This window comes from Loxodonta africana, chromosome 8 (assembly GCF_030014295.1).
Source record: "Loxodonta africana isolate mLoxAfr1 chromosome 8, mLoxAfr1.hap2, whole genome shotgun sequence".
Taxonomy (NCBI): domain Eukaryota; kingdom Metazoa; phylum Chordata; class Mammalia; order Proboscidea; family Elephantidae; genus Loxodonta; species Loxodonta africana.
The window spans coordinates 90722539-90844434 of record NC_087349.1 but is presented as its reverse complement, the minus strand read 5'-3'; the positions used below and the strand labels follow the sequence as shown (position 1 = coordinate 90844434).

The 121896-nt window shown below is 42.4% G+C and overlaps 2 protein-coding genes across 3 annotated transcripts; one reads left to right on the top strand and one right to left on the bottom strand.

Moving 5' to 3' along the window:
* Positions 1-321: 321 nt before the first annotated feature.
* SCRN1 (secernin 1) lies at positions 322-85692 on the top strand. Of its 2 annotated transcripts, XM_003407033.4 has the most exons (9): positions 361-442; positions 22705-22865; positions 26774-26933; positions 48963-49144; positions 57078-57280; positions 60413-60607; positions 63136-63301; positions 72601-72781; positions 74869-85692. In XM_003407033.4, exons 3-9 carry the CDS (start codon positions 26775-26777, stop codon positions 75025-75027), a joined length of 1245 nt encoding a protein of 414 aa, XP_003407081.2. In that variant the 5' UTR covers positions 361-442; positions 22705-22865; position 26774; the 3' UTR covers positions 75028-85692. The 2 variants fall into 2 exon arrangements, with proteins under 2 accessions (XP_064146178.1, XP_003407081.2); XM_064290108.1 differs by lacking the exon at positions 22705-22865 and having other exon boundaries at positions 322-442.
* A 2040-nt stretch (positions 85693-87732) lies between these two features.
* WIPF3 (WAS/WASL interacting protein family member 3) lies at positions 87733-115016 on the bottom strand. Its single transcript, XM_064290107.1, is given in 7 exon segments — positions 87733-88134; positions 91851-91952; positions 93476-93625; positions 101267-101435; positions 101437-102029; positions 103124-103255; positions 114784-115016. Coding segments are annotated over 7 exon segments (1425 nt in total). The 5' UTR covers positions 114962-115016; the 3' UTR covers positions 87733-88033.
* Positions 115017-121896: the final 6880 nt, after the last annotated feature.

The following is a 121896-nucleotide window of genomic DNA, read 5'->3' as shown; positions in this document are numbered from 1 at the left end:
CTTGAAGACCAGCTTCTCCCTTTGGAGAGAGCCACAGCCTGGGTCGTGACCAAGAAATAAAAAAGAGGGCGCCACTTTCTGTGGCGAGACCCGCCCTATCGGCCGATCCTCCCGCTCGCAGGCGCCCTCCCCTCCCAGGCCGAGCGTGGCGCTGCGGACCCACAGTGGCCCAGACGCGGCGGGTAGGGAGCTGCCCCGAGCCGGGGTGGGGAGGAAGGGAGGGGTGGGCCCGCGGTCACGTGAGCCGGGCCAGCTGTTAGCGGGGGGTGGCAGGGCGCGGGCGCCCAGAGTCTAGGGTGGGGGAAGCGCCGGCGGCCGCCTCCGCCACTGCAGCTGCAGCTTCGGATGCGGCCGCAGTGATCGCGGCAGCGGCAGCACACGCACCCTCGGCGGCCGCAGCATCCGCACCGCAGAGCCGAGCCCGGAGCCCGCCGCCCGGCAGGTGAGACGCAGGCCCCGACTCAGGAGCGCAGGGCGTTTGCAGCCACCGCTGCCGCTGCGGCTTTGCTCCCCCTTCCCCCATGGCGGTCTCCCATTCCTTGTCGCCTTCCGCTTTCCCTCCAACCCTGCGGGTAGCACTCCTCAGGGCCGAATCCCCGAGGGTGCTGGCTGGGGCGGCCTGGGGCCTCCGGGGGCTCAGGGGAGAGGAAGCTTCGGGATGCTAGGGTGGGGTGATGGGGGGGAGGGCTGGCTCCGGGAGCACCAGAGAGGGTCGCCCCACCCGGGGCGCGGGCACTGCCGCCAGGTTCGAACCTGGCCCCCGCCCTCCACACCCCAGCCCCATCTCCTAGAACTCCTAGAAAACCCCAAGCCGCTTTTCCTGGCAGCCAAGTTGCTGCCTGGCTGGGGCGTGTGCCTGGGGGCTGGCTACCCGCTACCCCTCGGGCCACTCTCCACCTCGCCGGCTCCCGGGGTCCAGGGCTCGCTCCGGCGCAGCGCGGTGACCCGGTCTGGCACCCTCCCCGGAGGTAACGCACCTGTCGCGGGCGCTCGCCGCGAATATGGCTGCCGGTGGCCCGGCTCTGCCCCCGGCGTTCACCCTGTCTGCGACCGCCGAATCGGGCCCCGGGCCTGCCTTTTCCTGCGCGGCGAACGCGCAGGCTGTTGCTCGGGTTTACACGGACAGCGGGACTTGACCCATCTCCTGCGTGCCGCACCTGGGGCAGTTCTTCGCGGGGCCAGGGCTTGTGACCGCGATGGCGCCACGGCACTTGTAGGTAAAAGGCGTTCGTGTACTTCTGAAATGACTGCCCACCTCGGTTTCTCTTTGCCTGCTCCGTTCGCTTGGCTGTCGGGGCGCCGATTATTTGGCGACATCACTTATGAGATCTGAGAAGAATGTGGTCTGCAAAACATGAGAGACGCTTGAACTTTAGAAAATTGCGAAGAACTGGGGCTTAGGGATAAAAATGTCTATTAACTCATGTGCGTCTTATGAAGATGTCATTTGCCCTGACTCAAAGTTGACTTGGTAGGGTTCTGTTAAATAATATGGCCTTTCTGGATTTTCTCTTTAATTCTAGTTTGTAGTGTCTTGAATAACCCTTGTGTCCAGTTTTCTGGTGGTGGTGGTTGTGTCTGTGTGTTTGGGGGAGGGGGGAGACTGTATTCCAAGCCTGGCTAGAAGATGCATCAGTCGCAGAGGAGACCTGTGTTAATTCAAAATGGCAGCATGAAAAATCAGGCTGGGAGGAAGCAGCACAGACTACAACCAACATCAGCTGCCCCCTGACTTAAGCCTTGGTGAGAGGATCAGCTGGAGAGTAAGGTTCTCCTGGGCATTGGAAACCCTGGTGGCATAGTGATTAAGTACTATGGCTGCTAACCAAAAGGTCAGCAGTTTGAATCCACCAGGTGCTCCTTGGAAACTCTATGGGGGACAGTTCTCTCTCCTATAGCGTCACTATAAGTCAGAGTCGACTCAATGGCATTGGGTTTGGTTTTATTGGTTTTGGGCATTGCTGCAGCCAGCACTGAGGGTAGAGGGTGATTCTTGTAGCAGGCTAGATTTTAGGGTGCTGCTGTAATTATTTCCTCTAACTTATCAAAAGCTGGTGCAAAGACCTCTGGGATTTTGATCTAATTTTCCACAGGCTCAACCAGAGTCAATTTATGTGACTGCTGTACTCTGTTTGATGCATAACTTCAGTGTTGTTTTGTATCTACAAGTGGCTCTTAAAAGAGATGAGTGTATAGTGTAAATATCCAAAAAGAGTACACATACCAAATACCAGGTTCTCAGAGCAAGTTTCATTGGAATAACTGAATTAGCACCATGAGCAAGCACCCAGGCACCAGAGAACGGCAAATTCTTGAAAGGTGACTCATTCAGGGATTTTTTTTTTTTTTTTTTTTAACAGCATTTCTTTCCTTTTTCTCTACTGTGTGGCCAGCCATCTTCTCATTTAGGAAAGAGGGGACGAATGCTTTGGGAATAATGGAATCAAGGAAGATTAACACAGAGGTCAGGAGTGACAGCTGGAAGCAGCCTGAGAGAGCATTGCTGTCACCCTCATTTTTTACAGCCTGGGAGGCTGAAGCCAGTGGGGTGAAACGACTGCCCAAGGTCATAGATCAGCGGGCTGGTAACTGGCAGTGAGGACTGAAATCTAGTTCAGGGTTCCACTTGCCACCTTTCAGAGCTTGAGAGGAAAAGGCAAACCTGTCATTATTAGAATGGCAAACACTTTGAGCAACATGGAACCAAACATGAATTAAAAAATCTATTGGTAGTTCAAATCAGTGACTACATCGTAGTTTTCTAATTCAAGCCCATTTAACTGCTTAAGTTGTGGCCACCTGATCACATTCCTCAGTGACTAGAAACCTGTTGTCATGGAGCTGATTCTGACTGGTAACAACCCCATGTGTAGAACTGTGCTCCACTGAGTTTTCAGTGGCTGGTTTTTCAGAAGTAGATCACCAGGCTTTTCTTCTGAGGTGCCTCTGGGTAGGTTCAAACTGCCAGCCTTTTGGTTAGTAGTCCAGTGTTTAACAGTTTGCGCCACCCAGGGACCCAGTGACTAGACTGCTCCTATATTTAAGAAAGAAAACCGTAATTTTAGACAAAATCTTTGAGGCAAGAATTGCATTCTTTGACTAAAAGAAAAAAAAGTTGCTTGTACTTGTGGGAACCTATTAGGAGAGTTACTTTGATTTTCAGTAAACCAAAAAGGGACATATACTTGTTGTAGACAAGTCGATTCTGACTCAGAGTGACCCTACAGGACAGATTAGAACTGCCCTTATAGGGTTTCCAGGGAGTGGTTGGAGGATTTGAACTGCTGACTTTTAGTTTAGCAGCTAAGCCCTTAACCACTGAGCAACCAGTGTTCCAAAGGGACATGTAATAGCTTTTTAAATGTATCTGATTTTAAGTAAAAGTAAATAACAAGCCTAATTTTAAAATAGCTTTGAAGCAGCACTGAAGACAGGATTCTTTTGTAATTCGAGTTCTTCTCTGAGTCACAGTCCAGTAATCCCAGAACTACTAAAACCCGCCAAAACCAAACCTGTTGCCATTGAGTCAATTTAGACTCATAGGAACCCTGTAGGACAGAGTAGAACTGCCCTATAGGGTTTCCAAGGAGTGGCTGGTGGATTCAAACTGCTGACCTTTTGGTTAGCAGCCAGGCTGTTAACCACTACGCCATCAGGGCTCCCCAGAGCCACTAAAGCAGAACTAAAATTTGTGCTTGGGTTAGTGTGTATGCAGAGGTGGTGAAGGTATGAAAAATATTTCTTCTGGGTGGTCTGTGCCTTCACAGCCCACAATCCACAGAGGGAGAAGGTGGATGGAACACAGGAACAGGGAGACTATTTCGAGAGTTGAGTAGGTAGGAGCTAGGTGTGGGTAGATGGATAGGTGTGTTGGAGTAAAGACAGATACTGATGGGATATGTGCTAGTCTTAAAAACATAACTTGTATTAGAGCATGAATGTGAAGACATACATCAAAGATATTTAAAATAACTTTTAATATAAGAACCTCACAATTTACATTCATTGTAGGATAAAAAATACTGATAAGCGGAAGTTATTTTAAAAAAATCACCCAGAATTCCCCCGCCCCCATACCGCCCTCCAGCAATAATCAGTCAGTATGAAAATTTGAGATTGTTTTCAGTGAAGTGAGCATCTAGGTCTGTGCTAAGTCCCTGGGTGTTGGAAACACTTAAGCGCTAGACTACTAGCCAAAAGGTTGGAGGTTCGAACCCACCAGAGGTGCTTCTGACAGCCCTAGTGATCTGCTTCGGAAATGTCACAACCTTGAAAACCGTTTGGAGCAGTCCTACTGTGCACACATGGAGTCTCCATGAGTCAAAATTGACTCGATGGCAACTAATAGCAGCCACGTGTGGCTATTCAGCACTTGAAAAATGACTGTTCTGAATTGAGATGTGCTGCAAGTATAAAACGCACACCAAATTTTGAGAATTTAATATGAAAAAGAATGAAAAATTTTTCATTAATAATTTTTATGTTGATTATATTTGAAACAAAATTTTGGATATATGGGGTTAAATAAGAAGCCCTATATTGGTGCAGTGGTTAAACAGCTCAGCTGCTAACCAAAAGGCCAGCGGTTCAAACCCACCAGCTGCTCAGTGGGAGAAATGTGCCAGTCTGCTTCCATAAAGATTACAGCCTCGGAAAGCCTATGAGGCAGTCCTACTCTGTCCTGTAGGGTTGCTATGAGTCAGAATCGACTTGACAGCAATGGGTTGGGTTTGGGTTAAATGAAATATATTATCAAAAATAGCTTCTCCAATTTCTTTTTAGCTTCTTAAATGTGGCTACTAGAAAATGTAAAATTACGTATGTGGCTTGCGTTTGTCTTGCATTATGTTTCTCTTGGACATCACTGGTCTGGGTCCTTGAGAAGAAGTGAAGGTTGGTTGAGGTGTGTGATGCTGTTTGGAAAACTGAGCATGTAAGGAGAGAGAAGCTTGAAAGCAAACTGGAGGTGGGATAGGATGGATAGGACTGCAGGGGGTGAGCGATCAGGGCGACGTTGTAGATGGCAAGGGTGAGCACTTAGCGGGCTGGGACTGCTGAGTTATGTAACTCTATGAAGCAGAAATAGCATGTCATGTGGGGATCCAGGATTCAGAGTCAGCAGAATCCAGGTGGGCAGAGGTTATGGTGGCAGTAACAAGATGGTGAAACAGCAGCGCTGATAGAACTGCTCAGTACATTGGAAAGTAATTGTTAACTCTCTCAAAATTCTGATATATTTTCACATGCAAAATGAGACAAATGCATCCCAATAGAAAGAAAGGGCCCACATTGCAAGTGAGGGGGCCTGGGTTCTGGCTGCAATCCCACCTCTAATTAGTAACGTGGTCTTAAGTAAGTCACTTACCAAGTCATTTTTCAGTCTCCTCTTGGTAAAATGGGATAAACAAGAGCTGTCCACCAACTTCATTAGGTGGTTTCCGTATGGTGGATTAGAAAACGCAGGGGATTATTATAGTTTACATTGATTTTATGAAAACACTACACACTGAGATAACTTTTACTTACTTATTTGTGCGTAAGAGAACCATCCAACTAACCATACACTCCAAAAAACCAAACTAAAACAAAACCCAGAAAATCAACTTTCCTCTGGTTCTGCCAGTAGAAATGCTCTTACTGATTCCATAGAAGCTGACCTCATTTCTTTCTTACCCTTGGTTTTAATAAAACTCTTGCTGTCCTGAACATCTGAGTGGGTGGGCACATTCAGGGATGCATCAGCACACATTTTTTTTTCATATGTGAAAGCAACACAGAGTGTTCCTAAAAGGTATGGACATTTTTATTTAAGGGACCTTTACATTTAGTTCACTATGCCCCTAGCTTAGGATTTTCCCCTACAGGTAGAAAAAATTGCATATTTGTCAAAGTACGCGCAAAGAATATCAACCTTCCTATTTCCTTTCCTCTCTCTCTTCCTACGTTTTGTTACCTGGGGGTTGACGGTAGCAATAAATGAGTTTACAGACATGAAAACTTCAAGCCCAGTGCTTAACAGCCCACTTTTTCCTTCGATCCCAGTGAGTTGGATATCAGTTAAGGGGATTAAAAAAAAAAAGTACAAGTAATTTAATAAAGCAATTTAAATAGTGAATTGATATCTCTAAAAAGAGTCTAATTTTATCTTTAAAAAGCAACTGCGTAACAAATATCACCTTAAATTTGTTAGACTTGGCCACATTACCCGAAGTTCCTTTTTTCTCACACCCATACCAAGATTGGATATTATCAAACTTAAATATTTTTAATCTCATGTCTTTAAATGGTACCTTATTTGACTTTGTAGTTCTTTAATTATGAGTGATATTGAGAAATTAAAAAAAAAAGTATTTTGCCAAGTATTTTGGCTATTTGTTTTTCTTTAAAACTGGTGTTTATATGCTTTGCACATTTTTCTGTTGGGCTGGTTATTTTTTTCTTACTGATATGTAACAGCTGTTACTATATTAAGGAAATTATCCTCTTGCCATTTGTGTTGCAAACATATTTCTTAGTTTTTCCTTTTTTAAATTTTTGCCCTGCCAAGAAGCTTCGAACTATTTTATAATTAAATCTATCAGTATTTTCCTTTGTTATTTATGGTATATATTTATTTTGACCTGCTTAGATAGTCTGTCTCGTCTCGGGTATTATTTTATACCCACATGTTTGTCTTGCATTTTTACGGTTTCATTTTGTAAACATTTAAATTTTTGAGTTAAAATAATTTATTTTGGATAGTCGACAGCACTGGTTTTTTTTCGGGATCTGGACAGACTTTTTTTTTTCTTTCCTCATCCCAAATTATCAGTTATCCTAACACCATTTATTGTCTCATACATCTTTTCACCTTGATTTCAAATTCAGCCTTTATCATATATTAATTCATCATATGCTAATTTGCTACACTATATATAGGGTCGCTATGAGTCGGAATCGACTCGATGGCACTGGGTTTGTTTTTTTTTTTTGGTATATAGTATTGTGGGAGCCCTGGGGTGCAGTGGTTAAGAGCTCAGACTGCTAACCAAAAGGTTAGCAGTTTGAATCCACCAGCCAGTCCTTGGAAACCCTGTAGTGTTCTACTCTGTCCTGTAAGTTCGCCATTAGTTGGAATTGACTCGATGGCAACAGGTCAGGTTATAGTGTTGTGGATCGCATTGTGTCCCCCCAACAGTTATGTTGAAGTCTTAACCCGTGTACTTGTGTATATGACACTGTTTGGAAATTGGGGTTTTCTTTCATTATGTTTATGAGGTCCTACTAGAGTAGAACGAGTCCTAAACCTAATCCCTTTTGAGTGGTGTCTTATAAAAAGAGCAAAATAGACACAGACACACAGGGGGAAGAGACCATGCGAGGAACCATCTACCAGCCAAGGAATGCCAAGGAATGGCTGGGGCTACTGAAAAGAAGGAACCCACCCCTAGAGTCAATGTTCTGATTTGGACTTCTAGCCTCTAAAACTCTGAGACGATAACTTTCTGCTCTTTAAAGCCACCCACTTTGTGGTATTTTGTCATGGCAGCCCTAGGAGACTAGGACATTCAGGTATATATCAGGAGCCTCTACTCTGCTGATATGATTATTCTTGTACCAGTACCGTACTGTTTTAATTATCAAAACTTTATAATATGGTTTAATACTGTGTAGGGCTAGTATTAGGTGGTAGGTATATCCTTTTCCATCATTCTGTGCCTCTCTTCTACCCTCACTCTCATGCCTCATTAGTTTTCATTTCTGAAACTTCTTGGCTATTCCCACATACCCTTTTCATGTGAACTTCAGGATCATTTTTGTTAGATTTTTCTCCAAAAGTCCTAGTGGCATATTGATTGCTGCCGTATTGACTCCAGAGATTAATTTAGGGAGGACTGACACCTCCATGTAGCGTTGAATCGTCCCAGCAAAGAACCCTTTCCTGTGTTCCCATAAAGCCCTACATTGAAATTTTGTGCATTTTTCTCCAGCAAACTATCAGAACCCCTGTAAAGAAAACTACAGCGCTCCAGTCATAGGCATAGAGAAAAACTCATGCCAATTGAAAGATGCTCCCTGCCCTTGCTTGAGAAGTTGGGGTCAGGGCAACCTGCTGGTTAAGAGCATTCCCTTTAGAGTCTGAATTCCTACTCCATTTCTTTGTTTTTATATGACTCTGGGCAAGTTTCTGAAACCACATTTAGTCTCAGTTTTTTTTCATCTGTAAAATGGGGTAATAATACTCTGTGTGATGGGGTTATTGTGAGGTTAAGTGATACATATACATACATATATACATATAAGTGTATATAGGTATGTATGTATGTTGGCAGTTTATATCCACCAGCCACTCCTTGAAACCCTATGGGGCAGTTCTACTTTGTCTTACAGGGTTGCTATGATATGAGTCGGAATAGACTTGATGGCGGCAGTTTTGGTCGTTTTATATATACACCTGAGCATGTTATTAAGCACATCGTAAATGCTTAATACCTGTTTGATTTTATGATTATGATTATTCTACCCCCTGTCAAATTAATCCGTAAGTTCTGTATTATTCCTGTTGAAGGCCCAAAGGGACTCTGGAGACATTTTATCAATTTTTTAAAAAGTCCAACTTAGGAAATAAATAAGTGGAAGAGCCAAGAAATTTATAGAAGAGTCATTGAGGGTGAAATAGGGTATGTACTTGCTGTGTCTCTGAGGCAGATTGGCCACACACCCCTAGCACTTTGTGTCTGTCCTGTATTAGGTGATAGGTGTATCCTTTTCCATCATTCTGTGCCTCTCTTCTACCCTCACTCTCATGCCTACCTCCTGTTCGGGCCTGATATGGAACATTCTTCTTGGCAGCGCTCAGGGATGGATATGACCCCCTTGTGGGTAAGAAGGGTTGGCTAAGACCATGTTCTGACATTCCTTTTTTGAAGTACCCGAGATCCAAGAGGGCCAGAAGTGATGTATATGTCAGTCACATCCCTCCCGCCAAAGCTCCCAGCATCATCAGGGATCCCGCCCGCGTCAGAGTTGGAGCTGAACGTAATGGGATGTAATGTCAGGGAGCCCAGTCAGGGTGACTGCAAAGGAAGGAGCATGAGATGGTTCGTGTTTTCTTCTCTTCCTCTTTTCCTGTGCTTAATGGTTATCTATTTAACCTAAATCTTTCAGTGCTTATTCTGCTCCCCTAAGATGAGCTAGACATCTTTGAAAGCTTCCGTAAGTACTTCTCATCACTGTTTTAAATCATGTTACTGCCCTCCTTTCTTGGTTGTGTACATGAGTACTTCTTCTAGATGATAAAGACCTTGAGAACCACTTTTTAGCTTAATTTTTCATCAGGGCTGAACATAGTGCTTGCAGGTGGTGGTGGTGATTTGTGTAAACTGCTTTTGAGTCATGCCCAACTCAAGGCGACCCCAGGTGTTACAGAGTAGAACTGCTCCATAGGGGTTTTGTTGGCTGTAATCTTTTTAAGACACTGGGTGAGTTTGAACCACCAGCCTTTAGGTTAGTAGTCAAGCACAAACCATTTGTGCCACCGAGATTCCTTTGTAGGTGGTGGTGGTTGTTAGGTGCTGTTGAGTTGGTTCCGACTCATAATGACCCTATGTACAACAGAACGAAACACTGCCTGGTCCTGCACCATCTTTACCATCGTTGCTATGTTTGAGTCCATTGTTGCAGCTAATCCGTCTTGTTGAGGGTCTTCCTCTTTTTTACTGGCCGTCTGCTTTACCAAGCATAATGTCCTTCTCCAGGGACTGGTCCCTCCTGATAACATGTTCAAAGTATGTGAGATGAAGTCTCACCATCCTCGCTTCTAAGGAGTGTTCTGGCTGTATTTCTTCCAAGAGAGACTTGATCATTCTTGTGGCAGTACATGGCATATTCAATATTCTTTGCCAACACCATAATTCAAAGGCATTGATTCTTCTGGCTTCCTTATTCATTGTCCAGCTTTTGCATGAATATGAGGCAATTGAAAACATCATGGCTTGGGTCAGAAGCACATTAGTCCTCAAGGTGACATCTTTGCTTTTTAACTCTTTAAAGAGGTCTTTTGCTGCACATTTGCCCAATGCAACATGTCCTTTGATTTCTTGACTGCTGTTTCCATGGGCATTGATTGTGGATCCAAGTAAAATGAAATCCTTTACAACTTCAGTATTTTTTCTGTTTATCATGATTTGTTCATTGATCTAGTTGTGAGAATTTTTGTTTCCTTTATATTGAGATATAATCCATACTGAAGGCTGTAGTCTTTGCCCCATGTCAGTAAGTGCTCCAAGTCCTTCAAGTCCTCTTCACTTTCAGCAAGCAAAGTTGTGTCATCTGCGTATCACAGGTTGTTCATGAGTCTTCCTCCAGTTCTGGTGCCCCTTTCTTCATGTAGTTCAGCTTCTTGGATTATTTGCTTAGCATACAGGTTGAATAAGTATAGTGAAAGGATACAACTCTGACGCACACCTTCCCTGATTTTAAACCATGCAGTATTCCTTTGTTCTGTTTGAACAACTGTCACTTGGTTTATGTACAGTTTCTGCATGAGCACAATTAAGTGTTCTGGAATTCCCATTCTTTGTAAATATTATCCATAATTTGTTATACCTGCACAGCCTCATGCCTTTGCATAGTCAATAAAACACAGGTAAACATCTTTCTGGTATTCTCTGCTTTCAGCCAAGATCCATCTGATGTCAGCAATAATATCTATCATTCCACATCCTCCCCTGAATTTCTGGCAGTTCTCTGTCAATGTACTGCTACAACTACTTTTGAATTATCTTTATCATTTTTTCACTTGCATATGGTATTAGTGATATTGTTCAGTAATTTCTGCATTCCGTTGGATCACCTTTGTTTGGAATGGGCATGAATATGGATCTCTTCCAGCAGTTTGGTCACATAGCTGTCTTCCAAATTTCTTGGCATAGATGAGTAAGCACTTGCAGTGGTACATTTGTTTGTTGAAACAATTGGTATTCCGTCAGTTTCTGGAGCCTTGTTTTTCGCCGATGCCTTCAATGCCTTCTTTCTTCAGTACCATTGGACACAGGCATCAAATTGACTACATGTGTCGGGGGAGATGATGGAGAAGCTCAATATCATCAGTCAGAACAAAGCTAGGGCCCACTGCGGAACAGACTGCCAATTGCTTATACGCAAGTTCAAGTTGAAGCTGAAGAAAATTAAAACAAGCCCACAAAAACCAAACTATGACCTTGAGTATATCCCACCTGAATGTAGAGACCATATGGAGAATAGATTTGGGGCATTGAACACTGATGACTAAAGATCAGATAAGTTGTGGGATGACATCAAGGACATCATATATGAAGAAAGCAAAGGTCATTAAAAAGACCAAAAAAAAAAAAAAAAAAAAAGACCAAAATGAATGCCAGAAGAGACTTTGAAAATTGCTCTTGAACATAGAATAGCTAAAGCAAATGGAAGAAATGATGAAGTAAAAGAGCTGAACAGAAGATTTTAAAGGGAGACTTGAGAAGACAAAGTATTATAATGAAATGTGGAGAGACCTGGAGTTAGAAAACCAAAAGGGAAGAATACACTTGACATTTCTCAAGCCAAAAGAACTGAAGAAAAATTCAAGCCTCAAGTTGCAATATGGAAGGATTCTATAGGCAAGAAATTGAACAATGCAGAAGGCATCAAAAGAAGATGAAAGGAACACAGAGTCACTGTACCAAAAAGAATTGGTCAACATGCAGCCATTTCAGGAAGTAGCATATGATCAAGAATGGTACTGAAAGAACTCCAAGCTTGTAGGTGGTTAGGGACTGAAAATATATGTCAGTGATTCATCTGACTTCTTAAAAATCCTAATTTAAAACCCTTCTGAATATCTTCCCCCTCTTTCTCTTAAAGGAAAACTCTTGTATATGTGTGTTTTATTGTGTTTGACAGTGCCTTAATGACCTGAAAGAATTACTGCAATGTTTTAAAGTGTTCTCCTTAAGCACTGAAGTAATCAGATTATTATTTTAATAATTAAAAAGCATATAAAGTTATATGAGTTTGCTTATAAAATGTAAAACTGCATCACTAGATTCGTAAAATTTAGAGATTCTGTCTTTATGTCTGTCCCCACCCTTACTCCCATCTCCACTCTCAGATGTTAATCCTTGTTCCAGGTCTTTTCATATCTACATACAAATTCATTCTCTCTCTCTCTCTATATATGTATATATGTCCATACACACACATATACCTATAAACAAAAAGTATATGCTTTAATTTATATAAATGTATATGTATACATACATATAAATGTATATGCATATGTTGTTGTTAGGTGCTGTGGAATTGGTTTCAACTCATAGCAACCCTGTGTACAACAGAACAAAACACACTGCCCGGTCCTATGCTATCCTCACTATCCTTGCTATGTTTGAGCCTGTCGTTACAGCCACTGTGTCAATCCATCACCTTAAGGGACTTTTTCTTTTTCACTGGCGCTCTGCATTACCAAGCATAATGTCCTTTTCCAGGGGCTAGTCCCTCCTGGTACCATGTCCAAAGTATGAGATGAAGTCTCTCCATCCTCGCTTCTAAGGTGCATATTGGCCGTACTTAAGAAAGACTTGATTGTTCTTGCGGCAGTTCATGGTATATTTGATATTCTTCACCAGCACCATAATTCAAAGGCATCAGTTCTTCTGCCTTCCTTATCCATTGTCCAGCTTTTGCATGCATATGGGGCAATTGAAAATTCCATGGCTTGGGTCAGGTGTACCTTAGTCCTCAAGTGACTTCTTTGCTTTTTAACACTTTAAAGAAGTCTTTTAAAGAGAGAGATTTCCCCAGTGCAACATGCTGTTTGATTTCTTGACTGCTGCTTCCATGGGCATGGATTGTGGATCCAAGTAAAATGAAATTCTTTACAAATTCATCATTTTTTCTGTTTCTCATGATGTTGCTTATTGATCCAGTTGTGAGGATTTTTGTTTTCTTCATGTTGAGATGTAATCCTTACTGAGGGCTGTGGTCTTTGATCTTCATCAGTAAGTGCCACAAGTCCTCTTCACTTAACAGCAAGCGAGGTTGTGTCATCCGCATAAAGCAGGTTGTTAATGAGGCTTTCTCCAACCCTGATGTAGCTTTCTTCTTCATATAGTCCAGCTTCTGAGATTATTTGCTGATCATATAGATTGAATAAAATTTGGTGAAAGGATACAACCCTGACACCCACCTGTCCTGATTTTAAACCATGCAGTGTCTACTTGTTCTGTTCGAACAACTGCCTTTTGGTCTGTGTACAGGTTCTACATGAGCACAACTAAGTGTTCTGGAATTCTAATTCTTCACAATGTTATCCATAATTTGTTATGATCCACACAGTCAAATGCCTTTACATAGTCAGTAAAACACAGGCAAACATCTTTCTGGTATTCTCTGCTCTCAGCCAAGATCCATCTCATATCAGCAATGATATTTCTTGGTCCACATCCTCTTCTGAATCTGGTTTGAATTTCTGGTTCCTTGTTGATATACTGCTGTAAGCCATTTTGAATTATCTTCAGCAAAATTTTACTTGCTTGTGAGATTAATGATACTGTTTGATAATTTCCGCATTCTGAGGGATTACCTTTCTTTGGAATGTGCACATGTATGGATCTCTATCATTCACTTGGCAAGGTAGTTAGTTGTCTTCCAAATTTCATGGCATAGACCAGTGAGCACATCCAGTGTTGCATTTTATGTAGTGTGTTGTGTATTATGCATATACACACTAATGTATTCATATGTATGTATATAGGTTCCTTTTTGATAACAAAATGAGACAAACTGCCCAATGGTAAAACACAGCAAATAGCTCTAGACATTTACAAAGTAAGTAGCTTTTATTTCCATTTTGCTAGGCATAAAGTAACCCTTTGGTTTCACATTTTCAGGATTTACATCTTTATTACTTTATTTCTTCTGTAGAAAATGAATATTTAGATTTTTATTATAGATACAGAGAGTTAAGTGGCCAAAAATTATTATTTTAAGAATGGCTGGGAGGGTATTTTTTTCATTCCACTTTACAGAATTAACAGGTACATATCAAATCACATTAATGGGAAAATATCAGAATAGACAATGCACTATTTAGATGGGAGAGGAAAACAGATGGTGGGAATAGGAAGGTCATAATTCAGAGCAACCTTGCCAAATTGGTGGACACAATGGCAGCAATGTCAGAAATGAGAGCAGAAGGAAATGAGACGACCTTAGATGTGGCTAGCTCAGTAGTTCCCAGATCTTTCCCACAGGGAATGCTTTTTGCAGCTGACCTCATGCCTGCCTGTTTCAAACACATTCTTCTTTCTTTATCTCCATTATCATTACACTCCCAGGACTCTGTTCTTTAAGAACGAGTTAAGGCAGTAAACCTTTCTTAAATGTTTTCTTTCTAGACACTCCATATATTATCTCATTTAATCCCCATAACAGTACATGGCAGACATCTTGGCCACATTTTACGATGAAGAATCTAATAAGTGGAGGAACTACCCCTAGAATCCCAGTCTATCTGACTCTTTGTTAAAAAGCCACACTGTAACCTCTAAGAGTGATTATCCTGATTATACCAGTCCAACCTATATCATTAATGCGATGCAAGTCATTTTCTTTTTATTATTATGAAAGATGCAACACTATATTCAACCTGCCATGTATTAGGAGAACATTTTCCTAACAGTGAACTTGATCTGACTATATTTTTCTAATTTGGCTAGATGGAGTGAAAAACAAATCCTACTTAGCTGTTTTTTTTTTTTTTATTATTCTTGTATCCAGGAGGAATATTCACAGAGTGCTACTCAACTCACCTGCCTTCCTTCTCCCTCAGCTCTAAAAGAGCCCTGGAAAAATAGATGTGCATGCAGCCTGGGTTTTTAAAGTAGAACACTTTTTAAAATGTACCAGAGCAGCTGGCAGAGGATCACTGGGTGTGGCGGAGCTTTTGCAGTGATCCTTGAATACATGTGTATCCCAGCATTGAATGTACACAGACTAAATCATGAGCCCTTTATCTCTGCCCCATGATTTTTCAAATGCCTAAATTAGAGCCTATCGTCTTTGGAAACATACAAACCCATAGAAGTGTTACTCAATTCCTAACATACATTCATTACATATTTCATATTTTTCCCCATTAACTACAATTACCATTTTGGGGGGGTGTCCATGAAATTTTTTGACATTAAAAAACTGAGGAACATGCAAGAATACTTTGTATCATAGAGTGCATTCTAGACTGACTTGAATCCTTTTGTAAAATGACCAATGACCCACTAATTTATTCTAGGAATAAATGTAGATTTTGGAGTGTAACATTTCATTTGGGAATAGAAAACTATGCCTTTCTTTAGCTGTTAGTTTGTTATATGAGATCAAAGAAAAATCTCTATGCAAAATTGAGACATTAAATTAGAGATTGCCCTTTAGTTCCTACGTCCCATTTTGACCATATCTTACAAATGAGGTAGAATTGAATGGGGCCAAAAGATGAATTCGTTTGCCATGACTGAGCTGTGTGTGTCTGTTTCTCTACTTCCACCCCTCACCCCCAGTTTCTGCCCCATTGCAAAAAAAGGCCCCATTTATTAGCTACAGTGAGTTTGGATAACATTATTTTCATTGTAAAGCTTCCTTATCTTTTTTTTTTTTTGTGGCTTAAAATTTCCATCCCAAATTCTACATTTTCATGTAGAAAATATGAAAATCTGTTAATATATAGACAAATGAAGAAATTGTTCACAGCCATGTGACTCAGATACTATCATTCTTAATATTTTGTTGTATTTCTTTATGATCTTTTCCCATCATTTAGATAATATACGTAATGTGAATGATAAATGTGAATGATACCATATAAATATTTTTGTGACCTTTTTTCATTTCTCCAGCATATTTCCATTTTTATTTATATATGTTTCCTGGCTTTCTGTGATATGTGTAGATAACCAATTATAGATAATAAATTTGTTTTGTTTGTTTTTAATTTTATGGTCATGTAAAAATAGCTGTACTTGGAGGAGGGAGTATGGCAGTAAAGGGTCCCATAAATTATCAGGGGTTATGGTCAAGTTCAGTAGTTATCAATTTCCTAGGATCTTGGCTTTTTAATTTTTAAATAGATGTTCTCTTAAACATTTCCCCACTCTACTCACCTAAATTGCAATATTTTTTAGAAAGGAATAATAAACTGGTTTGTGATAATTTCAGCTATTATGGAAAAAATTAGCCGAGAGATATTCTTAATAAGACTTACTGATTTAGAAGTATTCAGCTGCTTGAAATGGCATTTAATTCTTCTGTTTTCTTGCAAATTTTCCATTTCTTTTCAAAGCAGAGAAATCATGATAGTCACCAAAGGACTTACTATTTATCTATTTTGAACAAAAAAAAGCTTAAAAAAAAAAGCTGGATGAGACTTCATTTCTTTAATGTAGTGAAAAATGCAAAACACTTAAACAACAGTAAGAAATAAAATAAATACATACACTAAATCACAATCTTCCTGATTGTCATATAGTTTGATTTTCTAATTTTAAAGCCAAAGGGTATGAGAAGAGACTCCTGCTTATCCTACCAGTGGAGGGAAACTAAAACCTCCCTCTCTCAAGTTAACCAGAGATGGGCTTCACCCCCCTTCATCTGTAAGGCAGTGGATGGAGCCAGAATGTGAACAAGGGTCTGTGTGTCTCTAAAGCCTGTCATTCTCTTGCTCCTATATGCAAGGGTCTGCAGGACCAGACTGGCGTTGTAAATGAGTACAACTGACCTGACATTAAAAGAGAGAGAGAGAGAGAGAGAGCACTCGTGTGCCAGCGAGCAATAGCACGTGGGTGAGGATAGGCAGGGTTTTCCCTGACCTCAGTGTCATGGAGTGGAGGGAACCATGGAGAGTACAAGCCCCATGAGAGGGGCCACCACTCACTGCAGCCATGAATGGGGGCCAAGTGTTGCCAGATCTTTTGAGTTTTCAAGAGAAGCCCGGCACTGCGTTTCTGTGGGAAATCTCTTGATTTTAAAATGTTAACTGCTAATTCAGGTTTTTGAGAAGCCCCGTCTAGGGCAACACTGTGGGCTGCTACCCTATCCCACACCATGCCACCCGGAAGTATGCCAGCTGAGAACTGGCACTGATGGCTGCAAGGATTTAACTGTCAGAGGGACGTATAGCCCTTGACATTAGAGAAAGGGACTATTAAGCAGTTTTGGTGCAAATGGTTAACATGCTCAACTGCTCATCAGGAGGTTGGAGATTTGAGTCCACCCAGAGGCACCTCAAAAAAAAAAAAAAGGCCTGGCAGTCTACTTCTGAAAAATCAGCCACTGAAAACCCTCTGGATCACAGTTCTAGTCCGACACACATGGGGTTGTCATGAGTCAGAGCCGACTCAGTAGCAACTGAGAGAAAAAAAAAAAAGACATCAAATGACAATGAAGCAAATCCTCAAAAGGTTTGAAAGAGCATTTAGACACCACAGGGGAGCAGCTAAATCCCTGAACGTCTGAACAGATCAGATTTCGACAAAGCAACAGCGTCATCATGTACCCTTCTCTCGTCCCTGTGGCTTGTAATGATTGTGCCCTTGCTGTGTCCCAGGTGGTATTCCAAGCAGTTTATAAGTACTTGCAGGTCTCATATTATCTAAACCTTACCACAGCGCTGGAAGGAAGGTGCTTCCTATCATTATCCCCTTTATGTAAAGGCTTAGAGAAGTGACAGGGCTGAGATTTGAACTCAGGCTGATTCCAAGCCTGCTTGTTGTTGTTAGTTGCCTTCGCATTGGCTCTGGCTCATGATGACCCCGTATATAACAGAATGAAATGCTGCTGGTTCTGTGCTGTCTCCACAATTGTTGGTATGTTTGAAGCCACTTTTGCGACTATTTTGTTGAGATTTTCCTCACTTTCACTGGTCTTTCACTTTACCAAACGCAAGGTCCTTCTCCAGTGATTGGTCCCTCCTGATGACACGTCCAAAGTAAGTGAGTCAAAGTCTTGGGACTGTATTCTATGATCCATAGGGTTTTCATTGGCTAATTTTCAGAAGTAGATCACCAGGCATTTCTTCCTAGTCTGTCTTAGTCTGGAAACTGCTGAAACCTGTCCACCGTGGGTGACCCTGCTGGTTTTTGAAATAATAGTGGTGTAGCTTTCAGCATCACAGCAACACATAAACCACCAGAGTACGACAAACTGACAAGCCTGCATACTCACCTAATATCCTATGTGGTGTTTCTCCCGTCGGGGAGTTCCTTATTCAATGCATCGAATATTGGAAGCTAGAATTCACTGACCAAAAACAACCCAAACCCGCTGCCATCGCGTCAATTCCGACTCATAGCGACCCTATAGGACAGAGTAGAACTGTCCCATAGAGCTTCCAAGGAGTGCCTGGTGAATTCGAACTGCCAACCTTTTGGTTAGCAGCCATAGCACTTAACCACTACGCCACCAGGATTTGTTGAGCTTTCAATAAAATTTGGTAGAATCCTTATTTCTTTCAGGAAAGGTTAGATGAGCCTGAGCTCGTGTATATGACTTTCACCGATTATGGTTTACATTCCAATTTTTGGTTAGTTCCTTTGCCAAACACTTCACTTATTCCTCATGATTTCAATAGCAAATATTCAACAGAAGAATCAATTTACAAATGAGTATCATTTATCCTGTTTTCACTTCAGCAGGTGTGTCAGTAATCTAAAAAATTTATCATTCAATAATAAAATAGAATGTTTTCTTCTTTGCCTTTCTGGAAGGTGGTAATTCACAGATGTTGAATTTAAACTTGCCCATCCCGCTCAGTAAAGCTGGGAGCGGTAGAGCCTAGGGAATCCTAGGTGGATGTTTGGGTTTCATTTGTTTTTTGCAAATAAAGGCGCTTTGCCACAGTTATTTGTAAGACAGTTAATAAGCCTTTAGCTTATCTAGGTAGTTATATTCTTCCTCTCAGGCAACTCCAGGCTTTCTTATTACTGTATAAGGTGACTGATGAGGGACACTCCATAGCTTCATTGAGATAAAGCGTCAAGACAGTTTGGCAGTCAGGCAGTCAGGTGAAGAAAACCTCTGCCCTGGCTCAGAGCGCTCACACCCTTCAGTAAGTCCTCAGTGAACTTGAAGACAAAGACCTTTTCTCCCATGCAGCTTCCTCCCTTCTGGTTTAGACATTCCTAAAGCAGTTTCCTAGTTACGGGAGCATAGTACTTCAACCCACAAGGCTTAACTCCAGCCTTCTGTCCCCAATCAGAGGGGGATATTGGCAGATGCGGCTTCTTTTCAGTGAGCCTCAGAGAAGCACTAATATCCTGTTCCTAACAGAAAGTCAGGAATCCTAAAAGAATTTTGATAAGAAGGACAATGATGGTTAGAAATTGAGCTTCGGGATACTTCATCCCAGCTGTTGGCACACTATCTAAAGCTGTCCAGTACATGTCCAGCCACATGTGGCTATTTAAATTAAATTAATTAAAAATTCAGTTCCTGAGTTGTAGTAGCCACATGTTAAGTACTCAGTAGCCTCATGTGGCTAGTGACTTCCCTATCGGACAATGCAGGTATAGAATATTTCCATCATCTCAGCAAGTTCTGTTGAGCTAAAGGAAAACCGGTGGTTTTTATTGAGACGTGAGTGGAGGTGAGGGAGTAGGGGGAAAGTGCCAGCTAATACATAACTTGACTTTTATCACAAAAATACTGGCTACATGATATTTCAATATTTATAAATCTCATCCTTGTCCCAACCTCCAGTCTTTTTTTTTTTTTTTATAATTTTTATTGTGCTTTAAGTGAAAGTTTACAAATCAAGTCAGTCTCTCACACAAAAACCCATATACACCTTGCTACACACTCCCAATTACTCTCCCCCTAATGAGAAAGCCTGCTCTCTCCCTCCACTCTCTCTTTTCGTGTCCATTTCTCCAGCTTCTAACCCCTCTACCCTTTCATCTCCCATCCAGGCAGGAGATGCCAACATAGTCTCAAGTGTCCATCTGACCCAAGAAGCTCACTCCTCACCAGCATCCCTCTCCAACCCATTGTCCAGTCCAATCCATGTCGGAAGAGTTGGCTTCAGGAATGGTTCCTGTCCTGGGCCAACAGAAGGTCTGGGGCCCATGACCGCAGGGGTCCTTCTAGTTTCAGTCAGACCATTAAGTCTGGCCTTATGAGAAGTTCCAACCTCCAGTCTTTTAATATCCCCTTTCCTCCAATAGCATACAACATTAAAAGTAATTTCAGTTTGAGAGTTTAGAAAGCCTAAATAGGTTATAAAAGGAAAAAGAGAAAAATCTTTGAGTCTGTTTCTTGGAGCCCTGGTGGCGCATTGGTTAAGAGCTTGGCTGCTGAACAAAAGGTCGGCAGTTCGAATCCACCAGCTACTCCTTCGAATTCCTATGGGGCCGTTAGTCCTACCCTGTCCTACAGGGTCACTATGAGTCAGAATTGACTCGACAACAAGTAAATAGATGTAGTGGAGACTACAGGTAAATGCACTTTAAAATATTCTTAACATGTACTTCCTGGGAAATGCTGTCAGTTCAGCCATCTATGGGAGTTAAATTAGAGTGTTCTGTTGATTGGAACTGTTAGTTTATTGCCAACCCCTGGCAAGAATCCTAATTGGCATTTACCACAAAGAAGCTTTATTCAGTGGGTCTATCTTTCATGTTTGTTGCTTTAAAGATTTTTTTGCTTCAGACACACAGTGAAAGAGAAATGTTGTACCTCAGCCCAGTATGTACACACATTTATATGTGGAAATGTGTATACCTAAATTAAAATTAAAGTTTCTTGTAACAACACTTACCCTTACTATGTGAGATGGATATATTTTTTTCTTGTTTAGTGTAGTCTAAATGATACTCATCCTAGCCACTAAAGTGATTTCTTGACCCTGAAGAGGCAGACTGTCCAGTTTAGAAAATACCTGGCTTCAGTTTCAAGCCTATTGCCCAACACCATCCTCCTGACCGAACATCTTCTAGGGTCCCCATGGCTCAGAGGACGGCTTCAGAATTGTAGGTCGAAACAAGCAAGTTAAAAAAAAGGATGCCATCAACCATGGCTCTATTCCTGGATAAGCTCTGTGCACTGATTTTAATGCTGGTTTAAGTAGAGTGTAATTATAATAGAAAATCCATTATGAGTTGGTTATTCTCTGCTTTTCAAAGCCCAATATAAATGATTAAAAATTTTTTTTTTCATGCTATAAATTTCTCTCAGCATGTATGGTTGGGAGTTAATTGAATTTGCATTTTTTTTCCTTTGTGAAGAAAGAATATGATATCTCATAATGATGTATAAGGTTGTAAAACGAAAAAGAGAAAAATCTTCATCTTTTTCTTATGCTCTGCATGAATAATTTAACAGTTTATAAAAATGTCTATAAACAAAGATTACAAAAGGCATATTTTATCATATAGCATATAGATGAGTTATCTGTTTTTTTTTTTTTTTTTAAGTCTGAATGCCTGGTTTGTTAGTCAGTATTTTGAGAAATAATAGAAACAGAATTGAGTTTCTTGGAATTACTTTAAGAAGAATTTCAATCCCAGGGTCAGGAAAGAGTTGACTTTCTGATTGTGTAGTTTTTCTGTTTTACCTCTCAGTTAGAAAACTGTGGGTTCCAGTTCACTATTTGTGTGAATAATTGTTACTAATGAAAATTTGTATACTCCTTGAGTAACCCTAAATTTAGTAGACTGTAAAAAAAAAGTAAAAGAAAATATCAGAGAATAACTGTAATGCTGAGTAAAATATTTCATCCCAGTTATTGGTATAAACAGTTAACCTACTTGGCTGCTAGCTGTAAGGCCGAGGGTTCGAATCTACCCAGAGGCACGTGAGAAGAAAGGCCTGGTGATCTGCTTCTGAAAAATTACCTGTCTAAAATCCTGTGGGGCACAGTTCTGCTCTAACACACATGGGGTCAATACAAGTTGAAGTCGACTCAGTGGGCAATTGGTTTTTAAATAATTCAAATAGGAATTTGATCCTTTTTAAATTTTAAATGAGTCAGGAAATAGAAGTAGAACCAGGTTTCTCTTTCAAATAAAATTCCTACATAGGTAATCTCTCCTGGGTTTACTTTTATATCCTTTTTGTAATTAAAAAAAAAAGTATAAATACTATGGGAACACTAGAAATAAAAGGAAAATATGAAAAAGCAAAAATAATTCAATTTAATGGGAAAAAAGATGAAAAATTCAAATATGAAAAAAGAGATTAATGCTACCACTTAATATTCTGGGTACATTTCCTTTCAGTCTTTTTCTATGCAGAGCTTTACATAATTAAGATCATTTGTTTTAGAACAGTCTTTTTCCACCTGAAAATCCTAAGTGTTTCTCTACAAATATATTTTTAGTGATCTTATAGTATCCATCATCAATGGATGTAAACATACATTATTAGCTATTTTGTTGATGCTGGACAATTAGGTTTGGATCAGATTTTCAACTCTTCATATTTCTGATCATTTCTTTAGGTAGATACGTAGAACTGGAATTACTTGTCAATCCCCCTGTCTCCTCCCTGTCATAGCCAACTTGTTTGAAAAGGTGTCTCCATGGGCCTGTGTCCTCTGCTGCCTACGTCTCCCTCATGGTCAAGTGACCCAGACAACTTGCTGACCAAGTGGATATTCTGGCTGAAGAATGGGTCCTTGTCAAAAGCCTATGTGGGTTTTATTTTTATTTTCTGTAGATATACAGATTATAAATGCAAGACCTGTGGATTCCTACCATTTTTGAGGATCAGATAAAAGTAAGGTTCTGCTCAGAGAAGACACACCAGCGCTTTTGCAGTGGCACCAGGATAGGGGAGGAAGGGGTGTCACATTACCTGTGAGAGACATACAAACAAAGGTAAATGCATCCTTTTCATGTCTTGTTCCTTCTGGATCTGTTTGGCTTTATTTGCTTCAGGCAGCAATTCCTTCTCCAAAAACCCTACGTAAAAAGGCCAGTTGCTGTAACTTTTTCTGACTCATGGTGACCCTACTTGTGTCTGAGTAGAACAGTGCTACATTTGGTTTCCAGTGGCTGATTTTGCAGTAGATCTCCAGGCCTTTCTGCTGAGGAACCTGCGGGTGGATTTGAACTTCCAACCTTTCAGTGAGCAGCTGAGCACTTAACCGTTGACACCACCCTGTGACTTCAAGAACCCTAAATAAAGGCATTGTATCATACAGATTCTGCATGCCTTTATTTTTCTGTCCCTAAGTCTGCAGACAATGTAGTTTTTGTGAGAGTGGGAGAGGGTTAGGGGAAGAATGACTGGCATCGCTTTATCTTGCTGGCTATTCTTTCTCACAGAAGGGAGGGGGTATTTTACTGAGTAAGGAAGGAATTATTTTCAGAGTTGGGGGAAGTCCCCTCTTCCCTGCAGTCTGGGAAGGGCCTACCATAAGCACAACAGAAAAGAACTCTGCGCACCAACGTGTGTATGCACAGACTGACCTGAAGTAGCCTGGATGTCGAATAGCAAGATGGTCCCTCACAAAACGTTTCTAAATATATAGTATTGCTGATTCAACGATATGACAACTGCTCCAATTATGAATGAGTAGGTTGGTTTCGATTGGCTTGCTCAACAGGAATTGAGATGCTGCTCTGTTTTGACAGTCAAAACCCAGATAAAGTATCTTTTGCTTACGTAGCTTCCACAATTTGTAAAACGTGTTCTCAAGCATCATCTTTGATCCTCATGATAAATCTGTGGGCTGGGGCAAAACATTTGCAGAAGAGGAAACCTAGGCTCAGAGAGGGAAAGTGACTCGCCCAAGGTCAAACAGCTAGTAGGTGGTAGGGCTGGGTTTTGAATCCCAGCCTAGTGCTCTTTTGAGAATATTGGCTTTACTCACAAAATAAAACACATGTTAAGTAAGATAGTTGAAGACACAAATACAATAGTTGGTTCAATAGGTAATGTGTGTTGAGTGCTTGTAATGCACGGGATTGGGGAAGGAGCTACTGTAATTGGGTGGCTTAGCTCCTCATTTACAAACAATAAATACACATTAACCTAGCACAGACTGGGTGAATTAGTGCTTATGGATGCTGAGTAAATGGCTAAGTTCTTTATAGAGATCTCCCTGAAAGACCCTGAATGATAAGCACAAAGACTAAAGCAGGGCTTCTGACTGGTTCATATGGGTTCAAACCCCTTCTGAGAATTTTAATTTCCACTCCAGATATACCAAATCAGAATCTACATTTTAACAAGATTCTTATGTATACATAAGAATCACCTGGATATCTTGTTAAAATGTAGATTCTGATTCAGTGTTTCTGGGGTAGAAATGCAAACTCTTAGCAGGGTTTGACCTGGAATGAAACGGTTCAAAGCCCTAGACTAGAGGAAGGGCATTCTAGCCAGGTGCAGAGAGAGAGGCATGGTGGTGAGAAAAGAGAGTAGTAGAGAGTCAGTGTCAGCTTGGTGGAGTATTAAGAAACAAGAAAAGAGCATTAGTTCATTATTTATTGAAAATCTATTCTGCATAAGACATTGTATAGAGCTGGGTTTTTACAATGGTGTGCAAAAGAGACATGGTCCCTGTCTTCATATTGCTTAGTTTGGGGTGAAGGGAGAGACTAAATATTGATTGTTGGTAATTTCAGATGGTGGTTGTTACTATAAAGGGAAAGGACAGGATACTATGAGAGTGTGTAGTGGAGGACGTAAATGAGAGCAAATTTCAGCTGACATGTGAAGGAGCAGGAGTTAGCTAGGCAGTTGGTTTTGGTGTGGGGAGTTGGGGAAAGGAGTGCTCAAGGGAAAGTACGCAGTGTGGACAAAGGCCCTGGGAGTATCACAGGAACTAGCAAAAGGCCCACATGCTGGAGTTGGGAGATAGAGGGATGAGCAGTGTAAGATGAGGCTCGATAGGTGGCACAAGCTTATTCACACAGTCAAATGTGCCAGGTTACAGATTTTGGTCTTTATTATAAAAGCAGTGGAAAACCTCTGAAGAATTTTAAGCAGAGGATGACATGGTTGGATCTCCCTTTTAAAAAGATCAATTTGGCTGCAACATGGAGAATGTTTTGGAGTGGGAATGGTAGAGGTTATAGGGTGTGACCTCTTAGGAGACTACTGCAGATGTCCTGGCTAGAGATGTTGGTGGCTTGGTCCAGGGTGGTGGTGGTGGAGGTGAATAAGAGTGGGTAAAGATATAGGAAGCCAAATCTGCAGGAATGAGTGACAGGTTAGGTAATGGAGAAGCAGATGGTAAGTGGTTCCTGAAATAGGGAACCTTGGAAAGGAAACTAGTTTGGTGAGGAAGATGACAAAATCAACTTTGGACGTCAGATAGGCACTTTGGTCTATTGGTTAGGATCTCAAGGAGGGTACTGGGCAGGAATTAAATGAATAGGTCATTCATTAGCACATAAATGACAAGGGAAACTCTGAGCATGGATGAATTTTCCCAGAGAGACTGGTTGCACCTCAGTTGGCTCCGACTCACAGTGGTCCCGTGTGTGCCGAGAGCAGAACTGTGCTCCGTAGGGTTTTTACTGGCTGATTTTTCAGAAGTAGATTGGTAGGCCTTTCTTCCGAGATGCTTCTGAGTAGACTCGAACCTCCGACCTTTTGGTTAGCAGCTGAGTTTGTTAACTGTTTGCACCACTCAGGGAGTCTTCCCAGAGAGAAGGTGCATTCAGTGAGGAAAGAAGCAGCAAGGACTCTTAATGGCCAAGTAGAAGAGAACAAGCAAGCCCAGGAACATTTACAGAAGTAGGAGGAGAACCAAGAGGTGCTTGACTTATGTCATTAAGGCAGAGTAAAAATATTAAAAAAGGAGTGTCTTTCAATATATCTCTAGGTCTGTTTCCCATTGTTGTTGTGTGCTGTCAAGTTGATTCCAACTCATAGCAACCCTACAGGACGGAATAGATCTGCTCAGTCCCTGTCCTTTCCTGCCTTCTCATCCTGCTTTTGGACAGGAGCTGCCCGTTTGGTCTCGAGTATTTGATTGAACTAAGAAGTACGTTCCTCATGTGTACTATTTTTTGTTTTATATTCCTGTTGAATGAACACAGGGAACCCGGGGTGAAAAGGGGAAGTGTGCTGTCACATTGTGGGGATTGTAGCTAATAATGTCACAAAACAGTATGTGCATAAATTTTTGTATGAGACATTAACTTGAGTTGTAAACGTTAACCTACAGCACACACACAAAAAAAAAGAACAGAACTGCTCAGAGAGTTTCCTAGGCTGTAATTTTTATGGAAGAAAATTGCTAGGTCTTTTCTCCCACAGAGTGGCTGGTGGGTTCGAACTGCTGACCTTTCTGTTAGCAGCCAAGCACTTAACCATTGCACCACCAGGGTCCGTATTTCCCCGTTGCCATCCCCAAATCCATTACCCGGCAGCCATGAATCTCTGCTTACGAGGCCCTGGATAGTGCAATGTTGTATACAGTATTTATTTTTCTATTACTGTGATGGTTTGCAGTGTATGTTTTCTGCCTGGAACAATAACCTTCTTTCGTCTATCCTATATCACTGCACTTTTGGCTGCCACTGGGGTTTGTTGCAAATCTGAGCTCGTTTAATCCCACGGAGTCCTAAACAGTATCTGGTCTTGGTGGCTCTGTAGTTCTGCTTCAGGCATCCCACCTTCATCTGCTGGCTGGGATCTCTTAATGAGCTAACTGCACACTGTTCAATACTAAACTATTTTAGCTGGTGAAATACGTTTGAAGAAGTTGCGGTTGGAAGGGTTCCGTGTTCGGCCCGCTTTCACTCTGTTGCCGTCATTCTCTTTTCAGGATGGCTGTAGCCCCTCCAAGTTACTGTTTTGTGGCCTTCCCGCCGCGTGCTAAGGATGGTCTGGTGGTATTTGGGAAAAATTCAGCCCGGCCCAGAGATGAAGTACAAGAGGTTGTGTATTTCTCAGCTGCTGACCACGAACCCGAGAGCAAGGTTGAGGTAAGTCATGCGTTGCGGTCTCTCAGTCAGCGCTTGCTCTCTTTCTCTGGCTTCACAGCAAGCATTCCTGATCCAAGAACTGTCATGTCGGACTGCGTGCTCCCATTTCCATTCAATATTATTCTTAGCCTTAAAAACAGAGCCACGCAGAGACTTCTGTGATCATGGGTATATAACTGCTCTATAATTAAGGAGAATATTTACCTGTTTTTACAGTTAAATTTACAAAACCAATTTTATTTATAGAAGCCTAACTTTTATCCCTGTCTACCTTGTTTCCTCTTTCCGCTATAGATGACCATGTATGGAAAGTCTCTATGCTTTCATTTAAAAAATTACATATATATATGTATATATATATATATATATACATATATATATATATGTGCCTATACATACATATACATGCATACATATACACATGTGTAAAAATCACACACACATAATGCATATGTCTAAGTATATGCATATTCGTCCTAGTCCCTTTCTTCCTTTCTTAGATGCATAATAGCATGTGATATACTGCATTTTTACGCAAATAATGCGCACCTTTTCTACATGTGTTTGCCAACCGTGCCCTCCCCCCCTTGAGGTATTTTCATAAGTGCCTCTATGCCAATTTTTTTACATGTTGCTGTAAAAAAATGAGCATAGCGTGCTTGTGAAAATACCTGGCGAGGGGGAGGGCGTAGCTGGCGAGCAAATGTAGAAGGCGTGTATTGTTTGAGTAAAAATACAGCACACTTTTCTCCACTTTGGGTTTTTCAACTAAAAACATACCTTGGAGGTCACTTCACATAGCATGTGAGATATTCTTCATTCCTCATTAGAGCTGCAGAGTGCTCCGCTGTATCTTAGTTTATTTAATCAGCCCCTCATTGCTGGATATTTGGGTTGTTTTTCAGTCTTTTCTATTACAAATAACCTTGTCATCTCTCACAGGGTCTGGTCTCGGTTTATGTGTTTTTATCATGTTGGAAAAGTATCTATCAGTTCTTATTTAGGGTGCTTTAAACAGTGTTGTTTTGCTGATATTTCTTTGGGATAGATTCCTAGAAATGGGTTTGCTGGGTCAAAGGGCAATTGAATATGTAATTTTGTTAGATATTGTCAAATTTCCTTCCCTAGATGGTATATCATTCTGCATTCTCACCAGCAATGTATGACGATGCCTGTTTCTCCATAGCCCCAGAGTGTGTTGTCAAACTTTCACGATGACTGTTTTATGTTAATTTTATGTCCTGCTATTTTCCTAAATTCTTTTATTGGCTCCATCAGCTTTTTTATTTTTTTAAGTACTATTTATTTTTATCAAAGAAATACGAGTACATAGTTTTAAAAGTCAAATAATACTAAGAGGTTAGTAAGGAAAAATGGTGGTCCTTTGCTTCACCTCTTGCTCCCCAGAAACAGCAGCAATTATTTTAGCTATTCTGGTTTTCCACATTTCTAAATAACACATTACTCTGCTACATCTCAACTTACACATTAACATATTATATGTTGACTTCCAGCTATAGTTTATGATAATTGATAGCTCTTCTTTTTTTTTTTAATTGGACTTTAGATGAAAGTTTATGGAACAAACTAATTTCTCATCAAACAGTACACATACTGTTTTATGACATTGTTTAACAACCCCACAACATGTCAACACTCTCCCCTCTCAACCCTGGGCTCCCTATTACGAGCTTTCCTGTCCCCTCCTGCCTTCTAGTCCTTGCCTCATGGCTGGTGTACCCCTTTAGTCTCATTTTGTTTTATGGGCCTGTGTAATCTTTGGCTGAAGGGTGTACCTTAGGAGTGACTTCATTACTGAGCTAAAAGGGTATACAGGGGCCATACTCTCAAGGTTTCTCCAGTCTCTGTCAGGCCAGTAAGTCTGGTCTTTTTTTGTGAGTTAGAATTTTGTTCTACATTTTTCTCCAGCTCTGTCCAGCACCCTCTATTGTGATCCCTGTCAGAACAGTCAGTGGTGGTAGCCAGGCGCTGTCTATTAGTACTGGACTCAGTCTGGTGGAGGCCTTGGTCGTTGTGGTCCACTAGTCCTTTGGACTAATCTTTCCTTGTATCTTCAGTTTTCTTCATTCTCCCTTGCTCCCTAAGGGAAGAGACCAGTGGAGTATCTTAGATGGCTGCTCACAGGCTTTTAAGACACTACTCTCCAAAATAGAATGTAGAACATTTTCTTTTTAAACTATGTGTCTTAGTCATCTAGTGCTGTTGCTATAACAGAAATACCACAAGTGGATGGCTTTAACAAAGAGAAATTTATTTCTTCACAGTAAAAAAACCCAGTGCCATAGAAGTAGGGTAAAAGTCCAAACTCAGGGCATCAGCTCCAGGGGAAGGCTTTCTCTCTGTTGGCCTTCTCATCAGTCTTCCCCTGGACTAGGAGCTTCTCTGTGCTCTGCTCCCAGCACTGCTTTCTTGGTGGTGTGAAGTCCCCCCTCTCTGCTCACTTCCCTTTCCTTTTTATCTCTTGAGAGATAAAAGATGGTGCAGGCCACATCCCAGGAAAACTCCTTTTACATTGATTTAGAGATGTGACCTGGGTAAGGGTGTTACAATCCCACCCTGATCCTCTTTAACAAAAAATTACAATCACAAAATGGAGAACAGCTACACAACACTGGGAATCATGGCCTAACCAGGTTGACACATATTTTTTGGGGGACACAATTCAATCCATGATGCTATATTATGCCAGTTGAGCTAGATATTCCCCAAGACTGTGGTCCCCACAGCCCTCAGCCCAGTAATTCAGTCCGTAACAGAGTTTGGATGTGTTTATAGGGCTTCTGTGACCTTGCCTTCAGTAAGTTGTGCTGGATTCCCCTGTATTGTGTTCTGTCTTACTCTTCACCAGAAAAAACCAAAACAAAAAACCAAACCCATTGCCATCGAGTCAATTCCGACTCATAGCAACCCTATAGGACAGAGTAGAACTGCCCCATTGGTTTCCAGGGAGCTACTGGTGGATTCAAACTGGTGACCCTTTGGTTAGCAGCCATAGTTCTTAACCACTACACCACCAGGATTTCTGTAGTAGCATATCATCTGCAAATAGGGACTGTTTTACTTCTTCGTTACCAATTTGGATGCCCTTTATTTCTTTTTCTTGCCTTATTGCTCTAGCTAGGACTTCCAGCACAATGTTAAATAGAAGTGGTGATAAAGGGCATCCTTGTCTTGTTCCTGTTCTTAAGGGGAATGTTTTCAGCCTCTCTCCATTAAGAAAGATGTTGGCTGTTGGTTTTGTATAAAAAAAAAAAACACATGCTCTTTATTATGTTGAGAAACTTCCCTTCTATACCTATTTTATTGAGAGTTTTTATCAGGAATGGGTGTTGAAGTTTGTCGAATGCCTTTTCTGCATCGATTGAGATGATCATGTGATTCTTTACTTTTATTTATGTGGTGGATGTTGATTGATTTTGTAATGCTGGACCATCCTTGCATACCTGGTATGACTCCTACTTGTTGTGGTGTTTTTTTTTTTTTTTTTTTTTGGTATGATGCTGAACTTTATTGGGTAGAATGTTGCTGAGAATTTTTGCATCTATATTCATGAGAGATATTGGTTTGTAATTTTCTTTTTTAGCGGTATCTTTGCTTGCTTCTGGTATCAGGGTTATGTTGGCTTCATAGAATTAATTCAGAAGTATACCTTCCTTTTCCATGTTCTGAAATAGTTTGAGTAGTACTGGTGTAAGCTGTTCTTTGAATGTTCGGTAGAATTCTCCAGTGAAGCCATCTAGGCCAGGGTTTTTTGTTGTTGTTGTTGTTGTTGTTGGGAGTTTTATTATTACCTTTTCAATCTTTTCTCTTGTTATGGGTCTGTTCAGATTTTCAACTTCAGTTTGTATTAGTTTGGGTCAGTCGTGTGTTTCTAGAAATTTGTCCATTTCGTCTACGTTTTCAGATTTGTTGAAGTATAGTTTTTCATAATACTCTGTTTTGATCCTGTTTATCTCAGTTGGATCTGTTGTAATGTCCCACATTTAATTTCTTATTTGGGTTATTTGCTTCCTGTTCTGTTTTTCTTTTGTCAGTTTGGCCACTGGTTTGTCAATTTTGTTTATCCTTTCAAAGAAGCAGCTTTTGGTTTTGTTGATTCTTTCTGTTGTTTTTCTATTCTCTTTTTCATTTATTTCTGCTCTGATCTTTATTATTTCCTTCCTTCTGGTGGCTGTGGGCTTCTTTTGCTGTTCTTTTTCTGTTTGTTTGAGTTATGTAGCTAATGTTTTGATTTTGTCCCTTTCTTCTTTTTTGATGTGTACATTTATTGCTATAAATTGGCCTCTGAGCACCGCCTTTGCTGTGTCCCAAAGGTTTTGGTATGATGTGTTTTCATTCTCATTTGACTCTAGGAGTTTTTTTTATTCCATCTTTGATTTCTTCTATTACCCAGTGGTTTTTAAGCAGGGTGTTATTCAGTTTCCATATAATTGATTTTTTTCCCTTGCTCCCCCTGTTATTGATTTCTACTTTGAGGGCATTGTGATCAGAGAAGATACTTTGTATTATCTTAGTGTTTTGGATTTTGTTTAGGGTTGCTTTGTGGCCTAAGATGTGGTCTGTTCTGGAGAACATTCCGTGTGCATTAGAAAAGAATGTGTACTTTGCACCTGTTGGGTGCAGTATTCTAGATACGTCTATGAGTTCAAGTTGGCTGATCATGGCCTTTAGCTCTTCTGTATCTTTATTGAATTTCTTTCTAGATGTCCTGTCCTTTACCGAGACTGGTGTGTTGAAGTCTTCTATTGTTGTGGAACTGTCAATTTCTCTTTTCAGTGACGTTAGAGTTTGTCTTGGGTATTTTAGAGCCTTGTCATTGGGTGTGTAGATATTTATTATGGTTATGTCTTCCTGATGGATCATCCCTTTAATCATTGTATAATGCCCTTCTTTGTCTTTTATGGTAGATTTCGTTTTAAAGTTTATTTTATCTGGAATTAGTATTGCCACTCCTGCTCTTTTTTGGTAGGTGTTTCCTTGATATATTTTTTTCCATCCTTTGATTTTAAATAAATTTACATCTTTGTTTCTAAGGTATGTCTCTTGTAGACAGCACATTGATGGATCCTGTTTTTTATTTTTTTAATCCGTCTATCACTCTCTGTCTCTTTAGGGGTGTGTTTAGGCCATTTATGTTCAGTTACTTATTGATAAAAAAAAAAATTTATTGCTGTCATTTTGTAGTTGTTTTTTTTTGTGGTGTTGACATTTTCTTTGGTCCTCTTACTTCCTTGTGGTGAATTCTTTTTGTTTGTGGATTTTTTTTTCACTTCTTATGTTTTTGTAGATTTTGTTTTTACTAAGACTTTATGTTTTTCTTCTTTATTTTGATAAGTAGGTTTGTTAATTTTCTTTGTGGTTATCTTGAAATTTACCCTTATCTTGCTAGGTTTGAACCAGTCTATTATTACTTGGTAATGCCTTGCCTTCCTCTCCATTACAAAGTTCTGTACTTACACCATTTATTTCCTCTTTTATTGTTCTAATGTTGTTGTCTTTTACAGACTAACCTCTCTGGTTCCCTGTTTTAAATCTTTTCGTTTTGGTAGTCCTTGAGAGTTCATTCTCTAGGTTGGTATCTGGCTGGTGTGGTCTTGAGTCCTAGATTCAGGCTGTCATCTGATGTTGTTTATTCTCAAACCAATGGACTCCCTTTAATACTTCTTGTAAATTTGGTTTGGTTTTTACGTATCCCTTTAATTTCTGTTTATCTGGAAATGTCTTGATTTCACCATATATTTGAATGAGAATTTTGCAGGATATGTTATTCCTGATGGCAGTTTTTTTCTTTCAAGGTTTTATATATGTCATTCCATTGCCTTCTTGCCTGCAGTGTTCTGCCGAGTAATCAGAGTTTAGTCTTACTCATTCCCCTCTGCATCTGACTTTCGTTTTTCTTGAGCTGCTCTCAGGATTCTTTCTTTGTCTTTGGTTTTAGTGAGTGTGTTTACGATATGCTTTGGTGATTTTCTTTTGGAGTTTATCCTGTATGGGTTCTTGGAGCTTCTTGGATGGTGAGCTTTTCGTCTTTCATGATATCAGAGAAGATTTCTGTCAGCAATTCTTCAGTGATCCTCTCTGTGCTTTTCACGTTCTCCCCCTGTTCTGGAACTCTGATTACTCACAAATTTTTGCTCTTGATTGTATTCTACATCATCCTTAGGGTTTCTTCTTTTTTTTTTTTTCTGATTTTTTCTCAAAGTGGTATCCAAGTATTTGCCTTCAATTTCACTGATCCTGTCTTCCATTGTTTCAAACCTGCTCCTCAGACCTTCTGTGACACTGTCCATTTCTGAAATCTTGTTTATCTTTTGGATTTCTAATTGTTTTTGTATGATTTCTGGTTGTGAATTTATTTTGATATTTTGCTTCTATATTATTTTCCTGAATTCTTCCATTGTTTTGTCTATATTGTCTATGATTTTGTCTGGCTTTTCCATGAATTTGTCTATTTTTTCCTCATTTTTGTCTAATTTTTGCTTCAATGCTTGGATAGTGCTGAATATTGGAGATTTGAATTCCCTATCATGTGATTCCAGTGCCTTTTCTTCTACTGGAATGTTATCTGGTGTTTCATTTTGGATGCCTACTGGAACCATCCTGTTTTTTTTTTTTTGTCTGCTGTCTTTGAGACATTCAGTAGTTATTTTCTTTGTTTATCGATTGTAGATTTGTTTCATCCTGCCTTTTTTTTTTTTTTTTAATTTGGTTATGTCTCAGCAGACGGGCTGTGCATTCTTTGTTCTTTGCTTGTCTGTGGGCATAGTATTTTTCACTTTCTTGTCCAATGGGCAGGGCAGGTCTAGTTGAAGGGGAGGGGCTGGGATGAGCCCTTGGTGGTACATACTGGGGCCAATAGCCTGGGCCAGGAGTCAGTGCAGGGCAGGTTCTGGTAGGCTGTGCCCGTGCTGCTCAAGGGTGCAATGTTCAGCGCACAGTGCAGATAGGCAGAAGGGAAGGGGGAGGTTGTGAAGTGTGGAGCTAAGTTGGGTATGGGAGAGAAGAGAGAGAGATAGGAGCCAAAAAAAAAAAAAAGTGTTGAGGGAGCCTGCTGTTGGAGTGGAGAGACAAGAAACTGAGAAATGAAGAAAAACAAAAAGGAAAAAAGAAAAAGAAAAAAAAAAAATAGAAAGGCCCCCAGGAGTGCTACTGGCAACCAGGGAAGTGGCTCCCAGGCCTTGGGACACAGCCCGTCTAGAAAGAGTAGAGATAGCACACAGCATCAGGTAGTCAGGAGACAGGAAAAGAAGGAAAGTAGAGAGAGACAAGAAACAGAAATGAAGAAAGAAAAAAAAAAAAAGGAATCCCACTGGCACGGCTCCCACTGGAACGGCTGCTCAGGGATCCCACTGGTACGGCTGCACAGACTGGGGAAGTGTCTCCTCAGTCATGAGTACAGCCTGGCTAGAAGGGACGGAGATGGCACACGATGCCAGGTATTCAGGAGACAGGAAAAGAAGGTGAGTAGAAGAGATGAGAAACAAAGAAATGAGGAAAAACAAAAAGGGAAAAAGTAAAAAAAAAAAAAAAAGGCCCCAAGGACCCCACCAGTGTAGCAGCGTGAACTGGGGAAGCAGTTCTCCAGCCGAGTGGCACTTCACAGCCTGTCAAGGAGAAGCACAGATGGCACATGGAGCTAGGTGTTCAAGAGAAAGGAGGGGGAGGAGGTGAGAAACAGGGAGGAAACTGAAAGAAGCCAAAAAAAAGCAACATCAGCAACAAAGAAATGGCACTGAAGGAGCCGCCCAGTGTGGTCAGGGTGAATCCAAGAGGCACAGAGCTGGCGCCTCCCAGCCAAGTGACTGTGGGCCGCTGGGAAGTGGTGGAGGCAGAGCAGGGGGAAGAAGGGTCGGGGGGGGGGTGGGAAAACGTGTATCACTGGTAACTGGGTGCTCTGTCTCCCTGTCCGCCTATCTCTGACAGGAGTCCAAGATGGCAAATCTGTGCTGCGTTAGCTGATAAGGGGCCTCTGCTGTGTTTCTCTCCTCACTTTCTGTTCTCTGAGTTTCTTACTCCATTTGGTGCTTGGCTGAGTTCTTTATCTTTTCATTTGATGCTTAGGGTTCCAGAATTGATGTTTGTCTGTTTTACTTAGTTTTTCGGGTCTTTGCTGTGGAGGGACGTTGTGGTGCCTCTGTCTATAGCTCTATGTTGGCTCTGCCTTGCATCAACTTTTAACATTGTTTCTCATGGGTTTTCTAGGTATATTGCCATATCACTTGCAAGTAAAGATAGTTTGATTGCTTTTACAGCTCTAGTTGTTTTCTTGTCTGGCTTCTTTGGCTTATACTTCTGATTCAATGTTAAATAGTAGCGGAGGTAGTAGGCATCTTTGCCTTATTCCTGCCCTTAGTGGGGCTGCCTCTAGTTCTTCCTCATGAACTAAGGTTTATATAGTTTCATCATGTTAAAAAAAAATCCATCAATTCCTATTTTGAGTGTTTTTTTAAAAAAAAACCAAGATTAGGTGTTGAATTTTGTGAATCTGGTGATTATAGAGGCAATATTCTGATTTTTAAATTTCTATTTATATGGTAAATTGAACCATGTTTATATTTCATGGAGTAACCCCTTTGGTTATGGTGTATTTTTTTTTATAATTTATTTTATTTATTTATTGTTGTTGAGACTATACACAGTAAAAAACATACACCCACCTGTATTAGACCAAATGGTCAACAATTACTTTAAAACAAAGATGAGAATTTAAGGGGGCAGGGAAACTAGATTAATGGTAATGGAACAACCAGAACAGAAATAATGAGAATGTTTGCCTATTGTGAAGAACGTAGCCAACGTCACTGAACGACTTGTGTAGAAATTGTTGAATGGGAACCTAAACTTCTGCATAAACCTTCAGTGAAAACACAATAAAATATTATGAAAAAAAGTAAGTAACGTGACACATGCATAGTAGCCAGCATAAAATTGCATTCAATAAATGGTAGAAAAATAAAAATTTTTATTTATTTATTTGGTAGCTTTTAATAATTCCAACTTTTAATGTAACCGGTATCACTAAATTGTATACCTGAAAAATGCTGAATTGGCCAATAACAAACCAAGCCCCCAAAAAAAAAAAAAACCTCACTAAGTAAGTTTTCTACATGTACATTTCAGTGACATTGATTACATTCTTTGAATTGTGCAGTGATTCTCACTCTCACCCTCCTTTTCTGAGTTGTTCCTCCACTGTTAACATAAACTCACTGCCCCCTAAATTTCCTATCTGATGTTTTAAATTACTGTTGTCAGTTTGATCCCATATAGATAGATCTTGAAAGAGCATAATGCTCAAGGTAAACAGTCTTTACTAGTTAAGCTAAACTATTATTTGGTTTTAAGGAGACAAAGGGATTTTTTTTTTTTAAATAATTTTTATTGTGCTTTAAGTGAAAGTTTACAAATCAAGTCGGTCTCTCACATATAAACTTATATACACCTTACTATATACTCCCATTTACTCTCCCCCTAATGAGTCAGCCTGCTCCCTTCTTCCAGGCTCTCCTTTCATGACCATTTTGCCAGTTTTAACCCCTCTACCCTCCCATCTCCCCTCCAGACAGGAGATGCCAACATAGTCTCAAGTGTCCACGTGGTGCAGGTAGCTCACTCCTCATCAGCATCTCTCTCCAACCCATTGACCAGTCCAATCCATGTCTGACAAGCTAGCTTTGGGAATGGTTCCTGTCCTGGGCCAACAGAAGGTTTGGGGGCCCTGACCACCGGGGTCCTTCTAGTCTCAGTCAGACCATTAAGTTTGGTCTTTTTATGAGAATTTCGGGTCTCCATCCCACTGTTCTCCTCTTCCCTCAGGGGTACTCTTTTGGGTAAGGGGATTTTTTTTTTTAATTAATTTTTTATTGTACTTTAGATGAAAGTTTACGGAACAAGCTAGTTTCTGTTTAAACAGTACAAATTGTTTCATGACATTGGTTAACAACCCCCCAACATGTCAACACTCTCCCTTCTCAACCTTGGGTTCCCTATTACCAGCTTTTCTGTTCCTGCCTGCTTTCTAGTCCTTGGGCTGGTATGCCCCTTTAGTCTTGTTTTGTTTTATAGGCCTGTGTAATCTTTGGCTGAAGAGTGAACCTCAGGAATGACTTCATTACTGAGCTGAAAGGGTGTCCAGGGGCCATACTCTCGTGGTTTCTCCAGACTCTGTCAGGCCAGCAAGTCAGGTCTTTCTTTTTGAGTTAGAATTTTGTTCTACGTTTTTCTCCAGCTGTGTCCAGGACCCTCTATTGTGATCCTTGTCAGAGCAGTCAGTAGCGGTAGCCAGGCACCATCTAGTTGTACTGGACTCAGTCTAGTGGAGGCCATGGTAGATATGGTCCATTAGTCCTTTGGACTAATCTTTTCCTTGTATCTTTAGTTTTCTTCATTCTTCTTTGCTCCCGAAGGGGTGAGACCAGTAGAGTATCTTAGATGGCCGCTCACAGAGTTTTAAGACCGCAGATGCTACTCAAAGTAGAATGTAGAACATTTCCTTTATAAACTATGTTGTGCCAATTGAGCTAGATGTTCCCTGAGACCGTGGTCCCCACAGTCCTCAGCCCAGCAATTTGGTCCCTCTGGGAGTCTGGATGTGTCTTTGGAGCTTCCATGACCTTGCCTTGTACAATTTGTGCTGGCTTCTCCAGTATTGCATACTGTCTTACCCTTCATCAAAGTTACCACTTATCTATTGTCTATTTAGTGTTTTTCCATCCCCCACCTCTTCCCTCCCTTGTAACCATCAAAGATTGTTTCTTTTTGTGTGTAAACCTTTTTATGAGTTTTTATAGTAGTGGTTTCATACAATATTTGTCCTTTCGTGATTGACTTATTTCACTTACTTAGAAGATCCCAGTTATCTAGCTTATCCTGTGGAGTTTGTGTGTTGTTAGTTAAAGCTTGTATCCTGTTAATGCTAATGTTACTAGGGCCTCTAGAGTTGATCTTATTTTTTCTTCTATGAACTTCATAGTTTTTGCTTTTATATATAGATCTTTGATCCATTTTGAGTTAGTTTTTGTGTATGGTGTGAAGTATGGGTCCAGTTTCATTTTTTTGTCGATGAACATCCAGTTTTGCCAGCACCATTTGTTAAAAAGAATGTCTTTTCCCCATTCGATGGACTTTGGACCCTTGTTGAAGATCAGGTGACCATAGTTGGATGGATTTATGTCTGGGTTCTCAATTCTGTTCTGTTGGTCAGTGTATCTGTTGTTGTACCAGTACCAGGCTGTTTTGATTACTGTAGCTATATAGTAGGCTCTGAGGTCAGGTAGTGGGAGTCTTCCTGCTTTATTCATCTTTCTCAATAGTGCTTTTCTTATCTGGGGCTTCTTCCCTTTCCATAGAAAGTTAATGATTAGTTTTTTCATCTCTTTAAAGAATGTTGTTGGTATTTGTATTGGGATTGCATCGTATTTGTAGATCGCTTTGGTAGAATTGTCGTTTTCACAGTGTTGAGTCTACCTATCCATGAGCATGGTGTGTTTCTCCCATTTATGTAGATCTCTTTTGGTTTCTTGCAGTGGTGTTTGTAGTTTTCTTTGTAAAGGTCCTTTACATCTCTGGTTAGATTTATTCCTAAGTATTTTATTTTTTTAGGGGATACCATAATGGTATTGTTTTCATGATTTCCTTTTCATCATTCTCTTTATTGGTGTATGGGAATCCAGCTAATTTTTGTATGTTTATCTTGTGTCCTGCTACTCTGCTGAATCTTTCTTTTAGTCCAATAGTTTTCTTGTGGAGTCTTTGGGTTTTCTATGTATAGTATCTCATCGTCCACAAATAGGGACTGTTTTACTTCTTCATTACCAGGTTGGATGCCCTTTGTTTCTTTTTCTTGTCTTTTTGCTCTAGCTAGGACTTCCAACACAATGTTAAATATGAGTGATGATAAAGGGCATCCTTGTCTTGTTCCTGTTTTCAGGGGGAATGTTTTCAGCCTCTCTCTGTTAAGAATGGTGTTGGCCGTTGGTTTTACATAGATGGCCTTTATTATGTTGAGAAATTTCCTTAAGGAGCTATTTTTGATTTAAGGTTTAAAGATTATTTTAGGGCAACAGTGTCAGGGTTCACCCAGCCTCCATGGCTCCAGAAAGTCTGGAGTCCGTGGTAATTTGAAATTCTGTTCCGTATTTTCCCTTTTTTGTCAGAATTCTTCTATAGAATCTTGGATAAATGTTCAATAATGGTAGCTGGGCACCATCCAGTTCTTCTAGTTTCATGGCAAAAGAGGCAGTTGCTCACGGAGGCAATTAGCCACACATTCCATTTTCTCCCTCTATCACTGACTCTCCTGTTGCTCTATGTGGAATAGAGAGCAGTCGTTGCACCTTGAATGGCCGTTTGCAAGCATTTAAGACCCTAGGCATTATGATAGGATGTATTTTTAAAAGTGTGTGTGTGTGTGTATGTGTGTGTAAGTGGTAGTTGTTTGTTAAAGGATAAAGAATTTGGCTGAAAAAAGTTGTGCCTGGTAAATTAACAAAGTCTTTCCACTGACATAACCTTCGCTCTTTGGTGTTCTCGGTATTACAAAATAAACCAATTTTTCTGGTGATCACACTAGATTTTAAATGGGTATTCATTAATGTATATTTTATTTTCTTATCATCTAAATCTAAAAACATTGGTTCTGTTTCAATCCTTTGCTGTCCGTAGGTACTGTTGAGTTGGTTCAGATTCATAGCGACCTTATGTGCAACAGAACAAAACACTGCCAGGTCCTGTGTCATCCTCACGATTGTTATGCTTGAGCTCATTGTTGCAGCCACTGTTTCACTCTATCTGACTGAGGTTCTTCCTCTTTTTCGCTGACCCTCTGCTTTATCAAGCATGGATGTCCTCTTCCAGGGACTGATCTTTCCTGATAACATGCCCAAAGTATGTGAAACATAGTCTTGCCATCCTTGCTTCCTAAGGAGCATTCTGGCTATATTTCTTCCAAGATAGATTTGTTCATTCTTTTGGCAGTCTGTGGTATGTTCAGTATTCTTCAGCAACACTGTAATTCAAAGGTGTCAATTCTTGTTCTGTCTTCTTTATTCATTGTCCAGCTTTCGCATGCATATGAGGTGATTGAAAACACCATGACTTGGGCTAGGTGCACCTTAGTCTTCCAGGTGACATCTTTGCTTTTTAACACTTTAAAGAGGTCTTTTGCTTCAATCCTGTACAAATATTAATCAGTATAAAGAACAACAGAACACTACAAGGAACTGCTTATTTTAGACACATTTAACAGAGGCATTGAAGTGAACAGTCAGAGCTGAGAATGACGGGTGGGCTGCCTATGGAAGGAGCAGTGGTAAGCTGTCTCCTACAGGAGTTTCACCAGGACCACCTGCCTCTCATGTTGGGCCCCTACCCGCCTGATGCAGGATTACTGGGATATAGGGTAAAATTTTTTTTATAATCATTGCTACAAACTCGTAAGGGTTGTACAATTTTCTGTTTTCTATCCTCATTCTTAGCTCTCCATCTCCAGTTTGCAATCTAGGCCCTAGCCACATGAGCTGTTTGCCATTCTTGAGCAAACAATACACTTGTATTTCTCTGTGCTTTTGCTTTTTTTATCCTTTGCTTATTAGAATGTTCTTCCTCTCCCCTCGTCTTACCTAAATGGTAGACTCCTTTGTATCCTTCGAGGCCCCAGCACCACTGTCACCTCCTCCCTCTAGCCTGCCACCCATCTGTGTCCATTTAACACTTTATACATGTCCTACTATCACTACAGATCAACTGAAATTTACAGTCACTTCAAACTAGAGGGATGAGTTCTGGCCCAAGAGGCAGAGGTCCTAGGTTCTAGTCCTGCTTTCCCCCATTTACTGCTTCTTTTGCTTTTGGGCTTCTCTGAGACTCAGTTTCCTCATTTTCCAGATGGAGATCAAAATACCTGCCCTGTCTGCCTCACAGGGCTTTTGTGAGGTACCTGTGAGCTGACACGGGAAAGCAGTTTGTACACTGAGAGCATTATGAATAGAGGGATTTTTTTTTTTTTTTAACTTGACTAGTGTTGAAAGACTCTGTGCCTCCAAGTCTCTCTTCCCAAACTTCTTCCTTTAGCACATGCTTCTGAAGCTGCTTTCCTAACTTCCTCTTATCCTTTTACTTCCCTTACAGAGACACCTCTCTCCATCCCCTGTTCTTGCCCCAAGTATAGAATGATGGGTTCTTTTCTATATTTAGAACTGCGAGCCACAATTACTATCATGTAACTTTCGTATTTTTTTTTCTTAACTTTCATAAAATCTTCCATTGGCATCCAGAAATTAAGCTTTTTAGCTATAAAGAATGAGCACTTCCCACAACATGCCATTTATTCCTCAGCTGTTTCATGACATTTTAAACATATGTATTATGCTGAGGCTTCCCCAGAAACCTCTCACTTGAGTATTGAGGTCCTAGGAACTCAGTTTCTGAGAATAACTACATGCAAAATATCATCCTGATGATTCATGTGCCCACGCGCCCTCCCAGCTCGTTCCTCCTTCCAGGTGGTCCTCCCTTCCAACTTGTCCACTTACCCACCCGCTCTTCCTCCCATCAGTCTGTCCATCGGCTGGCCCCATCCATCGTCGTCTGCTACATGCCACATTCACTTTGCCTGAGACTGGAAGAAAAAGAAATAAGACCCCCAGCACAAAATTCCTCGGTTTCTAAAATTATACTGCACATTTTTGTTTGGCTGCACAGTTGGCAGGTTGGAGCATCTTCGATTTATGTTCTGTAGTCTTTCCCCTACGTAGATTCTGGGTTTTTGTCCATTTATTTTTTGGTTGCGTTGTAGGCTGGGACTATGTAGCCATCATATCTGAATGCCCCTCTGTCCTCTCTGAGGATGTTGTACCGCTGTGCATCATACAGCTCATCCCAACTCCACCTGGAGTCCCACCCCTCACCAACAGCTAGGGGTGGTGAGGAAGCAGACGAATTAACTCCTTCCTGTACTGTCGTGTGGTGGTCTGTGTCTGTCTGTGTGTGCATGTGCATGCCTGCCCATGAATGAGTATGGCTCTGTTCTTACATGGTTGAACCTCCGATTTAGGTAAAAATTGATTCAGCATTAAAATACTCTTCTAGAAAAACAGTGGATTTCATGCTTAGAAAACCATTTTTACTTCTGTACAAATCAACCAGAGTTTACATGGCTCATGCTTGCTGCCCAAGAGGCTAATTATACCACAATTTATGAAGACAGAATTCTTGATAGCCAAGTCAGGTTTGACACATATTATTTTTTTCAAAGAGTCTCTTATTATTTGTCATTCAAGCTCCGTTGTTTCTCTCCTTTAAAGTTTAAAACCTTCATTGTTTCCTTTGTTTTGAAATTTAGTTTTAATTTATTTCTATTTTTCACTACGAGAAATGCTATGTGGATTCAGTATTCTCAAGAAGATTTGGGGTGACACAATTTCGTGATTTGGGCAGACTCTTGGTAGATTATTTCTCTTTTCTTTGCCAATGAAAGCCTTTACAAAAAGAGATAGAAAATTACTAATTAATGATAGCTGGTAGCACTGTCCCGAGTCAGAATTGCCTTGACAGCAGTGAGTTTTATTTTTTTTTGAATCCTAGTGGCTCAGTGGTTAAGAGCTCTGCTGCTAACCAAAATCCACCAGCAGCTCCTTGGAAACCCTTTGGGGGCAGTTCTGCACTGTCCTATAGGATCACTATGAATGAGAATTGACAGCAGCAATGGGTATTTTTTTTAATTTTTGTTGTGCTTTAAGTGAAAGTTTACAAATCAAGTCAGTCTCTCATACAAAAATTTAGATAACGCCTTGCTATGGGTGTTTTTTTTGGGGGGGGTTCCTTGCTATATATACTCCTAGTTACTCTCCCCCCGATGAGACAGCACGCTCCTCTCCACTCTCTATTTTCGTGTCCATTCGGCCAGCCTCTGACCCCCTCTGCCCTCTCATCTCCCCTCCATTCAGGAGCTGCCCACATAGTCTCATGTGTCTACTTGATCCAAGAAGCTCACTCCTCACCAGTATCATTTTCTATCCCATAGTCCAGTCCAATCCCTGCCTGAAGAGCTGGCTTTGGGAACGGTTCATGTCTTGGGCTAACAGAAGGTCTGGGGACCATGACCTCCGGGGCCCTTCTAGTCTCACTCAGACCATTAAGTCTGATCTTTTTATGAGAATTTGAGGTCTGTATCCCACTGCTCTCCTGCTCCCTCAGGGGTTCCCTGTCAGGGCAGTCATTGGTTGTAGCCGGGGGCCATCTAGTTCTTCTGGTCTCAGGCTGATGTCATCTCTGATTTATGTGGCACTTTCTGTCTCTTGGGCTCGTAATTACGTTGTATCTTTGGTGTTCTTCATTGTCCTTTGCTCCAGATGGGTTGAGATAAATTGATTCATCTTAGATGGCCACTTGCTAGTGTTTAAGATCCCAGATGCCACTCTCCAAAGTGGGATGCAGAATGTTTTTGTAATAGATTTTATTATGCCAATTGACTTAGATGTCCCCTGAAACCATGGTCCCTAAACCCCCGCCCCTGCTACACTGGCCTCTGAAGCGGGGTTTGGTTTTTCAACAGTAGCATTGTCAGTAAAATTGTCCAAATGGAGGCTTCATTTGTGGTGTGTGTGTGTGACAGGGGGAGTGTCTGAATTTAATTCTGGATGTTTTCTGTTACAGTAGGAAAGCACAAGTAATTTTGGTCTTATTCAAGCAAAGAGAGCTAAACAAAGCTCTATAACCAAGGGGCAGATTGTGCGAGATTCTTCCTCTCTTCTGGTTTCTTTTCTTCAGTCCCAAGAGCAGGAGTTCCCAGCCTTGCATGGTGTCGGAAGCATCCCCCTTGGCCCCATGCAAGAGTGGTTTAATGGGGAGCTCCCTTCCCAGTCCTGTGTCTGACCCTTGCCTTTGCATTGCCTGTCCTCAAAGATCTTGAAGCTTCAGGGACAGAAAAAGCAGCTCTTATAAAAAAGTGGTTGAGGGTGTTGTCCTCTGATCTCAACACTTTCATTGGTCTGTATTTAGACTTATATGGACCTTCAGGGTACATTTTCAAAAACCAGCCAAATGGTGGACAAGACACTGAGGTAAGGAAAAAAAAAATTAAGAACAACAAAAAATAAATAGAAACTCAATGAAATTTATTGCTGCTTTAGAGTTATAAATTTTCTAAAGCTAAAAGTATTTCTCCAAAGCATCCTGTTCTCCCTGCCTTTTTCCTCATCCTCTGAACTCTGGCTGACTCATCAACTCATTTCACAGTGGTTTTCACTGGTGGTGCCAGGGTGGTGTCCACCATGCGAGTACGGTAGGAAAGGCACAATGGTTGCGTTTCATGAATTGAAACGTCTATTGTGCCAGTGTCTCTATTCTGCCTTTCACTGGGCGATATCCAGAAATACTGGAATGCGCCAGGGGTAGGCGACAGCATGAAGCTTCTTTTGCATTTTCATTTTTGACACAGTCATACAGCAAAATAAAAGGCTTGCTCTGCAGAAGAATTGTCTTTTGTCTTTGCCTCTGTGGTCTTTTCAAAGCTCATCTTTTCCATTCTCCAGCCTTGCAGGTGTCCTTCAGGAGCCACCTGAGAGAGCGTGGCTAGCTCGGGACAGGCAACACCTTGAAAAACCCCATGATTAGCATTAGGCAGTGTCGACACTCAGAAGTACCAGAAGTACGCCTCGCCGCGCTCCCCACTTCCGGCTTTCTTCTGTTGTTGTTTGGTCATGGCGCCAGGAGTCAGACTAGCTACCAGATTTGCTTTATTAAGGCAGGGTGGGAGTGGCCATGCAGCAGGAAGACAATTGCTCATCTCTTTCTGCAGCTCACTGTGATGACTTCGTAACTGAAGTCAAGACCAGAACCATTTCTGCAAAGATCAACCTTTTCAGCAGTGAACATTTTCTTTTTATTTTCTAATAGAAACTGGCTAGGAATTTTGACTTGGTGAGCTAAAAGGTTTTTGCCACCCTGAAAGACAATTTCAGGTACTCTTTGGATTTTTTTTCCAGGTGAAACTTTCCCTGCTCTCTCAAATTCCACTTCTGAGTCTCTGACTTTTTAATAATGTGGCAGATGTGAAGATTGGTGAATTTTATTAAAAAAAAAAAAAAAAAAAGACTGCCTGCAGAGTTTGTGTTCTAGATGGCTGACTCTACCAGGTTTACCTAATTACATCTTATGTAAATGTTCCTGACTTCTGAGGTCTGCTCCAAAACTGGGATTTTTAAATAACCTATTTATATAAGACAAGTCTGTTCATTCTCCACCCCCTTCCCTAGACATGGTTGTGATTAAAAAACCAGTTGCCATCGACATGATTCTGACTCATCACAACCCCTTGTGTGCAGAGTAGATCTGCACCACAGGGTTTTCTCGGCTGTCACCTTTCAGAAGCAAATCACCAGGTCTTTCTTCCTAGGCATCTCTAGGTAGACTCAGTTGAGCACATAAACTGCTTGCACCACTTAGGGACTACAGATTTAAGACACAAGGGAGGGTGCGTGGATTGCAGTCACAGAGGGCCCTTGTTAGGCCCGGGCTTCTGCGCTCCATGACAAAGACGCTGTAAGGCTTAGGGGTGCCCCTGCTCCATAGCACAGGAAGGGGGTCTGGCTGCAGTGGCCTGCAGCCCGGTGGTTAGCAGGAACCTTCGCCCATCTGGGCACTTGAGGATCCCCTTCCTTCCTCACCATACTGGGTTTGGCCTGAAAATTGTCAAGTTGGCTGCATATATTTTGAACTCCCACACGGACCATATGGTCTTTTTGATTCAATTGTAACATTTTTATTGTCATTTCCTATTGAGCCCTTGCAGTTCTGTGCCTTAATGCCATCACCATAGCTCCCCTAAGTGGCACAGTGGGGACCTCCCTGTACCATCAACACGCCCTTGACATCCCCATCTCTCTCCTTTCTCAGAGTCTTGCCTCTGTCTGGAATACCTTGATGTCTGGCCTATTTTCCAAGATCAATTAAAGTGCCATCCCCTTGATAAAGCCTCCAACTCATCTCTTGGCCACATGGATGTGTTCCCTCTTTTCTTTGACCCTTGCTCATCCATTCTTTCGTTTCATTCATGCATTCAAAAAAGGTTTACTGAGTGCTTAGTGTGTACCATACTTGGGACATATCCATGAACTAAACAGTAAAGCTCCCTGCCCTAACGGGGCTTACATTCTAGCTGGGGCAGATAGCATGCATAAACAGTATGTATAATAAATAAGTCAATTATATAGCAAGTGTATGAATGGAGTGGAAAAAAGAAAAAGCAGAGTGGGATAAGGCTGAAGAGAAGTACAAGATGGGCAGGGGTGCAAGATGCTGTAGGTATTAAGTGGACAGGTCTCAAGGGCTTAGTTATCTAGTGTCTTAGTCATCTAGTGCTGCTATAACAGAAATACCACATGTGAATGGCTTTAACAAAGAGAAATTTATTTTCTCACTGTCTAGGAGGCTAGAAGTCTGGATTCCGGGTGCCAGCTCCAGGGGAAGGCTTTCTCTCTCTGTGGCTCTGGGGAAAGGTCTTTGTCATCAATCTTCCTCTGGTCTAGGAGTGTCTCAGTGCAGGGACCCCAGGTCCAAAGGATGCGCTTGCTCCCAGCTTTTCTTTCTTGGTGGTAGGAGGTCCCTCTGTCTCTCTGCTCACTTCTGTCTTTTATATTTCAAAAGAGATTGATTCAAGATAACAACCTAATCTTGTAGATTGAGTCCTGCCTCATTAATATGACTGCCTCTAATCCTTCCTTCTTAACATCATAGAGGTAGGATTTACAACACATAGGAAAATCACATCAGATGATAAAATGGTAGATAGTCACATAATACCAGGAATCATGTCCTAGCCAAGTTGACACACATTTTTGGGAGACACAGTTCAATCCATAAAAGGCTGGCACTTACTGGAGTCTGCCTTGTGGTTGTAGAAATTTGCGTGTGTGTCTTCTTCCTTCCAGACTGAACGTATAGGGACTAGGCATCCTCACTGATCTGTCTGCCTGCAGCACTTCACATAGAATGCCTTGTGTGTAATTGATGCTCTATAAATAATTGTAAAATTGAAGTGAATGTGTAAAAATAAATTTGAGAACAAATAAGCCCATATCCTAACTTTAATTCTTTCTTTTTTACTTTATAATACATCTGTATTTAAGAAGCTGAGAATTCCTTCCCTATTTACTCTTCTTTTCAAGACAAAACGTCCCTAGTGCTCCGTGGGCACAGGGGTTTGGGAAGAGTTGGCCAATGCAGGACCACTTCTTCCGTGAGAGTGCAGTTTTGATACATAAACCTCAGTTACATTTAGAAGAGCACAGAGGAGCAGAGTTTGTTTACTGATTTGGCTATGTCAGCTTTTTCTCTAAAAGAAACTTTTTTTTTTTTTTTAAGTAAATAGCTTTTGAGATTTCAACAAGGAGAATATTTCAAGAGTATATTTTACTATCAATTTACCATACAAAATTCAAGGGACTTTCGACAACCTCTGGGCTTGATGAGCTTTCAATTTTAAAATATTATTTATCAAGTGAAATAAAATTATTCCAGTGCAGAACAATGCCTAGTGTGGATTGTGAAAATATGGAAGTCACCCAACAAATTAACGTGCATGCCGAGTGGATTTTACCTGGGCTGTAGAGATGATGGGAAATCAGTGCAGAATAACTTCCTGGTCTGCATTCAGCCAGTATAGCTGGCTCTTGAACCAAAGAGCTAAAGCTGCAGTTGATCCAGTGCTTTCAGCTGCTCAATTTAAAATGTAAATGATGTTGCAGCTGAAAGAATTCTCCCTGGAGAACTGAGGAGCTCTGTGTAATTTAGAGCCCTGAATTCCCTACTGTGACCTCTACACAAAGCGTGTGTCCTCAGGCTCACAGGATGTCTGAGTCTGGAGGCCCCGTATGGATAACCTAGTTCAGTGGTTTTCTGTGTGCTCTAGGGAGTTCCCCTGTGGACTACAATGTGGGGAGGGGAAAAGCAGGAATAGGTGGACAAGGCTCTGAGTGATTACTCCCACCCAAGCCTCACTCTTACCCCTGGTCTTTGCTGGGATGCACTCTGACCAGTTTTACTGTGTTGTGTGTCTATGCAAGACTTTGTTTGGCTGAAAGGTTCAGAGGCTAAAAATAAAAATACTTTGAAAGAAAGCTTGATCTAGAGTGTAGAGTAGCTCTTTCATTTTCCAGGTAAAGACACAGCAGCCTGGAAAAGGTAAGACGCACACTCTAAGTAACATGTACTACCGTGCTGACAGTGGTTAGAAATACGCCTTTCTGGGACTGTTTCTGCACGGATGTACTCCTTCTGGGCTTAGCGTGGGAATCACATGGAACAGTCAAGAAAGTATAATGTGTAAGAAAGTACGCATTGCAGTGAAATAGTTAAACATAAAGTGTTATTATCATTTTCCCTTTTCTACTACCAGAGCAGTCAGGGAGGTTGGTGGTTGTCAAACGGTGTTCCAGGGAGCCCTAGGGATCATTGCAGGGGGCTTAGGGAACCCCTTTTTCAGACGAACCATCCTCATTTTTATCTGCTTTCAATATTAAAAAAAAAAAAATTAGGTGTCTACGTAAAGCTTCTTTTAAAGACAGGACTCTATAACTTCAAAATTTTTGAAAACCACTGGTCTAGCAGGTTTTTGCAAATGAGAAGAAGCAGCTGAGTTTGTTTGAAGTGCTGGTGGCCATCTGTGCCTGTTGAAATGACCTGCCACAATGATGTTAATAACGTTCGAGGCAAATCTTAGCTGACTACCTGGCTCAAGAACACCATTGTCATATGCAGAAGCACTATGGATAAATTAGCCTTGAACCACAGAGACTGAAAATGGAGGGGGTAGCAAGACTGAAACCCTCTGTGGAGACCTTGGAGTTGCATTGGGACTTGGGGGAGCTTTTAAATGTGGGTGTTCCCAAGAAGCTCTTTTATTTTTTGGCTCTCTTTGTAATGACGTGATGGTTCAGTGTAAATACCAAGGTGAAAACTAAGTGATACCTGGCAGGTAATGGCCCTTTCTTTCCCATCTTCATTTTTTAGTGCACTTATATTTCAATCGACCAAGTTCCAAGGACCCACGCCATCGTGATAAGCAGACCCGCCTGGCTTTGGGGGGCAGAAATGGGAGCCAATGAACACGGAGTGTGCATAGCCAACGAAGCCATCAACACCAGAGAAGCCGCTGCTGAGACTGAAGCCTTACTGGGGATGGATCTGGTCAGGTAGGGAAGGTGAACTGCGCGGTGATTCTTTGAAACAACTGCCCAGAAATAGGCTAGAAATCTGGATAGGATTTATCTTTCCCAAATATCATATATTGTAACACAGTCCCCCCAGTGATGATGTGTGCCTTTGATGGAAGCTTTGAGACGACATTCAAGACAATAGGAGGAGAGAGTTGTCTCAAGGCTGCCTGAGATTTGTAGCCACACAAACGGCACAGATTTCCAGGTGTGGCCTTTAGCATACACTGCTGGCTCTTCAGAGATTCTGCAGACCGGGCATGTTTGGGGGTACTTTGAGGAGGAGGCGCATTTGACCTAGATCTACGTGGCTGAGGGATGTAGACAGAGAAGGTATGTTTGGAACATAATTGGTGTTGTGATAGTCAGCAAGGTCTGGGACAATAACAAATGTCGGGGGTAGATGACAGGGTGAAGATTTAATTTTAGCCATTGAATTTTAACTTCTTTCCTGGCTAGTCGTGTCCAGCTAATGCAATAACAAAGGGTGTGAAGAGGTCCCTGGTCTTGGTGGGTTCCTCCGGGTGGGGATGAGGGCCAGGGCCCCAGGTGTCTGCACCTTGAGTGGATCTCCATGAGTTCAGGGTGTAGCCTCCAGTGTACACAGGCAGTGATCAGTTCAGCCAAGCAGGGGTAGATTCTGAGGGGCCATTTTGTATCAACTGAATCCTAAAAGTCACCAAGGAGCCAGAAGGCTCCCTATATTAAGTTCTGTGAAGCTACCAGGTGATGCTGATGCTGTGGGACCTACAAACCACAGTTTAAGTAACAAGGTGATAGACCAGTGCTCTCAAAGTGTGGTTCGTGGACCAGTGAGTGGCACCAGCTTTACCTGAGAACGTGTTAGAAACGTAAAGTCTGGAGCCCCAGGCCTGCTGTGCTTTAACAAGCCCTGCAGATGATTCTGATGCATGATTAAAGGTTGAGAACCACTACTCTAGAGGAGGAAACTTTCTATTGGTTGGTTGTGACCCGTTAGTTTTGGGCTCAGTGTTTCCCAAAGTTGCTGCATGAAGTACCATTACTTCTTTGGTCTTTGCTTGTACTCTGTGCTCGGATGCCAGCTCTTTCCTGGACAGCTCCTGCGAGAGCCGGCTGTTTATATTTTACACTTTCATCATGTTGTACAGCCGTCACCACTAAACCAAAAAAATAAATAAATAAACCAAACCCAGTGCCATCGAGTCGATTCTGACTCATAGCAGCCTTATAGGACAGAGTAGAACTGCCCCATAGAGTTTCCAAGAAGCACCTAGTAGATTTGAACTGCCGACTCTTTGGTTCACAGCCGTCGTACTTAACCACTATGCCACCAGGGTTTCCCCATTGCTGCTACTGGTTTCCAAATTATTCCATCACAGAAACTCAGTGCCCCCTAAGCTAAGGTTCCCCCTCCTCCCACCCCTAGTAACCACTAAATAGACTTTAGTCTGTGTATTTGCCTAGTCTAGATATTTCATAAGGAACCCTGGTGGTATAAATGGTTAAGCACATGGCTGCTAACTAAAAGGGCGGTGTTTCAAACCCACCCAGCAGCTCTGCAGGAGAAAGACCTGGCAATCTGCTTCTGTATAAATTACAGCCTAGAAACCCCTGTGGGGCAGTTCTACTCTGTCACACAAGGCCGCTATGAGTCGAAATTGACTCAATGGCATCCAGCAACAACAGATATTTCATAGAAGTGGGATCATACAGTATCCTTTGTGACTGACATATTTGACAATAGAATGTTTTCAAGATTCACCCATGTCATGGCATGTATCAGGGCTTCATTTCTCTTTATGGCAGAGTAATATTCCATTTCTGGATGTACCACATTTTGTTTATCCATTCATGTGTTGATGGACATTCAGGTTATTTCCATGTTTTGGCTACTGTGAACAATGTCGCAGTGGACACTGGTGTACCGGTTTCTGTTTGCTTTCCTGCTTTCGGTTCTTTTGGACATATACCTAGTATTGGAATTGCTAGGTCATATGGTAATTATATGTTTAACTTTTTAAGGAACTGCCAAACGGTTTTCCACAATGGCTGTACCATTTTGCATTTCCAACATCAATGGATGAGGATTTCAGTTTCTCCACATCTTCATCAACATTGTTATTTTCTGTTTTTTTTTGATCATTGTCATTCTAGTGAGGATGAAGTGGTATCTCATCATGGTTTTGATTTGCATGACTAATGGGTTGTTGAGCATCTTTTCATGTGCTTGTTGGCCCTTTGTATATCTTCTTTGCTAAAAGTCTATTCAATTCCTTTGACCATTTTTTGATTGAGTTGCTTGTCTTTTTATTGTAACTCATACCAAACCAAACCAAACCAAACCCAGTGCCGTCAAGTCGATTCCGACTCATAGCGACCCTACAGGGCAGAGTAGAACTGCCCCATAGAGTTTCCAAGGAGCGCCTGGTGGATTCGAACTGCTGACCCTTTGGTTAGCAGCTGTAGCACTTATCCACTACGCCACCAGGGTTTCCATTGTACTCATAGGAGTTCTTTATATATTCTGGACATTAAACCCTTATCAGATACATGGTTCCCTTCCCCAATTTTTCCCAGTCTCTATACTATTTTTTATAATTCATTTTCAGTGATATTTATGCTGAAAGCCAAGCTTCGTCTGTCTTTTTTGATACACTGATTTCTGTGAGAACCTGACAACTAGTTTGTTTCTTCCAAGTCATATGACCACATATACACATGTTTGCATGCTTCATGAGGTCGTTTCCAAATAATAAGTAACTGGCTGGGGCTAGCATTAAAAATGAGAATTTATTTTATGGATGTAGGGGGATCTCTTACAATCCAAGGTATGTCTCTCAATGATAATGCATCTAGGCCTTGAAATGGGAGAGAACTAGAAAGCTTTTGGAACCCATCAGTCAGTGGTTTGCTGGTAGGCCCCAAAACCAAACCTGTTGCCATCAAGTCGATTCCAACTCATGGCAACCCTATGTGTTACAGAGTAGAACTCCTTCATAGGGTTTTCTTGGCTGTCCTCGTACGGAAGCAAATCACAAGGTTTTCCTTCTGTGGTACCACTGGGTGGGTCTAAGCCACGAACCTTTAGGTAAGTAGCTGAGTATGTAACCATTTGTGCCACCCAGGGACCTTGGTATGCTGGTAAATGTTTAATAATTGGCTTTGTGTGGTGTAGCCCTGATTTGTAGCCTTTTCAAAAATTTCTGTCATGTAAATACTCCCACTCTAACTGATTCCAAACTACCAATGGCTTGGCAAGTGGTTTAAAATTCCTGAAGTTTTAACAGTTTGCTCTCTGAGCTGGTGCTACCTGGCTGCAGCACACCACCATATCTTTTCAGTGTTTCATGCCTCTTCTTCCTTTTGCATAGCTGCTTTATTCTTTTCTTTTTTCTGCAGACTAACTCTTTCTGCTCTCATTTGTGTTTAATTAATTTTGGCACTAAAAACCAGTCGGTCCCACAATTTCAGAACCTCTCATAATTCTGGACACATTCCATCAGACCCCCACGTGTAAAAAACACAGAAGTCCTTGAAAAGAGGCCAGTGTGAAAAACTGGAAAGGTCTAAAGGTTGGCTTCAAGTTGTTAGACACACAGGTGGCTTGAATGGAGGCCTGGTCAATGTCTGCAGGAAGGAAATACCTGTGTAGTTAGAATGACCATTTCCTGAACCTCTTGTAAGATGGGCTTTGTGTATATCCTTTTATTTAACCCTCATGTCAACCTAATGAAATAGATGTGTTTTTTTTCCATTTAATAGATGAGGAAACTGGGGCTTTGGGGTGTTAAGTAACTTGCTCAAAACTCCAGAACTCAGAGGTGGCAGAGCCAGGTATACTAAGTCTACTAACCTCAGGGAGGCCATTTCTCTTTGTTCTAGGTCATACTACTTCTACTTTTAATGAGACAGAGAGCTCAGGACACCAAGAGATAGAGATTAGTGAAAAGGTTTCACATACCCTTTCCCCAAATCAATGCCGTCCTTAATAGCCTCATGTTCGTATTCTCTTCCCATTTCCAGCCCTCTGCCTGAAGACTGGGAATCTTCAGATTCCCCAAAGGTCATGAATTCAGAGGACCTTGAAGATTTGTTGATTGTTGGGAGGAGGGCAGATTATTTGTAGCTGAGTCCTTATAAGAGCGCCAGGCCCAGCCCTATAAAGTGGGGAGTATTGACTTTTATTTTTATGAGGGCAGCTGTGGTTCACTGGTAGAATTCCTGCCTTCCATGTGGGAGATCCAGGTTCTATTCCTGGCCAGTGCACCTCCGGTGCAGCCAAGCTTCCAGACTAAGATGGACTAGGAAGAAAGGCCTTGTGACCTATTTCTGAAACTCAGCTGATGAAAATCCTGTGGATTACGGTGTTCTGACCCCCATTCAGTCATGGTGATGGCACAGGACTGGGCAGTGTTTCCTTCAGTCGTTTGTGAGATCCCCGTGAGGCGGGGACTGACTCATTACCAGCTAAAAACAATTGATTATTTTCATTACTTACCCGAAGCAGCAATGATATAGCCATTGTAAATCTGGTTTATAACTTTGTTTTACCTCATTTGCCTCCTTCATCTATGGAGACATAGATATAAAAAGGATAAGCAAACAGAGTTCCTAAACAAAGGCGCTTTAAGCCAGGGAGGTGCAGACGTTACTCATGCTCTTTAGGGATGTGTTAGCCTCTCAGGAAAGGCCCGGGGCTTTGAGCTGCTTCCTTCCAGTTTGAACCTCTACCGAGGATTTGCATTTCTAACAAGTCCCCAGGAAGTTATACATAAGAATCACCTAGGGATCTTGTTAAAATGTAGATTCTGATTGAGTATATCTGGGGGTAGAAATGAAAATTCTCAGCAGGGGTTCAAACTGGAATGAACTGGTTCGAAGCCCTGGAAAGGGCAGAGTGAACTTGACATACCTGTGAGATGGTTTTGGGCCCCAAACAAGGATTTTACTATTGTTTTCCCATAAAACTAGGATTTGAATTCAGGGCCACCTCACTCCAAAACCCAGAACAACTTGGACAAAGCCCGCACTTTGGAACGATTTGTATAAGCCTGTGTATTAAGGGTAAATGTCAGAGCAGGGCTCTGACCTTGGCCTGTTTAAGTTCATCCTTTCCCCTGCCCTGGTCATGCCCCCACTGAGGTGTAGCAGCTTAAACCGAAATTCTGAATGGGTGCCAGCAAAGTGCTGTTCTTATTTGAATCACATGAATCTGCCCCACGAAGGAAGGGAGGAGTTGTGAAAGGCTTTAAGATAGGCCTCTTGATGTTGTGTGATCTCAGGGGCCCTGGTCTCTGGCATTTCCTCTGCACCCAGTGACATATGGTTCACCTGTGCCTCTCAGTCTCAGATGGAAACCGTACAACACTGGTGTCACTCACGGCCTTGGGCTGGGGCGCAGGTGCTGTCCTGTCCCCATCCCCTGGCAGGGAGACAGGTGGGATGAGGGAGCATCTTTTACCTGTGGTCCTGGCATGAGGGGTCAGAGGGTGGAGTCAGAATTGTGTCTGTGGATGAATGCTGAGGTCCTGTTGCAGAGGCTGTGCACATAGGGACATTAGAGTCAGCGCTTGTAAGTACTGAGCGTCTCGGTGTGGACAGGCAGAGCACCAGGGAAGGCAACGGCGAGAGGAACAAGTCAGAAACTGCAAAAGAGAAGTGGCAGCTTCTAAAGAAGGGAATATTGCTGCTGGCGACGGCACTGGGTTGGTTTCTGGGTAGGTATTCACAGATAAGACCTCTGGTGGTGTAAATGGTTAAACACTAGATTACTAGCCAAAGGAGCCCTGGTGGCATAGTGGTTAAGAGCTTGGCTGCTAACCAAAAGGACAGCAGTTCGAATCTACCAGCTGCTGCTTGGAAACCATATGGGGCAGTTCTACTCTGTTCTGTAGGGTCACTATGAGTCGGAATCGACTTGATGGCAATGAGTTTAGTTTGATCAGCCAAAGGGTTTGTGCTTGGAACCCTGCCAGAGACACCTTGGAACACAGGCCTGGCAATCTGCTTTCGAAAGGACATGGCCTTGAAAACCCTATGGAGGAGTTCTACTATGTATACATGGGGTTGCCATGAGTTCGAATTGACTCGAGAGCAACTAATAACAACAACCAAAACTAACAACTAAGGACTGCTAACCAAAAGGTTGGAGGTTTGAGTCCACCCAGAGATAGCTTGGAAGAAAGGCCTGAAGATCTGCTTCTGGAAAAATCAGTCATTGAAAACCTTATGAAGTTCAGTTCTACGCTGACACACATGGGGTTGCCATGAGTCGGACAAAATGGCAGTTGGTTTTGCTTCTGCTACTCTTCTTTGGGGAATCCCTGGGTGGTGGCTAATGTGCTGGCTGTGAATGGAAAGGTTGGAGGTTTGAGTCAACCCAGAGGCATCTCAGAAGAAAGGCCTGGCAATCTACTTCTGAAAAGTCAGCCATTGAAAATGCTATGAAGCACAGTTCTACCCTGACACACGTGAGGTCACCATGTGTTGGGAGTCAACTCGATAGCAACTGGTTTTACTCCTCTTTGGAGAAAATGACATTGGCCAAAAGAAAAGTTTACTTAATTCAGTCTTCTAATGGGCTTTTTCTTTTATCACTCTCCTAAGGTCTTAGGGTTCAGCTTCATAAATCATTGCCTTATAACCAAGTCTTCCTAAATAAGCTTACATGGAAAAATTCAAATGAATTGATATATAATTAGGTGATTAAGAAAATGAGCCTGTTACAAGAGTAAGCCTGTAGCATGTAGTTGCATTATCTTTTCTTCTCCCTGGCAGCACACTGAAATGACCCTTCAGGAAGCATTAAACTGGGTGAATTTTAATAACTATTGCTTCTCAAGTGGAAAATTTAACAAGATCTGGTTGATACCACCATCTTAGCAGGCTCATTGCCTCTGTTCAAAGACTCCTGTGTTCCTGCCACTAGAATTATAATTTGAATGAACAGATGAATAAATGGACATTTACTGAGTACATATTATGTGTCAGCCTCTTTTATATCAGCCTGAGCGGAAGGTAGTATTGTTTTCACTTTACAGATGAGAGAATCAGGATTTGGAAAGGTTACGTTACTTAAGATTATACTGCCAGTTAGAACCCGAACCAAAACTAAAACTTAGGTTCCTTTATCTCTGAAACATATTTCTCTGCCACAGCAAGCTACCTCTCAAAATTCGTTGATCTCTTACTTGGTCCCAGCTACTAGCACTATGTATTTTCATGTTCATTATTCATAAAATCCATCGTCATGGAAACCCAATTATGTAGGTACTCATTTTATAGGTGACATGAAAGTGAAGTTCAACTATATCATGTAACCTGCCCAAGGTCTCTCAAAAGAGTTATGCTGATAGGTAGGAAGAGAAGTGTGCCAAACCAGGATTGATCATGTTCTAACCAGCCACCCATCCGTAGTGAGATCTGTAAGCAAGTTATATTCCCAGAGGACAATGGCTAGAAATTGAACACTTTGTATTACTAACCAAAATACCTAGTGTAGACTTATAGAGGTCAAGGCTAGTTTAGGTGGAGATTTCCTTTTCCCTAGGCTAGAGGCAGGAGAAGAAAAAAAGCCACAAACAGAGGGTCTACTAAGAGCTGGAGCTGAAATAGCCAGCTGCATGGGAGACAGAGTCAAAAAGAGAGAGAGATGGCTGGACTTCCTTTCAGGAAGAAGAAGCCACTGGATTCCTGACTGTTTGTGGACGGGGATGCCCCAAGACAGAAAACACCGTATAATGCTTAATAAATATGTAGACAAATATTCTGCCCTAAATGTTGTTAATCTGTTTGCATATTTGTTGGTATATTAACATATTTATACATGTTGGCATGATTCATAACTTAGCCTTCTCCCAGTCTTTCATTACTATGGTAGTAATTACATACTTTGAGAGACTAAGGTGAACATCTTGTTTCCTTACTTCAGGCTTGGTTTAGAAAGAGGGACAACAGCTAAGGAAGCCTTAGATGTTATTGTCTCCTTGTTGGAAGAGCATGGACAAGGTGGAAATTATTATGAAGATGCAAACTCCTGCCATAGTTTCCAAAGTGCATATCTGATTGTGGATCGTGAGGAAGCCTGGGTGCTTGAGACCATAGGGAAGTACTGGGCGGCCGAGAAGATCACAGGTGAGTGGGCATGGGTCACGAAGGGTTTGGAGGCTGGGGAAAGGGTGGGGTAGATGGTGCTTGCACTTGGGGATCAGACCTAGTGCAATCCTGCTGCTTTTGCAGACCCTCTCTGTGCTGGGTCTTCATGGCTAGACATGTCTCTCATTCCTGGGTTTCTGCTTATAACTTAGAACCTGGAATCTCTTCAACCTGGAGTCAAGGGATGTTGACACTTGGGAATTACACTCACAATATTTCATATTTTCTGTTTGCTTTCTGGGTAGGACTCAGTTTGACTCCCAGCAGTTCATGATCCAAATTGTTACTCTGTTAATTGGCCAAGGGAATGGTGATTCCCCATTCATAATTCATAATCAATGAATCAATTCAACAGGGAGCTACCCCTTGTCTTACCAAACACTGCAGCTCTTTGTGCTTGGAATGCTCCCCTAGAATAGGAACAGGGATCTGCATAAGGACCATTAAATGCCATGCTGGGCCAACAGGGCCATTTCCCTGTGAGACCCTTTTCCAAGAAGAGTAGAGGACTAGGTGGTCCACGCAGAAAGATGACATTGCTACTCTATGGCCTCTGCAGCATCTTGCTTCTAAGATGATTCTGGGGAAGGAAATGTTAGGGGTGAGGGTAGCAGTCTTGTAGCATTACCACAGCATCCTCATTATGGTTGGATGGGATCCCAGAATGGATTTAAGGGCTTCCAAGAGGAAGGGAAGAGGAAATTCTAAGGGAGAACTGGCTGGTGAAGCCCCTTTTAGGACTGGATGACAAACACATGGCATGTGTACTGCCATTCTCCCTTCCTATTCCATGGCTGGTAGATCACAGCACTCTTTTTGTTGACCGATATTTTGGTTTCTGAATTTTTATCAACTGAATTTACCAGGAAGTTCTTCCAATTCATCAGAAATGATGTTAGGGATGGTTGAAACCCTGCCTTTGGGGTGATTGGAACCAAATTTGACCTGATTTAGAAGTAGAAGATCTACTGCAGTAGTTGTGAAGCAAGTCCGTTGTATTCTTTGGCCAAAGTCAGTCCAGGGATCAGACTACTGTGAATGATGAGCATGTTCTCATGGATACAAGGCAGTCCACGAAATCCAGCCTGTGGTGTCCTGGCCAAGCTGGGCAAAGGCTGTGTCTGACTGGAAGGGCGAGCAGCTTCTTCTAATCCCCACGAGGGTGCAGAAGGGCTAGTGGTATCCAGTCAGCAGTCTCAGAGGGTTTCTGCAGTCCACATGTGCCTGGCATGTACTTGGCCAGAGTACGTGCCTGCTTGCCCAACACTTAAAATGTTTATAAAACTAATGCCCTAGTGTAGGTCACCAGGTCTCCAAGCTTCCTGAAATGCAAGAACTTACAACTCCTTTACAAAAAGCCCTCCTAAGATGAAGTTTTACCACTGAATGGTTCCATGAAGAGAACTAGTTGTTCTGTGTTTAAAAGCAGTCATATTGCTTTTAAGTAGGACTTGTTGATCTGTGACTGCATTTCAAAAGCTGAGCTCCCCTTCAAAGTATAGATTAAAAATCCATCTCCTCAAAACCAATGCTGTCTTTCATGAAATATTTAAACTGAAAAACAATGTAGTCATTCCTTGGACTCACTGATTTGAAGCCCCCTGATCCCAATAGGTATGTGATTGCGGTAGGATTTAATGAAACTGTCCCTTGAATGGAAACCTTGGTGGCACAGTGGTTAAGTGTCACAGCTGCTAGCCAACAGGTCAGCAGTTCAGATCCACCAGGCACTCCTTGCAAACCTGATGGGGCAGTTCTGCTGTGTCCTGTAGGGTCGCTATAAGTCAGAATTGACTTGACAGCAATGGGTTTAGTTTTGGTTTCTTTTTGGTCCCTTGAATGCTAAAATACTTGAAAGAAAATGTGTATTATAAATCAGCTCTTTAGGAAAAATGACATCTATGGAGTTGTTCGCAAGATGTTCTTAATAGCTTAGTATGTATGATGTTAAATTATTTGTTTAGGTTAAAGCTAAAATTTATACTCTTATGTTGCCCTCTAAAAAGATGAATGGCAAAGGGCCCATTGGCCAGGAATGCTGGTTCTGGAAGTGTAAATCAGTGAAGCAGAGTATACTGGAAGGACTTGGTCCAGCACCCCTGGCACTGGTTACAGGTTGTCAGGCATAGTGGCTTCATTGCAGCTTGTAATTTTGGTTCTGTTTCTCGTTCTAATTCATTCTTCAAGAATTTGGAAGCTCAACATGCTCCCTGGAAGCAGTAAATATGAATGGCTCTTTTGAGCTACAACTGATAACTTTTTTGTGTTTGCATTCTAAACAGTGTTTTGGAACTAAAGGGTCAATTCATCCCCTGTGTATTTTCAGTTCAGGCTTTGGAGAGGACATAGCAAGCCTGCCAACTGTTAGGAGAATTTCTGGCTTAAACTCTCATTCATTGTGATGAATGTACTCAGAATGCAGGCCTTTTTGCTTCAGATTATTTAGCTACATTTATATTTTTATGGGAAAAATGGATTCCTATAGATTTTTCTCATGCACGCCCACCCCCCACCCCCCACCACACACGCACATTCAAGGGTACATCCCTTTATTTTAAAACAATTATCATTGCCATTATGTTTTTCTGAATTTTGGGACCAGAAAAAAAAAGTTGAATGAAGAGGTATAATATTTGTGTTTTTTAAAAACTATATATATTTGGGCAGGTGGGGGACGGTGGTGTGAAGAATTTGTCTAGGTGAAATAAAACCAAATTGGGGAAGAGGAATCTCCATAGATGCAACATTCATAGGTCTTATTAGTATAGCACAATGCCTCTTTCAAAAAACCATTCACATTTTTTGTGTGTGAGTAATAAATGCGTAGGGTTTATTTAGCCAGAATGAAGAGCTTGGCATGTTTCCTTTTCATTGTGAATTTAAGATCAGTAAAATGATTGTTGCTCATTTAAAACATGGTAATGCCAGGTCAGGACTGCTCAAACCTTCTGGGAGGTTTCCTAGAAAGAGTATGAAGGATTTTCTGTTTCTTTCTTCAGAAATTGAATCGATTCCTCCCTGTATTAGGGGAAGACTCCTTGCAGATTTCCATTTCTTGATTAATTCTTTCTAATTGTATTTTCAACTAACTGGGCTCTGCCCTCTCTGCAGAGGGTGTGAAGTGCGTTTGCAGTCACCTTTCACTCACCACGAAGATTGATGCAGAGCATCCTGAACTCAGGAACTATGCTCAGAGCCAAGGCTGGTGGACGGGAGAGGACGAGTTCAACTTTTCTGAAGTGTTCTCTCCAGCGGATGACCATCTAGACTGCTGTGCAGGCAAAGACAGCTTAGAAAAACAAGAAGGTGAGTTGGAATATACCTTATGGTTCTCCCTTTCATATCCTTTGTCTTTCAGCTATTTCAGAGAACTCACCTGAACTTAGGAGGGTGAGCGATGCAGAGGGTTAGAGGGTAGATCTTGTGTGTAAAGACCAAACTTGTGCTAACAATCACCTCAGGGAAGAAGACAACTTGTATTTATTTTTCCTGATGCTTCCTTATCCATGGAGGTTTTCTTCTCCTAACGTTGTTTCTTTTTTAAACCAGAGCTTCTTCAATCAGGTTCATTCTGGTTCGAACCTCAGCTGAGAATTTGAATTTCTAACAAGTTCCTTGTTGAGAATTTGCATCTCCACCCCAGATATGCTAAATCAGAATCTACATTTTAGCAAAATCTCCAGGTGATTCTTACGTATAACTTCCTGGAAACTTGTTAGACATACAAATTCTCAGCAGGGAACTTGTTAGAAATGCAAATTGTCAGCAGGGGTTCGAACCAGAAGAAACTGGCTCAAAGTCCTGTTTTAAACACTGTTGTCACAGAGTTTGTCTCTTATAATACTGCAGCCTTCCTTATACCTCAGTATTTATAATATTGGACTTATCTTTACCCTATATTTTCCTCTCACCCAGCCACATTAGATTGCTCAGCCTTGAGGGCAGGGGTATTGTCTTTTATTCATCTTAGGATCTCCTTGTGATGCCTGTATAGTCCTTTATTCCGTGAGCATCTGTTTAGTTGAATTATTAAATTGGATTCTCTTCATAAGCCCTTATTGAGTTATAGACTCAATCAGAGTCCATAATTAGGTAAATGCGGTGACTGGATAACTTGTTAATTTTGTTCCTGATTGAAACCCTTATAAATAACCAAAATGGCCACACTTTATAATTGCTAGTGATAAATGTGCTTTGTAAGTTAAATCTTTGATCATTTAGAACAGGGGTCAGCAAACTGTGAACTATGGGCAGCTGCCTGAATTTGTAAATAAAGTTTTATTGGAATAGAACTGCACCCATTCGTTTATGTGTTGTTTATGACTGCTTTCATAATACAATGGCAGAGTTGAGAAGTTACATAGTTGTGACAGAGAAGTTGCAACAGAGATTGTATGGCTTACAAGCCTACAGTATTTATCTGACTCTAAGAAAAAGTTTGCTGACTCCCTGTGTTAGAAAAACACTTTAGGGTTTTTGCTATAGATCTTAATGTCTTCTGGGAAGGAAGGTAAGAAAGTACCCATTTTAAATGGGAACTTTAAGAACTCTTTTCTAAGGTGAAAATATCTTGAAGGTTTTTAATTAAAAAAATAAAGCTAACTTGATACAAGCATACAATACCCTTTGTGAAGTAGTCTTGTCAAAGCGTCAGACCTAAATCTGATGAATCTTCAAATCTAACTACTAGTTTATAGGAAATACAGAGGACAAAGGAGGATATTAAATGATACGGTGGTGATGTCATCTGCAAAGTCAACTGTTGGAAATTCTACAGGAAAAATGACCTGATTTCTCCAACGAATAAAATGCAAAGGGAAAAAATGAGAAGCAGAGATTAAAAGAAATTGAAGAGGCATTGTTAACCTATTTGGATCCTGACCCAGATCAGTGAACTTAGGAAACATTTATGAGAAAATGAGGAAATTTGAACACTGGAAAGTTGAAGAAATCAAGGACTTATTGTCAGTGTTTTTAATGTGACACATTGTAAATAGAAGGGATTTACAAAGAGGATGTGAATTGTGCCAGGGAGCTTTAAGGTACTTTCTCCCTCTGTGATGCTTTGAGTCCATCTTTGTGAATACAGGCTGAATCAATAGTGTTTCAAGGTATTATAACCAGAGCGGGGAATGTAGAACCAGGATCCTGTGTGATCAGGGATTTGTTTATCCATTTATCTGAAGCCAGAGTCAATAGCCCTAGTGACTCTATTCTAAATGCCTATTTGTATGTATATGTCCCATTGCAGAGAAGTCATTTTTATAGTATTGACTCTAACCAATAAGAGAGTGTGGGAGAGCAAACATGTTGGAATACATATAGACTAGGGATATCATTAAATTGAGTTATTGCACTGGTTGAGGTATAGCTATATATGTAGAGAGAGAGGGAGAGACCCCAAAATAACATGGCTCAAAGAAAATGGAAGTTTAGTTCTCTGCTGTGTCACAGTCCAGATGTATGTGGACAGCCCAGGGCTGGCGGTTTGCTCTGCCTCAACACATGGCTTCCATTTGTGGTCCACTTGTTACCATCTCCCAGCCAGTTGGAAGGGAAGAAAGAAAAGTGGAAGGCAAGCATTCCTTTTTATGGATGTGATGAGGGAATTGCACGCATTTCTGTCCACATTCCGTTGTTCGGAATTTATCACATGGCCATACCTAGCCACAAGGGAAGTTGGGAAACATAGGGTGGAGTTGGGCAGTTATGTTCCCAGCTATAATTTTAGGGGACGGCACTGGGATTACTAAAAAGCAAAAGGAGTGAATGGATTTTGGTTAGCAGCCAGCCAGTTATATCTCTTCCTTCTTTCTCTCCCTCTTGTTTTACAGAAAGCATCACTGTGCAGACTATGATTGACATCTTACGGGACAAAGCCAGTGGAGTCTGTATAGACTCAGAATCTTTCCTCACCACAGCCAGTACAGTGTCTGTCCTGCCTCAGAATAGAAGCTTGCCCTGCATTCACTACTTCACTGGGACCCCAGATCCGTCCAGGTTTGTCTGAGACCAATCAAGCAGGCAGAGACTGTGTGCTTACCTTGGGAGTCCATTCACCAAGCATATCCTAAGTTCCTGTACCAGGTCCACTCTTGTCTAGCAGGATCACATTTTTCTGTCTACCTCTTCATGGGCAGTATAGCACAAAGAGCTTTGACTAAGAAAAGTTCTAGGCACTTGTCAAATAGTATTCTTCACAATCATAGAGTCAAATTGTTATTTTAAGTTCAACAAATACGTGTTGTTGAGTATATAGTACAGGCCAGGTATTGTGCTATATACGAGAGATGTAAAGATGAATAAGACGCAGTGCACAGAGTTGGAGGAATGCCCAAAATTTATCAAAATATCCACTTGCTATGAGTTAGAGGACAAAATAGAGACAATACAGATTGAAACAACTTCAAGTGTACTGGCCATTTCTTTAAGACATTGTGTTTTAGGGGGCTGCTTTCTGCCCATGTACTTCAGCCAAGAGTCAGTATGCACAGTGGTTAAGAACATAGCCTCTAGAATAAACTACTAGCATTTTGAATCACATCTCTGTCACTTAGTAGCTAGATAAGTTATTTAATTTTTCCAAGCTTCTGTTCTTTGTCTGTACAATGAGGATCATACTAGCCCCTACCTTTATGCTTGTTAGGATGGTTAAGTGAGATGATCCAAGTAACATACATAGTAGGTTTAGCTATTATTTATTAAATCAATTTCTGATGTACCAGGCCGACAGAAGCCCCTCTTCCCAGTAATGTTCAGTCATATATACGATAGATCACACTATCAGTAGCTTAGACATAATCATCCAATGGTTTCTAAATGTGTTCGTTATCAGAATCACTTGGGGGAGTTTTTTTTTTTTTTTTTAATTTATTGTGCTTTAGGTGAAAATTTGTAGATCAAGTCAGTCTCTCATACAAAAAGTTACACACATCTTGCTATGTACTCCTAGCTGCTCTCCTCTTAATGAGACAGCACATTGCTCCTTTCCACCCTGTATTCACCATGCCCATTCCACCAGCTCCTGTCGCCCTCTTCCTCCTCGTCTCGCCACCAGACAGGAGTTGCCATATATTCTCAAGTGTCTACTTGAGTCACAAAGTTCACTCCTCACCAGCATCATTGTCTATCTTATTGTCCAGGTCAATCCTTGTCTGCAGAGTTGGCTTCAGGAATGTTTCCAATCATGGACTATCAAAGGGTCCAGGGACCATGACCATCAGGGCCCCTCTGGTCTTAGTCAGACCATTAAGCCTGGTCTTTTTATGAGAATTTGAGATTGGGGGAGCTTTTTTAAAAAAAATAAAGATGCCTTGACCCAAACCCAGTATATCAAAATCTTTGAGGTGGGCCTCGGAATCTGTCAGATGAGTCTGATCTTTAGTCTAGAAAGCTCTAGAAGACTGTCCATTCTAGTAGGTTCTCTGGTATTTTTCAGGTGTTCCCGTGGCTGAAACCATCATCATTGTTGGAATGTTGTATGTTAAACCTTTGAATCTGCTACTAGGGAATCCGCAGCCAAGTTTTATTCTCTTTGTAGCTGAAAATATTCTCCTCTCATGATTTCAGGATGGTGTGTATTTTTTTGTATAGCTAGGAATTATTTCTTCCATGACTCAGGGGAAAATCCAACCACCTCTCCTGACCACCTGCCCGCCTCGTTTTTTTTTTTAAATAACAAATGCTAATATCAATTAAAAAAATTTTTTTTTTCCCCTATGGGGCAGTTCTACTCTGTCCTATAGGGTCGCTATGAGTCGGAATCGACTCGACAGCACTGGGTTTTTTTTTTTTTTTGGTAGTATCAATAGATTTCTTCTAACAGGGCCTGATTATTCAATTCAATATAAGCTATTCCTAGTTTTTTTATTTACTCATTTATTCATTCAACAAACACTTATTGAGTACCTGTTGTGCTTGTCTGGCACTAGGGAAATGGTTTCTGTCCTTATGGAGGTCACAGTCTAAGAGGGGACATTACCATGTAGCAAATAATTTGGTAAGTGCAGCAATAGAGGCTGTATACGAGGTAAGAAGTGGCATAAAGGAGACGATGACAGAGAAAGCGTCACAGAGGAAGGAACTATCAAGCTGGGCACTGTGGGAAGAGTAGGAGTTCATTAGGTACAAAAAGCAGCAATAACATTCTGGGCATAGAGAACAGCATGTGCGAAAGTTTGGAGGCATGAAACAGCATCGTGCCCTATTCCTGCTGTGCCTCCCCTTATAGATGAGAATGGTGGTAAGGATTCCATCTCTCCTCCACCCCCCACCCCCTCCACCAGACAAGCGTAGCCACTCTCCTGTGGCCCCTCTGCTGGCCTGTAACAGCGAGCCTCAGCCACTCAGTGGACTTCCAGGAAGCTTCTTAGGATGCTCCTCCTGTTTGACCCAGCTGCTTTCTCTTGATCTTACCTTCCTGTTTGAACCCATGGTTCCGTGGCTCCACCTCTCACCCACTTTTTGGACCTCGAGATTTCAGGCTTCTGTCCTTTTTTCCCCCCTGGTATCTGGACCTCCCTTTTACATCTCACTCCTTTAACTGGCTCAGGAGCCTCTTATGAGAACCTGGTGACCCAGGAGGGGCACCTGTGGATGTTTAAACCAACCCAAACCCACTGCTGTTCAGTTGATTCTAACTCATAGCGACCCTGTAGGACACAGTAGAACTGCCCCGTGGGGTTTTTAAGGCTGTAAATCTCCACTGCAGCAGACTGCCACATCTTTCTTTTGTGGAACAACTGATGGGCTGGAACCACTGACCTTTTGTTTAGCAGCCAAGTGCTTTAACCAACTGTGCCCCCAGGGCTCCGTTGTGAATGTTTAGAGCCTGGTTTTGTAGAGTCTCGAATGTTCTGCCATGGTACTTGGACATTGTTGTTTAGGAAACAGGAGCCTTTGAAGGAGTGGGTTGAACTGTGGAATGATCATACAAATCCCTGTTGTTCTGATGCCTTAGACACTTGCTTTAACCATGTTGACAACAGGGCTTTGTGATGCCAGGACACTAATATAAAGGAATTTTATTTCCTAGATTGAAGTACACAGCCTAATACTATTACAGAAATTGGTTGGAAATAGCCTTGTAAGATTTAAAATGGAAAATTTCAAGTAGTTTTAAAATTACTCATGGTTAAATTAATTGAAAAAACCTTGTAGAAGATTAAGGCCCTTCCGGAAAACATTAATTTTTGTCTGCTGTGGTTAAATGAGCTGCATTTCCTATTCCGATCGCAGAACCGTCATGGGCTATGTTTTTTTCTTATTCAGCATTTCAGTGTTTCTCTGTACTTGGCCGTGTTCAAGATTTTGTATGTTGTCAGCAGGAAGGATAATTTCCTACTCTTAAGTTTCCAGGTAGTAAAATTAGGTAGATTTTAGCCGGTTTCTGCTAGTGCTAAAAATATTAGAGACATTTTCAGGAGATAGTTTCAGAGCCAATGGACCTGCAAAAGATTATGATCAATTAATATTATATCTCTCCCAATTAATGTTAGAAACCAGTGGACATGATCTTTACTATTGTTCTGTCTGATACTCTGTTCTTTGTTCACTGTTATTTATAGATCTTTCTCTTTAAGTTACTTACTCTCACATTTTCTTTTTATCTCCCTCTTTTCCTCTTTTCTCCCTCCCTCTTTCTATGTGCCAGGTACTATGTAAGGTAGGGAGTTGGAGAAAGATGCAGAAGTCTGAGCATTTGAGAGCTGGAAGGAGGTGTGAAAATCCTTTAATTTTATCGAGGAGGTGAATTCCATCATGTTAATATTCTGTATCATTCCGTTGAACCATCTAGTACCTTAGTCATCCACATAGTAACACTACTTGACTTTAATGTGCTAGCTCTGACCTTTGGAAGCCATTTCCTAGTTGGAAACCAGCACTTGTCAAAGCTTCATAGATGTGAAGAAGAATTGGAGCAGGAAAGAGAAGAGGGATCCCTTAGCATTTTGTGACAGCACAGAATGCAGTGTCCTGTGGTGTACGGGAGCTAGGGGGGCTGACTGTGCACATTTCTTCCCAACTCCATGTTCAGTGACATGGTAGCTTGAAATGGGCATGGTGGGAGGGAGTATTTACACTTTGGAAATCAGCAAACACCATAAATCAGGGCTTTTTTTTTTTTTTTTTTCCAAGGAGTCCCTGGGTGGTGCATGGCTGCTAACCAAAAGGTGGGAAGCTCAAGTCCACCCAGAGGCACCTTGGAAGAAAGGCCTGGCAATCTACTTCTGAAAAAATCAGCCATTGAGAACTCTGTGGAACACAGTTCTGCTCTGACACACATGGGTTCACCATGGATCAGAGTTGACTCAACGGCAATTGGTTTGGGTTTTTAATTTTTTCAGAGATAGTTGTTAAACTAGCACACCACTGAGAGGTCCGCACAGTGAGGAAGATACACAAATACTCAAGATACAGAATGGGTAAACCAAAAGGGGAGCAAAGGGTGTTTAACCTACTTTAACTAGTGGCGGGTAGTCGGTTAGATACAATGAACATGACATTTGTCTCTCTCTGTTTCTTTGTGTTTTGTCTCCTCCTCTTCTCCTCTCAGTGTACTAGGCTGAGAAGCTAGACTGGATTGGCCAAGACCCTATTATCTGGTTAATTCAAACATTAGCATCAGGCGGCACTTTTTTGATATGGAGACAGCATTTCGTTTTTTGATATGGAGACAGCATTTCGAACTCTAGCAGGGCCTTGCAATGCACACCTCCTGGGGATGCCGTTCATAGCTTATGTGAAAGTCAAGCCCTGGAGCTGTACAGCTATACACAGAGCTAGAGCCCTAGGCAAAATGGCACGCCCATCCCTAAGGTTGTCCTTTGCTTTAAAAGGACTGGATCTCTTTCCTTCTATCATAGAAACTCCTGTCATGGAGTCTTTCTGCTCTTAGCCAGGTGTGGCCTTGACCGTATGATTAAAGTAACTCACTGTAAAGCTGGAATGAACCCTTAGGTGAGCCAGTCAGAGGGACACATGCATTTTGAGAGAAACTAGTTTGGTGTTGTAAGATCAGTGGCCACTTAACAGCTCTGACCCCAAACATGACTCTTCTTACTGAAGATGCAGAAATTCCTCAAGTGACTAAGCCAGGCTGACCCTATGACCTGGAAGATCCATCGAGGGGAGTTAGGCAAAGGAAAGATCAAGGGAAAGGCCTCTGCTCAGATGAGTCACCTAAACCTTGAGCACATCTGGAAAGAACCTGGAAGAACCAGGCTCACCGATTGGAGTCCCAGCTTATTCCCTGCAGCCCTCATAAGGCAGGTGGACCCCTGGGATTGCAGCTCAGCCCAGTGGGTGCTCCCAGGCTGCACCCCACCCTGCCGTGCTCAGTATCCCACAGTGCCGTGGCTCTCCCCCATGGGTCAATTGGTCAAAACAATTCTGAGATGGCTAGTAAGTCAACCACTGAGGTTTTACAAATGAAATTACAGGGTTTCCTATAAAAATATCACTCCCACTCTGGCTTCTGAATGATTGAGGCAAGAGGTGCTGGGCAGGGGATTGCGTGGAGTGGTGTCACACATGTGAGCATCATCAATGGCATGGGATGGTGGGGGAAGGAACAGGTGGAGAGGCGTCTCCTCAGCAGCCCAGCTCAGCACGCATGGCTGGAGGCTGAAGTGCCCTTGGCTTGCTGACTGTTGACCCTGCAACAGTCCCACTAGAACCCTGACAGTCCCAGGTGAGAGAAATGGCTCTAATCTTTTCTGCCCAGCGCAGAGCCCTGGAGCCAGGGAAGTGTGAACTGTGCAGGGTCTGGGCTGCTCAGCATGAGCCCCAGGGTCCTTCTACAGAAGGCTGCAGATTAACTGCTGACAGATGGTATGATGAGCACTGACTTTTCTGGAAACCCTGAGTGCAGTCAGGCCCTGAAGGGTTGGGCACTTGACTGTTGTGAGGCAGTTCTGGATGCCTCTGGGCTGGGTTCACTCAATCATGCCCTTACATGCTTTTCTCTCTTCCTGGCACTGGAGCTCTCTCTCCTGTTCTCTCTCTGCCTCCTGCACTCCCTCTTTCCTGCCCTTCCCTCCCCTGCTTCTCTCCTCTCTTCTCTTTCTTTCTGTCCCTCCCCATTACCCTCTTCCAATGGACTCCCATACTGCAGCCCTTTTGCAGAGTTAACTAAATCACCATTTGGAGAATTACACTTTATGGAATCACACCTGATTTAGACACTTTAAATTTTTTCATCAATTCCTTTTCACACTCAACAGTCATTCATTCAACATTCAGTTGAAGGAAAGAGGAATGAAATGATCTATTTTCAAGAGGCCGTAGGAAGTGGAAGTGTGTGTTTCTTCTGCGGGAGGGTAGCTCCCTACATCTTTGGGCGACTTCCTTTAATGGTGGCTGGGGAGAGAAGGTCCTTAGTGAGGCTTGGCTTTTTGGACTTTTGTCCAGCTGGCCTTCCTTATGCTTCCCAGTAGATTGGGTTGAGGGTGGAACCAGTCTCCTATATCTATCTGCATCCCTGGAGTGGGGGTGGGGGGCTACTTATCCTTAACCAGTACCACCCACGCCACCAGCTTGAGGTACAAAGGTCTTACTGCTTTTTTAAAATAATTTATTTTAGTTTTGGATGTTATTGAGAATATACACAGCAAAACAGACACCAATTCAGCAGCTTGTACATGTACAGTTCAGGGAGATTGATTACATTCTTTGAATTGTGCAACCATTCTCACCCTCTTTTTCTGAGTTGTTCCTCCCCCGTTAACATAAATTCACTGCCCCCTATGGTTCCTGTCTTTCAAGGCTGCTGTCAGTGTGATCACATATAGATCTTAAAATAACAACAACAACAACAAAACGTTCCCATCTAGTCAATTCTGACTTCCCTATAGGACAGAATAGAACTGCCCCATGGGGTTTCCAAGGAGTAGCTGGTAGATTCACTATGAACCTTTTGATTAGCGGCTGAGCTCTTAATCACTCCGTCACCAGGGCTCCAGATAGATATTAAAAGAACGTAATGCTCAGGGAAGACATTCTTTACTAGTTAAGCTGAACTATTGTTTGGTTTTTAAGAAGACTGCAGGGGTTATTTTTGGTTTAAGGTTTAAAGATTATCTCATGGCAATATAGTTTCAGGGGCTCATCCACCCTCCATAGCTCCAGTCTGGAGTCCACGAGAATCTGAAATTCTGTTGTGCATTTTCCCTATTTGATAACGAGTCTTCTATAGAATCTTTGATCAAAATGTTCAGTGATGGTACCTGGGCACCATTCAGTTCTGGTCTCGTGGCAAAGGAGGCAGTTGCTCATGGAGGCAATTAACCACACTTCCATTTCCTCCTCTGACTCTCCTTCCTCTGTTGCTACAGGCAAATAGAGACCAATTGTGGCTTGGATGGGCGTTTACAAGCTTATTAAGATCTCACTGCTTTTAATATTCAAATTAAATTAGTCTGAGCCCAAAGTTTGCCTATTGTGGTCAACATCTTTACTTACTGAGTCCTCTTTCCCATGGTAACCAACCTCCGGGAACTAATCTAAGGTTACTTCTCATTGTTGTTAGGTTGATTATAGCTCCTGGTGATCCCATGTGTCAGAGTAGAGCTGCTGCCATATTGTGTTTTCTGGACTGTAATCTCTACAGGAAGGAGCCCTGGTAGCACCGTGGTTAAGCGCTTGGCTCTTAACTGAAAGTTCAGGGGCTCGAACCCACTAGCTGCTCCATGGAAGAAAGACGTGGAGTCTGTTTCCTTAAAGATTACAGACTTGGAACCCCCATGGGGGCAGTTCTGTTCTGTCCTATAGGGTCTGTGAGTTAGAATCAATTTGACAGCGATGGGTTTGGTGTTTTTTTCTTTTTTTAATCTTTACAGGAGCAGATCACTAGGTCTTTTTCCTGCTGGATGGGTTCAAACCACTAACCTTTCAGTTAGCAGTTGAGCTCTTAACTGTTGTGCCACCAGGGCTCCTTTACTTCTCATTACTGTTGTCTGTAGTGGTACTCCTCAGACTTGAACATGAATCACCAGGAGACCTTGTAAAAATGCAGATTATGATTCAGCAGGACTGGGTGGGGCCTGAGATTCTTTGGGGGGTGCCAAAGCCACTAGTCCAAGGACCATCATTGAGGTAGAAGGGTTATTGTTTCCTAGCCATTGTTAGATCATGGCTTACAGAAAAGTGTTTGTGTGGCACACTGGCAAGGCTGCTCCAGCCGCCTCCGCCCCAGATACCCTACAGCTGAGGGAGTCAGCCTCCCAGCTCACCTCCAGCCTACCTGAGGCATCTTGGACTGGGTCAGGTGCACCAGTTGGGAGGAGAGAAAATATCCAAATCTGATCAGTATGCACAGGAGGGTGTGTGTATATGTGCGTGAGGCTCATGATGTAGCTGAAAGCAGGCCACACTCGGGGCCCAGAGGTGCCTGTGCTCTGCCAAAAGTGCCCCATTGACCCAGGCCCAGGTTGCCCTCTGATCCTCTGGTGTTTTCTCTGGGTGCAGAGAGGGGAGTATAAGCCTCTTGCCCCAGGCCTGCAGTCGGCTGCTGTCGCCCCACACTCGTTTGGTCTGGGATTCCAGGCTACACTTCTTTAGAGACATGGCTCTTTCAGTGTATGTGTGTGCATGATGCCATGTGCTGGTATGTAAAAGTGTATACACACACACACACACTCACAGCCATTTTCCTTCAGGTGCTCCCATTGTGTCAAAAGAGCCAAATCAAAGAGCGCTCTTGCATTAGCCACATACTGTGCCCAGAGGAAACTCTCTCACACGACTAGACTGTTTCTCTGTGGTGTGTCCCCTCTGGAGCCTCCAGGATCCTCTGATGTCATCTTTATTAATCTGTCCTTTCCCCGAGTTAGACATATTCCAAAATTTTCCAGTAGGTAGGACCTCAGCAAAACAACACAGAACATGGTAGTCTCAGACCCTTCCTTCCCAGGAGGAAACTTTGCAGCAAACTATGGTAGAGAAAGAGGCAAACATCTTTTGATTCACATAAACAGACGGCCTGTTACACCACTTCTCAGAACACCGAGTGTCTATTCGCCTTCCCTTATATAACTAAAGGGGCCTCTCAAATGGTCTTCCCAAAACAAAGAAAGTCTGTTTCGATGTCCCCACAAATAGAAGAATTTGCAGCTTGTAAATGGCAGCTCGTTCTACTAAAATACCATGAAGTTGTGCTTCCGGGGCATGCACTCCCACCACCCACCTCCGCACACACCTCAGGTTGCCTCAGGAAATGTTTGCTGAATGAAAGGACGATCTCTGGGTGTCCCCAAGCCCCAAACTCAATCTGGCTAAATGCCCTACTCCTTTCTTTCCAGGTCCATATTCAAGCCTTTCATCTTTGTTGATGATGTAAAGCTTGTCCCCAAAGCGCAGTCTCCCAGTTTTGGGGACGATGACCCTGCCAAAAAGGAGCCTCGGTTCCAGGAGAAGCCAGATCGCCGGCACGAGCTGTACAAGGCCCACGAGTGGGCCCGTGCAGTCATCGAAAGTGACCAGGTGAGGCTTGGGCGTAGGCCATGGAGGGTGGGCAGGGCCAGCCTTGGGGGAGCAGGACCTCTGTTAGCATACCTCATCCTTCTTCTCTCCAGCATGTCCAATTTCTCCCAGAAATCCACGTTCCCCAAGGCCCTTCCTAGAAGGCTGGTGATCATTTTCCTACCCAGCCTCTTAAAACCAAATAAAACAAAACATCCACTTTTGATGCTTATCCTAGAGCGCGGTGGGCCAAGAATATCCCTCTTTCACTTACTGTTTACTTAGGGATATTAGAAATGTGGGGTTCTAGATAACTGCTGTTCTGCTGTCTAAAAACACATAAAGAGATGGTTGGTTGGCAATACATTGTTTTAAAAAAGTCAATTCTTTAAAATGCAACTTTTTCCCTCCAAAGCTTTGGTTAATCAAGGTATAAGACATCAATTCAAATGAGAAAAACACCTCATATATGTTCCTCAGCATCAAATATATGTCCACAGCAGTCAGGCTTTCATACAAAATCCAAGCCTGTACTAACAATGTTTTGCTGAAAGCAGGAGGAAGTCACATGCTTGTCAGAAGCTCATCTCTTTCCTCAAGCATCCATTTAACAATTTGTAATAGGTCCAATTCGCCCTGAAGAAAAGCGACACGTTTTAGGTAAATCGGTCCAGATGTTCTGTACGGACTCAGTGAGCTTATTTCCTTATATTCAGCATTGTGGACTGTATAAAAAGGATGTAAAAAGGGCAACATCAGGAGTAAATCCAAATGAATTCAGAAAGTGTCTCTGAGAAGATGTCTTAGTTTTCATAGAACCTGCTTTTGTTATTCCACAGAAATGACCACTTTGACGTGTGAAAGTCACATAGTTATTGAGCATTTAACAGCTGTCCCTTGCCAGTTGCTTCCCTGGAACCAGCGGTGCAGCTGCTGCCCTGAACTTGGCTTCCCCGGGGCTGTCAGAATTAGTTCCTGACAGTGCTTTCGTAGGCAGATGGCAGTAAGCCCAAGTAGACTAAAAATGTCACCCTGTGGTGTGTGGTTTTGTGAATATTTGGCAATTAGAAGGCAGGGGTAGAAAGAGCAATGTATTCTGGGCTAGTCTACGTAAAATTCCAAAGAGATGAGACCAAGGGGGTCTTTTAAAATTAAAGATGACCATTTGAAATTAAAGATGACCATTGGTTTGAGTTGAGGCAGCCTTAGGAAGTGGTGGACAGGTGGCGAAAGCAGCTTCGCAGTTCTCGGACTAATTGAGCAAACGAGAACTTTTCATGATTACTCGCTGTAGAAGAATGTTTCCCACTGGAAGAGATCTCACTGCCTCAGAAAAAGAGTGAATAGGTGATAGACGTAGCATGTGTTTACTCATCGATCTGTCTTTTCATTCAGCAAACATTTACTGAGACTGCCTCCTACGTCCCAGTCATCGGAGAATGGAAATAAGCCTAGGTCTCGTGTCCCAGGAGATCACGGTCTATGGGGGACACAGCCAAGTAGGCAAACTACTACAAGACAGGAAGATAATGACTATGGCAGAAGTCAGGGCTTTGTGTTGTGGGAGCCCAGAGAGGGGCCCCTAATGGCTTGGCGTCGGGGTCAGGAAAAGCTTTCCAAAGAAGCTTAAAGAGTGCATGCAAGTGTTGAGGGAGAGAACGGTACTGCAGAGAGCAGGGTGGCCTGTGCAGTGGTGAGAAAGAGTATCTTGGGTTGTGGGAATGCAATCACTTCCCTCTGGCTGAAGAGAAAGGAGGGCCATGGCAAGAGGTGAGGCAAGCGAGAGCCTTGTATGTATGAATGCCACTCAGGAGTCTGGGTTTTATCCTGCAGGCAGTAGGGAGGTGTTCAAGTATTCTGAGCAGGGCAGCGATGTAACCACATTGGCATTCTAGAATGATCCCTGTGACAGTGATGTGGGAAACAGATTGAAGGGGGTGGACAGCACTGTGGGCAGGAAGCCAGCAGGACCCTGGGGAGGCTTTCATGTCCATTGCAATTCTCCTCCTTCCCACCACTTCTCCCCTTCCTCCCCAATCTCCTTCCCACCCCCTCTTTCCCTGGCCTGCTGCTCTGCTGAGCTGTAAAGTGGCTGTGTTCTTCCACAGGAGCAAGGTCACAAGCTGAGGAAGACCATGCTGGAACTAGAGAAGCAAGGCCTGGAAGCTATGGAAGAAATCCTGAGCAGCTCTGACCCTCTGGACCCCGCCGAAGTAGGGGACCTTTTCTATGACTGTGTTGATACCGAGATTAAGTTCTTTAAGTGAAGTAAGCATTCTCTTTCCCCTTCTTATTTAAAACTTCCCACCTTACTAAATTACCAGCAAGACAAACCACTCTCCTGTTTGAGTAAAATGAGAAAGTTAAGTTGTAGTCTCCTTTTCTGAAGCCAAATTGAACTGTGAAGTTGTGTTCTGCCTTGAATCTCAAAACACCCCCTTCTTCTGCAATGTCTGTCCCCTTCCTCTGCAATGGAACATGTACCCCCATTTGCCTGTTGTTTGGTCATATGACTAATTGTGGATTTTAAGCTGCTATTATTGTATTCCAGTGACAGTGGACACATTAGCCTTTTCACAAGAGGACTGGCGGTCATCAAGTCTTGAAAGACATCTAGTCACCACAGTGCTGAGTTTGCAGGAAAAGCAAAATCTTTTAAAGTCTTACTTTTTCTCTCAGTCACAGCTTTTTTTTCCAGTTAAAAGGCATTTTTTCGCTGGTCCAGGGTTCTTGTGTGCATAGACCAGGGAGGACCTCCCTGGGGTTCCCTTCACCTACGTACATGCCTGAAGTGCAGAATGTCTCCATATGAGTCCTCTGAGGGACAGAACCAAGAGAAAAGGACAAAGGGGGCTCCTGTCCACTCCCAGCTAGATCCCAGTTTCCATGATCCTGAAGGACCTGTCTTCCATGTCCTGTGCTTTTGTGTGCCAGACCTACAGAGCTACTTATGGTGGGCAGAGAACTGTTCTTCCATGCTAGCTGGGACTTACTGCCCGCTTTGGTGATGCAGAAGCAGCCATGCTGGTGACTTCCCCAAGTCAAAGGCACAGCTGCCCTCCCACCGGTGGGGCACACCCACCACTTGGACAGGGCCTTGTGCAGAAATGATTCCAGGTTGAATTACCACGATCTAGTCTAGGATTAATTAAATGGCCGTAGGGGATAGTTCCACCCAACAAAGCAGCAAATTTCTTAGCTAATGAGGGAAAGAAAAGGAGAAACTCTTAACTATTTAGGTTGCCGTTAAAGTGGCTGGAAGCCGAGGAGTCACTACATTATCTCAGCAGAGAGACTTTAATTAAACTGATTTGTTTCCAGCATAGTGTTCACATAAAGGATTTGACTTCCACCAGAGCATAGAAAAGTGTGTGAGGAAGACCAGATGGGCTTAGCGGTGGGAAGACAGAGGGCAAGAAGGCAGCAGATGGATGTAGAAGCACTTCACTGCAGGGTGACAATCCAACCCTTGCCTTCCTGCCCAGCCTCTGATATCCCACAAAGCTGTATAAGAAGCAGCTGACTTCTCCTGGGCCTTCCCCTTACTCCTCCACACCCAGGAGCTGCCTTCTGCCTGGTAGCCAAGTGGGTGGGTGTGGGGGGGGGGGGGCTTCCCTCCATCTACTGAAACCCTCAGAATGCAATGGAAAGGGGGCAGTGTGAGCAGAAATATATGTTAATAGAGCGGCTGGTGGGAAAATAGCAGCTTAATTACCCCCAGCTTCACCTGTACCTTTTGGGCCTAACCAGCCTCATCATTCTTGATAGGAACTTCCACATGGAAGTATTGTATCAGGAGCCTCCGAAGTGACTTAGAGTTAATAACTCCTCCTCAGCCTCAGTGAAGGCCTCTAGAGCTGGAAGGACCGGGCCTCTCATTGTGCAGATGGGGACACTGAACGTCAGAGGTTTTGTTAGAACCAGTCTTTCTACCATCTCCCCGTTAAGAGCAGGGATAGAAGAGTGCCAGGAGCTTCTTGCCCAGCAGTTCTGTAAATTCTGTATATGAAACCATTGACTACAGATGGTGAGAGCTGGGAAGCATGTCTCAGCTTACAAGGTTAATGGTAACCAGCGACGGCAGCTTGTAGAGGTTTGTGCAGCACTGGCCTAGGCTTTCACTGGCGATGAAAGTGGCGGCTCCTCTAGGTGGAGCCCATCCCGAGAGCATCTGACGAGAGCTGGTCAGCGGGAGGGTGAGGTCAAGGATGACTTAGGTACTTCATCCCCTGCGAAGTCTGCTAGTAGATGGGGGATGAGGCTGCAGTACAGTGGCTACTGAAAGCAAGACGATGCATCTCGCCATGCAGTCTCACTCTCCCTTATCCCTGGAAACGTGTCATCGGATCTGACATGTCTGAGACACCAAAGGTGATTTGGGGTTTGATCAAAAGAAATCGATTAAGAATAAGTTACAGGGAGGCCTGCTTTCATTACTGTGAGCCAAACAAAGGTCACAGATCACCCCGCCAGCCTTAGACCACTGCCCAGCCGTGCAGTAGGCAATACAACAGCTACTTCTGTTAGGGGCCATAGACCTTAGTCAAGCACTGCAGAGAAGAGCCAACAATCCTAAGAGAAGCTTGTTATGACTAATGCTGTACATCACCAGGAGTCCCTGGGTGTTGTAAATGGTGTCTGAAAAAAGGCCTGGTGATCTGCTCCCTAAAAATCAGCCACTGAAAACCCTATGGAGCACAGTTCTACTCTGACATAAGCGGGGTCACCAAGATCAAAGTCGACTCAGTTGCAACTGGTTGCATGTCACCATCGTGGTGTCCTTGTCTCACCACCAGAGGGCAGGCCTCCCTGGCATAGGCTGCCTGAAGTGAGACTGGGCACAGTCGCCCCCATCAAGCATGTAGGTAGCCTGTGTAGAGTCAAACACCAAATGATAGTAAGGGACAGATTCTCCATGTATTGGGGTGGGTGGGTGGAAATGAGATCAGAGGAGCTTCTGGTACACTTATATTACCCATTGTCGTCGAGTCTATTCCAAATCGTAGTGACCCTACAGGACGGAGTAGAATTGCCGTATCGGGTTTCCAAGGAGCTGCTGGTGGATTCTAACTGCCGACCTTTTGGTTAGCAGCCAAGCTCTTAACCACTTGAAATATGTTGGTTTTGAGCAGACTGTTGTTGGTAGGATATTTGTAAATGCTCTAACAGACTTTTTTTTTTAATCCTTCTCATTACATGGCTCATTTCTTGACTGGGGATCGGTTTTCTAAAGGAAGTGAGGAAAATGAATATTCAAGATGAAATATAGAAAGTAATGTTTAAGGTCACAGTATGTAAATAGCATCATAGAATATCATTTGTGTATCTATTAAGATTCGGGGGGGGGATGCCTGTGCATGCTCCCTGCCCCAACCAAACATAAGCTAGTTCAGTCTTGTCTAGTAGATGGGCTTCCCATGAGCAAAGACAGCCCTCATAATGTAAGGAGGGCGGAGGCAGCAGTAAAAGTAAATTAGAAGAGCAGAAGTAGGAATTTTTCCTTCTTGGAGTTGGTTTGGAACTTTAGGTAGACTAAGGATATAACCAAAATTATGGTGATTCTTTAGTGATCAGTAACATAAGACATAGTAGTATTATTTGAAGGAGCCTATCTTACAGGCTGTCTAACAGAGCAGGTGCCTGCCTATTAGATCTTAGCAGTGAAGTTCCTTTCCTATTGGGTGAATCATTAGATTTAAAAAATAATTATCAACCAGGCAAATTACTTTGCTTACTAACGATGTCATCCCACAAACGGAACAGGTGCTATATAGCACTGGCTGGCCCAGGAGGGAAGCCAGGTGGGGCCAGTGTGTCCACTAACTGCATTCTTGACTAAAGATCCATCTGTCCTTTATCAGCAAAGGTCTCCAACTGAGCCTTCAGCTTTAGGGCGGAAGCACATGGAGGAGGGAGGGAGGGAGGGAAAGCCTTCTAGCCGGCAGTTTGTGTATGGAGTGGGAGAAGGAGCGGCGTGTCGCACCCACATGGCCGTCACATTTCATTTCACGCAGCCCAGAGACCCAGCTCCCCTCCTATGGTTGCGTGTCAAAACGTGCTTTATCTGATTGACTCCAAATATCTCCAAATGTTCTATGGAGGTTTCTCGTGGGAACAGGTATGTACCTGTTCGCAATCATGTTGTCAGAATTTAAATGTGTTAGTTGGGAAATGCTGTTTGCAGGGAATAATAAAAAAGAAATCTTTGTTTCCTGCAGTGGGAATGGACCATGTCGTCTTAACAGTCTTTTGTACAATCCAGATAACTTTCCCACCCAGTGCTTGCCCTTGGAATTGTGTCTAAACGCATCAAGCATAATACAATTAAAAAAATGCTGAAATTAATGTCCAGTGGCTTCTTCTGTCTTATGTTTCATGAATAAATGTGGGTATCAGTCACACATATAAATTACATGAAAAGGGGGGTGTTTTTCTGAGTGGAATCTTCAGGAAACCCAAATACTCAACCCTCTTGGTCAAAATCAGTCCAGCAGTTTCCTGAATTTTGTACCCTTCTGTGGATAAATCCACTCTTTAAAAATAAACAGAAACCAGAGACTCCATCAGCCTGAGACTAGAAGAACTAGATGGTACCTGGCTGCCATCAATGACCGTCCCGACAGGGAACACAACAGAGAGTCCCTGACGGAGCAGGAGAAGAGTGGGGTGCAGAACTCAAATTCTAGTAAAAAGACCAGACTTAATGGTCTGATTGAGAATGGAGAAACCCTGAAAGACGTGGCCCCTGGACTCTCTGTTAGCCCAAAACTAAAACCAGTCCCAAAGCCAATTCTTCAGACAAAGATTAGACTGGACTATAAGACACAAAATGATGCTGGTGAGGAGTGTGCTTCTTAGTTCAAGTAGATACATGAGACTAAATGGGCAGGTCCTGTCTGGAGGCGAGATGAGAAGGCAAAAAGGGACAGGAGCTGATTAGACACAGGAAATCCGAGGTGGAAAGGAGGAGTGTGCAGTCACATTATAGGGAGAGCAACTAGGGTCACATAACAATATGTGTATAAATTTTTGTATGAGAAACTAACTTGAAGTGTGAACTTTCACTGAAAGCACAATAAATTAAAAAAATAAACAGAAAACATTCTAGAATGAGAAGTGTAGATCATCTGAATGGCTGGTGCCATTTATGCAAAGAATATTCTGAAGCTATGCCAGCCGCACAAACAGAAGAGGCTGCCACTTAAGAAAAAAGCCAGCTCTTTCCACCCTTGTGATTAGAAATGCCAAACCACTTCCATGATTCCATCTCTGCTGTGACAGGCAAAATGCAACTGAATGTATTCTTCATGGAAATAGGACTTAGTCACCTGCAACAAGAGACCTGCCTCTGTCAAGGTCAGAGTGGAAAAGCACTTTATTTACACAGCAAGGACCTGCTAACTCTTTCAAACTTTTTCATAAACATGATACACTCCTGCAAAGCTCCAAGGTGACAGAGCGGGTTCATGGAGGGTGGTGCGGCCTCCCGGGGCGTGGCCGGAGAATTTGGAACTTGCTTCTGGAGTCTGCAACCCTTCCCGTTAAGTTGGTCCCCTCATCTGTGTAGGCACCACCTCCTCCACACTTAACTTCACAAAAATCAAATGAACAAACAAAAAGCCAACTCACGGTGACCACATGAGTGTCAGAGTAGAACTATGCTCCATCGGGTTTTCAATGGCTGACCAGGTAGATCACCCGGTCTTTCTTCCGAGATGACTCTGGGTGGACTTGAGTCTCCAACCTTTCAGTTAGCAGCTGAGTGCATTAACAGTTCGTACCACACAAGGACCCTAACTCCCCAAGGGGTGCCTAAAATTATATAGCAACTCCACCACCTCCACAGTCAACGGCTTTGAAGCTTGTCATCCACTCTGTTGATTACCTTGGGTCATTGCTTTTCTCCCCCATGTGGACTGGCCCTTTTGGTCATTAAAGAGCTTATCTGCTCTTCCATCAGTAAGACAGCAGATACAACAATTCATCCCTTTACTTTTGATGCAAAGCGTGTAGTAATGAGACATGAAATTAATTTCTAGATGAGATTTATTTCAGAAACAGCTATGAATTTTAATTACTGCTCTCTCCTTGTTATCCAATAGCAGAGCTGATGGAGTGTGGTCTGAGCAGCTCACCAGCAGAGCCCACTTGTGACTGGGCGTGTAATAAGCATAGTGGTTGTTCCCTAGTGTGGGGCATGTTCCCCAGAGTGTGGGGCATGCTGATACGGGGGTCTGTTGTGTGTCCTGCTTGAGGGCTTAGGCTTTGTACGTGTGAGGTCACTGAATCTTCACAACGACGTGCACACGTATTTATGTCCCCATTTCACAGCTGAGGAAACTGAGGCACTTTTAAGACTGAAGTCCATGTTTGCCTCCCAAGTCCTAATCCTTAGCCTGCTCACCTAGCAGATAAACCTCATCTCCCATATACCATGTTCTAAACAGTGCACCTGAAAACAGTATTATGGAGACCGAGATGCTGCTTCACAAGGGAGGCCGTTTTGATGGATTTGCTAATATTTGGGAAAGGCTGAAGTGCACCTTAGGTGGAAAGTTACTCCATTTTAACATAGGTTAGAGGAATTTACAAACAATACTCTCTGCCCATTCTATATTAATAAAACCAAATAAATACAGTATCACCTACTTTTTTAATGCATTTGAGGAAGTTTTTTCCCCTCCTTGATAAGTTTTTTCAAATACCCACAAGATTGTTGTTGTTTGTTAGGTGCCGTCGAGTGGATTTCTATTCATAGTGACCCTATGTGCCACAGAACGAAACACTGCTAGGTCCTGTGCCATCTTCACAATTGTTATCTTTGAGCCTATTGTTGCAGCCACCATGTCAATCTATCTCGTTGAGGGGCTCTTTTTCACTGACCCTCTACTTTACCAAGCATGACGTCCTTCTCCAGGGACTGGTCCCTTCTGATAGCATGTCCAAAGTACATGAGATGAAGTCTCACCATCTTCTGTCTTAGGGAGCGTTCTGGCCCAGAAAACATTCTGTAGCTTAGTCAGAAAGGTCAGCTCTAAGACCAAAGACCTCATTGCTAACACAGTTATGTTATAGCCAGTGCTGGGTCCTGTGTAAACATCCCTTCTGCTCTGCTATTCCTAGAAGCCCTCATCCTTAAAAGATTAACCTTAGACTGGTACTGGTTCCCACTGATGGGTTTGACAGTGAAACAGCCGGAAGCATTTCCACTTATTAAAGTTTATTAGGTACAAAGAAATGAACCTGCAGAGATAAACATCAATAAATATAAAGTACACGTGAGACATGAGGGGCATCCCAGGCTGCAGTGTCAGTGAAAATATGCAGGATGGTTGAATGCCTCTACATATGGGCTTATGGTTAAGGGGCTAAACTGTAATACTGTAGGGGGAACGGCGTGGCGGACGTGAGCTCCAGGGGCTGTGAGTTCAGTGAGTTCTCTAGAAGAGATGTGATGCCGGATTCCTGAGATTTCTCCCTCATTGTGATTTTTGGTTTCTGCTCTTTCCTTCCTCTGTCCTTGAACAGTGTTCTTTTTAATTTCCATCCCAGCAGTGAGGAACATGAAAGTATAAGCACCTCATCAGGGCAGGCAGTCTACTCTGAAGGTGGAATTGCCTTTGTCTAGGGCCTTCTTAATCATGATAATTAAAACTTATATAATTATGTTATCCAACTGGGAGGGAGGCGGAGTGGATACTAATGAAGAAATTCTGACCTTTTGGAAACTTTCCAGAACAAATAAAACAAATCAGCTATGCCCAGAACTGATGACCTACAAAAGTTTGTCCATTGATTTTGCTGTTACAACTTGGCATGATTTATTCCCTAGTGAAGGGAACTTAACCTTGCTCCATAGCTTCTACCTGGAGTGAGAATGCAGAGAAAGCATAACAATGGTGTAGGAAGCCAGACACAATAGCTAGGTTTCTACAGTGGTGTTTGCCAAAACCTGCCTAAATGTCTACCTTTTCTGGCTGGCTTGGTCGGGGCGTGGTATCTTTAAGGTGTGAGTTGTTCTAGTGCAAACTTATTTTTTTTTTCACTGCTCCTCTCTCCTCTCCTGTCCCTGATTTCCTTTAATCTGTAGCTATTTTGAGCGCAACCCAGGGATCGATCAATCTGTGCCCTTCTAGTCTTCTCTCCTTCCTCTGTCCCAGGGTGGGGGAGCATGCCGGGGGCCAGGCGGCAAGCAAAAACACCCCTCCATTGCCTTGTCAGCTCAAGAAAAAGGTGTGAGAGAAGTCAGAGCCCATCTTGCCCCCTCCCATATTCAGGGGTGGGCTGGCCTCAGACACATCTTTCCCCACAGAAGAGCTGCCTGCCACAAGGAACGGGGAAGCTGCCAGACCGATTCCCCAGTTCCCTGCTCCTTTAGCTTAGAATGGAGCTACGGTTTGCCTAATGGGTACTTCCAGGTTTCCTACATGGGGGTGGGGCACCAGATATTTGAGGGAGCTATTTCACTGCACGTTTCAGTCTTCACTTTTTCACATTATATTTTCCATGCAGATCCTGCACTCAGAAAGAAAAGAGACCTCTGAGATAGATTAGTAATTTACTATCAGTTGCTTATGTTTCTAGCCTGCAGGGAAAATAATGAAATATCATAAAGCCCACCTCACCCTGGCTACCGGGACAGGGCTGGGAGCTCAGAGGGGACAAGAGGAAAGTCACGGAGGCTTGGGCACAAGGGGACTGTAAACAGTAAAAGCCTTGGCTACTTGTAGGATTATTCGGTTACAAAAGGGACCCTGGGGTCGGCATTGGAGGGGCCTGGGCCCCTCTTGCCTTTATTTTGTGTTATATTTACACTAGGCAGCAAAAAATCCCTGTACTATGAAACAGGAGCGAGACGTGATGTCTCGTTCGTTGGAGGCTGCGTGGCAGCGTCATCGGGTGTGGGGGAAACATGACTTTCTCTGAGCTGCATCAGTTATAAGGCATTATTTGGTTTGACTTTGCAGTTGCTGAGAATATAAAACCATGCCAATAAGAAACCACTGTGGATACCATGGTTTAGCGAATACCCGGAAATGAAAGACTCTTCTAAAAATGCTTCAGGATCTTGGGAGGGCCAGCCCGCACATATAATGCACAGTCATGGAATGGACGCTATGAGGTGGGGACAGGGCTCTATGTACTGACAGATGAATGCCAGGGTGCATTTTAAAAAATGGAGAAAAGTTATTTTTGTTTTTCTTTTTAAATTATGCAAATAAAAGTTGACTATGATACTGATTTAAAGCCTGTGCAAACCACCTATTTACAATAAATAAATGCTCCACGCAGAGCGTGTATGTCAACTAAAATACAACTTGAGTGAGGTGGTGTGCCCTTCCTGTGATGTGGAACCCCTGGGGGCTCACAGGAACTTGGCTTCATCCATCTTCTCACCGGAGTGTCTTGAGTGGTAACTGTGGAAACAACAGAAGATGGCTGCGTGAGGCTGGTAGAGTCATTGCACACACAGGACCGACCCCAGCCCTGGGCACCACTGCTGTTCCTCATGAACGCAAGGCTGCATGAGCCGGAAGGTGGTCCCATCACATGCATGGAGCTGGTTTTTACTCAAGGGGTCATGGGTGGCAAAAGGATGAAATGGAGCATGTAGTTGATGTCATGTGGGGACATAATACCATATACTTTAAATTGTTTTACTGTGATAACAATATACATAACAAAACATTTGCCAATTCAACCATTTTTTACATGTACAGTTCAGTGGCATCATGTTGTGCAACCATCACCATTATCCATTTCCAAATTATTCCACCACCATTAACAGAAACTCAGCGCCCCCTAAGCAATGACTGCCCCACCCCTGGTAACCACTAATAAGCTTTGGTTTCTATATATTAGCTTATTTCATATAAATAAGGTCATACAATATTTGTCATTTTTAGTGACTGGTTTATTTCCCTTAGCATGTTTGCAAGGTTCAGCTATCCATGTTGTAGCATGTATCAGGACTTCATTTTTCTTTAGGGCTGTGTAATACTCCATTGTATGTACATACCATATTTTGTTTATCCATTCATCTGTTAACAGGTATTTCAGTTGTTTCTACCGTTTTGGCTATTGTGAGCAGTGCTACAGTGAACATTTGTGTACAAATTTCTGCTTGTGTTCCTGCTTTCAATTCTTTTGGGTATATTGGGATTTCTGGGTCATATGGTAATTCTACGTTTAACTTTTTGAGGAACCACCAAACTGTTTTCCACAGCAGCTGTAACCGTTTTGCGTTCCCACCAGCAATAGATGAGGGTCTAATGCTGTCATATATACATGTTTAGGACCAAGTATCCGCAGGTTCATTTGACAGGAAGCTCAGGAATAGTCAAGAACTTGCTGGACACCGGTGTGAGCACAGAAAAACTACATAGTGCCCAGCTACCATCACTAACTGCTCTAACTGTTCTAACAGGAATCACAGTAGAGGGTCCCAGACAGAGCGGAAGAAAAATGTAGAACAAAATTCAAGTTCACAAAAAAAAAAAGACCAGACTTACTGGTCTGACAGAGACTGGAGGAACCCCCAAGACTATGGTCCCTGGACACCCTGCTAACTCAGAACTGAAGCCACTCCTGAAGTCCACATTTCAGCCAAACATTAGACAGGCCTATAAAACAAACAATAACACACATGAGGAATGCGTTTCTTAGTTCAATCAAGTGTACGGGACCAAATGGGCAATGCCTGCCCAAAAGCAAAGATGAGAAGGCAGAAAGGGACAGAAAAATGGGACGAATGGACACAGAGAATCAGGGGTGGACAGGGAAAGGCGGAGAGTGCTGACACATTGCAGGGATAGCAACCAATGTCGCAAAATAATTTGTGTATAAATTTTTGAATGAGAAACTAATTCGCACTGTACACTTTCACCTAAAACACAGTAAAATTAAAAAAAAAAACAAAAAACAAAAAAACTTGCTGGAGATCCCAAGACAAGGCAATGGAAAAGAGAGAATGGGACTCAAGTCTTCAGATGTCCAGCCCGGAGGTCCCACCCATACACTGATCTGTTGGGTTTGTATCCTCAGAAGAAGAGCACATACCTTGGGGCATTGTTTGCTTTGAGTAGAAACTAGTGATTTCTCTGGGTGATTGCTTTTTGTCTCACTGAAGTGAAAATGAATGAATTAATCCTTTGGTCTCAGGTGATTTAGGTATGTGGCTGCCATGACACTGGGGTCCAGATCCTGAACAATGGCCAACATGGGCTTGTCACAGTTGATAATGAGGATGACTTCTGTCTCTGGTGATTCTAACATTGAGGAAAAGCAGGGAGGTCTAGTGGAAGGAGCACTGGACAAGGAGTGAGAAGGTCTGGGCATGTGACCTTGGGCACATTCTTTAGTCCCTTGGGGATCGGTTTTCTTTTTTCTAAAATGGCATTCAAACTATCTCTTTAGCTCCTATCAAGGGCTATTAAAAAGATCAAATGAGATAACATACAAGCTAGGTGAAAAACGTAAAGAGCCATGTACGTGTAGGGAACTATGATTGTGATTATTCCTATGTTTTCTGACCACAGGAGTAGTGTGTTCAATTGCAGAAACTTTGAAAATTGCGGTGCACTAGGAACAAAGTAAAATTCAGCCATCATCTTCCAGAATGGATGCCTGGTAACAATTTTGTGTATATCCTTCTTGTCCTTGTCTTTCCTATGCATATAAACTTTTCCCATAAGTATGCTTGCACATCCAGTTTTGAACCTATGAACATCTGAGAATGATTACTGCAATTCTTGCGTGAGCAGTGGTGAGAAAAAGGGGTACATGTCTACTAGGGGAAGTACTTCCTCCTCCTCCAAGGAACTTGCCTGGCTTCCGGAGCCTCCAGTCCCTTTCTTCTCACACCACTTTCCTCTAGGTCTGATAAAGCTGCAAAGGGGCCCAAACTAACAGCAGGCCACCCTCTCTGTCACACAAAACTCTAAAACAGGAGGAGACCATGGTAGGACTGAATGTGTGTTTTCAAAGAAACAAAGGGCCTTTAAAGATGAGCCCCAGAGTGTACAGTGAGAACCATCATCTCTACCTGGGTTAGGGAACACTCTGACCACATGGCCTTGGGTCAGAGTGATGGCATTTCTTCCAAGACTGCCTTATCACATAAACCCCTATCTAGTTTCCTTCTAGCTAGCTTTTGTCACTTTTTTCTAGCCACCAGGACTTGAATAAATTTGAGTTAGTTTAGCCAAAACAAATTATAAATAAATATGGATGGGGCCAAAAATTCCAAGGGAATGTAAAATGGTACAGTCACTGTGGAAAACAATTTGACAGTTCCTCAAAAAATTGAACATAGAATTACCACATGACCCAGCAATTCTACTCCTCGGTATATTCCCAAAAGACTTAAAAGCAGGGACAAAAAAGGATACTTGTATACTAATGTTTATTGTAGTATTATTCATAATAGCCAAAAGGTGGAAACAATCCAGGTGTCCATCAATAGATGAACAGATAAAATGTGTTATACACATTCAATGGAGTATTATTCAGCCCTAATGACAATGAAGTTCTGATATATGCTATAATTTGGGTGAACCTTGAAAACATGTTCAGTGGCGTAAGTCAGACACAAAAGGACAAATATTGTATGAACGACTTATGTGAAATATCCTGACTAGGCAGCATATAGAGACCAAAGTTTATTAGTGATCACCAGGGATGGGTGGGAGGGGGCAACGGGAAGGTATTGTTTAAGGGATGCTGAGCTTCTGTTTGGGGTGATGTAAAATTTTGAAAATGGACAGTGGTGATGGTGGCACAATATGGTGAATGTAATTCGTGTCACTGAACTGTACACTTAAAAATGGCCAAAATGGCAAATGATTTGTTATTTATATTTTACAGAAATAAAATTAAACAAGACCCCAAGGGTGCTGAAGAAAACCACATATTCTGTAGATGAGAGAGAACACTGCAATATGTTTCATACATGTTACAGGGCTTTTCACTTAGGGTCCCTGGGCCATCATAACCAGTGAAGAAATGGGGAGTGAATGGGGTGAATTTTGCGGGATGATTCTAAAGGGGTTCTGAATTGCCAAATTTGCTTCTATATGTGGTAGTGATTAAAGGGAAGCCCCTTTTCACTCTCCAGATTTTAAAAGTATGGGTGTTTTGTTCTAGCTGGAAACAAAGGTACACAAAATGGCTTTTCTTGAGGAAAAGGAGTCTGAGGAAAATTTTTAAGCTGCTAAGGAGAAAGTATACTCTCAATGTATCTGTGCTCCCTGAGGAGAATTCCTGGTTTTACATTCAGAGGCCTGAGAGACGTGTTACCTGAGAATTTCTTCCTTTGATGTCATCAGAGCCCTGCCCGGCTGCCTCAGCATGGACCCAGGGACCAGGTGTACGGCCTGAAAGAAAAAGGAACAATCTCACCATCTACTGGCCCAGGGACTGGGTGTATGCCTTCATGAAGGAACTTTAGCTAAGCTAACACTTAAAGAAACAGCAAAGGAACCAGGGTAACAGGAAACCATCAACCTGAAACCTTTGGGCTCCTTGACCTAGACTGTGTTTCCAGCCTGCTGTCTCCTATGTCAGAGACTGTGGATACAAAGGCACCATACCTAATATGCTGTGAGTAGAACAAATTATTAAGGCCTATCATTTAAATGAGAATGGCATGGGACCGGGCAGTGTTTTGTTCTGTCGTACATAGGGTCACTATGCGTCGGAACAGACTCGACAGTACCTAACAACAACAACATCTAAATGGGGTCCTTGGGTGGTTCAAATGGCTAATATGCTAGGCTACTAACTGCAAGATTGGGGGTTTGAGTCTTCCCAGAGGAGCCTCAGAAGAAAGGCCTGGTGATCTACTGAAAAATTAGCCATTGAAAACCCTAGGAAGCACATTTCTACTCTGACACACATGGGGTCATCACTGGGTCAGAACTGACTCAACGGCAACTGGTTCTGTCATCTAAATGAGTATTAAACACACACACACACACACACACACAAAACCAAACCTGTTGCTGTCGTGCCAATTCCAACTCATAGCAACCCTACAGGACAAAAGAGAAATGCTCCATTGGGCTTCTAAGACTGTAATCTTTACAGAAGCAGACTGCCACATCTTTCTCCCAACAACCTTTGGGAAAGCAGCTGAGCACTTAACCACTGAGCCACCAGGGCTCCTCAAATACATATTAAAAATTAGTGCTTCTTAATTCAAAACTTACCACCTTCACCTGACATGCTCATTTGTCCAGTACTCCCAGTATGCCAAACACTGTGCTTAGGATGGTTATAAAAGGAGTAAAAGGATCTGCTGACAGAAATCAGGCTTCTTCTGTTCCATGAGGATCTAACTAACTCATTCTCTAAAAAGTATTACGTTTAAATACGACACACATTGTAAAGCAAGCAAATCTTGTACTATCCTGCCCCCTCCCCCCCCCCGCAAAGGGATATCCATTTTGTGGTCAACCAATAAGAGAATGAGTACTGTAGACTTTGAGGATGTCCAGAAAGGATTTACGAACTTGGCTTGCCATTAAAGGCCAAGTGAGCCCTTTCAGGAATCTGATGCGTGAGATTGGATTATTGGCAGGACTGTGTAGAGCCACATGCATTGAAAGTGGCGCAGCTGGCCGCCATCTTTGAGCAGGGCACCGCTGTTTCTAACTCTGATCAAAATCCAATGGGCAAGAGATTTGGTTGCTATGCAACGTGTATGCTGCCCTTGCTTTTCTAAGACGGAGATTAGGTTTCTAGCAGGGCTTTGACCCATAATTTTTCTGGTTATCATTCCAGTTCACTTAAATTTTAAAATCTGGGCCTGTTCTGCTTTCACTTCTTTGGCCAAGAATGAACCAGGAAGAAAAGAACTCGTTCAAAGCCTTGGAGAACACACTCATCTGAAAGAACCAATACTGTCTCCCAGACAATGAAGAACTATAATCTCGGGGAACCAGGTCAATAGTGAGCAGGAGGAAATTGTAAGGAGAGATGTAATCAGACAGGCACATCAGAATCATATTAATATCGTTAACAAGGTCCTACACCGTGGCTCACCAGGATGACAGGAACAGGATAATTTAATTTTGCTAGGAGACAATTGAAGCATTTCATGTCCACCCATACCACATCAATCTAAAACAATATCTTAATTTTGAAATTGCAAATGCCCTTTCTAGTCAGCAGGATGTCAGTTCATTTAATAAGCTTTTTTAAAAGTTGCTCCTTCCTGAATGCCACGTTATTTTTGATGTGGGTACCAATTTGAACATTATTCTGAGATGAGGAGGAGCACAGCGCAGACTGCCAACAGCACCACCTTCCCAGAATGCTGTGTAGGGCCATGGACATAGTTTTTCTCCTATTCTCAGGCACCATGAGTTTGAAATACAGCTAACTTCATATTCAAACAAACGAAAAACTTGTTGCTCTTGAGTTGATTCCAACTCAGAGTGACCCTATAGGACAGAGTAGAACCGCTCCATAGGGTTCCCAAGGAGCGGCTGGTGGATTCAAACTGCTGACCTTTTGGCTAGAAGCCAAGCTCTTAATCATGACACCACCAGGACTCCAACTTCATATTAGAATGTATTGAATTTGAAGATTGAAGGCCCCATAGAACATTACTGAGTAAGGCTGGATAACATAAAGATTTTTAAGAATGGCTTTTCTGGGATGGTTTAAGACAAACCAAAATAAAAAAAGGATCAGCAAAATACGGCCAACATATCCAAATCCAGCCTGCACTTGTTTTTGTAAATAAAGTTTTATTGGAACACAGCCACGCCCTTTCATTTACATATTATTGATTGCTGCTTTTAAAAACATTAAAACAGCAAAGCTGAGTAGCTGCAACAGAGACCATATGGCTTGGAAAGCTTAAAATAGTTACTATCTGGCCCTGTACAGAAAGAGTTTGCTGACCCTTGGTTTAGGGTTGTTGTTAGGTGCAGTCAATTTCAACTCATAGAGATTCCATGTGACAGAGTAGAACTGCCCCATCGGATTCTCTAGGCTGTGATCTTTACCTCATCGGATCACCAGATCTTTCTCTTGCGGAGCAGCTGAGTGGGTTCAAACTACCAACCTTTTGGTTAGCAGCCGAGTGCTTAACTGTTGAGCCACCATGGTGCCTTTGGTTTAGGGTAGGGGCCTTACTCACATTGTTAGGTGGGGAACACCAACTCTCACCCATGATGACTCTGCTCACCTCTTCCTAGCCAACCCAGGGCAAGAGGAAGAGCCAACCTGATTGGGCCACACAGGGTGAGAACTGACTCATGCAAATGAGGAGCAGTTTCCCTGAGGGGTCAAGAAGCCACTCCTGCTTTGCTTCACTTCCTGTGTTCACGCCAGGAGGTTCTTGCCTTCCTGCCCTTTTGGCTCCTAGGGGCAGGCCAGCCTCTTCTTCTGCTCTTAAGACTGAATAGGTAAGGCCAGTGTAGAACCAAGTTTGAGAACTGTTGACCTAAAGACCTTGCCTTCTCCAAGGTTGACCAGAGCTCTGAATTGGGGGCTTTCAGGTTCTTCCCCAGCTATTAATGCAATGTTCCTGCTTCCCATTTTGTTGCTGTTTGGGTTGTTCATCTCTCCCTTCAAAAGCCCCAGGGTGCGTAGGGAAGCATGGTAAATTCAGCACCCCAATTCCACCCCAAACAGTTAACCCTGGTGTTCTGTAAAAGCCTCTGAATGAGCCCTGGGGATCTGGGCAAATGTTCTGAAATTTTCAGAAGCATGAACAGCACCTTTCATTCACTCTCCTGTGCCAAAAGACAGGCAGCATCCTCACATTTGTTGTTGCTGGGTGCTGTGGAGTCGACTCTGATTCATAGGGTTTCCTTGGCTGTAATCTTTACAGAAGCAGATCTCCAGGTCTTTCTCCGGCAGAGCCGCTGAGTGGGTTCAAACTGCCAACCTTGCTATTGTTAGCAGTCAAGCGCTTAACCTTTGTGTCCCCGGCACTTCTCATCCTCACAGTAGTGCAGGGCAATGGCCAGGTCATCCTTTATACAGTCTGCGGCCAATCAATGCACAGAGAACATCTACTTTTGGAGGGGCAGGAAAAACTAGCAGTCTTACCGGGGTGCGGGGGGCGGGTACTCACTTCTGGGGATCTTGCTGGGATAAATCTTCTGGCATGGCTTATATTCATCTGGAGGAGGAAAGTCTTCCACAGAATGGAACGTGAATTTAGACTCAAAGTCATCTGCAGACATGGGAAACGGTAAAGTTTATTCCAGTTACTGTGATGACTCAAGTTTTGGTAATTTCCAGGCACATATAGATGACTCTGACTGAATACACTGCTTTTTTGTTTGCCATCCCCTGTGCAAGGGTTTTAGTGGCAGGGCTGTTCTGCTCTTGATATCCATCCACCTTGATTTTTATTGGTTAACTAGGACAAAGGGAGCCAGGAAAGTGAAATCAGCAGACAGTCACGCCTCATCACCCACCTCCAAACTGACTTCCACCAGTGTCTGAAGGAAGCTGTCTAACTAGGGCAGCAGGGGCACCAGGCTCTCCAGGTCCCAGAGCTCAAGGTGGGGACCCTGGCAGCAACAAGCAGACCGGCAAAGTCCCAGTAGCATGAAGCACCCCCTGAACTCTTGCAGGGGGCTTTGCAAGGAGGCAGAGGGTGCAGAACAAGCAGTCATCTTGGCTGTGAGACAGAACACCGCCTGTGTCCAGTTTGGACCTAGGCTCCCCAAAGTCAATGAGTTCTGCCTGGAGCTCCTGATGGTGGGAGGGGAGGGGGCTTGTGGCCCTTTCACGGGCTGAGTCCCTGCTCTGTGGTCTGCTTCTTGTGTCAGACAGGAACCCAGCACACAGAAGGGACCAAAGAGTTTGTGACCATGTCTGACCCCAGCTGACTTTTCTTCCTACCACCTTATCTTTGCTCTAATTGTCTCCCTGCCTGGTGGGCCTTTCACCCGTCCCTTCACCTTATCCTAGTCACTCTAGTATTTCAGCTTATGAGTTGGTTTCTCCATTGGAGACAGACAGACAGACAGTTTAAATGTTTGCCTTCCTCCCACTATAATTACAGTTCTTGATTTTTAAGTCATTTGCCCTCCTTGTAAGCAGAGCTCTGTCATCTGACTCAGAAGGCTGAAGACTGGGCACTGGAACCACATAGGAGCCTTGAAAGAAACCCTATTTCTTTCTTTTTTTGTGTGCTTTAAGTGAAAGTTTACAGATCAAGTCAGTCTCTCACACAAAAATTTATATACACCTTGCTATGTACTCCTAGTTGCTCACCCCCTAATGAGACAGCACATTCCTTCTCTCCACCCTGTGTTTCCATGTCCATTCAGCCAGCTTCTGTCCTCCTCTGCCTTCTCATCTCCCCTCCAGACAGCAGCTGCCCAGATAGTCTCATGTGGCTACTTGAGCCAAGAAGCTCACTCCTCATCAGTATCATTTTCTGCTTATAGTCCAGTCCAATCCCTGTCTGAAGAGTTGGCTTTGGGAATGGTTCCAGTCTTGGGCTAACAGAAATTCTGGGGACCATGACCTCTGGGGTCCCTCTAGTCTCAGTCAGACCATTAAGTCTGAAGAAACCCTATTTAAAAGAACCTGGAGGTTATTCTGTGCTACAGTGAGCCTCCCATTCATCAAGAAGCATGCACCTTGAAATGACAGCTCACTCCATGACTGGTAAACTCTCTCCGGAGGCCAGAGGAAAACATGTCCTCATTGGAAGCCCTATAGACGGTGGGCTACACTTACCCATGATGTGCAGGCTTCCATTTCTCAGCTGACTTCCTGGCTGCTGGGTCGGGGTCCAGGCTGGGGCTTGCTGGCTCCTGCTTGAAAGCTCCGTGGTAGGTGATCTTGCAGGCGGGGCTGGGGGTGGATTTAGCTTCCCCCCACTGGTCCCTTATAGAGAAGATGATGGTACATTGAGAAACAGGAATGAGGATGGAAGGATGCTATACTATGTGAGTTATATGATATGGTGAGTAAAACGGTGGCCTGTATTTTTTTATGGAGCCACCCGTCTTGGGACTGAATCCTAGCTTTCCTGTTAGGGTAAGTAACATCACCTCTTTGTGCCTCAATCTCCTCATCTGTTAAACAGGAGTAATAACAGTACATACATCTCCTAGGACTGTTGAGATGACCAAATCAGTTGATTTAAGTCAAGTGGCATGCAGTAAGTGCTCAATGAATGTTACCTGCTGTGATATTATTAATGACAGTAGTAACCCTCATCAACAGATGCTACAGCCCATAGAAAGGGAGCCATTGCAGTTATAAGAAAGAGAATGAATAATCTGTAGTGAGGGCTCAGAAAGAGGTTAGCAGACCAGGTTGTCGAGGGCTTGTTCCCGCCCTCGTGTTTCTGTTCACACTGGTTCCCCAGCATTGCAAACACTCCCTTCTCCTTCCAGTCAATCCAAATCTACCCACCCACCAAGCCCCAACTCAAATCCTACCTTCTTCATCAAACCTTCCCTGATTACTCTCATGAGAGGCTCCCTCTCTCCTTTGCCAATTCTGTTCTGTATGGCTCATTTGGCAATTAATAACCTACTGTCCTGGCACATCAATTCAGATTTTCTGCTGTTGCTCATTTCTTAATGGCATTGCAAACTTCACTCTGCTTCTTGCAACAAAGGCAATTACACCACTATTACCTGTGCTGAGATGTTCACAATTACAACCTCTTTCTATTCCTCTCATCAGGCTGAAGCAGAAGTTACCCTCATTTTATACATGGAAAAACTAAGTTTAGTGTTCAAAGATATTGAAGAGGCCAGATAAACGTCCATTCCTAGCCTTGGGCTTACTGCTCTGGAGCAGGCAAAGAACCTGTGAAGCAGCAGCTGGCTGCCATTGCCCGCCGCCATTTTAGCTCCTTCCCTCCCTTCAGTTCTGCCCAACCTCCTTTCTCACTTCCAGCTTATGTCCTCCCCCTATTTGGCCTTCCCTTTTTAGATACCAAGATCCACAAGGAATTTCCTTGTTTCTAAAGGGACTAACTGGGTGGTGCGAATGGTTAATGAGCTCAGCAGCTAACTAAAAGGTTGGCAGTTCAAGTCCACCCAAAGGCTTCTCGGAAGAAAGCCCTGGTGATCTGCTTCCCCCAAATCAGCCCTTGAAAAACCCTATGGAGCACAGTCCTTCTCTGACACCTGGGGTTGCGCCGCGCTGGAATCAACTGTATGGCAACCGGTTTAAAGGGATTAAAGGAGCTAAAGACTGCTGACCCCCGCTCTGGATGAAAAGCTGCCCCTTCACAGGGTGAGGGAGAAGGAAGGGAGAAAACACTGCCCGATCCCAGCTACCTGCAAGCCCTGAACGCCTTGTCTCGTGTTCTCTTCATAACAATCCTATGAGAAAGGTATTATTATTCCCATGATAATATGGAAATTTTTTTTTCACACGATGGTCTCTATTTTTTACATGGCTGAGTTATAAATCCAGCCAGGGTGTAGGGATCTCATAATCTTTAATATGCATATCTGCAGGATCATGGTGACAGCTCCAAGCTGTGATCGACACACAAAACTTAGATTTATCCTATTTGGTCTTTAGGTAAATAATAAATGTTTTAAAATTGCCTAAATTTACCATTCTGAGCTGTTTCATTCCACTAGGAAAACACAAGTTTTTTTCCTCTCTTTAAAAATAATTAAATACCAAAATAGCTACACTTAAATAAATAATGCTATGATGATATTAAAAAAATTCACCATAAGGCCAAAGCCCTTTCTCTGTGCACGGCTGCTCAGCCCTGACCCCCAGTGCACTCTGGAATGACAAGAAAGACCAAAAAAAAAAAAAAAAAAAAAAACCCCATAAATAAGGTTCAAGAAAACTAAAAGTGAAAAAAAAACTGGCTTGAAGTTACACAGAAGTGAGTAGAGAAGACAGGATTTGAACTCGAGATGTCTCTGAATCCAAAACATTGTTCTTCTCACTACACCACAGAAATTTAAATCTCACAAGTGTCACGAGCACAAATCTTGCCTGCATGGTGACTAGTCAGGTGATCAAAACTTCCCCTTGTGATCAAAAACCTTGAAAATATTATTGTCTTTTGAACCAGGAATTCTTTTGGACCTTATCCTTTTAAAAAATAGCCCAACTTTAGGCTAAAGTTCCTACAAAAATGTATTTCCTGCAATATTATTCATCACAAAAAATGAAATCAGCTTCAATATCTAACACTAGGGATATGGTACATACTGATTATCATATTAACACACTTAAAAAAATTTTTTTTAAATAATTTTTATTGTGCTTTAAATGAAAGTTTACAAATCAAGTCAGTCTCTCACAAAAAATTTATTTACACCTAACTAATTACCCTCCCCCCAATGAGACAATGAGACAGCCCGCTCCCTCCTTCCAGTCTCTCTTTTCATGACCATTCTGCCAGCTTCTAACCCCCTCTACCCTCCCGTCTCCCCTCCAGGCAGGAGATGCCAACATAGTCTCAAGTGTCCACCTGATGCAAGTAGCTCACTCCTCACCAGCATCCCTTTCCAACCCATTGTCCAGTCCAGTCTATGTCTGACGAGTTGGCTTCGGGAATGGTTCCTGTCCTGGGCCAACAGAAGGTTTGGGGACCATGACTGCCGGGGTCCTTCTAGTCTCAATCATGTAGATTTTAGAGATCAGGTGCTGCTCAGAGATGTCGTAGCTGAAATTTTTTCCCAGTCTGTAGGTGGTCTTTTTACTCTTTTGGTGAAGTCTTTAGATGAGCATAGGTGTTCGATTTTTAGGAGCTCCCAGTTAGTTATCTGGTTTCTCTTCAGCATTTTTAGTAATGTTTTGGATTCTGTTTATGCCTTGTATTAGGGCTCCTAACTGACACTGGGCCATTGTCAAGTATCAGCTGCTCATATATGGATAGATTTATATCTGGATTCTCAGTTCTGTTCCACTGGTCTATGTGCCTGTTGTTGTACCAATACCAGGCTGTTTTGACTACTGTGGTTGTAAAATAGGTTCTAAAATCAGGTAGAGTGAGGCCTCCCACTTTGTTCTTCTTTTTCAGTAATGCTTTACTTATCCGGGGCTTCTTTCCCTTCCATACGAAGTTGGTGATTTTTTTCTCTATCACATTAAAAAATGTCGTTGGAATTTGGATCAGAAGTGCACTGTATATATAGATGGCTTTTGGCAGAATAGACATTTTTACTATGTTAAGTCTTCCTATCCATGAGCAAGGTATGTTTTTCTAGTTATGTAGGTCCCTTTTGGTTTGTTGCAGTAGTACTTTGTAGTTCTCTTTGTAGAGGTCTTTTACATCTTTGGTAAGATTTATTCCTAAGTATTTTATCTTCTTGGGGGCTACTGTGAATGGTATTGATTTGGTGATTTCCTCTTCGATGTTCTTTTTGTTGATGTAGAGGAATCCAAGTGATTTTTGTATGTTTATCTTATAACCTGATACTCTGCTGAACTCTATTAGTTTCAGTAGTTTTCTTGAGGATTCCTTAGGGTTTTCTGTGTATAAGATGCCATCTGCAAATAGAGATAATTTTACTTCTTCCTTGCCAATCCGGATGCCCTTTATTTCTTTGTCTAGCCTAATTGCTCTGGCTAGGACCTCCAGCATAATGTTGAAAAAGAGCGGTGATAAAGGGCATCCTTGTCTGGTTCCTGTTCACACGGGAAATGCTTTCAGGCTCTCTCCATTTAGGATGGTGTTGCCTGTTGGCTTTGTATAAACACCCTTTATTATGTTGAGGAATTTTCCTTCTATTCCTTCTATTTTGCTGAGATTTTTTATCATGAGTAGGTGTTGGACTTTCTCAAATGCCTTTTCTGCATCAATTGATAAGATCATGTGGTTTTTGTCTTTTGTTTTATTTATATGGTAGATTACATTAATGGTTTTTCTAATATTGAACCAACCTTGCATACCTGGTATAAATCCCACTTGGTCATGGTGGATTATTTTTTTGATATGTTGTTGAATTCTATTGGCTAGAATTTTGTTGAGGATTTTTGCATCTATGTCCGTGAGGGATATAGGTCTGTAATTTTCTTTTTGTGTGCCGTCTTTAGCTGGTTTTGGTATCAGGGATATGCTGGTTTAAAGAATGAGTTTGGGAGTATTCTGTCCTTTTCTATGCTCTGAAGTACCTTTAGTAGTAGTGGTGTTAACTTTTCTCTGAAAGTTTGGTAGAACTCTGCAGTGAAGCCATCCAGGCCAAGGCTTTTTGTTGTTGGGATTTTTTTTCATTACCTTTTCAATCTCTTTTTTTGTTATGGGTCTATTTAGTTGTTCTACTTCTGATTGTGTTAGTTTAGGCAGGTAGTGTGTTTCTAGGAATTCATCCATTTCTTCTAGGTTTTCAAATTTGTTAGAGTACAATTTTTTGTAGTAATCTGATATGATTCTGTTAATTTCAGTTGGGTCTGTTGTGATGTGGCCCGTCTCGTTTCTTATTCGGGTTATTTGTTTCCTTTCCTGTATTTCAGTCTGGCCAATGGTTTATCCATTTTGTTAATTTTTTCAAAGAACCAGCTTTTGGGTTTGTTAATTCTTTCAATTGTTTTTCTGTTCTCTAATTCATTTAGTTCAGCTCTAATTTTTATTATTTGTTTTCTTCTGGTGCCTGACGAATTCTTTTGCTGCTTTCTTCCTATTTGTTCAAGTTGTAGGGACAGTTCTCTGATTTTGACTCTTTCTTCTTTATGTATGTGTGCATTTATTGATAGAAATTGACCTCTGAGCACTGCTTTCGCTGTGTCCCAAAGGTTTTGGTAGGAAGGATTTTCAGTCTCATTGCATTCTATGAATTTCTTTATTCCCTCCTTAATGTCTTCTATAACCCAGTCTTTTTTGAGCAGGGTATTGTTCAGTTTCCAAGTATTTGATTTCTTTTCCCTGGTTTTTCTGTTATTGATTTCTACTTTTATGGCCTTATGGTCTGAGAAGATGCTTTGTAATATTTCAGTGTTTTAGATTCTGCAAAGGTTTGTTTTATGACCTAATATATATGATCTATTCTAGAGAATGTTCCATGTGCACTAGAAAAACAAGTATACTTTGCAGATGTTGGGTGGAGTGTTCTGTATGAGTCTATGAGGTCAAGCTGGTTGACTGTAGTAATTAGACCTTCCGTGTCTCTTTTGAGCTTCTTACTGGATGTCCTATCTTTTACCAAAAGTGGTGTGTTGAAATCTCCTACTATAATTGTGGAGGTGTCTATCCCACTCTTCAATTCTGTTAAAGTTTGTTTTATGTATCTTGCAGCCCTGTCACTGGGTGCATAAATATTTAATATGGTTATATCTTCCTGGTCAACTGTCCCTTTAATCATTATGCAGTGTCCTTCTTTATCCTTTGTGGTGAATTTAACTTTAAAGTCTGTTTTGTCAGAAATTAACATTGCCACTCCTGCTCTTTTTTTGATTGTTGTTTGCTTGATATATTTTTTTCCATCCTTCGAGTTTTAGTTTATTTGTGTCTCTAAGTCTAAGGTGTATCTCTTGTAGGCAGCATCACACTTAAAATTTTTAATGATCTGAGAAAATTGCTTTAATATTAAAAAATAGTATTTACCATGTAAATATGTAGATATATATAGAAAAAAAGAAATACATCCAGATATGACAGTTTTCATCTGCAAGTGATGCCATTATGGGTGATTGCGATTTCTTTCGTTTTATTTGCACTACAATAAGCATGTATTATTTCTATTTATTTATTTAAAAACAGAACCATTAAACACCTTATTAGGACAATTAACTGGGATGTCTCATGAAACCATGATCCTAAACCTCCAAATTGAGGAACCAAATCGTATGAGGTGTTTGGTTGTACATAAGCAGCCTCAGCAGCTACTCTTTCTGTTGCTGTTGTAAATATATCTCTCACACAGCTTCTGCCAACTCAGCTTTTACAGGTATACAACTTATTGACAGCAATTATAACAATCGGCTGTTATAACAATCCCTTAACCCATGGGATCTTTCCATAACCATTAACCCCACCTTTCCCCTCCCTCCCATCCTTGGTACCCACTACTAAACTTTGGTCTCTATAAATTTGCCTTTCTTGTTTTTTACATAATTGAAGTCACATGTATTACTTTTAATTCAGGGAAAAACATTTAAGAAATTTTCTGTATCAAAAAACCCTCTAAAAGACCAAGGAATATATATGTGTAGATGAGTATTAGATGTGTGTATGTGTGTGTCACATGAGCATATGAATGTTTGCATGTGTGGATGAGTGTGCCGTGAGGATGTATAAGGGCATGTGTTTATAAGTGTGTTTGGGTGTGTGCATGAGTATATGACAGTAGATGTGTGTATGTGGGTGTTTGGAGATGTGTATGCCTGTATCTATAATGTGTGTGAGTGGGAATGTGTGTGTAAGTGGATGTGTGTGTGAATGGATGTGTATATGTGGGGGCGTGTGTGGATGTATAGGATGTGTGCATGGCTGAACGTGTGCATATGGATGTGTGCGGGTGTCGACATGTATGTGGGTTTGTATATGGGTATGTTTGTGAACATGAGTATGTGGGTACGTGTTTGTATGGATGTGTGGGGGATGTGTGTTTGTGGATCTAAGTGTGTTGATGTGTGTGAATGGATGTGTGTGGGGGGTGTGTATGTGGGTTTGTATGTGGGTATGTTTGTGAATGTGAGTGTGCAGGGATATGTGTATGTGTGTGTGTGTATGGACGTGTGTGGGGGGTGTTTGTGGATATGGGTGTGTGGGAATGTGTGTGCTGATGTGGATGTGTGTGGACGTGGGGCACCAAAGGTGAAGGTAGTCATGGGTGTGTATGCTCATTCAAAGTCCACTTGCTGCTGGATATATGAAAGAATTATTCTTAATTTTGGCTCAAAACACAGACCCTCACTTTTCTCAAGTCAGCTGGGGGTTCTGCCAAAAATAAGGCAGCATGCTAATCCTGTCTACTGATGGCCCAAGCCAATTTTGGAGCTAGCCTAAAATAACTCAGGCAAAGATTCAACAGGAGGCTTTGCTCTGGAAACAGACTGCACCCACAGCCCCTCCATCACAGGACATAGATGTGGAGTCCGAGTGATGACAGTAGGAATAAGAACCCTGCTCTAGCGCTCACTGTTGCCAGGCTGGGCTCTAAGCACCTCACATGTGTGAACTTACTTAACCCTGACAACAACCGCATGAGGTATTGCTATTGTTATCCCTCTTTTACAGAGGAGGCAAAGGAAGCACAGAGAGGCTGAGTGATTATCCAGGGTCACACAGCCAGGAAGTAGAGAGGGAACCAAGGCCAAAATCCCTCATTTATAGGCTGCTTGATCTTGGACAAATCTTTTGGCCTCTCTCAGCCTTCCTGGCTCTAAAATAAGTGCCTCCAATAATAAAGTCCCAGACAGCTACAAGTTTTTACTGGGCTCTAGGAGGGGCATCAAGGTGTAATCCACCTGACGGCTTCCCATGCGGCTCAGAGGAGCCGGCTTCTGGCTGTGCCCTGAGCACTGCCATACTTACTGGCAAGAATCTAATGACAGTCTGATACCACTGCTCTTGGCCGGAAGAGGGCTGCTTACCTGGGCCTCGGCCATGCCTCTTCTTCTGCAGGAACTGAGGCCCTGGCGGGGCTGGCGGCGTGGGCAAGACCTGCACACTGGGCTTCTGGGGCTGGGCCTGGAGGCTGGGGGACTTGGGGGGTAGCGGCGGTGGTGCTTCGCTGCTGGTATTAGCACCTGGCAAAGGCGGGTACCGGCAGAGACCTTGGGGAGCATGAGGCGTAAAGGGGGAGTGGGGGTGGCAGAGGCGGTGGGGGCGGAGGAGCTGGAGGGGCCGGGGGCTCCCGCACATCTTGGTTGGGGCTCACAGCATCCACACTGAGCCCGGGATACCCACAGGGTGGGAGAAGGGGGAGCGGGGGAGGGATGGGTGGTAGGGGCAAGGGGGCTAGCTGAGGCTTCACTGCCTTGTCACTGAGACCTGAGGCTGGGGGCAGCGGGGGTGGGGTTGGGAGAGGTGGTGGTGGTGGTGGTGGAGCTGGAGGCGCCATGGTGGGCAGAGGGGGTATGCCCAAGGGGGGGTTCCCTTTGTTGGATGGGCCAGGTGGGGATACCAGCGGAGCTCTGGTGGGGGAGGATGGGGGCAGGGGTGGGGTTAAGGGTGGAGGAGGTGGAGGTGGAGCAGGCATGTTGGGGCGAGGAGGGACTGCCCGGGCAGTGCCATGTGCCTCGGAAGCATTTCCCAGTCGGGGAGATGGAGGGGGATTCAGTGGACCGCTGATGGTTTTGGTGGGAAGCCTGGGAGAAGGCGCTCGGGAGCCAGGGGCCAGCCCTGTCTTGCCACCTGGAAATGAAATGAGTTCTCAGTTAGCTCCGCAACAAAGGAAAGAGAAAGCCCAAGGGTGTGTGTTTGTGTGTGCGTGTGTGTGTGGCAATCCCTGACCCTCTCAACTCGATGTGAGGGAGCGGCATAGCGGACACATCTCTCCCTTCTTGTCCACCGAGAAGGCCTCAGGTGCAGCAGCCATTACACAGGAGGGCTGGCAGGCCACACAAGGCCCTGTTCAGTGTTAACATGCTGACCTCCTCCAGGACAAGCCCAGGCCAGGCCACCCCAGATTGTCTGCAGTGCTTACCAGCCCTCATTGGCCCATAGCCTCTGCATTTCCAAGCCCAGGGCACAGGACTGCTCTGACCTTCCCTTCCTCACCTCAAGGCCACTCCTCACTCTCATTCACCAGTACCCTCTACGCCAATTAGCCATTAGGTTCCAGTGTGGATTCTCAGGAGTACCGACCAGAAGCTCTCTGCTTAGAGGTTTTCCTCACAACAGCACTTTGCATACAAGGACTTCCTGTTTCTACATCGGGGGGAAGATTCAGGATTGTCTGAAGATAAAGGTAACTTAGGAGACGGTGGGGAGACACCCTGCACTTGGTGACCCAGGTCAAATGACCTTGAACCTTCTCGCTCCATTGCCTCTGGAAGTTCAAAGCCCCCTTTGTGCTCATTTCCAAGGGGATCACTGTTTCCTGGTCTGTTGGCTTCTTCACCCTGTAGCTCCAACATCTCAAACCCAACTAGAACTCCAGTGCCTCTTTTGATTAGGATTTGCATCCTCTGTCTATATTTCTCAGTCTGGGCCACTACTACAACATTGCAGGGCACTATGCATTTTTCTTTTTTATGCACTACAGCAAACCATTCTTGAGTTATTACAACGGGGCGATTTAAATGGGATGATGATTGAAAATCTACCTTGTGAACAATTCTGTGGTTTGGAAACTTCCAGAGCTTAGGCTTCCAAATACATGATTTCCTACTGTATGACTGTTCCCTGAAAGCAGGTCACCCACTGACATGTGAGGAGTGCCCAGCTGCTTCTACAAGTTAAAGGAGATAAAGATCACAAGGTGGCAGGTCTGGATTCTTTCTTACCTGCTGCATCCCTCTGGCCTGCTGGTCGTAACACAGGAAAGCCCCCAGCAAACAGATCTCCCAAGGCTGGGGGTGTGCTCCCACCTCTGGAGTTTGCAGAACCTCCTCCTTCTTTGTTGGTTCCCTTAGAATCTGAAAAAAGAGACAAGTGGATGAGGATTTGAGAGCAGAGCAGAGCAGCCAATTCCTATCTGTGGCCATGGTCTAACACTGCCCTTGGCGACCTTCCTATTCTCCCACTTCCAATGCTGCCCTTGCACCCAGGGTCTTCTCCAAGCGCTCTCTGCCTTGATACCCTGCAGTCTCATGGATCTAGGCCTGCCTGCAACACTCTCCGGTCCCACCAAGTGCTGACCATCAGTGGCCGGCCACCCTGAAAAGTAACCAAAACAAAGGGACCTAAATACTGCCATTTTGTAGGTGTCAATGGGGGGGAGGGGGGAGACAGGACGGGCAGTACCTTTCAAATTAGAAAATCCAAACATTATAGGTGTTGGGAGTCCTGGTGGCTCAGGGGTTAAAGCGCTGCTAACCGAAAGGTTGGAGGATCAAACCCACCAGCCACTCTGCAGGAGAAAGATGTGGCAGTCTGCTTCTGTAAAGATTATAGCCTTGGAAACCCTGTGGGGCGGTTCTACTCTGTCCTAGAGGGTCGTAGGCGTAGAATTGGTCCTATTTCCAACTTGGCTGTAGGAGACTAGACAAAGAAAACTCACAGATTCCATTCAGCCAGTAATTTTAACTTCTTGCCCACAGAGCCTTTACCAGAGCTCAGGCAGGAAGTGAAGGCCTTCAATGACTTCTGCCTCGGCATTTCCTTTTTCTGCCTCCACAGCTCTCACTTCACCAGCCCCTCATCTTCCCCTGCCCCTGCAGACAGCTACTATGGAATAGAAGGCTCATGAGACCCCGAGATGTGTCAACTAATCCCACCCTTCTGGGATGTGCGATTACCAACCCCAAACAATGAGAAGACACTTAGCTTCAACAAGAATCCTGGCAGAAAGTTTATAACCTGAGGCTAATACGCACTGAGGAATTAGCACACAGTGCCCACTGGTGGATGAATGTGGCTAGAGTATTTTGAGTATTAACATTATATTAGGAAATGATTGCTCCAATAAAATGGATATATCTGTTCATTGGGCCTAACCAATAAGATAGTAGGCCTAACTAGAAATGAATTTCTGTTGTCATCAATGTTCAAAATACCTCTTAAAAAATGTGTCTATCTTTGTGCATTAACATACATAATCATAGATTCCAGATACTTTCAAAATCATCTTTGAGAATTATCATCATGCACATCATTTCAAATATATTAATACCTTACACTGATAAATAGCTCTGCATATATTATTTCAAACTTCAACAATCTTGGCAAAAAAAACAGAGAACAGGTATTATTTATTTATTTTTTAAAAGGTAGATATAACTCCCATTTATTCTAGGTGGTATCTGTGTTCCCTCAGGTAAGACACTTGGTTGATTGAGTCAATTCTTTGGCTGATGATGGGTTTGTGTTTGGGAGACTGGACCAATGATTCTGCCCTTTCCTTCATCAGAAATATCTATTAAGTTCTGCGAAAATACAGTAAATGTAGATGGATCCAGGCTTCCTTATTTTTTTTTAATTGTTCTTATCTTTTCTTCTATTGTATTTTAGATGAGGGTTTACAGAGCAAATCAGTTTCTCATTAAGCAATTAATATATATATTGTTTTGTGACATTGGTTGCCACCCCCCGACGTGTCAACACTCTCCCCTTCTTGACCTTGGGTTCCCCATTACCAGCTTTCCTGTCCCATCCTGCCTTCTCATCCTTGCCCCTGTGCTGGTTGCCCATTCAGTCTCGTTTTGTTTTATGGGCCTGTCTAATCTTTGGCTGAACCTCGGGAGTGACTTCAATATTGAGTTAAAAAGAGAACAGGTATATTATCTCCGCCATTTTGCAGATGAGCAAACTGAACCTCAAAGAGGTTCACTAATTTTCCTGGCAGCAGAACCAGAACTCAAACATGTCACTGACCCTAGCACAGGGCTCCTTTTATTCCATCACACTGCAGAGAACTGCAGTCATATGACCCCACGAGACAGAATCGTGAATTTGTGAAAAACAAAATAAAATCCTTGCATTTTTTCATGTTGAGATTTAATTGTCTGTCACTGACTGTGTGGATTATGTTGAAACAGGGTAAGTGATCTCCCCCTGCATACTTTTTTTTTTTTTTAAATAATTTTTATTGTGCTTTAAGTGAAAGTTTACAAATCAAGTCAGTCTCTCACATAAAAACTTATATACACCTTGCTACATACTCCCAGTTACTTCCCCCCGCCATGAGACAGCCCACTCCCTCCTTCCACTCTCTCTTTTCGTGAATATTTTGCCAGCTTCTAAGCCCCTCTACCCTCCCATCTCCCCTCCAGGCAGGAGACGCCGACGCTGTCTCAAGTGTCCACCCGAACCAAGTAGCTCACGCCTCACCAGCATCCCTCTCCAACCCATTGTCCAGTCCGATCCATGTCTGACAAGCTGGCTTCGGGGATGGTTCCTGTAGTGGGCCAACAGAAGGTCTGGGGGCCATGATCACTGGAGTCCTTCCAGTCTCAGTCAGACCATTAAATCTGGTGTTTTTATGAGAATTTGGAGTCTGCATCCCACTGTTCTCCTGCTCCCTCAGGGGTTCTCTGTTGTGTTCACTGTCAGGGCAGTCATTGGTTGTGGCCAGGCACCATCTAGTTCTTCTGGTCTCAGGATGATGTAGTCTCTAGTTCGTGTAGTCCTTTCTGTCTCTTGGGCTCGTTATTATCTTCTGTCCTTGGTGTTCTTTATTTTCCTTTGATCCAGGTGGGTTGAGACTCATTGATGCATCTTAGATGGCCACTTGCTAGCATTTAAGACCCCAGACGCTACTCTTCAAAGTGGGCTGCATATGTTTTTTAATTATGAGATATATATGATAGAATATTTGCCATTTCAACAGTCTTAACACATACAATTCAGTGATATTAACTACGTTTTTCACGTTGTTCAGCCATCATCACTATCTGTTTCCAAATTTCCCATCACCTTTAACAGAAGCTCAGTGTCCCCTAAACAATGAGTCCCCGTTTTCCCTTCCCTCCCACCTGCCTGACTACTCCTTGTCACCTCTAATAAACTTTGGTCTGTACTCACAATAAGTGGTCTTTAAAAGTTACCTCATGGAGTGGGGCCAAGATGGCTGAATAGGTGGAAACTACTGTGGATCCTTCTTGCAACAAAGACTTGGAAAAACAAGTGAATCGATCACATACATGACAATCTACGAACCCTGGCCATCAAACACAGAACTAAAGAGTTGACCTGAGTGACAGGGGAGCAAAAAGCTGCATCCTGAAGCAGCAACTGCTTCTGGAACCAGCGTCCCACACCAAAGCCTTGAGCCCTCACGGTTCCCTGGTGCTGAGTGGTGGGGCTGATTGTGGCTTACTGAGATGGGGCAAGCACGGGACACGGCCCTAACCCCTAACCCCCGGGGTAACCTTGGTAGAGACTCAGCCAGCTCAAGAAGGCTGCACACTGACGAGGCTGACAAGAGAACGAGCAACCATGGGGAAGCAGCGACTGTATTTGGAGCCTGGAGCCAGCACGCTAGTCAGAAAACCTTGGTGCCGGGCTTTGCACTAAGTGCAGAGGAGCTGAGCACACCTTCCTGAGACGGCACAAGCATGGGACACAGGCCTGACCCTCGGGGGCAATCTCGAGCCAGCCAGCACACAGTCATCACCAAGCAAGATAAGTAATTTTGTCTATATTCCTGGGTGCTACTGCCTCCTATCTATCTGATCCCTCCCCTCCCTGCCCCAGGTGGCTTCATAAACATTGGAATTTCCTGGGCCAGGGACTGAAGTGCTCTTCAGGTTTTTTTTTTTTCTCTCCTAACCCATTCTCCTGGCCTGAGAGAAGCAGCTACAAACAACCCAGGGATGAAAAATCCTTCCCTGACTTCCCTAAACTAGAATAAAAATACAGAACCAGCTCCAGCCAAGCATATGAGATCCACAGTCTTTGGCTTTCATCCCTACAGGGAACAAGGTGGCTATTATAATGCAAAGGCAATTCTGATGATGATCTGACTGTAATTGTTTTAGCAGAGCACTGGAAAGACAAGTTTTCCAGGTCTGATAGCTCTACCTATTAAACAGAGCCCTCATTGATCCACAATGGGGAACTGAGGGCTGAAGCTCCACCCAAACCACCTAACCACCTGCCAAAGGGGTCTGAGGATACTGACGCCTACCAGTCTTTAGAGGTACAAGCATTGGGTGCCTAAGGTACAGCCGCAGAGCCCACCCACCAAAGTGCTTTAGGAATAGAGACACACCTACCTCATTGGCACCTGGGGGAATGCTGTCAGCATCCTGACCTCCTTGGAGTGTGACCCCCTGCTGCTACTAGAATCTGGTGCACACAACTATCACCACTACTCCTCTAAGTTAATAGGTAGGAGTCTACACCACACACTTGGTGACCCAAATCCGAACACCTAAGCTGATTCTATTCAAGAATAGTGAATGGACTCTTAGGGCTTATATATCTGGTAATAGCCCAAACCAGGTGGTAATAGGACATAAGTGATTCAAAGGTTACAACAATCAAGACAGCACAATCTAGTAGCCCATCTGGGTATAATGAAACAAAACAAAACAAGATAAGACTCAGTGAGCAAATATAAAATAAATCATTACAATATCTTATAGATGGCTGGGAGACAGCAGTCAATATCAAATCACATAAAGAAGCAGACCATGATTGCTTCTACAAATCCCCAAATTAAAGAATCCAAATCTTTCCCAAATGAAGATACAGTCCTGGAATTGCCAGATGCAGAATATAAAAAACTAATTTACAGAATGCTTCAAGACATCAGGGATGACCTCAGAAATGAAATAAGGCAATCTACAGAAAAAGCCAAGGAACACACTGATAAAGCAGTTGAAGAAATAAAAAAGATTATTCAAGAACATACTGGAAAAATTAATAAGCTCCAAGAATCCATAGAAAGACAGCATTCAGAAATCCAAAAAATTAACAGTAAAATTACAGAATTAGACAACTCAGGAGGAAGTCAGAGGAGCAGAATCTAGGAATTGGAATGCAGAGTGGGGGAGTGGGAGGATAAGACAATTGACACTAATATAGTTGAAGAAAAATCAGATAAAAGAATTAAAAAAAAATGAAGAAACCCTAAGAATCCTGTGGGACTCTATCAAGAAGAATAACTTGTATGTGATTTGAGTTCCAGAACAGGGAGGGAAAACAGAAAATACAGAGAGAATAATTGAAGATCTGTTGGCAGAAAACTTCCCTGGCATCATGAAAGACGAAAGCATATCTATCCAAGATGCTCATCGAACCCCATGTAAGACTGATCCAAAAAGAAAATCACCAAGGCATATTCTCATCAAATGTGCGAAAACCAAAGATAAAGAGAAAATTTTAAAAGCAGCCAGGGACAAAAGAAAAGTCACCTACAAAGGATAATCAATAAGAATAAGTTCAGACTACTCAGCAGAAACCATGCAGGCAAGAAGGCAACGCGATGACATATATAGAGCACTGAAGGAGAAAAACCGCCAGCCAAGAATCATATATCCAGCAAAACTTTCTCTCAAATATGAAGGTGAAATTAAAATATTTACAGATAAACACAAGCTTAGAGAATTTGCAAAAACCAAACCAAAGCTACAAGAAATACTAAAGGAAATTGTTTGGTCAGAAAATCAATAATATCAGATACCAACACAACACAAGGTCACAGAACAGAACATCCTGCTATCAACTGAAATAGGGAAATCACAAAAACCAAATAAGATTAATTTTAAAAAGAAAAAAATGCTTAAAACAGGGAATCATTGAAGTCATTACATAAAAGATTACAATAATCAAAAACAGGGACTAAAAACAGGAGGTATAGATCTTCCATATGGAGAGGAAAACAAGGCAATATAGAATGATACAAGTTAGGTTTTTACTCAGAAAAAAAGGGGTAAATATTAAGGTAACCACAAAGAGGTCTAACAATTCCATAATTCAAACTAAAAACCAAGAAAAACATAACGACTCAGCAAACATAAATTCAACTACTATGAAAATAAGGAACACACAATTTACAAAGAAAAACTTCTCAGCACAAAAAAGTAAGTGGAAAAATGAAATTGTCAACAACACACACAAAAAGGCATCACTAAACTCATACTTATCTATAATTACGCTGAATGTAAATGGACTAAATGCACCAATAAAGAGACAGAGTCTCAGACTGCATAAAGAAACATGATCCATCTATATGCTGCCTACAAGAGACACACCTTAGACTTAGAGACACAAACAAACTAAAACTCAAAGGATGAAAAAAATATATCAAGCAAACAACAATCAAAAAACAGCAGGAGTGGCAATATTAATTTCTGACAAAATAGATTTTAAAGTTAAACCCACCATAAAGGATAAACAAAGACACTACATAATGATTAAAGGCACAATTGACCAGGAAGATATAACCATATTAAATATTTATGCACCCAATGACAGGGCTGCAAGATGCATAAAACAAACTTTAACAGAATTGAAAAGTGAGATAGACACCTCCACAATTATAGTAGGAGACTTCAACACCACTTTTGGAGAAGGATAGGACTTCCAGTAAGAAGCTCAATAGAGACACGGAAGATCTAAATGCCACAATCAACCAACTTGACCTCAAAGACATACAGAACATTCCACCCAACAGCTGCAAAGTATACTTTTTTTTTCTAGTGCACATGGAACATTCTCTAGAATAGATCACATATATTAGGTCATAAAACAAACCTTTGCAGAATCCAAAACATTGAAATATTACAAAGCATCTTCTCAGACCATAGGCCATAAAAGTAGAAATCAATAACAGAAAAACCAGGGAAAAGAAACCAAATACTTGGAAACTGAACAATACCCTGCTCTAAAAAGACTGGGTTATAGAAGACATTAAGGAGGGAATAAAGAAATTCACAGAATGCAGCGAGAATGAAAACACTTCCTATCAAAACCTCTGGGACACAGCAAAAGCAGTGCTCAGAGGTCAATTTATATTGATAAATGCACGCATACGTAAAGAAGAAAGAGCCAAAATCAGAGAACTGTCCCGACAACTTGAACAAATAGAAAGTGAGCAACAAAAGAATCCATCAGGCACCGGAAGAAAACAAATAATAAAAATTAGAGCTGAACTAAATGAGTTAGAGAACAGAAAAACAATTGAAAGAGTTAACAAACCCAAAAGCTGGTTCTTTGAAAAAATTAACAAAATTGATAAACCATTGGCCAGACTGACTAAAGGAATACAGGAAAGGAAACAAATAACCCGAATAAGAAACGAGATGGGCCACATCACAACAGACCCAACTGAAATTAAAAGAATCATATCAGATTATTACGAAAAATTGTACTCTAACAAATTTGCACACCTAGAAGAAATGGATGAATTCCTAGAAAAACACTACCTACCTAAACTAACACAATCAGAAGTAGAACAACTAAATAGACCCATAACAAAAAAAGAGATTGAAAAGGTAATCAAAAAACTCCCAACAAAAAAAAGCCCTGGCCCAGACGGCTTCACTGCAGAGTTCTACCAAACTTTCAGAGAAGAGTTAACACCACTACTACTAAAGGATTTCAAAACATAGAAAATGATGGAATACTACCTAACTCATTCTATGAAACCAGCATATCCCTGATTCCAAAACCAGCTAAAGACGGCACACAAAAAGAAAATTACAGACCTATATCCCTCACGGACATAGATGCAAAAATCCTCAACAAAATTCTAGCCAATAGAATTCAACAACATATCAAAAAAATAATCCACCATGACCAAGTGGGATTTATACCAGGTATGCAAGGTTGGTTTAATATTAGAAAAACCATTAATGTAATCCACCAGATAAATAAAACAAAAGACAAAACCCACATGATCTTATCAATTGATGCAGAAAAGACATTTGACAAAGTCCAACACCCACTCACGATAAAAACTCTCAGCAAAATAGGAATAGAAGGAAAAATCTTCAACATAATAAAGGGCATTTATACAAAGCTAACAGCCAACATCATTCTAAATGGAGAGAGCCTGAAAGCATTTCCCCTGAGAACGGGAACCAGACAAGGATGCCCTTTATCATCACTCTTATTCAACATTGTGCTGGAGGTTTTAGCCAGAGCAAGTAGGCTAGACAAAGAAATAAAGGGCATCCAGATTGGCAAGGAAGAAGTAAAATTATGTCTGCAGATGACATGATCCTATACACAGAAAACCCGAAGGACTCCTCAAGAAAAGTACTGAGACTAATAGAAGAGTTCAGCGGAGTTTCAGGTTACAAGATAAACATACAAAAATCACTTGGATTCCTCTACATCAACAAAAAGAACATCGAAGAGGAAATCACCAAATCAATACCATTCACAGTAGCCCCCAAGAAGATAAAATACTTAGGAATAAATCTTACCAAAGATGTAAAAGACCTCTACAAAGAGAACTACAAAGTACTACTGCAACAAACCAAAAGGGACCTACATAACTGGAAAAACATACCTTGCTCTTGGACAGGAAGACTTAACATAGTAAAAATGTCTATTCTACCAAAAGCCATCTATACATACAATGCACTTCCGATCCAAATTCCAATGACATTTTTTAATGTGAGGGAGACATAAATCACCAACTTCATATGGAAGGGGAAGAAGCCCCAGATAAGTAAAGCATTACTGAAAAAGAAGAACAATGTGGGAGGCCTCACTCTACCTGATTTTAGAACATATTATACAGCCACAGTAGTCAAAACAGCCTGGTACTGGTATAACAACAGGCACATAGACCAATGGAACAGAATTGAGAACCCAGATATAAATCCATCCACATATGAGCAGCTGATATTTGACAAAGGCCCAGTGTCAGTTAATTGGGGAAAAGATAGTCTTTTTAACAAATGGTGCTGGCATAACTGGATATCCATTTGCAAAAAAATGAAACAGGACCCATACCTCACACCATGCACAAAAACTAACTCCAAGTGGATCAAGGACCTAAATATAAAGACTAAAACGATAAAGATCATGGAAGAAAAAATGGGGACAACGTTAGGAACCTTAATACAAGGCATAAACAGAATACAAAACATTATTAAAAATGATGAAGAGAAACCAGATAACTGGGAGCTCCTAAAAATCAAATACCTATGCTCATCTAAAGACTTCACCAAAAGAGTAAAAAGACCACCTACAAATTGGGAAAAAATTTTCAGCTATGACATCTCCGACCAGCGCCTGATCTCTAAAATCTATATGATTCTGTCAAAACTCAACCACAAAAAGACAAACAACCCACTCAAAAATTGGGCAAAGGACATGAACACGCACTTCACTAAAGAAGATATTCAGGCAGCTAACAGATACATGAGAAAGTGCTCTCGATCATTAGCCATTAGAGAAATGCAAATTAAAACTACGATGAGATTCCATCTCACTCCAACAAGGCTGGCATTAATCCAAAAAACACAAAATAATAAATATTGGAGAGGCTGTGGAGAGATTAGAACTCTTATAGACTGCTGGTGGGAATGTAAAATGGTACCACCACTTTGGAAATCGATCTGGGGTTTCCTTAAAAAGTTAGAAATAAAACTACCATACAACCCAGAAATCCCACTCCTCGGAATATATCCTAGAGAAATAAGAGCCTTTACACAAACAGATATATGCACACCCATGTTTATTGCAGTACTGTTTACAATAGCAAAATGCTGGAAGCAACCGAGGTGTCCATCAACAGATGAATGGGTAAATAAATTATGGTATATTCATACAATGGAATACTACGCATCAATAAAGAACAGTGAGGAATCTGTGAAACATGGAGGAACCTGGAAGCCATTATGCTGAGTGAAATTAGTTAGATGCAAAAGGACAAATATTGTATAAGACCACTATTATAAGATCTTGAGAAATAGTATAAACTGAGAAGAACACATTCTTTTGTGGTTACGAGAGAGGGGAGGGAGGGAGGGTGGGAGAGGGTTATTTACTGATTAGATAGTAGATAAGAACTACTTTAGGTGAAGGGAAGGACAACACTCAATACACGGAAGGTCAGCTCAACTGGACTGGACCAAAAGCAAAGAATCTCCTGAATAAACTGAATGCTTCGAAGGTCAGCAGAGCAAGGGCAGGAGTTTGGGGACTATGGCTTAAGGGGACTTCTAAGTCAATTGGCAAAATAAATTCTATTAAGAAAACATTCTGCATCCCACTTTGAAGTGTGGCGTCTGGGGTCTTAAATGCTAACAAGCGGCCATCTGAGCTGCATCAATGAGTCTCAACCCACCTGGATCAAAGGAGAATGAAGAACACCAAGGTCACAAGGTAATTATGAGCCCAAGAGACAGAAAGGGCCACATGAACTAGAGACTTACATCATCCTGAGACCAGAAGGTATCTGGCCACAACCGTTGACTGCCCCGACAGGGGAGCACAACAGAGAACCCCTGAGGGAGCAGGAGAACAATGGGATGCAGACCCCAAATCCTCATAAAAAGACCAGACTTAATGGTTTGACTAAGACTAGAAGAATCCCTGCAGTCATGGTCCCCAAACCTCCTGTTGGCCCAGGACAGGAACCATTCCCGAAGACAACTCATCAGACATGGATTGGACTGGACAATGGGTTGGAGAGAGATGCTGATGAAGAGTGAGCTACTTGTATCAGGTGGACACTTGAGACTGTGTTGGCATCTCCTGTCTAGAGGGGAGATCTGGAGGGTAGAGGGGGTTAGAAACTCGCAAAACGGTCACGAAAGGATAGACTGGAAGGAGGGAGTGGGCTGACTCATTAGGGGGAGAGTAAGTGGGAGTATGTAGTAAGGTGTATATAAGTTTATATGTGAGAGACTGACTTGATTTGTAAACGTTCACTTAAAGCACAATAAAAATTATTTAAAAAAAAGTTACCTCATGATGGATAAACAAAATACCGTGTATGTGTACAACGGTGCATTAGTCAGTCCTATAAAGGAATGAAGTACTGAAACATGCTACAACATGGATGAACCTTGAAAACATTATGCTGAGTGAAAGAAGTCAGACACAAAAGACTACTATGTGATTCCATGTATACGAAACGTTCCCAACAGTCGAATTCATAGAGACAGAAACAGGTTCCGTGGTTGCCAGGGGCTGGGAAGAGGGGAAGGTGAGGAATAACTTTTAATGGGAATGGGGTTTGCTTTGGGGTAAAAAAAATGTTCTGGAACTAGATAGCAGTGATGATTGTACAACATTGTCATGTACGAAACACCATTGACTTGTACACTTTAAGAAAGTGGATTTGATGTTACATGTACTTTACCACAATAAAAAAAAAAAAACAGTTACCCCACCATGGAGATATTTTTTAGTGTTTGAAAGTGATGGGAGATACATGATAAACCATCTATGAGACCCGGAAGGGAAGCTCGGTTTCTCTGGCCCCCCAGCCTATGCACTGACAGGCCTAATATGTACTGATGTGTGTCCCAGTAACAAACGTAGCCCCCGGCTTGTCTCCTTAGCTGACAGTCGCCTGGCCAACTTGCTCACTTACTCTCGATTTGTGGGGCACTGCGGTCATTGATCTGTGTGACTTTTCGTAGGCGAGCTCCTTGCTGGATATCAGCCAACAATGCACTCCGACCTTTTGGATCTGTGTTTCTCAAGCTGGAAGCGTCTGTGCTTACCTGTAAGGGAATAAGATGGATTGTACTATAATTTGCATATAACATTTGCAGATAAGCAAAATGTCCTGTCCACTATTTTTCCTCCCTTAGTTCTCTGCCCTCTTTGTTTCCCCTACCTTGCATTGTCTCATTCCCAAGGCTGAGCTTACAGGTACAGTTACCTACAGATCGAACTGAAGGTGCCTCAGGCCCTGCTCACACCCCTAGCCTTGGGGACCTAGAATGGACTCTTCCCTGGAGATCTTGTTGTTGTTGTTAGCTGACATCAAGTCGGCCCTTGACTCATGGTGACCCCATGCACAATCGAATGACATGCCACCCAGTCCTGTGCCATCCCCATGATCAGTTGCAGATCAGATGGTTAGGATCCATAGGGCTTTCACTGGCTGATTTTCTGAAGTAGATCACCAGGCCTTTCTTCCTGGGTCCTCTTAGTCTGGAAACCTGTTCAGCATCTTAGCTACACGCAAGCTTCCACTGATAGATTGGTGGTGGCTGCGTATGAGGTGCATTGGCTGGGAATTGAACCCAAGTCTCCTACACGAAAGAAGCCCGGTAGCACAATGATTAAATGCACGGCTGCTAACTAAAAGGTTGATGGTTCAAACCCACCAGTGGCTCCATAGAAGAAAAGGCCTGGCAATCTGATCCCGTAAAGATTACAGCCTAGAAAACCCTACGGGGCACTTCTACTCTGTCCTACAGGGCTGCTATGAGTCAGAATCAATTTGACAGTGCGCAACACCAACAACTCCCACACAAAAGGCAATAATGCTACCATGGAATCACCAATGTCCCTCCCTGAACGTCTAAACCAGTTTTCAGCCAGTTGATTCTGACTCATGGCAACCCCATGGGTGTCAGAGTAGAGCTGTGCTCCATAGTGTTTTCAATGACTGATTTTTTGGAAGTAGCTTGCCAGGGTTTTCTTCTGAAGCACTTCTGGGTGGACTCAAACCTCCAATTTTTCAGTTAGCCACCAGACACATTAACTGCTTGCACCACTCAGGGACTCCTGGAGGTCTAAAGCCAAAGCAAACTCGTTGCGGTCAAGTTGATCCTGACTCATAGGGATCCTGTAGGACAGAGTAGAAATGTCCTATAGGGTTTCCAAGGTTGAAATCCTTCTGGCAGCTGACTGCCCCATCTTTTTCCGGAAGAGTGGCTGGTATGTTCGAACCACTGAATTTTCAATTAGCAGCCTATTGCTTTAACCACTGCACCACGAGGACTCCTTCCCGGAGGTGTATCAAAAACCAAACCCATTGCAGTAGGAGGCGTAAATCATAGCTCTCCCTCCTCCCTTCTAGGTTAGCCCCATGTATATGTCTGGGCTTCTGTCTAGGGGTCCTTGGCCCTTGCTCCCAGGTTTTGAATGATCACCCTGTCTGGTGTCCCCAGGTCTCCTCCTGGGCCAAATGTTTTGCTGACCCTCAGCATGATTGTGGGAGTTGGTCCTGTTGCCTGGCTTGCTCTGGACTGTTCTCCAGAGTGGTACTGAAGTCTTGCTCAGTCCCTAGGTACCGACATCCCCACTGCTGTTGGGTCCCAGGTGGCCCATTAGATCTCACAATTGAAGCAGATTCTGGCTTTAGAAGCTGGTTTTGGTGGCCCTCATGTGACCATGGAGCAAAGGGGAGAACTAGGGAGCTAGAGAGAAAGTGGGGCTTAGCAAGTCAGTAAAGAGGAGAAAAAGGGAGGGCAGGGGATTATAACAAACGTTTAGTACTGCTTGCTCTGTGCCTGGATGCCTTACATTGTTGTTGCTGTTATTTACTGTCCAGTCACTTCTGACTCATGGCAACCCCATGTGTGCAGAGAAGAACTGCTCCATAGGGTTTCCAAGGCTGTGGCATTGCTAGGGTTGGTGTCACCCAGTGCGGTAACTCATGGTGTCATCCCTGCCCCCCACATGGACCTCCTTCCATACCAAACCATACAGAATCCTTAGCAATGTTTTTTGTACTAATATTACTCGCAAATCATAACTCCTGTATCACTCCTTCTTTTCCATTGATTAATACTTCATTCTCAAAAAAGTTATTCATATAGGTTCACAAATACAAATTGCCACAATATCATAGCTTAAACACCAGAAAAAAAAAGTATTATTATTTTAATTTTACTGTATTTTAGGTGAAAGTTAGCAATGCAAATTAGTTTCTCTCTCAAAAATTTATACACAAATTGTTTTGTGACATTGGTCGCAACGCCCACAATCGGTCAGCAGTCTGGCCCTTTCCCTTTCCACCCTGGGTTCTTGTCTTACTTATCTAGTGCTGCTATAACAGAAATACCACAAGTGGATGGCTTTAAAAAAGAGAAATTTATTCTCTCACAGTTTAGTAGGCTACAAGTCCAAATTCAGGGTGTCAGCTCCAGGGCAAGGCTCTGGAGGGAGGTCATCAGTCTTTCTCTGGTCAAGGAGCTTCTCAGCACAAGGACCTTGGGTCCAAAGGTGCACTTTCTCCTGGCTCTTGTTTCTTGGTGGTATGAGGTCCCCATGTCTCTCTGCTCGCTTCTGTCTTTCATATCTCAAAAGAGATTGGCTTAAAACACAATCTTATCTTGTAGATTGAGTACTGCCTCATTAACATAACTGCCACTAATCCATTCTCATTAACATCATAGAGATAGGATTTATGACTCGTAGGAAAATCACATCAGATGACAAAATGGTGAGCAATCACACCATACTGGGAATCATGGCCTAGCCAAATTGATACACATATTTTTGGGGGACACAATTCAATCCACGACAGCTCTCCATTTCCATTCGTCCAGTTTTCCTGTCCCTTTCTGCTTTCTCATCTTTGCTTTTGGGCAAGTGTTGCCCATTTGGTCTCATACACTTGATTGAACTAAGAAGCACTTTCCTCACCTGTGTTATTGCCTGTTTTATAGGCCTGTCTAATCTTTGGCTGAAAGGTGGACTTTGGAAGTGCCTTCAGTTCTGTGTCCAGGGGCCACAGTCTCAGGGGTTCCTCCAGTCTCTGTCAGATCAGTAAGTTTGGTCTTTTTTTGTGAATTTAAATTTTGTTCTACATTTTTCTCCTGCTCTGTCTAGAACCCTCTATTGTAAGCCCTGTCAGGGAGATAGGTGGTGCTAGCTGGGCACTATCTAGTTCCTCTGCGCTCAGACTGGTGGAGGCTGTGGTTCATGTGGTCCAATAGTCCTCTGGACTAATATTTTCCTTGTATGTTTGGTTTTCCTCATTCTTCTTTGCTCCGAAAATGATGGGACCAATAGATGTATCTTACATGGCTGCTTGAGAGCTTTTAAGACTCCAGATGCTACTCACCAAAGTAGGATGTAGAACATTTTCTTTATGAACTATGTTATGCCAATTGACCTAGATGCCCCCTGAGACCACGGTCCCCATCCCTCAGCCCCAGTAACTCAGTCTCTCAAGGTGTTTGGATATGTCTAGGAAGCTTCTATGATTTGCCTTGGTCAAGTTGTGCTGACTTCCCCTATATTGTATATTCTTTTTCCCTTCACCAAAGTTAACACTTGTCTAATATCTGGTTAGTAATTTCCCCTCCCCACACCTCTCCTCCCTCATAACCATCAAAGATTGTTTCTTTCTGTACATAAACCTTTTCTTGGGTTTTTATAATAGTGGTCTTATACAATATTTGTCCTTTTGTGATCGACTTATTTCACTCAGCAAAATGCCATCCAGATTCATCCATGTTGTGAGATGCTTTATAGATTCATCATTGTTCTTCATTTTCACACAGTATCCCATTGTGTTTATATACCATAATTTGTTTATCTGTTCATCTGTTGATGGCACTTAGGTAGTTTCCATCTTTTTGGTATTGTGAATAACGCTGCAATGAACATGGGTGTGTATTTGTCTATTTGTGTGACAGCTCTTATTTCTCTAGGATATATTCCTAGGAGTGGGATTGCTAGATTGTATGGTATTTCTATTTCTAGGTTTTTAAAGAGGCTCCATATCATTTTCCATAGTGGTTGTACCATTTTACATTTCCACCAGCAGTACATAAGAGTTGCAATCTCCCCACAACCTCTCCAACATTCGTTATTTCCTGATTAGTGCCAGTAATGTTGGGGTGAGATTGTATCTCACTGTAGTTTTGATTTGCATTTCCCTAATGGCTAATGATTGAGACCATTTCCTCATGTGTCTGCTAGCTGCCTGAATGTTTTCTTTGATGAAGTGTCTGTTCATATTCTTTGCGCCCCCCCGTTTTTTTTAATAGATTATTTGTCTTTTTGTTATTGAGGTGCTTAAGTATTCTATGCATTTTAGAGATTAGACCCTTGTCAAGTATGTCGTAGCCAAAATTTTTTTCCTAGTATGTAGGTTCTCCTTTTACTCTTTTGGTGAAATCTTTTGATGAACATTAGTGTTTAAGTTTTAGGAGCTCCTGGTTTTCCAGTTTCTCTTCTGGTATTTGCGCATTGTTAGTCATGATTCGTATTTTCTTTATGCCATGTATTAGGGCCTCTAGTGTTGTTCCTATTTTTTATTCCACAATCTTTATCATTTTGGGTTTTATATTTAGGTCTTTGATCTATTCTGTGTATGGTGTGAGGAATGGGTGCTGCTTTTTTTTTTTTTTCCACAGGTGGACATCCAGTTTTGCTAGCACCATTTTTTAAAAAGTATCTTTTCTGCATTTAATGGACTTTGGGCCTTTGTCAAAGATCAGCTGACCATAGATGGGTGGATTTACATCTGGGTTCTTGATTCTGTTGCATTAGGCTATGTGCATGTCATTGCACCAGTACCAAGCTGTTTTGACTACTGTGGCTGTATAGTAGGTTCTCAGATCAGGCAGTGTGAGGGCTCCTACTTTGTTCCTTTTCTTCAACAACACTTTGCTTATCCAAGGCTTCTTTCTTGCCATATAAAGTTGGTGATTCATTTTTTCAACTCATTAGAGAATGCTGTTGGTACTTGGATCAGGATTGCATTATATCTGTAGATCACTTTGGGTAGAATTGATATTTTCACAATGTGTGTCTTCCTATTCATGAGCATGGTATGTTTTTTCATTCATGTAGGCCTCTTTTGGTTTCTTGCAATAGTGTTTTGTAGTCTTCTTTGTATTAGTCTTTTACATCCCTGGATAAATTTATTCCTAAGTATTTTATCTTTTTAGGCACTATCATAAATGGTATTGTTTTCCTGATTTCCTTTTCGAAGTTCTCTTTGTTGGTGTATAGGAATCCAACCGATTTTTGTATGTTGATCTTGTATCCTCCTGCTCTGCTAAATCTTTCTATTCATTTCAGTAGTTTTCTTGTAGAATCTTTGGGGTTCTCTATGTTTAGGATCATATTATCTGCAAATAAGGATAGTTTTACTTCTTCCTTTCTGATCTGGATGCCCTTTATTTCTTTTTCTCATCTTATTGCTCTAGCTAGGACTTCCAGCACAATGAAAATAGGAGTAGAAACACCAGAAAATTTGACAAAATCCGTGATTTACAAAAACAGTAGCAGCAACAAAAACAACAGTGAGTGCTTGTAGCATGCAGATGGAACCACTTAATTTGAAGCATCACTGTAATTAGGTCATAATGACAGCTCTGACTGGAGTGCATTAGAAGGTTCAAGAAGTGAATTAGTGTAGGGTTTTAGCCTTGTTTAAGTATATTGATACTTGTAAGCTGGGCTTACAAAAAAAGTTTTTGTTGCTATCACTAACTACAAGGATATTTTTATTAAAAAAAAATATTAAATTTCTGCTCTAACACTGCATGAAAATTTTATAGTCATCTTGATGTCCCATCTGAAAGTGTCACCCGATACAGTCCATGCTCCCTGCAACCCCCACTGATGCCACTGTGTGTGACCTTTCAGAAACAGATCGCCAGGCCTGTCTTCTGAGGAGACTCTAGGCAGGTTCGAACCATCAAACTTTCAGCTAGTAGGTGAGTGCTTAACTGTTTGTGTCACCCAGGGACTCCTTGCCTTATATTAATCCTCAGAAATCCTTGGGAGTTTAAAATGAGCTTGCTCTCATTTTACAGATGAGGAAACTGAGATTATGGAATAGACTATTTAAGGTCACAAGGCTGGAATTCAAACCCAGGCCTGCTGAATTCTAAAGTCCATGCGCTTTCTATTTTGCTATTCAAGGGCACCAGCTGTTTTCAGGTATGTAAAGGCAGCTAAAATGCTTCCTAAATATATTAAAGAGAATAACCTTTGTCCTATCTGCAGGTAGCACTGGGATCCAAGCATTCCACTTCATTGTAGCTTGAGCTGACGAGGCAGGGTTTCCATGGGTTATTTAGGACCAGGGAGCACTGGAAAGAACGTGGGTGGCAAATAAGGGAAGAGAAGCAGCTGGATTGGAATACACAGCCAGGAGGAGACTCTACAGTGAGAAGGTTAATATCATATAACCTTATAGATGGTTGAACATTCCCCAAAGCAAAAAATACTTCTTTGCACCTGCTGTACAGGGAAAACTACGCGTCTTCAGTTTTCAGCTTAAACACCACCACTTTGGAGGCTTTTCCTGCCCCTCCACCCCCAATCTAAATAAGGCCATCCACTGTTCTTTCTTAGTGTGCCCTATCCCTTTTTTCTCCTTAACATTTATCACAGGGTATAAATTTATGTTTATTTGTTTATTTTGGTTATGTGTTTAGTGTTCATCCCAGCCCCCCACCAGGACTCTATTCTATAATGGAAAAGATCTTGTTCGTTTTGTTCACCAATATATCCCCCACAGGACCTGGCACCAAATAGGAGCTCAGTAACTATTTATTGGATGAGTGACTGAATGAATGAATGGATGAACTAGACCCAAGATGTATAAGAGACTGCCCTTGCCCGCAAGGAGATGCACATGTACCGAGGAGACCAGACATCCACAGCAAAGGAGATAAGCCACTACATCAGACAGCCTAGGACTGAGCAACGGGCCCTACAGAGAGGAAGACCATTGAGAGTTCAGAGATGCTATACTTATTAGGCCGAGCAGGCTTCA

Bases quoted from the DNA above. Each gene is read 5' to 3' on its own strand.
- SCRN1 (XM_064290108.1), top strand. From the start codon at position 26,775: ATGGCTGTAGCCCCTCCAAGTTACTGTTTTGTGGCCTTCCCGCCGCGT. The intron at 49,145-57,077 runs GTAGGGAAGGTG...TCCTTACTTCAG, and splicing joins CTGGGGATGGATCTGGTCAG to GCTTGGTTTAGAAAGAGGGA. The intron at 63,302-72,600 runs GTTTGTCTGAGA...CTTTCTTTCCAG, and splicing joins GGGACCCCAGATCCGTCCAG to GTCCATATTCAAGCCTTTCA.